Source organism: Dromaius novaehollandiae, chromosome Z, assembly GCF_036370855.1.
Source record: "Dromaius novaehollandiae isolate bDroNov1 chromosome Z, bDroNov1.hap1, whole genome shotgun sequence".
NCBI classification, from domain to species: domain Eukaryota; kingdom Metazoa; phylum Chordata; class Aves; order Casuariiformes; family Dromaiidae; genus Dromaius; species Dromaius novaehollandiae.
Genome location: NC_088132.1, coordinates 40,037,005 through 40,181,183, shown reverse-complemented (window position 1 = coordinate 40,181,183; position 144,179 = coordinate 40,037,005). Strand labels below are relative to the sequence as shown.

General features: G+C 38.0%; 1 protein-coding gene across 3 annotated transcripts; it reads right to left on the bottom strand.

Annotated features, from left to right (window-relative positions):
- Positions 1–27,097: 27,097 nt before the first annotated feature.
- On the bottom strand, positions 27,098–137,219 carry LOC112992390 (tRNA-uridine aminocarboxypropyltransferase 2). Of its 3 annotated transcripts, XM_064501376.1 has the most exons (8): positions 136,981–137,219; positions 107,670–107,760; positions 104,960–105,054; positions 104,640–104,666; positions 87,175–87,364; positions 53,640–53,768; positions 49,720–49,869; positions 27,098–31,688 (listed from the first exon to the last, which is right to left on the bottom strand). In XM_064501376.1, exons 1-8 carry the CDS (start codon positions 137,148–137,150, stop codon positions 31,647–31,649), a joined length of 894 nt encoding a protein of 297 aa, XP_064357446.1. In that variant the 5' UTR covers positions 137,151–137,219; the 3' UTR covers positions 27,098–31,646. The 3 variants fall into 3 exon arrangements, with proteins under 3 accessions (XP_064357446.1, XP_025971194.2, XP_025971195.2); XM_026115409.2 differs by lacking the exon at positions 104,640–104,666; XM_026115410.2 differs by lacking the exons at positions 27,098–31,688; positions 104,640–104,666 and having other exon boundaries at positions 46,367–49,869.
- Positions 137,220–144,179: the final 6,960 nt, after the last annotated feature.

Below are 144,179 nucleotides of genomic sequence, written 5' to 3'. Positions count from 1 at the left end.
AACTGGGACCAAGGATTGAGTAAGCAATTAGTGAAAGCAGCTCAGCATATGCTTATGATTATTCCTATTTAGAGCACCCCTTAGACTTTTTTTTTGTGCAAGTATTTGTTTCAGTACTTTTGAATAAGCTACACATAAACCTAGTCTTACGAAATAATCTGAACTACGATGTTTTTCTGATTTAGAATTTATCTTTTGACTGATGACTATTAAAGTAATATGCAGCTAAAGCTGGCCCTATATTGTTTAAAGCAAAGGCTGCGTTTGGACAGCAGCCCCATGAAACTGCATCTGCACCAAGACCAGCTACTGCTTTTGCTCCAATTTGCCTGCTCCTTTTCCTCTCCCCACTCCCTCCCTGTTCCCACGTGTAGCTAGCCTAACTGGTAAAAAAACCTCACTGCATACATTGTCATCTCCAGGTTTTACAACTATTCCTTATATAAACAATATTCAATTCCCCAATAATTGCAGTGCTCCTAAGAAACAGGCAGTTTGAATTCATCATCACAGAGCACTGAGCAGAATCCTCACCTAATGGCCACTTGTTCATTACATACAAGCTGGCTGAATGTAGCACCCTCTCGGGAGCAAATGCTATTTGCTGCCTGTTAGATAATGCATTAAGACATGATTCTAGTTAATAAAGGGCATTCTCATGCCACACAAGGGACACTGAACACCTGGACCAGTGAAATGGCTTCTCATAAAGCAATACTTACAGATTTTTTTTATTTTAGTGTGAAACTGCTGCAGCAAGAAAACTATTAACAGTGAATTAGTGAGAGTTCATGCAGAAATTCTTTCCAAGTTCTAGACTAGAGCTTCAGAGCCAGGGCATGGGCAATGCTATGATTCCTTGGTGGGTTGCAGCACCACTTTTGCTACACTGAGCTTCATGCCACACAGGCAGAAGTTGCTCCCTTTATCAACCATTTGTCTAGATCAACTTGGATGACAGCTTTCACTGGGAGAGATAGTAACTGGAAGACTCTTCAAGTCTTCCTGGTTCCTGGGCACAGGGAAAGGGAGCTATTTGCCTCCAGAAATATCTTGAAAACACCAGATGTTTGAACAGGAGATCTCATAAGCAAGGACCCTATCTACTTAGAGAAGCAAACTTTAGGCAACTCATCACAGATGTGTTCTGGATGGCAAACAGCATCATCACTCTTAATAAAATCTCTTCCTCCCCCCCCACATCTTTCCCCCCCTTTTTTTTAGCATATGCCTAACAAGTCTTTCATTGGACTCCATAATAAGAGATCATTTTTCATCTTTCATACAAGTAAATATGATTATCATGTAACACACGTGGCTTGCTTGACACTTAAAAATAATAAACTTCAAATGGAAAAGGATGTTGAAAATATTTTAAACGGGGAGCCAGTTGGCAATGACACAACTATCAAACTTACAATTATCTCAAAAGATATTTCACCTACCTACACAGGCTTTCTAGGAGACTGCTCTGGGAAAGACATTACTCATTGCTACACAGCTATTACTTCTTGGGGATGAAAATAGAAGTGAGGTTCAACAATCCCTGTGGAAAGACAGGTGGGGGGAAGAGGGAATCAAAAGCCTTATGAAAATAGACACCAATTCACACGCTGTTCATAACACTATGCATAACTTTACTTCATGTTCAGCCCAAGAACAGTATTTCAAGAAATATATAACATACAAGAACCAAAATGCGTTAGATGCATTTGAAAACATTGCCACATACCTTGTACAAGTTACCCATGTATAAAACTAGCTGGATAGTATTGAGTGATCTCAGAGCGGTTTTGCATACTTTAACTTCCCCAGAATTCACCAATTTAACTCACCAATCTAATGCTGTTCACTGATGCAAAGGCAGACATGGCATAGCTTAAAGGTCAATTTTAATATCAAATAAGACTTGGTAATGTTATTGATCATTTATTTACTTAAAAAAAGATTCTTGGGTGCCTTTTTTTTTAATAAAAGTAGTGCAAGATGATGCACCTAAGTTTGGTTGAACAGCACCTCGAGGAACATAGACAACAGAAATTCAGATTTTAACAGATACCTTTAATTCACATTCTCTAAAAGACAGAGCAAGACTCAGCACAGAGAAGCTTCTAACCACACTAACCATTCTATTTCAGGAAAGTCCGAGAACCGCTGTTAGAACACCACATACCACTTTTGGGACCCTCAAAAGGTCCAGGCTTAGAGCCCAAGCTGTTTTCACCATAGCCACACAGGAGAAGTAGAAGATAGAGACCCACTTGTCCTGAGCATGTGCCTGCAACAGGAGGAAAGGGGACTCTCAAAACTGGCATCCCACCGCTCCTGTTGTACAAACTGGATCATGCAATATAATGATCTCTAATTCAAACCAGCTTAGAAAATCACCCCGGAGTACCACACGCAAGGCTCGACCAAGAACATGTTTGTGCAGGTGGGGGTGAACTAATGCTGTCTTGCTCTGCCTGCACCTCCCGCTTGGCCACTGAAGCTGTACAAACAAGCGAGCTCCACGTGGTGTCCCACCAAACAAGCCTTGCTGAGAGACAAACTGCAGTGAATCAGCAGCAAGACCTCACACCAGAGAGCTTGTTCTGCAAAGGTAGGAAATGGCACTTAAAGAACAGGCCAAACTGCAAGGCTCCAGGTTTAAAAACTTTGTTCCAGGCTCACGATGATCACCGCTATAAAGGCAACAGTCAGGTTTTCCCCCTGCAGTTCCATGCCTGTGCAAAAAGTCCCTAGGTTAGAGTGGGTGGTTAGGGTTATGGTTATAAGCAGTAGGGTTCCTGCAGATGAAGTTATTACTGAGGTCAGCTGAGACTCCAGACACACATTCCCTGAGACTTCAAGAGAATAATATTTCAGATACCATTGTGGTAAGCATTTCCAGATGCTGTTTTAAACTCTGAAATACTTATTTTTTGTTTTTCAATATTAACCTTCCCCACTTCCCCCCCACATTATGATCAAGAACAAATTGAGCATACCATAGTCACTAGAGGAAAACACAGGTTAAGTCTAAATAACAATCTTTGGAATTTTCTTTATGTTTTTAGTAAGAGAAGATGGACAGTATTCCCCTTTAAGGTTACCCAGGACTTTCCATTATGAGGCTCTGTTTCCAGTTGCTTAACACTTTGTCCATCAGTAACTGCTTAGGCTCAAATTTCCCATGTCATTTCTAGGCTTCAGCTTCAATTCCAAAATAATCAGAGCCATTTTTCTCAGTGGAGAATGACATATGATGATCAATTGTTTTGTCCAGGATGAAAAAACAAATTAGTATCCAACAGTATGCTTAAAAAATGAATTATAAATGTATCTCAAAGAGCTGAAGAGAGTTGAATTCAAGTACCCTAGGCAGCCTCCTGTAGCACTTCCTAACCCAGTTTCCCCACTTACTTTTCCCTTAATGTCAGTATGAGACTGTAAAGTACAAAATATATATATATATATATGTATATATATGCAGCATTTAGCACAGGATATTTTTTCTTTATAGATTTCTTCAAGTAGTAGTTTATTTCCAAGTGATTGAAGGTTTAGGGGCTTGTAGGTTAACTCACTACCAGAGGCCTGTATCTGGATTTGAAGTCTTAACAGACTTTTAGTATGCAGGATATCCATATGCAAATGCCAGTTTGAAATTCCTATGTACACTTTGGCCTGGGAAGCAACACACAATTTCTGGGCAGAGTACAACATCAAAAATTTCAGCTGGCATAAGGGCAACTTCGGTGGGCTTTTTCTGATGGGCATCTGTTCCCACAGCAGCGTGGGAGAGGAGCAGAAGAAATTCCCATTGCCATTTCTTGTTCATTACCTCCATGGATATAGAGAATAGCATAGAATATTTCATGCAAGCACAAGACAGGGAAATTATCCTAAATTCTTTTTGGAATATTGAAAAAAGGTCATTGAACTTGAGGGGCGATGCAAGCAACTTCAGTCCTGCACTACTTGCTAGATTTGATTAAAGGCAAGTCAGCATAGCAGACAGATGAGGTCAGAGAAACCTTTAACCTGAAACTAGTTAAGCAAACTTCCAGGGGCTAATCAACACCACAGCACTCACTCCTGGTCACACTACTTGAATCAAATTGCTTTTAATTACCAAGTGGAGTGCTTAATTCCAGAAAGCCTTCAGCATCCTATGATCTGGCTAATTGCTCATAAAAGCAGGGGAAAGGGGATCTTTATCTTCAGATTCAAACCCCATCTCACCCCCAGAGAAAGCAGGGCCTGACCTTGGGAATCTGCTCCCCAAATTGCAGGCAGGGTGGAAAGGGCCAGCTGGGGAGCCCCAGCACCATTTGGCAGTACAGGTGCCGTTTATAGCACAGCAGCTTTGGCAGCTCTTCAGCATGCTCTTCATACTGTGAGTCTGTGCCTGTACATTGGGCTACGTTTACAACTGGAGCAAGATGCTAAATCTGTCCTTGTCTGTCTCTAGCCTGACTCCAACTGCTGTCTACCAGCAAATGCTGATACCCAATGCCTCAATGGGGGCTCTGTAAAGCAGGCACTTGTTACTGCCTGCTACACCCAGCTCGTGTTTCACACTTTGAGGAGACATGGAGCAGCCTTGCAGGAGCTATCAGCATTGGAGGAGATGACTAGGCTCATCAAGTGCAGCTGGGAAATCTCCATTTTAGGATCCATACAAGAATTATCAATCAGCAACTGTTCAGATTATCCCAAAGACATAGTTTTTTCTCTCTCACACACACAAATATACATATTTCCCACTACACCTCCAGGGGTCTCCTAAAAAATAAACGAAGAGGAGAAAAGCTTTCACAACGGGCTCATTGTGACTGATGTGCTACTAAAGTGTAGCAGATTGAAACTGCACAGCATGTTGTGCCATAATGTCTGTAGCTGGATTATTCCGTCTTTCAGCAGCTATCAAATATGGTTTTATCTTTCTTTTTTTTTTTTTAAGTAGTTTTTGCTGAGTGAAAGTAATACAGTCCCTCTGAGGCTTATAAAAAAGGTACTTCATTTTTTCATTTGCGTGCACACACGTGGGGTTCCTACCATTTGTGCTCAATCAGTACTACTGAATGGAAATAAAAGTGAAAAATGAAAGAAGGAAAGCTCACAGATTTATTTTAGTCCTGAGAATCTTCATGAAGTAAGATTTTTCAGCCTCTAATCTTGATGATACTAGTCAGAAGGAGTGATTATCTCTATGAGCTTTAGACATTAATTGAACTGTATTGTATATTCTTAGTTGAACTAGTCCTTGCTACCACCACCTCTCCATGTCTTTCCTTCCAAAAAAATAAAGGTGCTGGTTGCAAAAGAATGTTTGATTTAAACAAGGTAATGAGAAAAGTCGGCAGTCTCTGGGAATAGCTGATTTTATAGTCTAAAAGCTTTTACAGCAACCCCCTGATCTGTTTATAAAAAAAAGTATTACGAAAGAGAGGATTACATTCACTAGAGCCTGTGTGGGCATCTTGAACACTCGAGCACAGCCACAAACTTACTACATAGCAGTTACAAAAATAAAGCAAAACATAAACCAATACATTTGCATTTATCGTCCAGTTTTCTTACGTAGTCAAACGCCTCACAAATAGTAACCAATGCATCTTTGAAACACCCCAGTAGGATGAGGTGACTGATAATGCAACTGATACCGAAACTACTGCTTATGAGAACAATAAGGTCAAAATGTTCTATTTTATTTGGACGCACAATATAAAGCAACTAAAACCTTATTTCACAGAGCACTTAGTGTTCTATAAAACTTCATGCTGAAAGCACAGTTCAGGTGTCCTTCTCCAATTTAGAGGTCTCTGTCAAGCACACAGAACAGGTGCCAATCATCTGTGAAAAATCTAATATAGGTCCCAATGGCAAAGGCTGAAATAGCCGAATTTCTACTGTAGCCCTTCCTGTAAGAGGTTCCTTTTTATTCCTTAAGCTTACCTCATTGCCCATACAGTCCATCCAGCTTCTGCAGCAAAGGACATGCAGCTCTTGTACAAAACAAGTTTTTAGCCACTCACTCTCAATCTGTGTCCTCTTTTTAATTAAGGTCCAATCCACAGGTCTTAATTTTCCAACTTTTCAGCTGCTGCTGTGGTCAGGACAAAGGTGCATCCTAAACATCTATTCTTCATGTCATTTGCCAGTGCTTAATGCATCCTGAAAGGACAGTCTGATTCTACCTCAGATATTTATCCAAGTCTGAAAAGCACACAACTGAGGAAGATCCCATCACTGTGCCACTAGCTCCTCTCCTTACCCCAAAGACATGTCCTGAAGGCATTATTGTGCTTTGTGCAACTCCAAGGAAACAGGGCATCTGAAAGATGAAGCATCCAAAGTGTTAACAAGCAATGGGCCACTCTGGTGAGCCACTGCTCTGCAGTACACAAGATCCTCACTACAGCTGCAACCAACAGATGGCTTGATAGCATTACACAGAAGTACTCAATACTCCTACAAGATTTTCTTCTACAAGTGACATTTGCTGCGCATATTGCTATTTATTTTGCCCTCATTGGTGAGGTATGATGGGAGATTTCAGTGATACTAAAATAGGAACACAATGTTTTTACGGGGACTTGTAATATAGACCTTTTATTTGGACCAATTGTTGCCTCCTTAGCTTATAGTACTGAAGGGAATTCTATTCTATCACTTTCCTCCAGGTGCTTCATTTCATACATGCCTAAATCTGTGTTTACTACTCGGAAATATGCTGCTGACATGAACAATCTTGTAGGGATTGGAACAACGATAAGTCAATCATTCTACAGATTGAAAATGGATGCTGGAAGCAGAGGTGTGTAAAATTATTTCCATGAAATAACAGACAGAACTAGCCTCCAATTTATTTAGTAAGTTTTTGCATCCCGAGTCTGCATCATATTTCAGGGTTACAGCTTTTTAGGGTTATTGAAGCAATATCCTGATTTGTATCAAAAGCAGCACAGAGTGATTGCTTCCGTGTTTTTCCGCTTCCATATCTGCATACCTTTTCCCCTTTGATTTCAAAAAAGTTCCTTATCAGCCCTGGATAACTCGCCATTTAATTAAAGCATTGCCTTGTGACTTCTGTGGCAAGTGGTATATTGCACAGGTAATACAGACAATAGACAACCAGTAGTACCCACACAACTCTTGCAGAGTAGCTGTTTCCAAGATAAAAAACCTACCTTCTTGGATCAGGTCAGTTTGTGATTGTGATGGGAAAGAAATGCCCAGAAAACACTCTAAATTTCCAAGGCTATGATACAAATCAATTACCAAACAGAAAGCATATTTCTTACTAAGTAATACCATGTTTAGAGCCCTTTGAAAACTACTCCTGCTTTTCTTGTTCCCAACAAATCTGTGACTATACAAATAGGACTGAATTTAGAAACACAAGGAGATGCACCTTCTTTCCCTCTTGTACCTCAGTCACAATGAAGTAACTCTTCTACAATTCACCAAGGTAATTCAACTCCTTCCTGAAGACCTACAGAAATTTACTAAAACAATACATGTAGAAGTAGCGAGATATCGGGCCATTGAAGTTCTGCTCACATTACTTATGTCATCTGCTTTCCAGCTGTCCAGATCTCATTGCCACATTTAATATTTTACCATTTTAATTACATAAATACAAATTTTGGAGGCCCGGAAGAGTACCTACCACACGGTAAGTGCTGCTGTACGGAAAACCATTAATAATAAGTATTATAGTAGCACTTGACACCAATGTAACTCTATGCACTTGCTAAATTACTCTGAACTTGCTAAGTAGGTAAACAAAAAAACAAGCCCAAAATGCCTGCAGCTAAACTGAACTGTAACAAGGTGGGGCCCCCCACTATCCCCTGCTAATTTCTCAGCCCACATCTCCTAGAGCTCAGGAAAACAATTACCTTCATCCCTGAAGCAATTTTCAAAAGATATTTGGGAAACAACAAGACTGCAAAAAGAAAGGTGATGTTTATTGTTAACACCAAGAAATTTGCATTAGCTGGTTAGCTAATGTTTATAGCTCTAAAACACATCGGATCCTGTCATCAACCCTCTGAACCCTGAATTTCCGATGACTTAAAGTTAACAAAAGCATTTAATTTTCTTTTCTTCCATTGGTAGTACTGAATAAGCTGTAGCTAGTAGAAGAATAAGATAATTCAAGAAAGTTACAACTGCTTTTTCTTACATTTCAAGATAATAAATACAATAACTGAAAACCTGCACCAAATTCTTGTTTTGCATTTGACCATTTTAGTCAAAGCAGGAAAGCAATTTCCTTTACTCCTTTTTTAATGGAAAACAGGAAGGTAATTTTGAAAGCTGTGCTTTTACTGAATCAATGTGCAGCATCTTCACTATTTAGATGTTGTTGATTAAGTTAACTCCCGCTAAAGGATGAGTCACTCACTGCTTTAGTATTTTTTGTGCTCATAATGTTTTGCTTCAAGCAGAATAGAGAGAAGAAATTGCCCAAAATACCTTTAGCACTTATTATGTGCAAGACATTAAACTACAATCAAGCAGAAGAAATTGACAGCAAGGCTCAGGGACGAATACACATTTTATAGCAGGTCCCTCAGGCTGGCTTGTGACCCATGTACTGCTGACTCCAGAGGAGAAAACTTCAAACACCACTCAAGGCGAGGACTACCTTTTGTGAGAGCAGCATGAGACTGTTACCCTTAGTTCTTCTCATTTGCCAGTGATTGATACAGGGCCCTTAGCACTCACTGCAGGAATAGAGGAGAAGCGTTAATAGCACAAGGCGTTCCTTCTGTTCGTGCATTGACACAGATAAAGGCAAGAAAGAACATTTCAACATGCAGCTGACCTCCTATATACAATGAGCCATTACATTTAACCGTGCTGATATTTTCTAAGCAGTCCTTCAGTCTTGAGTTGAAGACAGGAGGACAGGAAGTACTAGAAAAAACACCACTTCCTTTGACAGTTTCTCCCAATGCCTAATCACCCTCCTTCAAAAATATAAAAATTGACACTCTTATTTCCTATTTGAATTTATCTGAAATCATTTTCTAGCCACTGACTCTTCCTATTGTACCTTCTCAGCTAGGGTAAGTATTCTGCCTCTCTCTTTCAGGAAGTCATCATTTTCTCTAATCAAATTACTTTCTTTGATAATCAAGATGTACTGAGTTAAAGGTGTGACATCAAGTCACCTCATCCAACCTTTGTAACATTTTGGTGGATATCTGTTACATTGCTCCTTGTTCTTTAAATCTGTCTTCAAAACGCAAACTACAGAACCATACATAATACATAGTATTCTATAATCAAACTTACCAGATGTAAAATTTTATTTTCTCCTACCCGCTACTCTTATTTACACATGCCAGAAAAGCATCTACAGCTATTTTAGTCATGGAATCACTCACAGATTCTTTTGAGTTCGTCAGCTGTGACATCAAGATTTTTTCCAAAACAAGCTCAGCCTGGCTTTTTTTTCCCCCCTCCTTTCAGTTCTATAAGCTTTGAATATATTTAATATACACTTGTTACTGATATTATTTGAGTGTTCTTTTTAAAATTTTAATATTATTGGATGAAAGCCACTGTGTTTATTATGTAGTTACCCTGATCGTCCAAAGTCATCATCTCATTGAACAAGGCCCGTTTTCCACAGAAAAATGTGGATTCAAACCAGTTGCATTCCTTTTTTGTTTAATCAAATCCAGTATCAGGCCTTGTTAAACTTATCTACTTTGAATAACTATGCGAAGTTTTATAACCTTCCAAGTTTATTAAAAGTTTGTATCAGCAACAAAGACATCTTGCCCAGTACTATTACCCTATTTGCAAGTTCTCCAGGCCTTGTGATTCTAAAGCATTTCTCTTGAACAGTTGCTGTTAATTATTATTCTCTTTAGTGAATGAGAAGGTACTTCTTCAATCTCAGGTGATAGAGAGAATCCTGCAATTTATTTGAAAATACAGAAGAGATAATAATTATTTCTCCCTTTACCACCTCCACCTATAAAAAGCAAAGTGCATTAATACGTCCTATATACACACAAGTTTTAAATCCTTCGCTTCCCTGAGCCTTCCTAGCATTCTAGGATCTCTTAACAGCACTTTCTATGTCCCTAACTTAAAATTTATAGCAATTCAGATTTCTTCTTTTCAAATATAACTTTTATTGTTTTAATTGATATCTTCATTTTAACACTGAATCAGGAAGGTTTTTCTCAAGTGCACTATTGCAGAGTGTGGTTTTTTGTTTGTTTTTAATTACTTCCTCAAAGTTTAAGTTCCAAACTTTTATTCATATTTTCCTGTCTGAATTTTAGTCTTCCTTATCTTTGGTAAATAAGGCTTTTTTAACTTAAGATAAACATTTGACTGCTTGGAATAGTCTTCCTTTTGCTCATATTAAAACCAAAAAAATTATAGCTACTGATTTATAAGGCCGCCAACTTCCAATGCAGTCAAAACCTTACTTTTATGCATCGAATTAAGGCTCTAAATGTGACAAATTTATATTCATGTAATATCCTTAGAGTAGAAAAACCATGATCTGTAACTGACAGACTTGAGTGACTTGATACCATGGCTGCTTGCATTTGTCTCTTCCAAATCAAAATTTCACATTAACGAAAGTTTGTATTTTCATATACGCAAAACAAAAACAGTGCTTGAAGAGTAACTTCTCTAATTCAACAATTAAATAACTTCAAATAGCTTCTCAATATTGTTAAATATCTCCATCTTTCTGGGATTAAGACTGTAACATGCTCAGCAATAATTGTTATAGCTCCAAACCATATTTTTACTAGTTATCAATTACTTGAAACTAAGAGACAATATTTTATCTTAATGCCACCTTCCTCTAACTGCATCTCTGAACTACTCTAAACATCCTAAGCAGAACTCTTGACAGGATTATAACGTTTCAATATTGCCAAACAGTTCTAATCAGGTATTAGAACTGTCATTTCACCCCCCCATGACCAGCTGGATTTACCACTTCCTCGTTTGCTTTGTATATTCATTATATTTGTTGTTTGTATTTTTGCTATTCATATTTTTCCTTTTACTCATTATTAAAATTAATTGAAAATTAATAAATTTCTCAACTAATTGAAAAATTCTTTTCTTTTTTTACTGTTGGTTCAACTTCTAGCCTGTGTCAAATTTGCCTCCCAAGCACTCTCCCTTTGCACTAGACCATAAAGCCTGCTCCAGGAAGTCTCCAAGAGAAGCCTTCTGTGTTCATGAGATGTAGACCAAAATCCAAAGACTTCAGAGACAGTGAATATTTTAACATTTCCTAGCTTTTCTCACTCTGTTGTCCAGGAGGTGAACATCACTATAACCTTCTCTGCTCCCCTTCATAATTCCAGAAGCTTTCTACAAACTGCATAGTGCAACATGCAGTCATCTAATTTGCTCCAAAGTATATAATTATTTTGATGAACTTTTCTGAAGACTCCATGTTCTGGTCTAATCTTGCATGTATATTTTAATCCTTGCCCTGAAGGGGGGCACACAATTTTATTGCATTAATGTCCTGTACTGAATTTTCAGCATCATCAATGACTAATCAGTCATCACAATATTGGTAGGTTTTTCTTGCCATCTTCAGAAAATGGTTGTTTTTACTCACACCAAAAATTTGCTTATTAGGTATTTATTTTCCTCAGTGGCTGAATAGTGCTTTCACTAGCATTAAAGTTTTCTAGGCAAGTTGAGTAACTCCTGGTGGTCATTCTTCATTAGTCAGAAATCTCCAGCCTATTTGTTAAGTCTTCATTCATTCTTTCCATTACCATATCACAAATACTTTTCTTCAAGCCATCCACAGCAATGATTTCCTAGCCTTTGTTATATTTGCAATATTTAGCAATATTCCATAGGGAGATGAAACACAAAGAAACAGCACCAAGAGTCACTATGTAGTAAGATACTAGAACTGCTATGAATATGTCTCAGAAAGAAAAGCTATCCAGCCTGCTTTTGTTTTCCAGGGGAATACTCCATCTATGGCACTGCACCCCTTTATCCAGACAGGCTGTAGAGTTGCAGCAGCAGTTTCTCTGATGTCAGTCAAGTTTTGCTAGTTAAACCAATACAATAGATCAGAAACTTTGGCTCATTTTCCTCAGTAATGCTCCTATCCATCCCAGCAAACTAATCCCAAACTCATTCTCATCTTTCCAAAACATCTTAGACTACTAATTCTCAACATACTATCTGAAGACAACTGAGATTGCTCCAAGCTACAGTCAGTTGTCTACAAAAAAGTTAAAAATTTTAGAGAAGGATGAATGGTTGTGCTGACATTTTGAGGCCTGACAGTTGCCTATTGGTCTAAAACATCTGGGGACCACACATCCATACCCATCTCTTAACTGGGTACCTGAACCAAGGCATTTTGTAAATAGAAGAACTTTTTGCAAACAAACATTTTTCCCATCTTGCAGGGTGGGGTTTACTTTAGATTTTCAGGTTAGGGGTTGGATTTTTTTCATTGAATTATTCAATCTGTTTTTATGTAAGAAAGTAAAAACTTGTCAATAATTTCTGTGGGAAAACATACTATCAAGAGATGCCACCTCATGAAATAAAATCGTGTGTATTGGGCCTCTTCAGCCACAGCCTGGCATCTTTCACATGTGTGAAGTGGATGTAAACTGCTGTCATTCTCAGCTGAGCAGAATGGCTACACAAGTGAAAGTGGAGAAACAAGCTTGCAGTCTTTAAAAAAGGAGAGCCTATGCACTGCTGGAGCATCACCCTGGAGAACAATACGCCGCTGCTTCAGGAGATCTACATCACTGAAACTATTCCAATTTCACTGCTGATCAACAACACTCCTTTTCTTTTGATGACTTCAGCATGTCACCAGTGGTTATGTTCCCTTTCCATAAAACATTAGAGTGCATAAACTTCACTGCAGCCATAAATCTGTATTTCACTCCTTGTAACTTTATCATTGCTTCCCCTTTCTTCCCCCCCCCACATCCCAGCAATCTTTGAGCAAGTGGAAATTGTTTCTCCATAACAGGCTTCCTCTTCTTCCACAATGCAAAAAAGATTTAACCTGGGAAACTTTTTAAGTCAAGCCTATTTTAGCCTCTGAAGCAACAGGTGTGAAATTGAACCTGCTTAAGAAAGGAGCATTTTTCTAATAGGTTTTGATGGAAGGCAATAGCTGAAATAAAATACATAAACTTTAAAAAGCCTTATTAGGATGGTGTACTGTGTATGCATGTCTCCAATACATTTCTAATAACTGTTCAAACACATACATTTGCCTCAAAGCATGAAGCAGGTAATCTGTGTTTTCTTGCACAGAGTCTGAAATACTTGACAGACCTCACACTCCAGGATGACTCGATGGCTGCTCTGGTTTTTCAGAGGGAACTGATGAGTTATGTATTAGCTAGGGAATACTTGAGGCTGCAGGTTCTTATAGTTTACTTTGCAAGTGTGACCTATGAGTTTTTAGTTTTATGTGTGTACATCCATCTCTCACAAATCAACTTCAATTGTGAAATAGTTTTCCTCTGTGTATCCTTAGATAATGAATTCTTCCTGTTGCAAAGTGACCTCTAGAGTCCAAGAACTAGTTTCATTTCAATTTGTGTCAATGAAATACTTGACAAATTGCTCTTTTTAGAGTCACATATATCTTGAATTTCAGTGCTGAGCATTGTTACCACTCTGACAAAGATAAATCAGACCATAAGGTTTGCCCTGTATCTTCATGTCATGACTGCAATTACAGATATAAGCCCAAAGTGCAGTCTCCGTACCAAGTAGAATGCATCATAGTGACACACTATTTACTTTCAGAACTATTATAGCTATCATGCAACATCTAGATTTTAGAAAGAGCTTTAAACAGTGCATGAGGCCCAGGTAAGGAAAACTAAACACACTAACTAGTTAAACACATACACATTTTTCTTTTCTCTTCTTCTGCTTAAGTGAATACCTCTAAGTTGTACTGCCAGTTCAGCTCAGCAGCGAGGCTACTGATTTAACACACTTCTCACTACGCAACTTACATTTCTGGAGGAAAGCCATGCCTTGGCTTCTTTTGCGAGTCTGCAGGATTCTCCTGGTAGAGCACTAACTCAATCTTATTTATTAACCAAAATGATAATAAAATTTGTGCACTGTTGATCTGAAGGCAAAGCCTTTATCACCAAGATGATAAAATCATATGTTTATGATTTGCCCTTCCAAATGCTGCACTGATACAAGCCAATGTTTCTTGGAGCAGCTGCCACTTATTCTTTTTCTCCTTGCTCCTAAATTATTTGAGCTTCACCTGTTCCTATCCCAAATTAGCCCCAAACTATTTTTCATTTCTAGGGTTATGCCAACAGTAGCAACTGTACCAACTGGTACCTAGGCCCGAGATCAGAGGGCCATTCACTTCTGAAATAATGTGTTCTTAGTGTCTTTGCCTGGAATCAAGAGTTTAGAAAATTAGTCCAAGGATTTCCAAAAAAATTATTCCTCAGTGATACATGTGTAAGACACATTGTAGATACTTTCATATATCTAAGGAATATTGAAGTACATAATGTCGCCACCAAGAAACTGAGCAATCAATCTTACCAAAAAACCACAGCAAGTTGTTTTCATTAAGTAGCCTATGAATACATTCCTTATTAGAAATGGGCTGACTTCAAAATCTGTCAGTCCTTCAAAACTTCTTGCTAACAAGTTGTTAGCAAATTGTTAACATTTTCCTGCCCACATACCAATTAGAGTATTTCACTTTATTTCTCGTATCTTTTTTGAGGGTAAGCTCTTACAGTCTCTAAAACTGGCAAACTTTACTCCAAAAAAATCAACTTAGGGCTTATATAAAAATTAGTTTTTAAATTACAGTAAAAATTCAGTTTATAACAATGGAAACACTGACAAAGATCTTAGAATGCAGGAACATCCATGAGTCAAATGCTTCAAACTAAACGCAAGAAAGCTATTTATATGTTTTCTCTGCTAATATTTGCCAAGATGAACACATGCAGAACTCGTAATGTGGCTATAGCTAGTCTAGCACATTTGTATTTTGCAGGATACTTATTAGGAAAGTTTTTTTTTTCTTTAAATATGCTTGTTGTTTCTTCTCTAGCTCTGGTTTCTCTAAATGGTTGTTGCTCCAGATTTTCAAAAGAATTCCTGCATGATCTGAAGTAATGCATGATGCATTACCTTCCATACCTTCCCCATAAGAAGCATCGAATTCAGCTCTCAAAAGCAGCAGAAAACCCCGAGTTCAGTGAGAGCTGAACAAGCCTTAAGATTGAAGCCAACTTTGATTGGTAGGCTACAAAAAAAAAAAAAAAAAAAAAAAAAAAAAAAAAAAAAAAAAAAAAAAAAAAAAAAGTTTCCATCCATCATTTATGGTCCAACATAACTAAAACAATATCAGCCACAAGTCAGAATCCCTTGCACTTTAAGGCAATTTCTAAAAGAAAAACCATAACTGGTCCCTACAGATAATTATCAGTGGAAAAAATACATAAAATTCTCTTTTATATTCACATGTAAGCTTTATAGATATAAGGTGGCCTATAAGTAGGTGTTTCCATGTGTTTCATTTCAGACACTGGCATACAGTTATTAGTATAAAAAAAATTACAGCCTCTGAAGAACTGAGAAACATCAGTAGTGAAGTATGTCTATTTGAAAGAATTCTTAAAAAATATGCTTAGCTAAACTTCAGTATATTCCAATCCACCTTCCATAAGGACATGCTAAAAAGTATGAACTTCATTACAAGTAATGCTGCTAATATCATTTTGCAGGGGACAGACAGACAGAAGTGCAAGTGTTCAGCCTCCTCACATAACCATAGTAAATCAAAGCAGATTTTTGAGCAGGCTAGGTTACAAAGGAAAAGGGAGGAGAACTGGGTGTTGATATCATGCTCACTTCTATTTTTTTTTAATTGCAGTTTGAATTGAAGATTTTAAAAATGATTCTGAAGTGAAATTAAGAAGAGGCAAGATGTCATAGGCAGGATCACTAATCAAACACAGCCCAGATAATGCGTACCATGTCTTGCTCAATGGGAAGTAATTACTATAACATTAGCTTTACAGTGTTTAAACAACCATTTCATTATATTTTTTCTACACTGATTAAATTTTCTCAGCATTTATAATGCATCATTACATCTGCTTTGTGCACAGATAATGCATGGCATAGCTACTCATTAAAACTTCCCTGCTCTTTCATAATTTTTAAATAAATCTAATTTGACTAGGTTTGCATAAAGTTTGATGAAGAATGATCTTAGGTGTGAAGTGACTAGGATACCACTTGCCAAAAGCTTTTGGTTTTTTCCAAATTCAAGGCATCAGAGAACAATATGGGCTGAAGGTAAATAAGAGTAAGCTTTAGTCACAAACATTGGTATACTAAGGCCACTGCCTGGCCAGCTTCACTGTAGGATGGCATGAGCATATAACCTTAGTGCCATTTCCCTTGTCACTATGATATATTGTCTCATGGGTGCAATAATGGGGAAAAAAAAAAAAAAGAAAAAAAAAAAAGTCTTCTGGTTCCTAATTAGCTTTGAAGATATAAAGGATACTTCAGAGAACACCTAAAAAATCCTGTTTAAATTATCTCAAGAATTTTACATTCAAGTAAAAAAAGCTACACAAAGACTATCAATCTGAATGTTGCACTGGATAATATCTACTCTGGGCTGAGTCTGAGTTTGGGGAAGGCTTTTTTTTCCTTTTTAAATCGACAAATGTAAAGAGTTAGCTTATTTCCTTGAATCACTGTGAAGCAGATTATTCATTTTTAATTAGTGCCCCTAATTAGTTAGATACAGGGTCATAGCAAGAAAAAAATTTTTGCTTTATTTCTATCTCTGATGATTTATTTTAGATCTCTGCCACATCCCACTCCATCACTCTTTCCAAGATAAACAGTCATGCCATGCATCTGATCATTCTTATAGCCTTTTTCTTTCTACACTTTTTCTCCTTGAAACAGAACAAGAGCAACCTGGAGCATCCAGGACACTCTGCGCACCTGTGACTGGTGTCAAGCTGATGTTTCCAGAGAACAGGCCACAGTCACTCCAAGAGCTCTCCCTGACTGCTACTATTTGCAGTACTCCACTAGGGATTTGGTGGAGGAGTTATTTGGTTGGAATTCCTTTTTAGATGCATTATTCTGTAAGCACAAACATCATAGCTGCTATTTAGGCAATGTAATTAGCTGCCAGAGACAACAGCTCTGGGAGCCCTGGCTCCAAATACACAACCACTGGTTAATGGAGATTGGTGGCTTCACTCCTGTTCAAAGAACTGCAAAATTTGGGGGGAAATGTCTATTCATTGGATGTAATGGATGTAAATCCAAAAGAACTTCTCTCACTTTGAGGGGATTAAGCTAGTAATATCCAGATGAGGATCTCCCTTGACATGTTTAATGTTGCTATTACTGTTGTTAGAGTAAGTCTAAAGACAGGGTGCTGAAGAAGCTGCATAACTACCATCTTGACTGCCTTTCTAATACCTGGTTCTTAATTTACTTGCTTTTGTAGTGATACGAAATCATCACATCATTACTGTTGCAGGTTTCTAATACTGTTCAGATCAAGGTACTGCATTAGGCCAGAGAACACAAATACCGGATGACATTGGGACTTCAGCTGTGTAAATAGGCAGTCACTCCCAACTGTTTCATATGTCTTCAGTCCCAGGAATAACCTTATATTACAAACTAGGTGGGAAAGTGATGGCAATATTTTTGTGGCTCATTTAAAAGATGACCAAGTACTACTCTGTCATGCCTAGTGGTGAACTTTTGTGCTGCATGATATCCTATTTCATAGCACCCCCAAAAGCATAAATAATATTGCAGACTTCTTTTTTTCTTTCCTTTCTTTTTTTTCTTTTTTCTTTTAAGCCCCACAGCCTATTTTTCTTCTGTGCGCAAATGACGTGTGCTACAGCTGTTTCTGCTTGCTGTACAGGCACTTAACAGGAAAAGAAAAAGTTTCTCATTTTGCTATAGACCCAAATATTTTCTCTTTGGAGAAATGAAAGCTTTTATCTGCCTAATAAATTATAACTTTTCCTTCTGTTCTGAGAGAACACATCTGGCTAGAAATTTTTGAGAGGAATTAACACAAGCATTTTATTAGACATACCTGGTCTATCCTAACTAGATAGCAATAGGAGTTTTACAGTGGATATGAAAGTCTAGCATCAGTTTCCATTTCATAGGCATGCTGCCAACAACTACTCCCCAGCAATCTTTGTCTTGAGAAAAATCACTTCTCTATCCTCACCCACCTCCGTGGGCAGAAGTTCTTGAAGTTTGCACATTTATACAACACCACCATTTCAAAAGAAAGTGCTGGCCTGTGATCAAAGAGAATAAATACTCCCCTCCCCACTCCGAGTCCATAGTATTTGAAGTTTCTCAAATAAACCAAATATAAAAAAAAAAGGAATCAAAAGATAAGGAAAGAATAGTCTTCAATAGCATGATACAACACATCAGACAAGACCGGGAATGGACAAGAACACACCAGAGAACAGCATCTGAACCACCAGGCAGTCTTGTAACAAAATAAACTTTCAGAATCCTTTCATTAGATACAAGTTTTTTCTCGAAGAGCCTGAAGAACAGAACAGTCTTCTGCAGAACATTTTATTCTCTCTACCTTCAGCTGCCAGAAAATCTGAGTAAAGCAGCAAGTAGGAGTCTTAAGGGCCAAGCAAATCACAAGATACTTATTCTTCAAATCATGAGACCAGGTCCTTTAAAGGTGTATAGCACAGCTCTCTAGTGAATGTCACCCCATCTGTTTATAAATCAAGGGAGAAACAGTGCCCCAGGGCTCATTTAAACTCTCCAACAAAGCCAATATTATGGAGATTGCTTTCTTTTCTGTTAAACCCAAATAACTTCAGCTAGCACTCACACTCAGACTACTCATCCATTATCTCAAACAGAAACAGATGTTTTCCCATGCACAGTGCAGGTCTGCTGACCCATCCTTAGGCAGAGCAGCCAAGTTGGTGCAAGAGGTGCGCATTTGTCTCCTGTAGCAGGGACAGTGCGAAACCTGCTGCTGTTTCCTTGCTGGAACTCATAGCATTTGTAAATGAATGTTCTTGTGCCACTGGTATCGCTAGTAGCTGCTGCTTCCTGTAAGGCCACTTCTCATTCTTTTTCCTCTCCCCTGCCTCCCCCCAACCTTCCCAGAGCAAGGGGCAGGTTGTTTTTCCAGAGAACTTGTGGGCAAATGACCTTGACAAAAGCCGCTCAAATAAGAAGGAAACAGAGCTACAATAAGACAACATCAGCCAAGAAAAGAAGCAACTCTCAAACATGCTTAATCTCTTTCTCTGAGTTAACTTGAAACATTTTATTTGCTGCTAGAATATTTTCTAACATGATTTTGGACAAGGCAGAGTGTCACTGTAAATACAATTGATGTTTTATTGAAACAGTGACTAGAGCATAGAGCAATACTCAGACCAATATCCCAGGCATAACTCTGCAAGAGTTGCTAAGTAATTGGGACAAGGTGCTCCTTCTCCCTGCCTCGCTATCCTTAACTGTAAAACCAAGTCAGCTATTTTCCATGATCACAGCATGGTCTAGCTCAGTGTTTGACATCCTTACTAGTTGGTGCATTCTGTTATTTTTTCCATTCATTTGCAGAAACCCTGCAGCCACTACATCTATATGCAGAATTTTACTGACAAAAACAAAGAGCTGAATGAACATCGACAAATCACTGAACATGAACTCGGAATTTGAAGACAAATAGTAGGAAGGAACTTCAGAGAGACTTCTTAAAGATGCAGAGCTGACAAATACTATAGCCCCCTTGTTAAGAAATATCCAGATCCCATTTCCAGTCAAACACAAGTCTGTGTTTTACAGGAGGCTCTTTTGCTCTCCTTCCTCCCACACGAATACTCATTTTATCACCGTAAGTTTCCTATAAAGTCTTTCCTTAATGAAATTGCATCCATTGATCGTAAAATACCCAAAAGCCACCTGTACCTCCCCACACACATACACACCCCATTTCAAACAAAACTCCTGTTCTGATCTGTTCTGAGTTGTCTGTACACCTAGAGCAATGATTTAATCATCTGGCAGCTGCAGAAATATTGGTCTTCTCTCCTTCTTCTACATTTAGCAGTGTATTTCAGTACTGAGAGATCAGTGCAACTTGTGCCCTCAAAGACAGCTAGCTAGATGACACAGCTCAAAATAGTACAAGAGGACACCTTTATCACAAAGCTTTGTGGAAACTTTGCCTGAATCTGGAAAGAAACTCCTTAGTGCAGCAGTGCATTCGGGATACACAAACCAAGAATGAATGTATTGTATAATGAACAAATGCATTCTTGATTAGAATGCAATTTTAATAAAATAATGTACTTTGGTACTGTGGGAACATTTTCTTCATTCATATATGTCCTTATCTGATCCTGAAATTCTATTATCTTCATAAGAAATTACTCTTAGGTGCAACTTATCCTATCCATCCACTTATAGATAGAAGGTAGAATAGCGTCCACTTCCTCTGCGCCTGTGCAAAAAAAACCTTCACATTTTCCCATCTTTTATTTCTGTATCTTGTGCAATAGCATTCAACATTATAGTTTCTGTAACGTAGGCAGGCTGAGAAGGTTCAACCCTTTGCGTAAGGATACAGATTTTGCTTCTCTTAACTGAGCAGAAATTTCGTGGAATTTGGCCCATCGCTGTTCACAACCTCAACAAAAAGCTCAGAGTGGGAGTAGATGTGGGCGTGCTCACTCCCGTGGGAAGATATCTTTATCACTCCTAACGTTTTCATTCCTGTGAAAAGAATTAACAGAAATATTGCTATTCAGCATATTCAGGATAGAGACGGCTATCTTGCACAAGCGAAGCGGACAGCTGCTGGGGACTTGCTGCCGCAGACACCAGCACAATGAGGAGTCAGTGTGTGCGGATTGGCATCTACTGCTGTTCCCATTTCTCCCAACTTGGCAGCAGCGAGAGGATGCCTGGTGTCCCACAGCACTCCGCCCCAACCTCCACACCTCCCCTCTGGGGCCCCAGCCTGGCCAGGTGCCTCCTCTTCAATGCATTGGGCAGTAAAATTCTACTCTGCTTCAAATTCAATAAAATGCAGCTCTGATTCAAGCTTAGCAAGGAAAACTGAAGACTTCACAAAAAACTTAGCCCAGCCAACAAGTCAAGCATGACTGTGAGCAGCCCGCTCCTCATCTAGCAGGGATAACAGCTCTGCCAAGAGATCTAGCAGGCTCAGGCTGGATAAGGTTGCTTTGCAGAAGAGAGAAAATCCATCTCTGCTCTCACACCGCTCTTTGGAGCTGGGCTAGAAAACAACTCCAATAGATAAAATGAATGTTTTATTATTGTTCTGTTCTGCAAAGGAAACCAGAAATAAAAATAGAATTTGGGGCAGAGATAGTGGCACATTCTGGCAGCAAGGGTACTTTTTTCATTTTTTTAAGATAATATCTGCCAAGATCTTCCCACAAAGGGCTTCATACACTGCTGTTCCTCTTCCTCAAGCTGAAAAGATCAGAAAGTTTTTAGGGGACTTGATCAGAAATCATTCTTCCTATCCCAGTTGCTATAGGAATGAAAGGTTAGCAAGCCTAACAAGGCAACAAAAAAAATGTGGGGTAAAGGGGAAACCTCAGAAGGGACATGGGTGCAAGTATTCACAATGCGAACTCTGTACAGCCTACTGAAGAACTTCAACAGACTGACAGGAAAAATGAGTAATGTAAGTTTAGCACAATGAGCTGCGTTCATAGTAATTCCCCCAGGTAGATGTCAGGAAACGCAACAAACAAAACTTTACTCTAATACATTCCTCTGATACACCATTTTAAGTTATTACCACTTTAGAAGCAAGCCCTGCGACAATTTTCAAACTGATCTCAGACAACTCATACTACTTAAAAAAAAAAAAAAAATCAAAGCTATCCACAGACAGAGCTCTCTGTGAGATCAGTAAATCACTCTGTCCATTAGTTTTTATTCCCAGACTCTCCCCCAGTCTCTGCACCAAAATGCAGTATTCACTGGCTTTTCTTGAGCTTTGCTTTCTATGTTTAACCGTAACTTATGTGTAGAAGTCTGCAGGGATTCTGCAGCACATGCGGACTACAGGCTAAGTAACATTGAAGTGCAAGCTTTCAGAGACCACAAGGTGACATCTTCAGCAGCACCACACTGCAGTTACTGAATGACAACAGGGAAACATGAAACTCAATTTTATGCCAGGGATTTGGTGCCACAGACTCTGGGCAAGTTCCTCTATATCTGTCTGCTTCCATTTCCCCAGTACAAAAACAATGGCTGCTTTCTACCCAAGTACAGCAAATTCATTCCCACAGTATCTGTGACTTGAAAAATGCAGGGCTTGCTCATTTAGTTTGAGAGCTACATTGAGCTAGCCAGGGCTCCTCTACTGTATTTTAAGTAAAAGATATTACTTGCATGCAACCAGAAGTATAAAGGACCTATCAACACTATTACTTTAATGGGAATTCTCAGATATTTGGCAATTGTTTGGATTGGATATCATCATAGCAGGAATAACGATAGGGAATAATTCTGAAAAATCAGTTTTTCAACTAGAAAGTCACTTAAGTGTTCAGTTAAATTGAGCTCTAGTGCCCTATTCCTGAAGGTGAATTGGAGCTCCACTGGAGCAGACTGCAAAGTCAACACTGAAAGATGCTAATTTTCATATGTTCCTTAAAACATCAGCATGAAGTCACTGAAGTCTTTACACTGTGATTTCTCCATGTTTTTAACGAAAAAAGTGGGTATTACCTGCAATACAATATTATGGGTAATTAATAGTATGTAATACCTACAGTACAATACAGCAATATCACCAACTGTCTCAAAATCAAGTGACATTCCCTGTCTTTTCTACCCTTCATACAGTCTTTAAAAGGACAGACCAAATATTTTTGTTAACATTAAATGGATTAAAACAGGAAAAGACTACAAAATTAAAAAACTACTACTTCTAACTGGCCACGTAAATACTAGGCATATTAAGTTATGCGTGACTAATTTGATTACATTAATGTTTTCAGCTTCATCCACATCTACAGAGGATCAAGGTGTACATTTTTCTTTGAAGCTTGAGGTTTTGGAGGAAGCATGTGGTCTTTTGATTGGAACTTTTTCCATAATTATGCCATTTGTTTTCAACTGAAAACCTGACAACGGTTTAATATATGTTTTTTTTCCCCTTTCTCTGTTTGATTGTAGGGCAGAAAAAAACCTCGTTGAAAATCTACATCTGACCATCCTGACAGCTGCTCTCCATAAGATTTTCCCATTTAAAATGGACTATAAATTTTCTGGATAGTGGACACGTATAATGTTACTCTACACATTTCTTAAAGCAATATTATTGTTAATTTTAAAGCAACTGAAATTTTACAGTATACAAGAAAAAACTAACCTCCATGCACAAACCACCATGCATTGCTTGAAAATACTTGCACCCCATATAAATTTAAGTTTATCTAGTTGGTTCATAAAACTTTTTTCTTCTTCCTATTTAATATGTACTATGGAATAGACCATTTTATCCTATTATAGTCTTTTTCTTCCGGAGATTTTTTCCCTTACATCCCAATCTTACATACCCTTGTGGATTTCCTTAAATTTAAGCCATTAGGCCCAACACATGTGCTTAAAGCTTTGCCTATACATAAAAACTGGCAAGATTAGTGTCTTAAAATAATAAGTCTTTTCAGGATACATGCACATAGCTCTTCTAAACAGAACAGGAAAGCATAACAAACAAAGCATGCCACTAAGTAGAATACATTAAAAAAGATTTTTCCTCCTAATAAACCTGTTTGAACCTGGTCTTGCCACCACTTAAGAAGTTCAAACATCAATTTGCTTTACAGGATTCTCTCTCTTTGACCTCAATATGCAGCCTTCTTCCCTAACTTCATCTCTATACTGGAGCCTCCTCCTACTTGTCCTCCAACAAGCTTCCCTACTTCTCTCGGCTGGGCTCTGGTGGCGTCTCTATCTCCATCCAGATCAGCATCTGCCAGAACCACTAGATCTCATTATAGGATTATGAAAGGTGGAGAGAAGAGACAGGAAACAGTCATGCCCTAAGGTAAATTAAAACATAGGTTTCAAAGAGTAATTTGGGGACTCCAACTGGACGCAGCCTCCTAACCTCCTGGTATGTGTCTATCACTGTCTTTCCCTATGACGCTGAAAGGGGAAAACGACTGCTGTAAGATAACTTGCTTCAGACAAGTGCCTTAAAGAGGAGGCAATCACAAGTCAGCAAGTACCTCAGCATTACCATGACGCAAATAATGTCACAAGCCATGGTGGTGCTCTATGGACATGATTTGCCTCTTACGGAGGTAGCTCTGTTTATGAGCTGCAAAGTGTTTTGAATCAGATGTCTGCTGTTCAAATTTGTTACTTCTGGCAAGCCTTTTCAGCAGTACCTCAGGGAGCAGTTTTGGACAAGTAGAGGAATTGTCTATAAAAGTTTAGAAGTGGTCATTCTTTAAACATATATTATGCTGTACTTGATCATTTTGCACATTTTCACTAATGCAGGATTCCCTCTCCATAGGCCTCACCTCACAAAGCCAGAAATTTGTCAAGTCTTCGTGCTTCTTTTTTTTCCCCTCCTGCTTGATCTTCTCTTGTAAACCCGGACTGGGGAGTCTCAGGTATTTTGGCCAGCAGAACACAAACCCTTCGGAGGTCTGTTCCTTTTCAGGTTACTGGCAGAGTACATGAGTCAAAGGAGAAAAAAAGCACATTTGCCCATTTTTTTAACTCATTTAAATAGACAGCATGATATAGGAGAAACTAGCAATAACTGGGAATGCTTTTCTGTAAACAAGGAGTCACTCACAAATCACAGAGTCAACAAAGAGCAACATGAGCAGTGTTAGAGCTAGCACAGAATTAAAATAGTCACCGAATTCCTTAATTCATGGCATCTCTAATGAGCCCCATTTCATTTCCTAGAGCCTCAAGTTTATTTTCCAAAACAGCAAGTCCTAGTAGGAAGCAGGGACAGCCCTTAGCATCATCTTGTCCTTAGTATTATCTTGACTTTCAGCAGCAGCCTTAACAGAACTGTCACACAAGTGACAATATGATGCCAGTAGGCAAAGAGGAATACTATTTATCTATATAGGAAAGAAAATTAAAGCTTTCGGAAGGCACAGAGTGTGAATTTCCTCACTGCTCACATCCCAGATTTTACAACCTTAGGATGCATCACCCACTACAAAATAAATTCCTGCCCTGGAAACGCTCCTGTCTCTAAAACAGGTATTAATGTCAGTAATCAAGTCACAGTGGAAAAAACAAGTGCTGTAGGGTAGCTATGAAACAGAAGTTCAGGAGAAAATAAATAATCAGACTAATAAACTACCTTCATAACACATCAGAAATGACTGTGTAACAAAGAGGCTTTAAAAAGAAGCACCTAAGCCATTGACATTTTACACAAACCTTGCTGTATTAGAAGCTACGAGTTATTACATGAGGTGATCGTTTAAATTTCATATTCCTGTTCCTTCCCATATCACTATCAGTGAATTCTCTTATCATTCTCATCTACCTTTAGGGTACAGTTTTATTTTCTTTGCTTACTCATATCCACCTAAAGAAGATCTGAAAGTTTTGAGAGGGAGTGCAAAGTCTGCAGAACAGTGCCAGGAATATAATATAAGAACTCATACACATACATCATTAATTTTGCTGTAAATGGATTAATGCAGCAAGTATATTTTTTGTAGAAATACTTTAAATGGAAATGGGATACAGTGCATGATCTTTTAAGAGTAAAAGAACAGACCTTCTGAATCAGTACAGCAGTTCATCCAAGTCTTGACCCTGGCACCTTTGAAATTAATAGAAATTTTGTCATTCATTTCAATGAAATGAAGATCAACCCTTTAATACAAATATTCTGACTACAGCCAATATCTGAAGCCTCTAAGAAACATGCGAGAAATGCCATAGTGCAGTATCAGGAAATAATATGAATAAGTCAGCACATCCCTCAAGTATCAAATCCTCTCTCTTTGAACGCTACAAAGATGAGACACTCTGCAAGAGGAACCACAGAAGGATCATGCCTCTGGAGAAAAAAGGCAAAAAGCACTTTTCACAAAATCAAAAGCAGCTTCATTGGAGGACAATGTGTTTTGTGTTACAAATACCTATTCCAGTCTCCAAACCAGTAAATCCATTATATTATTCAGAAACTAAGACATTTTCTTCACTAATTTTGCAATACTTCTGCCCTGGAAACAAGGCATGTAAAGTCCTTTCCCCCCTCCTCTCTTTTCATAAAACACAGAGCAAGATTTCATCATTCTGCATCTTTCATTGAACCTAACACATGCTTCATCCGATGCATTTCATTTGCTATTTAGTCTAATTTTAAGTTCTTTTTAATAACTCTCATTGTGGAATTAGAGTTCTGCATTACACTTTATTCTTTGAAAGCAGAGCTTCAAAAGGAAGTCATATACATGCACCAGGATAAGAGCATTTCAAAGCATCCCAGTCAAAAACTGATTCTGGACCAGTCTTCTAGAATTGGTCATTCCTCCCAGCAGCTACATTTCTGATGCCACATCATCTTCCCCATAAGGCTGAGACTGATAAATATGCTGAAAAGGTCATGTCATCCCCCTGCTGAAGGGATATTACAAAAGGCCACAAGTAATAAGTCATGCAGGAAAAACCTACTCACTACACCTTAACACTCTTACAGGCGTCATTTGCAGAAAGGCAAAATTGCTTGCTAGAACAGCGAATGCCCCTGCCTACCTAATATTTTCAGTACCTTCCTTTGCAAAGTCTGTTACTAAGATGTAACGTTTGGGGGGTGGCACTTTTATTCTTTCATTGTTAAGATTTTTTTTTTATTTTTTATTTATTTATTTTTTTTTTTTTTACAATTACAGAAGAAAAGAGGAAGAGAATCTGCAGAATGTGTTATATGGGTATGGACCATTTCAGTATGAGAATTACCTGACTTTTCCAAACACAAAACACACACATGGCCTTAGTGACAAGCTTTTGTATTTTTAATTTCCAGCAATTCTGACAACCTTTTCAGCATATGGGAATATCACAAACAGCATGGCTTTCATTTTGTCAACAGCTTTAAATTGTCCATTTAATATCTCATTGCAACTTTATCACAGAACAGGAAATGATACAAACAACTGAAACTGCCCGTTTTTCTTCTTTCCATTTCTGGTCAGCTACTACAAAATAAAACCAGGCAGATGTAGCTGTTTGGTGTAAGGGTTAATTCCAGAAAAGCGTCCAATAAATGGACTCAAAACATTTGTTGTCTCTTGCAGCAAGACAGGGATATTGGAAACTCATCTTGGATACAGACTGTCTTTTTATGGTAGAAAAAAGTATATGGAACATCAGCTTATGTCACAAGATAAAGCCATGGGAATATTTGCTTTGGCAGAACTCATAGGGAAACTGGTACTGTTTTGTAGGAAATTTTTATAGATAAAATAACGTTTGTCTCATCAATGAAGTAAACTAAACTTCAACAACAAGCAACCCAGGAAGCTACGTTTCCTATATTAACCTTTTTCGCTATTGTTTTTCCACTCAGCAGCACAGATCACTTAAAACGATAACCAGCAGTTGAACCACAAGAAAGCTCACGTTAAACAGCAGCTTTAGGAGGGCAGGAAACTTTTGCAGAAACATTCTGCTGCTGTAAATTTTCAAATGCAAATGAGATGAAGTCTGAGTAAGTGGCTACAATAGTGCCCCCACATGACATGCCTATTTGTATTAGTTATTCCTGGGTGCTAACATTATAACAGCACTAAAACTGAGTCATACCGTACTTCTGGTGGATTGGACCTATAGTTCATCCCCTGGAAAGTCCATGACATACAAATTTCACATAAATGCTAGAAAAGAGCAGATTACAGAGAAATGAAGATCAGCTGAGATTTATTACCCTGTCCAAAGGTCTTGACTGGAAAGAAATCTGCTTATAAACAGAGCATAGCTGACAGACACTGCACAGAAACCTAACTCTGCCAGTAATGTCAGGACAGCTTGAGCAGTTTGGCTATATTCTGAGGGAAGGAGGTGGTGGTAGAAGGCGTTTTCTGAAGGAAGCTTTTTCATTTGTTTTACCATTAGCCAGGAAAGTGTATGAACGGGAGGGGTGAGTTCAGCAGAAAGGAGGACACTTCATGGGAAGATTTACTTTCATGAATTTGTAACATTACAGATCTGCTCTTTTGTGTGCATCTTCAACAGGCATTTCAAGTAAAAGCATTTATTCTGCTAACAATATTTGCCAATAAAAAAAAATCTGAAACAGAAACAAAACAAAAAACCCCACAACCCCCCAAACAACACACACACGCACTCCACAGTGGGAAGCAAATGGAAATTTGTAAGTGTGCTTGTGCCAGACATACCTGGCCATGAGGCTGAATATCCATTTAGTAATGGAATAGGCACTTCACAACCTTTCTTTTGAGCTCTTACATTTCTTGGAGAGGAGCCAGGCTTTCTTTTGGTCCAAAGAAAGGTTTAAGCCAGAGCTGGAGATAGCCAGGTTGTTTTTGGCACCATCACACAACGTGGAGCTTGCTTTGCTCTTGGGCAGTGCTAACAAGGATGGGGGCAAAAGCTATAATCTCCTGACATCCTGGTATATCCACCCTTGAGATGTAGGCTTTGGTTCACACAGCTGCCAGGAATACACTCCACACACTTCTGGTCTCTACCTGCACAGTAGTCTTCCATATCTGGCCTAATTACATACATCAGAGCTGGGGTGGCCAGCACACTCTCCTCACACCTGTGCACTCCTGAATGGGTCTCAGGAGTCTCATTTAAAACCTACTTATGTTGCTAAAGTATTGCCTAAAGGCCCAGGCATAACTGAGATCCAAGGTCAGGACCTATCTTTCACTGTAAGACAAAAGGAAACCAAGGGGGATTTAGCTACTATCATTCACCCAATGGTAAATACTGTTCTTCAGAAACTAGTTTTAAAAAAAGTCTTTGTTTTGTTTTTTTTCCAGTTTGAATGTAAACGGAAATACAAGTGCATTTTCACTTGCTGCCTAAGGGAGAAAAATCAACACCTGCCATTTTGGAAGTTGTACAGTTGAAGGGTTGGCTGCTCCAAGCATTTAATCAAAGCTAAGAATCCCCAGCTAGTTGTTCCAGCTTATTAAGGGTGAAAATGTTTTAAACACCTATGATTCAGGCCATGTAATTTCTTTTTATAGAAGTCATACCAGCTGTGGCTTGTGGTTTTCTAACTATTTAAGGCAAGTGGCTGAAACAACCATCTTCTCCATAGCACTAATAAGCCAGCTGACAAGGCCCCTCTATAAAGCTTCTGCTCAGTAAGGGAAAATATCCTAGTCATGGACTACTAGTCCAGGTGTGCTTTGATTTCTTACTCACATTGCCTTCCAGACTTAAAATACACTTCAGGTCTATTTATTTATATATAGACTAGAGTGTTAGTCAGGTGGAAGCTGTTTTCACACCATTTAAACCAAGCTGGTAAGATTAAAATCATTGCTGAGATGAGAAAATATTCTGGTTGTCTGTCAGCATCAATAATACTCTAAGCACAACAAGTTGGAACATTAGCCTCTGGATAAATACAAAACAAAAAACATGAAAGAAAACAAAAGCAGGCTCCCCAAAAGCCTAGAATTTACCTAGCAATTTTCAAGTCAGTCAAAAAAGAAAAGGCACAGGCATCAAATGGCAAACACACATTTTTCCAACCTTTGAATTAATTCTGGGTACCACTCCATAATCATACCCAGCATTAATTCAAAGGTCGGAAGGGATGCCTGAGGTGTTTGGATAAAAGCACACATCCACTCCATTATGACTTTTCCTTTTAGCACAGAGCTAACAAATACAGCCTTTCCTCTTCATTTACAGGCTGGTTTCTGCTCTCGGTGCAATGGAATACTTCAAGTGCCACCTCCTGGACACCCAACCCTACTGCACAGCACCAGCCCTATTTCCTGTCTTCCCAAGTCTGGCACATAGAGGCAAAATTGGTTTTCCTTTAAGTCTTATCTTGATCCTAATGCAAACAGGTGGCTTAGTAACTTTTTTCTTTTAAATCAGTAGTTAAGAGTGATAGAACATTATATTCTTAGGCCTTGATCCTACTCCACAGGCAAGAGACCAGAAAAGACTAGGAAACTAGATGCAACATGGAAGCAGTGTGACTGGTCCAGAGGAGGAGGGGGGTGGTATCCCAGACCCATCTTCCTGATTAAATGGTAGTATGGGTTTAAGAGGATCTCCCTTCTGTCCATACCTGCCAAGTCCTGTCAGGTATACCCTTCATGAGGAAGAACAAGAAGTAGAAGTACTTGAGGATTGACAGCAGTTCATCAGGGATACAACGCAGTAAAACCGGTCATTAAATAACAAAGATCAAATACAGGTTTGTGGAGAGGAAGGGAAGGACATTCACCAATTTTAATACACATTTCTGCATTTCATTACAATCCTCACATCAGCTAGAACACAAGTCAAGAGTTAACTTGGTCCTGAATGATCATCTGTAAGAATGAAGTGACTAGGTGACCAATGCATTAGAGCACAGCAGTTGCAGCCTTTGAAATTCTGCATCTTGTTCAAAGGAGGCTAATATCTTGAGATAGACAGAACAGAAAAGGCTTTGGGGCATCTTTGGGTAAGAACTTCTTACAGTAAGGCTGCTGCACCTATCTGGCCAAATGGAACGAAAGAGAAAAATGCCTTTGATAAATACAGGAGTTTCACACTGGTGACACAGGCCAAAACTGAGAATTACAGAATTCTACTCAGATAACTAAAATAAGGAAAAACACATCTCAAGCTTATTGGATATTAAGATACTGTTTTTGTCTCAGCATATGCCTGTGCTAAAAGGAACAGAAACTATCAAAAACAGAGCATGCCAATGCACCTCTACATTCAACAGGCTACCCCATTTGACCCTGTCAGACAAGGCAGGTGGACATTTGACCTCACCAAGGAGTCATGCTTAGCTAAAAACATGCCCCATATAGAGTGGAAAATCACAAATGCAACTATCCCTGTAACCACAGCCAGCAGTAATATCCAGTTGTTTTCATCACTGACTTGCTTCCAGTTAGTTCAGGAACAGAACCACCGCCTCTCCCTGTTGGCTTTAGCTCACAGGGAGTGTCTCCAGCAGTTTGGGGTGTTTTGACACTGAAACAAGTATCACATTCCCAGGAAGTCTGAATTCTTCAGACAAGGCCACAGCTGGATGCTCTAATTCAGAACTCTGTTCATGAATGAGAAGGCCAGATAAGCAGAGCAGTAGACTTAAACCCTGGGTTTACACGCAAGCAGCAACATTTCATTGTACCATAACATATCAACATTGACTTTCAGCCAAGTGCCTTCTGTACATTAAAAAAAGCACTAATTCAGCACAGCAGATGACAAAAATTGCTTATATAGTTGAAGTTTGCCTTTTACTCCCATAGTCTCCCTGTACATTCTCAGTAATTTTTTTCTTCTCCAAAGTACAGCATTGACTCCTCCAGATGCTCTGGACATCAGTGATTGTCTCCTTGTAGATGCGGCTGTAGGTCTCTGGCCTAGAAGCATAAAGATTACCAAACTATTAACATTCTCTATAGAAATTTTTAAAATAATAAGATTAACTAGAAAAACACCAGAAAAATATGGGGAAGCCAATACATAGAATGAAAAAAAAAAAACCAGAAAAGCAAGATGGAGGTTTATCTGATTTATGATTCCTCCCTAAAGGAATCTAGCTGCCTTACCATCAGGTTCTTGGAATAGGCCAGCTTTTTTTCTCCTTTTGCCTCCAAAACTCAGACTGGTTATCTTGAACCTAAGACAATTTCCCAGTTCTTTGCTTTATCATACTGCAGAACAGCAAATTCTCTCCCTGCATTGAACATGTCTTTTCAAAACACAAGAGTACAGTCAGTTATGCATGCTAACATCACATGCTCTGACATTTCTAACATTAAGTACTAAGCATTCCTCATAACTCAAAAGAAAGTTTGCTTTTTTTTTTTTCCCCTCTGCATGGTCTGATATTTCTTCCCCATTGGACTGCATTCACAGACTTTCCTCCCAGCCTCCACACCAATCTGCCCATTTCAGCATCCAGCTGAGTTCTTCCTCCAGGCACTGCCACCTTCTTCCATCATCTAATAAGGGCAATTTTGCTCCTCAGCCCTCCCCTCCTGTTTCAACACTCCCTTCTCTTACCAGAAGGCTCATTTCGTACAGGCAACTCAAAATGCATATGCTCATTAGATCAAAGTGTCAACTGTTTTATTAAGATGACAGGTATAATCCCGATAAGAAAAATTCTCTATACAAATTACTTGAGGCAAAGCACTCTATATAAATATACACACAGACTCTATGACACATTCTTAATACAGCAATTGCAAACACCTCTACATCTCACTTCGGCGACTAAGACTGCCTAATTTTCAGCAGTACTAAGGAGCTAACTCCTGAAAAAAATTTTTCAAAGTGATTTCATAAGATGGTCTTTAGACTCTCTTGGCCTCTGGCATACACTATATATGTTTGTACATAAGCCACAGCCACTTGCAAGCAGTTTGAAATTATTCTTGATGAAATGCATTAAAAAAATAATGTATTACTTACAATCCATATCAGTGTTAAACCTAGATCTCACACAATATTTAGTAAGTTTGGGAGGCTGTAATAATTTTTTTTATTTTTATTTTTACAAGCTGTAATTAATTATCTTTAAAAAACTCCCTCAAATTTAGTCAGTCTTTGATCACATCTTGGAAACGGAGACAAAATCAAATCAGCCCTATTTCCCCTCCCTTGCCTCACTCTGCATTTCAGTCATTTACTTGTCACTAAGATGAAGTGTTGTTAACAGGAGAAAAAACACTTTCCATTCTGCATGGGCATAAAGAGCTTTGTGGAACCCAGAAAGCTTCTTTATTTTGGGCCTGACCTTGCCTTCATTTCTTTCCACTCTTCATCTGCGCTTCACTCCAGCAATTTTACTGAGATAGTGAGATAGATGTTAGCTGGCGGCTGGGGGAAAATAAAACCCAAGAACATACATGGAATTTATGAAACTCCTTTAAGATGCAAAACTTGTTTACTATTTTCCTTCTTCCCACTAGCTATACAAGAAATTTAAAACACTCTTCATGAATGATCTTGTCCTTTTCTCCTCACCTCCCAGACAACTGTGGAACACTTGCTTTCTTTCAAAACTTTGTAATGTGCAAAATCAAAGGAGAACAGCATTTTATTGCAGCTTCCCAAGCACAGTCAGCTTATTTTCATTCATCTGTACTTCACTTGTGGGCAATAATGGTGCTTTGTCACACTGGAGAAGAGATCTGGCCACTAAGGCTCTCGAGTACACAAATAGTAGTGTTCCTCCCAAAAAAACAGTGCAAGACAGACAGGAGCACAAGTTAAAGGAAACTCAGTACAACACAGCTGCAGGCTTAAATATTCACACAAGTTATTTTTCTGCTTCATCATCCAGATCGGTGAGTAATACTGTTTAGGATTCATGTGGCATCACCTTGAAGGATTCAGAGCTACACAACATCAGTCAAAGCAAGAGCAAAGTTCTCAGGCTACAGGTAGTAACTTTTTAGTCTCAGCTTGCCTTGTTCCAGAAATGTAGTTTCTTTGCAAAATCTGGAGTGCTGGACTCAAAAATTCATCAGGCTTTTGTCTTTCAAATATTCATCAAGATGCACAGAATGAATTTTAGTGCTTTTCCACATTCCATATGGGTTAAAATTGGTTTCTGAACAGTAATTTAAAGTAGCAAGGCCAGAGGGAGGATAAGGAGGGTAAAATGCCATTAAAAAGACTTTCATTGACTTCTGCCAAAGTGAAACTGCTGACTGTTCATTAATTCACCCACCATCTTTCCAGACATTCAAGACTGAGTAAGCAAAGGAAGAGTAAACAAAAAATTGCTTCAGAATCAGAACTTAAAGAATCTTTTCCCTTTACTTTGTATTGCTTGGCTCAAGCTAGAACATAGGAACAAGTCATTTAGTATTCTTATTCACAATCTAGAGTAGAAAGAAAATATATCAAATTCTATTCCTGATTGATACCACGTCAGCAGTGGTTATGAATACATAAGTGTATGGTTTGGAAAACATGGAAGGTTTGGAATACAAAACACATTGCAAATCAACCTGAAAAATGTCAAACTAGAACCTCTGCATGGGAAACAATTCAAATACTCAAATGAAGCTGATTAATAATCGGGATAGCACACAGGTATATAGAGCAGGAAAGTGAAAAAGCATGTTTCGGTCCTCCATCGCATTATGGACGGAGAAAAAGCAATCACCTGCTTGCTGAGCCCTAGCACCAAGGCTTCTGAGTAGGTATCTAGACAACTTACTGAAAAGCTTCAAACAGCAACATCAGCACATCTAGAGGAAGAAATGTGGAGGAACTACCACATGTAACAACTTAGCCCATGTAAAGTAAGGGGAAAACAAGGTACATGTGTACAAATATCCAAAGGGAAGAAACAAAGGAACTGAAGAATCACCTGCTGAAATATGAAGCTTGCTATATGTTGAACAGTGAGATGAAATTAAAATAAAGGCATTTAAAATGTGTATTAAAAAAGAGACAGTTGATGGTATTGTCACAATAAAATACATTATGGCTATAGGAAATAATGCAAACAGAACTGATACTTCATCAGAAGGTAAAGGAGGAAAAAAGTCAATTTGTTATGTGTACAATCATCCTGCAGCAAAAATGAGATACAGAAATTGCCCAAAACCAGTGATCCTACAGCACTTTTGCCACAATGTTTTTACCCAACACAAGTGCCAAATGTCCATTTAAACATTACATTGGTAATAACAGTAAAAAAAAAAAAAGATTTCTTTGAAAGTTGGAATCTTGGCATGCCCCAGTGAACACTGACATGTTTTTCCACTTCATATAGACATATCCAAAACATTGGGAAATACAGCATTAGGGTATTTATTGCAACTTTTTCAAGTCAATGTTTGAGGCAGTTTTCTCTCAGCTGTAGCCTCCCTGCTGATAGGTCAAAGTAGGGGCTTTCAGCAATCAGGAGAACAGGGTAAGTCCTTTGTTATGGGCCACCACATGGCACAGGGCAAGCCAGCATGCCCCTAAACTGTCAAGAGACAGTGTGCAAAACAAAGCCGGCCTCTTTGCCCCCCCTGCAGAAGGCAGGATTCTGGGGCAGGCACAGGACCACAGCAGAAGAAACTCACAGTGGCTTTAAATGACCCATAGCTATTTTTATTACTCATTTTGTTACAATTACAACAGCAGCAGCATGACAAAGGCTGCAGATTTTCAGGTGGATGTGCAGAACCAACCAGCCGCAAGCTTGCAGCCTGGCTGTACGCACGATCAAAATGAACAGACTACAGAGACGGATGAAGCCCCCTCTGACCTGAGTGATGTTGGTGCTTACATAGGAACCTTCCCACTGCGCTGCAGATAAGCAATGACAGACAATACTACAAATTAGTGAAGGTCAATAGAGCAGGAGGCAGCAGTTAATCAATTACAAAAGCAAACCCTCTGTTAAAGCACCAAGCCCTGTGTTTTCTCAGGATAATCAACTGCCTGAGTCATGGAGTCTAATAAAATTGACCTGTTTTTCCTTCGTCTAATTGACTGATGCCTGGAATCGCATGAACTTTAGGTGTGCTAGAATTTAAGTCTTAATATCATGTACCAAAAGGCAGACATCTAATTAGTCTGCCTTCCAGTCTAATGGATGCTTCCGTGACATGGAGTTTCACCCAACCATGACCAAAATCTTTGCTTTCAAGAAGGTGTTTACAAAGAAAAAAAATGCTTACAGGCTATGTATGAACTCTATTGGGTGCTAGTAAAGTTGCTATAGCAAAATAGTTCTTGTGTGAAGAACAGGAATTGAATTATAAACACAATTAAAAAAATCCCACTTTCCTCAGATGTGTTCTTTCTGGCAGAGAAGAAAAGAAATTAGGAAGTTAATTTTCTTCACATAGCAAGGGGTGGTATTTTTCCTGATTCATTCTCCAGAATAGGTCTTCTGAAATCCTAAGTAGCCTTACAGATTTGCTTTTTCCCCATAGCTCAGTGGGTCATCTACATAACTATTTGAGCCCTTTCAAAAGCCACATACAGCTTCAAGATTTTCTAGCTTTTTGACAATTATTTCCTAAGTATTTTAAGCTTAAAACTCTAAATGGCCTTCCACCAAAGCACCTCAAAGATTGCTCCTAATCATAACTAGCCACAATTGCTGTTGTAGCTGAAGGGAGCTGCTGATTTGCAGCACTTCCTTTAGCCAAGACACTTGTCTGTGCACTTGAGCTTAGCCACTATTGCTGTGTTCATAAACATTTGACAATGCTCAAGTACTATTTGACACATGGGTTTTCAAAGGAACTCAAAGCCACCCAAATCTCACTGCAAGAGTTGGCACCTAACAAAATCTCAACCCAAACCAGTAGATACCTTTTTTGCTGTTGTCCACATCTGTGAGTAAAAAAGTAACTGGATATTGACAGTCTAAGTTGAGATACATGAATTATCAATCTTTTTAACTTCAGGCTCTTCCACTTAACTCCTCTTGCCCCACTTAGATTATATTCATCGAAGTCAGAAAGGGGACAGTAGCTGTAAAAATCCACTTCTATATATGTTTTTGGTATGAGAGAACAGATATCCAAGAAAAGAGTAAAAATTGAGACAGTCTCCAAAAGTGTACCTTCTGTGTACAACTCCATATGCACTCGTAACAGTATTACACAATTTCTTCTTTGGACAAAGCAATTGCCAGGGTTTACCACTAATTAATTCTGCTCGAAAACGTATTATGTATAATAATTATACCTGGTTCCTCCAGCAGCACACCAAGTACAGCCCCAGCAAAGGGATGCTAATGGCATCAGGAACTATAAAACAAGAGCTTGAAAAGCACATTCTCAAAAACTCAGAGTGCTATTACAGCTTCCATTTATGCATACGTTGATGACAAAGTATACATACATGCATATGTGTGTATGAGATACACAACTTGATAAATCACCTTCCAAATCCATCTAGTTTCCCATTGTTGTACCAGCACTTTCTCTGCTCCAGTAAACCTCTAACCACATTTTTCAGTGTCTCTGTAATAGTGTGATATTTCCTAGCTACTGTCCTTCTTTCCCAGCTGCACTCTTACAGAAGCCTTACTAACACTGTTTCCGCTGAACTGTCATCATTTTCTCATAATCTCATGACTTTGACTCCTGACCATCTGCATTGTCTTCCTCCTAGCATCAATATCTGGACTACAGAATCCATTCTATCACCATAGCAGATTAATCCTTTATGAGGCAAATCAATTTATTTGCTATTACTCACTTATACCATGAGTCCACTTACTCAAAAATTCAAAATTATTTTTCAATCTTAAGAACACCACACCTCAAATGTACACCATGAAACTCATGTTTTATACCAAAAGTTTCTGTGCCTACAGATGTTCAGAAGTGAGCATCCAGTACAATCCAAAAAGCACTGGAACACTTCTTGGTAGCACCAAGGGCTGTCTAGACTATCTAGATCTATAGTAAAAGTCCAGGGGAAATGGAATCAGTTGAGTGACTGACATGATTCTGTTACATTCTTAAATTGTCACGGATATAAACATTTCAGTGGCAGATAAAGAACAATGGAGAATAAACAGACTTTATGTGACCTGCTGATCAGACCTAGTACACTATGTAGCTCCATTAAGCTCCTGCTTAGCACCAGCACTTCTCAGAAATCTTTAATGAACTTTAGTTTCTCTTGAATTCTCATATAGTTTTAGGGGAGTTCCCAACAGGCACTGCTCTGACACCACTATCAGTGTTGTCATGTACAGTCAACTTTTGCATAAATATTCCCATGCCAAAGCACAACTGCTTATACAGTAACAGCAAAAGCTAAGCACACATCAGAAGTCTATGTCCCTATTGCATACAGCCACTAATTAAAACAAATCACTAGCATAAGTAAAAGTGACTTTTAGCAGGATTAGCATTCAAAACTATGGGATTCTGTTGGAGTCTTAGAGAAATCAGAATGCAAAGTTTCATTTTAGTCAAAGATGGTATTTTCTCACTAGACAGAATGGTAACAAACACTAAGGCAAAAGTCTGAAAAGGTTAAAAAACCTCCAGCTTTGTTCATCATTAAACATTAAATGTGTTTAAGCTCCTTCCCAAGAAGGACATAACATCAGTTCTGCAGTCACTTTCAGTGCAAGGCAATTTTATGCCAAATAAAGTTATATTCAAGAGAATGTCTGAACATACCCTTGCCTTTGACCATCAAGGTCTTGGCTTCTTGTCCAAGGCGGCATGAGAAAAACTACAGAGGGAAAGGATGGAGATGAGGAAAACAAGCCTTCTCACAGATCTGAGCCTTGAAGCACCCTGTCCCTCTTATGTGCATCAGCAGGTTCAAGTGTTTCCAGCCGGTTCTCCTGCATTGGAAGCGCACTGCACTCAGAGCAGGCAGAGCCCAGAGGGGACCAGTGGTGAGACCAGGAGGACTGAAACACGTTCAGCAACCTTGCTGCATAGCCACAAAAGCTAGACTTTGGTAAACACCCCCACCCATGCAGCTCCACTAGCTGAGCAGTGCGCGCATTCAGCACGTCTGCACCACAGGGCCCCGTCCCCACCAGAGCACACCAATTGCGTCCAGGCTGGAAAAAGGGAAGGCCCACTCCTCTACCAGTTCTTCCTCAAAGAGAAGGAGACATACACCAAAGCAGAGGCCTCGAACATACCAACACGCAAATGACTGAGGGACAGGATTTAAATAAGACAAGAGAGCACCAACACGATCTCATAAACACGCCCCTATACATCCCTCAATTTGAGCAACATGGGGATCCTCCTTACAAGAGGCAAATCTTAAGCTGGCTATCGGTCTTTGATAGCACAATAAATGCTCAATAGAAAGTTGTGATCTGATAAAATATCATTCAACATATATGAAAGCCAAAGAGGACCCTTAAGATAAAATTAGTAAGATTTTCCTGAGGAGCAATATTAAAACATAAAAACATACAGAAAACATATGCCACAACTATACATAACTGTATGTTGCAGTTTAAATGGTTTATAAGACTATCTTAATGTTGCAATCTCACACTGATATATGAGGCCTTTGGAACAAAGAAAATGGAAAATGTTGCTAGTGATCTTTGAAAGCACGTTAATGGAAAGTGGTTAGCACAGTAAGGCAAATGAAAGAACTAATTTATATGCAGTTAGACTCCAGAGATTGAGAAGTAATTCTCAAGCCTGTCCAAAAGAGACACAAAAGCAAGAGAAAAGTTCTAATAAATTATTAGCTGGGAAAACTAAGGAATCTGGTTTTTAGCAACTTGTCAGACAAAAGCCAAAGGAAAGATATTTAAACACAGCCTTTCGTAGAAGTGGGTCAGCCTATGTCCTAACTTGGGAAGAGAACATGTTAAGAGAAAAACCAAGGAGAGTAGAATATAATTCTTAGTCTGCAGGAGATGTTGAAAATCAAGGAAAGGACAGAGGAGGGTGAAAGGCTGAAGAAACCCAAGCAGTCCTAAACAGGACTACAATATCTCAATCTTCTGTAAGTGTAAGCTATGTTTGCAATTTATGAGAGTTAGCATTTAACTATGAATAAATTGCAGCTTGAATGAGAAACCTCTAGCATGAATACCAGCTTGGTTTCTCCATTTCATAGAGAAACAAGTCTGTTAAGAGAACAGAAAAAGGCATTAATACAAATTATGTTCTTTATGTCAAGCTAGGGATTTTTTTTTTTGGGGGGGGGGGGGGTCCCTCCCCCAAGTACTTTTGCAGGGACAAGCTCAAAGACTAGTATGACCTACACTGCTCCACAGAACATTTGAAGCTAACCGGACAGCTCACCAACTTGAAAAACATGATCACAAAATGCCAACACCATGATGATGTTTTAAGTTAACTACTTGACCTTGCAGCTTGCATGACAGACACATGTGGCCAGTTACCACATCACCCAATAAGAAACACTTGTTAGTTTGCAGCAACATTACTTGACATCTTGTTCATATCATTAACTAAAAACCACACTCACCATAGACAGGATAAGATTTCTTTTAAAGACTAAAATACTTTGAAATTTTTTGTTTTATTCCACATTTCCCAGTTTTTGTTTGCTGAAATTGAATCTGACCTGTTATCTTGAACTAGTATTTTAAGAAATTCTTTAAAAGAAACCAGAAGCTATCAGAAGGCTGAAATTTAGATACTCTTGCTAAAACGGTAATTAAATCTCTGTGGAATCACACCTACTTCTCTGTAACCATGCCATACTGTTCCCTGCAGCCTTTAGAATTGATGACCTATGTCATCAAGAGAGCACTATAAATACTGTGCCTTTTTCTATTAGCACAGACTTTTGATCCAAGGAGCACTGAAATATAAACATGTCATAGCAGTTCCCTGTGTCAATGTGCTCTAAGCACCATTAAATTAAAGTTAATGACATTCCAGAGCATCATTAAAATATTTTTTGTCAAACTGAGTTGGTTTAATTAAAACCTATTATATCCCGTAAGGCACACTGCAAAAGACAAAGGCAGTATGCAAGAGCTATATACAATATTGTTATTCCTAACAGGTAAAAAACTGCCAAGAAGAAATTTGTTTCAGTTTAAAAATAGCAAGTTATTAAAGCTCAAAATTATGTAGGTATAGTATATAGTACTATTTCAAAACAGTTATCTTAGATGTGAAGTAAAACCTTTAACAAAAATGTTTCAGGAAATATGTTACTAAGTATATCATCTCCTCAACCTTACTAATTAGACACCTGACAAGTGAGGAGTGTGCTTCTCTACTTTGGACTATCATCACATCCTTGGGTTTGTGCTGCACTTAATTTACATTACACCATAGCTAGCACAAAGCTATTTAGAGCCACTGTATAGGAGATTCAAGGTCTTGTCCTAAGCCATTTGCATATCCCGTTGAGCTTTTGATGTCACTGCACATTGGAGCGTGTTTTCAGTTCTGGGATGCTCAAACAAGTTTTACATGCTGCACTGAAGTCCTTAGGCCACAAAGCCATGATGAGAGTAGGGAAGAAGCAAAAGGAGCAGACCGGCCCCATCTAAAAGGGGCATTCAGTAGCCACAATCACCGTAGAGGACAAACTCTGGCCTTAAACAGCACTGCTGAAAAAGATAAATAAAAATGACAATTCACCCATTAACTTTTCAGTTAACTCCTTCCAAGCATAAAGCAAGTATGTTAGCAGTTTTTGAAACCTGAATCAGGATGTAGAAATTAAGTAACCTTTGTAAACTCCTCACAGATTCTCAGATAAAACACATTATCTTCTCTAGTACAGAAGCAGGCCTATTTGCACAGCAAATATTTAACTTGTTTAATAAATATGGAAATTAAAACAACTTTTGGTATTGACCATGCATTTCTTGCATTAGCTACCATAGTTCAATTTTTAAGATATTTCATTTCTATTCAATCTTTTTTCTGTTCTTGCATACAAGTATTTACACCAACAAACTAAGCCTTCAGGAAGCACAGCAATGTGAAAGGCAGTTTATCTGCTTCTTCACTATAGTCGTTCCAGACCTATCTGTAAAATTTTGACACCATATTCTTTTATAAGCCAATTTAAGTTGCCTAAGAATTGCCGCCTGGTACTACTTCAGGCAACACAGACCAGCCATTTAGTTCTGTTTTAAAGCAGACTATTTCTGACAGCTTCAGAAGCGATATACACATGCACTCTTTGGGATTCCAATCTGACTGCACCTCTGACTATCCTATAGGACCAAGCTTATTAATACTTAAACATGAACATTAAGACTACCATGCAATTTACATAGGATGCTTTGGTTCCAACACGATTTCTTCCCTGAGTCACTGGCCAGTGAGGCACTTGCTTCTGTCTTACCTGAATTATTTATGAGGTGTTCCCCTGTAGAAATCATCAACTTAACTGGAAAAGCCACTCTGCAGAAAACTCCTGTCATATTTTATTTTTACCCCTGAATTAAGTTCTAATGTAATCAAGAGCACTGGATTTTTTTCCCTTGAAAAAGAAATTACATCCGAAGCATTTATTCATCAATGTCTATTACCTGCCACACATCTGAAATAGTATTTGGATTGAAAGGAGGGAAATCTCTTGTGCTGATCACAAGGTTCCTAAAAATTAGTGAAAAATGCAAATAGGTAGAAATGAATAACATTTTGATATAAATAGACAAGTAACTATCTCTGGAATGCCTGCTCCTATGGAATAATATTTTTTTCAAAGTAATCAGTATGATAGTAACTTTAGATCAACTTGCAAGCGGTGGGGGAAAATCAGCTGGAGAGAATTCATACCATTATTTTAGGAGGCTAATGTTTCATTGCCAGAGTCTGAGACATATAAAAAGAGTTATGTTAGAAATAAGCTTCTGTCTTCTATAGTTGCTTCAGCAATTTTGGAGGCAGAATGTACACTGCAGATTACAGGCATAAAACTGAAGCTAGCTATAAAACTTGCAGAGGATTCAGTCCAAATAACCAAAATCTCATCCAAAGCTTCACAAAGGCAAAGTTCATATATCTGCAAAAGGCAGTACAGGACTGCGTTTTAATACTCCAACAGAATATAAAGGTGAAGATTGGGAGCTAGTTCTCTGGAGGTGTAACATTCACCTCACAGCCTTTGTAATGTGAAAATGCTAACAACTCAGAGTAGATACGAAATTACAGGGTCTAAACTCTGAGGTTCTGTAACCAACTTGTAGCTCTCCTCAGATCCAATCCAATTTCTTCAATAATTTCTCCCCTATTCCGAAATTTATTTATAGTTACCATAAAAAAAAAAAACTCCAAAAACCCCAACTCCCACACAAGCAATTGCTTATGAAATTGAGAGCCCTAAGTATTGTTACTGAAAACAAAGACAGCTGCGTCCATAAGCAAATCCTAGAGTGATGTCTTGGGTTTTTTTCTTCTATTGTTGACATGTATCACTATAAACTAGGTATCATTTTTTAATATACATCCTGTGAAGACAACAACAGTAATGCAGATGAGTTACTGGTTAACGATGCTGCCAGGTAAGTGAACGACTTCTCCTGTTCTATTTTTAAATACATTTCCTCTTGCTGTAAAGCCCTTAAACTTAAAAGGGGACCTCTCCTGAAGAAACAGCTGCATCTATCCCCAGATTCATTTTGACATTGATAGTGTACAGTGTTACAAGAAGTTTGAGTTGCACGGTGTTCATGCCCCTTTCCCTCCGCCTTTGAAGCGACACATGCCTCCAGAAATGCAGAGAAGGAACTGTCCCTGTTTTCCTTCAATAGAAGGGCTACGACTCTCCTTGCACCTTGTGAAGGGCACGTAAATGAGGATCTCCCTTTACATGCTCCTAGGGAAAGTACAGAGTCTGTTCCTTAAAAGTTCACTTTCATATTTGGTCCTTTACTATTTGACAAACACCAACTTCATTTTTCTCATTTCAAATAAACTTCTGTTGAACAGGAACTGCAAGAGAAACTTGCACTCAAGCTGTCCTCTCTTTTCCTGTATCAAATACATACAAGGCCCCAACAACGCCAGGACAGGTCTGCAGAACATCACTGTTGACTCCACCATGACTACGGGGTCAAAAAGAAAACATGCTGAACGGAGAAGTAGGGGTGATTTTATTTCTCAAGAAGATACAGAAGTTCAGTCTGCCCTATTAAAGAACACAAAACTCTTATTAATCACATGACGACCAGCAAAGTGAATGACAGAGGAAAGAACTGGTCTCTATTTTGGGGGAGGCAGATGAGTAAAGCAAAACAGAACAAGAAACTAAAGTTTAAAGATCAAAATTCATTTTCTCTGCTAGCAAATGTCTGTTCAAAAATAAAGAAAATTCTTTTGAGTAAGGGTCACAAATCGAAAGTATTCAATGTTTTACCTAATACCTGACCCATTAACACATGCCATTACTAATACAATCCAGAATTAAACAGTGACCAGCAATACTGCAGTTCTGCATAATTTCATTATATTCAAATAAGACAACAAATAAAAACCCTGCTCCACACACACTCTTAGGCAAACAGAAAACCCACGCAGCCTTCCTAGGGAAAATTACATAAATGATTTTCATCTGAATTTAGTTTTCCCTCACAAAACCAATTCCACATTCGGCATATACTAGCACATCTAGCACAGACTTCAGGCATCCTATCTAATCCTAGCACTGAAAAGAACATGACAACTGGATTTTATGCAAAAATTAAAAATCCCTTAGAGGTGATTTTCTAGTATAATAACCTACCATAACTTGATAAATATATTATAGTGTCACCTTTCCTCATCGCCTACTACTAACTACTATGGAAGAGGTTCAAATACAGACCTTAGTTCAGTAAATGCTTAATTGCAAACAGTATGTGGCCCATTCTTCAACACACCCCTCAAAAAGAAAAAAAGTTTACATGATGCCTTTCATCTAAGCATCTGTTGTATTTTCAAATGTTCATATAACTCCTGCAGAGAAAGACAGACATGAAACTAGAATCAACCATTCCTTAATACAAAGGTAAATTAACTCTAAAATGCTTTTTAAAATCTGGTGTTAATTAACAATAATTCATGTATGGTAAATATGAACTCTGTTGTATACATATGCATGCATACATATGCAAAAAAACATTAGTAATTCACCAAATCCTGTAGGTTGCCCTGCTACTCTAACACATAAAGGAGTAAAATTGTCTTAATAGGGTTTAATTATTTATATACACTAGGATGTAAGTCTTTATTAAGGCTTAATCCCAACATTCAAGCCCAACTAACTTTGTTTGGTTGAAGAAACCTTTACATGCCAGAGAAAGTTCCAGATTCAGTTCAGCTATTAACAGGTAAAATTTGTTACCTGTCCTTACGCTAGGGCTCAGCAGAGCATATGGACTGCTAAAAGTGGTAAGCTTTTTTTAGTTATAGCTTATAGAGGCAGAGAGAACAGTTCAAAGCTACTTCCAACTGAGCATCTGCTGCCTGTTATGTCCATGACAAGATGTGCAAGACATAGGCAAGCACAGTCCACTCAGACCAAGTGCTGTTTATATATATCAACATAAGCAATAACTCTGCTATAAGAATCACTGTCCCATAGGTACAGCAATTTTTCTGTGGCTTAGTGGCAAACGCGTCTTCTTGCACAGAAAACTGATAAGCACCTTTCAGGAAATAACGGGTCCAAAGAATACTTCAGTATGTTTTAAACAAGTAAAACAAAGCAGTCGCTCTGGCTTACAGCCTGCAAACAAGCCAAGCTGTAAGGAGAGCCCTGGTATTAACACTAAGCCATAGTGATGTGCATCAAGCTTTCTACCAGCCATACCGCAGCAAGAGAAGCAACTTCCATCTGAATCCATAAATCAGCTTTTCTCTTTACCGCATTCTCTCCCCTCCCTTTCTCCCACCCTCCCCCCCCCCCCAAAAAAAAAAAAAAAAAAAAAAAAAAAAAAAAAAAGCAAGCAAGCAAGCTCTCAGAAGATGAAATACGAGGGTTTTGGAGAGATTGTGACGAGATACAAGGAAGTGACCAGATACCTAAGGGAACATGGGAGCCCCTCGAGTGCAGGTTTTGTGGCAGGGAAAGCACAAGGAAAGGCTGCACAAGGACAGAACCAGCTTTGCTGGAACTTGAGGGCAAGAATTTGGGGGAGGAAACGGTAAGGAGGAGAAACACAAGGTACAGATAGTTACTCCTAGTAGGAGTATGGAGATGCTGCATTGGAGATGCAGCACTTAGGCGATGCTACAGTATGGGAACACAAAGAGGTTTGTGGGGTGGGAAATACAAGCCATCAACTAGTGCAGAAAGCAAGAAAGGAGTTCTGAAGTTGAAATGCTTGAGTGCAACGGTCAGAAATTTGGTCTTCACGCAGGTCTTGATGGATAACAACAGAACCTTTTTCTTCAGAACGGCACAAGAGGAGCCATGTCTCTTCCTTACTCAAGTGAGTGGCGCAAAAAAGGCACAGCATCAGATTGGGCTTACATCTTTGTGATACCAGCATATGTGAACAAACTCAATTCAGTGCAGAAGCAGTGGCATATGATCATAGTAAATTAAAACTTCTACGGCTTCAAAGCAAAAACATACGTAATTTATGTGCATTCATGTATGTAGGTACAATAAACAAGCCTCAAAGGAAAAACATGAGCCATTACACCTTTAAAAGTTCAGTTTTTAATTAAGCTTTTAAAAACAGGAAAACTCAAAAAAACCCAAACATGAACAATTTTAACCTAGGCTAAGAAAACCCTCAGTCTAAAAATAACTTTTGCCCTTTCTGAAGTCAGTTAAACACTTACTTTTTTTGATTTAACAGAAAACTAATAACAAGAAATTGCTTGGTAGTATTTCAACACCATCTTCTAGCTGGAATTCTAACAGGGTTATGAAGCAATGAGAGTAAAATCCTGAAGATAAAAAGAAATTTATGCTTGTCCTGGGCCAGAGTTAACTTTTAATTTGAGGCTTTCTAAACAAAAGCTTTTTATGTTCTAATCTGAAAGATTTTTTCTTTTTCTTTTTTTTTTTTTTTTTTTAAAAACTTCGTCTTACAGATTATAAAAATACACAGATTTTAGAATTCCCTCCTTTGCAAAATTGTTACATGTGCTCAGAAGCCAATCCATGTCACCATTCCCCAAAGCATGACACAGTAGCACATGGAAGGCAGATTTCAGTATTTGGAAGTACAAAGTGGACAAGGACAAAGGACCAAATATTAAAAGCAAACATATTATTCTTTTTAATCAGTATCTTGTCAGACTGCTGCTTTTGATCCATTAATCTCTCAGTAAGTGAAAAGTGAAACAGACTGACCATTAAAGCACAAAATAAAGCTGCTCATTAAATTCATTCTAAAGAAAACGCTTGCAAAGAGTGCTACTTCTTCAAACACGACCTCTCTCAAAGAGATCAGAATTTGGAGCACCCATTCCTTTCAGATAATTTAGAGGTAAATCCCAAATCCAAAAGACCTGAAAACACTTTGTAAACTCTTAAATACATTTTTCTACTGCATATATATTTTTAAAGCCACACAAGTTCCACTAAAAAGTAAGGAAAGAAATTTGTGTTTTTAATAGCATCAAACAAATCCTTAATGTGAGATTGAATTTCATATGACTACTGTGCTGCACCTATGTGGTCATTCTATTATTGCTAAGATGGGACAGCAAAAATCATAAAAAAATAAAATGCCTGGAGATTAACAGTGAATTATTTTTCATTCCTTCAGCAACTACTGCATACTGATTGATCTTCTGGTACTGTACAACATAATGAATTAGCAACTAAAGGCTTCCTTGTGTCCAACACTGCAATACTACAAATCCTGTTAACTACAGGAGAAAATAATGAACGGCCTCAATGAAGACTATTCACATTAGTAAAGGCTGCTTAGATGAGTACTGTGAAATTTGCCCTTTGCTCAATGACATGAAACCTCTGAACTCACAGATTGTGCACACAAAAGTACTTAATGCAAGACTGTAACTCAATTAAGACAACTTTTTTTTGATCCTGTAATTCTAAGGCATTTTGCAGATGTCTGATGCCCAGGCAGTAATATAAATTTCTTTTCATTCTTCATAATACAAGTTCAAATTGTAAAGACATATTTTGCCTTCTGTTTAGGAAAATATCCTTCACAACATAGGCTGAAGGATGCTCTGTTGTTCTAGATGGGTTTAAAACAAGGCAAACCAAATTAACAGATACAACATTAAACATGGACTTCTTCTAAAAAGGTAAACGTAGCATTAACGATAAAGCCCAATACCCTGGTTTCCTTTATCAGCGATGCTTGGACATGTCTATACCATGTCTTGGAGCGCGGAGGAAAGATTCACAGCCCAGCACCAGCCATGTCAGCCCTGGAGCAGGAGGCAGCATCACACACACAACCCTGCGCACACACAAGTTGCACGAGACTGCAACTTTAGCATGTCGATTCCTGCGCTGCGCTCCACTACAAGAATAACTGTGCCCTTCCTATGTTCCAATGAAGAGTGCATCTACGCTATAGTTAATCACATTAGACTGTTTGCTTCAGATTTGTCAAAACTAATTCGGGTTTACTGATATGAGCGAAAGATACAGGATTTATCTAGCCCAGAAGAACAAGGTTATATAAACTTTGCTAACATAGCCAGACAAATGCCTAAACGAAAGGTTACTGTCAGCTCAGGGTTAGCTAAAACTTATTAGCTAATCTCTGACCTAATTTTGACCTCTCCTGTTAACTGCAGAAATACTTTCAAGTTAATATATTAGTGAGCCTTGTTTACACCCCCACTTGTACAGTTTCTTTCCTTGCTGGTCATCAATTAAAATCTTTGTGGTCTAAGACTAATTAGAACCTGATTAGTTCTACACTGTTACATAGAGTGGAATTGATAGTAAAGACAAATATTAAGCATTTAATTTGTTTCATGAAGGAGGCATTTATGAACATGAAAGAAGGAATGTCAAAGCCTTTATTTCACCTTTCTTCTTCTTCAGATCATAAAATGTCACTCCACAGAGCTCACAGACATACCCAATTCTATTGCTTGCTAGTGCTTGCCATTAGGAAGAAGTACAGTTATATTTTGGATGAAAGAGAAAAACTAATTAAATAACACATGTTAATCTAATGGACCTGCAAACATGTTAGCAGCTTGTATCCAGAAATAATCATTTGCCACTAAGTGATAATTCTGAATGGGCTGTTCACATTGGGCTTGTTTAATCCCTTTAATAGCATAATTGTCATAAGATAGGTATTGGTATATCATCCATACCTTGCCTTCCCTATGCAGATAAAAACAGTTTTTGCACAAGTAAAAAGTGAGGAACCTGAGCTGTAATTACAATAATCATCTCTCTACATTCAGTTTCCCCTGCACCCTCCCCCCCCCCCAATCTGAATCAGAAGTGTTCAGATTCCGGCAAAAATATATATGGGCTTATCTTAAAGTCAGAGAGACAAACTAAATCTGACAGCATTGTAAGATGCATATAAATTTACAAAAAAATTTTAATAGTGTAAGAAATGAAAGTCTCAAAGTTTAAAAAACTATACAAATACTGCCTTATATTCAGGTGAACTAAATAATATAAGGAATTACAGTTTGAAAATCTACTGTAATTAGATATTAAAATTTTCAGTAGAAATTCAATACTCTTTAATGCTGGAGCCTTACCATTGCATTACATTCAAATTCCTTGTCTTTCAGTACTGATAAAAGCTTCTCCAAAGTATATTTATCCAGTCATATTGAGCATCACATTTTTTACCCAAGAGATAGCATAATTCTAAGTTATTCTCAGAATTTTTTCTTCTATAGGAAATAAGAAGAATGATCTTTTAACATTTGAACAAAGGCACCCGGCCTTTTGCAAAATGAAAAGGCTTGTCCAGTAAAAACTGCTGTTTGGATTAAATCCAGGCTCATTCATTTGCTAGCTTCAAATAAATCCCCTTGTATTATCAGCATAGTTTTCCTAGATTTTAACATTATTTACCAAAAGTTCCATTCTTCTGAGTTTGCGTTTATTCTTTGGCATGGGCTTGTCATACATGCCATTTTTGAGAAGATGCTCCTTGCTGTGGTGGATCTGGGCGCCATGCTGAAGCTGGAAAGAACATAAAGCTTGAAGTGGACGGAGTATAGTCTGCAGAAAAACAGGGGAGACAAAAAGACTCAACTTCTTAGTAAACCATGACAGAGGAATCGCTTATTTCAGTTTTTGTATTTGAGGACCACTATTAAAAAACTGATTAAATATAATTTGTCCAAAATCAGTGGGGCCACAGAGGGCACAAATGAATAAGAGACATGCTAAAAGCCACACAGCAGAGACACGTACAAGTGCTGTCATTCCTTACTCCTTTCTCAGTCCTCCTTACTCCCATCTTATAGCCCCAGCTGCATTAACATAAGTTAGGGTTTTACTTCACCTTAGCAATGGACTATGATCAATTATCATGACTCAGTCAACAAGCAGTAATAAGACAAATAACTAAGTTCTTTGTGATTGCATAAAAACACCTTAAGGCAAGGTTTTAGAAAGAGAAGGGTTTCACATTCAAAGTAGCTGGGCTGCTATCCTGGAGACTGGATTTCATCCCTGTCTGCCCCCAGTGATATCACATAAGACTAATTAAACAAACTTATCTCAAGTGGTTCCTAATTGAAGGTTCTTCATTTTCTAGTTGCATGGCTTATTATTTGGCCTCATGTGCAGATGTGTAGAGCAATCACACATGAAACTAAATCAGCAGGAGCTGAGTTTAATCAAAAACCATGACTCCATGCACACTCAAAAGCTTAGTGAGCTATACTTGGCGCCAATTTAATCGGTCATTCTTAACTTTCATTTTTCTGGAACTCAATGCACCATTTTATACACTGGAGAACAGCAATCCTAACTTAATTCAGAGAGGTTATTAAGAGTTCACTGAGGTTTATGAAACTGCGGTATTGCAACATTTGTAGAAGCACTTCTGAAAGCTGACAATTTTGTCTTTGAGAAGCGGATTGGACCAAATACCAAGTGGTCGGGACAAAACAGAGTACAAGACAGGGAGCTGTACACACTAAGGAAGCATTCAATCCTGGGCATGAATAAGATAGCAGCCCTGATGAAGGAAAAGTATGCCAACATCGTCCTAGCACACCAAGGAGAAAAATTAAATACTGAATTTAAAGTGGGATTTATGTATTTCTTCATTTAACTTTTTTTTGACTTTTAAAATAACTACATTCTTTCAGCATAAAAGCATATAATGTCAGCACTGTTATAGAAGTATACAAGTTGCTGGGAAAGTTTCTTTACCCATATTTCAAGTTTGAGCCACATTTTCCTGTATGGCCACACACTGCATCACAATTTTGTTCTAAAGACAATCGATTTAGTGTTGAGGTGACTCTTGTGTCACAAGGCAGACTGTCACTTATGGCATTCTCCCATCATCCTTGAAAATCCAAAGTGAAGTAGCATTGCTAGAGGAAAAAAAGAGGAAGGGATGGTATACTCTACATTAAGCCAATTGCACAAGCAATTTTTTGCCCTGGGAACTATTTTAATGGATAGATGTCAAGTACCAAAACATTCATTATTTGATGGAGAAGAATATAAACACCTGCAGTGGATACTAGAATGTGGTGAATACACAGATGAGCTTTCAACCTCTTTCTATAGACCCCTCTGGACTACTACTCTTATAAGCCTTTTAAAAATGCTCTAACATTGACATTCTTAAATTTGGAATAAACTTAAGTACTGCTACATTCCAAATTCCTCCAATCACACTAGACAGCTGTAAACTGGTTAGTAAGAATGTAGATGTAAGCCAGGGGTTGCACTCCTTGCCTGGGGTTCTGGCAATCAGTGGGACAGGCTTACAAAAGCAGTTTATCTTCAGTCTGCTTGCAGACTATATTCAGATAGACTCTGCAGTGTAGCTTTTGCAAAGAAAAACGTAGTACTTTCCATGTAGTAGTACTTAATTGCCCATCTTGAATTGCATCGGCTTTTGTTTTCTGAGAGTTAAAGATCATCTTGCTGTGCTTTGATTTTTACAAAATCATTTTAAAATATTTATTAAAAAGATAAGAGTTATTTGACTCCAGTATCATGAAACCAACAAAAGATACTACGGAAATGAATCATAGAATCTAAAAAAGTTAACATAGTGGTCTGCTAACAGCAGCCATTCTCAACTTCATTTGTCAGACAGTAATTTTAAATCCAGATCTCAGCTAAGCAAATCACCTGTAAACTTAAAAGACAGTTTAGGATTTGAAAATCCTAATTAAGAACAGAAACTTTAGTGATGCTAACTTCAAAATTTTAAGTTTCCATAAACCTTGGAAATATTCATCCTTTCAAACAAATTCTATCCAAACCTGTATTAGTTAGAGGCTCTTGGGAATTTCTGATAGTAACTAAAGTAATTCTACTCCCCATTATTAGACTGCATAGCCACTTGTTTACAAGATAACTTGTGAAAGAAAACTTAAATGTTTCTATTTTGTACTCAAATGAAATACATCGTTTTAAGGGGCGCAGGGGTGTATATACACACACCCCCTACATATACACACACACATACATATATAAAAATAAAATGTAGAGTTTGTAGGATGAAAAGACTGACTTAAACTTGCTTTAGATTTCATCTACCATTAGGAAGAAGTACAAAAGAGTCAAGAGGCACAAAGCTTTCAAGATTCAGCACAAAAATTTCACTCCAAACACAGACTGCCACACCATTCAGTACCAGTGATTCACTAACCAACTAAAAAAACATGATGCTTTTTTGGCTTCATGAAAATTATATAACAGAACGATTATAGGTTATAATCTCTGCTAACTTTACTAGTATTTTCTGCTGATACGAAATACCAACCATACTCTTAGAGTGAAAACAGCTTTGGTAACATGAGAGTACAATAGGTAAATTCTACACATGACAACAACTAAGCATGCAATTTGTCGAACTAGTACATAAAACAGTAGCTTTTGATAAGCTACAGTTAAGAAATAAGCAAAGAGAAATGTTAAAAGTATATCGAAAACAGGTTATATTAGTGCAATTCAGCATATTACAAATGCCATGTACACAGTTTATGGTAAGTTGTTTCAAAATATTGCAGTAAAAGCATCAAGTGAACTTAGGAAAACCATCACAGGAAGAGATACCTGTAAGCCACATGCATTACTTGTCCTGCTACACACACAACAGTGCTTCTTCTACTTATTTTGGGCTAGGTGTAAGAAAAAAAGAGTAACTGAGATGACAAGTTGGGAACATAGTGGTTTTCAATAACTAATCTGTTGTTCCATATACAAAATGTGCTGCCAGAGGTAAAACTGGTCCATTAGATAAATGTTCAACATTGCATTCAACCTTGATGGTCATGCCAACACCAAATACATTCTGTTACAGGAGATATCTGACACTAAATGGTAATTTAAACATAACCAAAGCAAGATTTTTATCCTTGAATCTTGCCCAGGTTTATCTTCATACCACTCCTCATAACAAAAAGCCATTCTAATTCCATTATTGATATAGGACTACAAATACTGCACCAGAATCTAAAGCACTGAAAAGAATATCAAAATAAAGTCAAGAGCATTGTATGTTACAAGTTCTCTCAACGGTTTGACAGCAATGTTGAATAAGCCTAGAAAGAGCGTACAGACTCTGAAACATCACAGGGGAGAGTTGTAATAATTTGACTATATTACAGAGTTCATAAATATCTGACATAAAATAGCTTTTGTTAGTACACTCTTGTTTTAGTTTGCTATGGAACAGAACCATTGTATGGCTCTTAAGACTTGGACTGTCAAATGCAGTATTAATATCTAATTTTGCTGTCCCTGTGCTATTCATAACAGAAAAACTCAAATATTTAGAATTAGTTACATACCTCTTGTATACTCTTATTTTTTTCCATGATGGTAAGAGCAACAGCTGCACATTCAAGTGTAGACAGGCAGGTGTTTGTTGGCTGTGTACGAATTACATACTGACTTGAAATGTTGGTTTTTAATTGCACCTGAAAAAATAGCAAATTCTGAAGTAAACAGATCAGTCCAGCAAACAAAATACCCCTTCCCTGCACTAAGAAAACTGAAACCCTGATCCCCTTCCACCCAGTAATCAATTGTGTTCTTACCTTTTCTCTGTTTTGTCTCCCAACAGCCAATGACCTTATGCTACTATTAATATTATATACCCTGTGAGCCACCATCACAGATGAGAACTGAGTATTTCCCACTGTACAAACATGCATAATTAATACAACTGATTGTCAGGAGAAAAACTGAACGAAACAGACGTTGTACAATAAGACTAAGTTTTTCGTTGCTCTTTTGTGCTTTTTTTCCATTAGCAAAAAAATCCCACAAAAATGAATAAAATACTAGGAACCAGTTTCAGTCATCATACATGCCCTCAAACAAAAATAAAATACCTGTCATGAAAGTCCTAGTCTTATTTATATATAATCACACATGCTTGTTTTATCATACACACTGAATACATACATGATCCTATACAGTGTACAATGGCTCTGTATACACTACTGACCCTGTTTAAACACTGTCATGTTTTGAAGCAAATATCTTTTAAAACTACATTTATTCATATAATTTATTGTTCAATTTGATTAGAACTGATCTGCTTACTTACAACATTTCTCAAACTGATTTATTGGCTCTGCCTCAAGTGATAAGTTTATACCATCTCAGAAGTTAAACATTAAAGAAAGAGAAACTTCATTCGACCACCACATTGCTCCAAAACATCAGCTCCAAAAAGTATTGCCTTTATGAACAGCTGAGAAATGATAGATTTCACAGTATTAAACTAAATGAGCATTCAGTTATTACTCCTTTATTCTTAAAATTCTCATCTCCAGATATGTTTAAAGTATACTTTGCCATATAAATTAAGGTTTTGTAACATCATCACTGTCCACCAAAAATTATCAGTTCCTTTTCCAAACAATTACAGTACAACACAATAAATCCTAAAGAATTGTTAGAATAGCGCAAGCCAATTCATTTGCCTTGTTTCATTTTCATCCCAGCAGTTTTGTCTTATTTCTGTTTTCTCCAGAAAATGAGTGATTGTTTCCCCTGCCCATTTCAATATTGCTGCCATCTTGGTTGCCTGAGGCTTCTTAATTTTTCCTCACTTTAGACTTTTCCTTCTTCCTCACCTTCCCGATTTTTGCTTTTCATTTGTAGTGCATCATTTCCCTTCACCTCTTACATCCAGTTGCCCGTTCGTTAAAGTTAAAATTCCTTACTTACAAAAGGGAAACTCTAACCTGCTCAAAGAGTCTGGATGACTGAGATCCAATTCCAGTACCTTAACTGACACTATGGGAATTGAAAGAGGGGGGGGGGGAAAAAAAAAAAAACCAAAACAACCCACAAACAAGTGCAAAACCATTCTGTAAATACAAATTCAGGATGGAAGAAGAAATGCAGGAAAAGATAAAGTCTTTAGTTGTTAGTGGGTAGGTTTAAAGGACAAGAGACATGCATGATTCAGAGTGTTTTAGAAGTTTCTAGCAAGGACTAGATAATGTTTAGATAATGTTTAGATAATTTAGAGAGATCCATTTCAACACCCCAAAAATACACACTTCAACCACGTTACTTACATAAAGCAATACAACATATTAACATTATGATTTCTGCATTATATAAAGATACATCTATCTTCTTTTCACAACTGTAATATTGCAGATATCTAAGTAAACCATTTAAAAACATACCTTGCAAAAGCCATTTTGTGCCCTCTTTCCTTTTTCTCACATATCTAATTGTCATTTTTTTATTGTTGTCATCTTTTTCTCTACCCCTTTCTCTTCTCACTGCTCTAGCAGTGTTCTTCCTTCAGTCTCCTACAACTCTGATTTTTCAAAATCTCTCTCCTTTGTTATTCCAATTCATTACTATCCCAGGGCATGACTAAGCTCTTATCACTTCTCTATATATCTCAATCTCCAGGTAGCCAACCCCAGAAATAATAACATACAACCCTACCTTCTAAATCACCTGACACAAATGCAAAACTAAATTCATATCTTAGTATGTCCACTCCCAAAAACAATCTCACTCTTCCCCATGAGAAAACTCTGCTACAAATAACATAAGTGAGCAGTAGTAGGTCTCTCCATCAGAATCTGGAGATAAGTACACAGGCCAAGACATAGTTCCTTACACTAAAGGATCCTAAGGAGCCAAACACCATCTTTCAGCTCCTATAGCTTAAATTTACTCACATCAATATTTTAAGATGTATCAGTCCTTGGACAAAACCATGACTGAAAATCAATGCATTTAAAGTTGCTTGCCACAACAGTTACCTGGGACACATTTTTAATCAGGCTATACAATTAGCAGCTGTTAATTTTAAAATGCACCAGTGGTCTCAAAGAATATATAAATGCATCTTTCCTAAACATTACTTAGTATTCCTATATGTTCGAAAGGAAGTGGTAGAGAACATGCTTTATAGAGTTATTTCCTGCAAATTTAATGTCATCTTCACTTAAAACTCATTTTTAGTTTCTGCAGCTACTCAGCATATTTCTGCAAACAGTCTGGCACAACATATGACAAATTACTCAATTAATGAATGTGTACTACTTACTATAATGTCAAAAATAATACTTCATATTTAATGCCAAGTTATCTGAAGTTATTTCACGTCTGCAAAATCAAGGTCTACAGTCTCTAGCTCTGTACTCCATCTGACCCAGGGGTGGGGGAAGATTTTCTACTTAACACCTCATTAGCAGATTATGCTTGCTATTACACTATGCCAGGAGCCCATCATACAATCCTTAAATTATGGTCATACTAGAGAATTTTCATTATTTTATATTATAGAAAGGATGTTAACACTTATTTGGCTATTAAACTGCAAATCTGATCCCCATACCGAGGAGTAGATGCAGAGCAGATTCAAAAATGAAGCTCATGAACATATACTGGCCTTTGCCAACTACTTTCTTCAATTTGTTACAGTACTGTCAAAAGAAAGAGGAAAAATTGATTTAGGAGAGAGAATGCAGAATTAGGACCTCCAAATTTTGTGTACAGAATGAAATGCAAAAGTAAATGAAAAAGATATTTTTGTTGTTAAGGTTTGCTTTATTTTTACATTCCCTTCCTCGAACCATGCATGGATCTCCACCATGACACAGTAGGAAAGCTGGTTTATTCCAATTATGCAGAGGGCATTTTTAGCTCCTGCTAGGAACCCTGCTAGTTCCCAGCTAGGTATTAAGAAGGGTAAACTCAGACCATTGGTTCTCCAGGATGCAGCTTGAGCAACAGACCAGGCACCAGAAAGAAATCTTTTTCTCAACAGTGGACAACCACAATCTTCACAGTCTCCCCAGAAACTCAGAGAAACCACCTCAGATAACACTGGACTACCTGCAGATGCACGGACATCCCCTTCCTTGGGCCCAGACAACAGTGCCCTAAAGCCTTTTTTCTGTAAGAGCTGCCTGTGAGAAGGTCTGTCAGCTGGGTTCTGCTCCTCATTGCTTTGGGCTCAGCCAAAGCTGAGAGTTTCCAGATCATCAGTATGCCAGAGGGAGGAAACTTGATTCTAACTCGAACTCGTGATTCTAAAACAAGCTCTACCCAAGAAAAGCTGGCTGCACTCTGCCTTATGCCATAGAGTCCAAAATCTGTTAAGCACAGCTTTCGAACAGCTGACTTGGTACAAAAGGGCAAATTTCTATTTCAACCACCAGCAGCAACCAAGTTTCTTCTTTTCTGGGGAGAGTGAGAGAGGATGGAGATAAGTGGTCCCAATCCATTTTTCTGAAAAATGAGATGATCACTGGGAAGAGATGAAAATAAGGAACAGCTGATTCACACACACAACCCCACAGACAGCACAGCACTGGGGATCAGAGAAAGAATACTTGACCAGGACAGCTCCCTGCTACAGTCTGTCCCTATCCTCCTCCCCCCGCCCTCCAAGATGCAGTTTACTCTTAAGGCATAGCACCTAAGAGATCCTCAGTCACAGGAATGTCACCTCAAACACAATCAGGGTGGCCTGATCGCCCACCACAGTTGGAATACACTGACTGAATGATTGATTCGGTATCACAAGCTACATACATCAAGGAGGAGTTCTGCCAACTTTGAGCACAAACTGAAGGGTAAGACAAAAGCAAAACAATACAGAAATCAAAATGAAATACAGTCAATACAGTCAATACATATTTCAGACACAGCAAAAACACCCTCTTGAAAATTTGCCTAAAACCTATAAAAATACATGAAATATTTACTGCTCTCAAATGTGACTGGGGAAGTAGACCACTTCTAACCATTTTAACTAACAGGGCTAAGACACAAATGCATGACTTGCCTAGCCTTTTGTGGAGCTAAGGTAATTGTCTGCGAGGCCGTTTCGGGTAGGGTAATGCAACCATCTCATCAAAACTGCTCCACTAGATAGACAGACAAAGCAATAACATCCTGTACATCTCAAATCCAGCTTAACTGAGTTAAGGAAATGCACCTCCACATCTTATGTAGATAAAAATCTGATTTGATCTATCTTCTGCTTTACATCTGAAAAATCTCAGAATGAGTATTCATAAATACCCTATTCAAGTACATTTCAAAACAAGAATCAAGATATTTTATAACCATTTCCTCATAACACAATAAAAATATAATGATACAATAGTTGACTATTTTTAAGCTTGTCAAAGCAATTTGTAAACCATAAGCATACTCTGGAATATTTCAGTTACTACCAAAATACAGCAATTTCAGGTTCAAAGAAGAGCAGCACATTTAACACCACTCAGCAAAACTAAACAATAGCATAAAAAAGAAAACTGAGAATATCTCAACCAACTCAAACTAGAGAGAAGAATTTAGATAAGCTGAATGCAATTACTCAGTGGAATTTAGCCAAGACACGGCAATTAGCCTATCTATTCTTTTTGTAAGTGCCAGGGAATTTGGGGGCTTAGTTTTCAAGCCATCAGAAGCCTGAAGCAACACATACAACCAAGTTTCATTTCTCTGCGTAACTCAAGACCCAGGGTTTCCAGAGACTCTAAAGTCAGCACTTCTCAAACTATTACACTAATTTAACAAACACCGGCTCCTCTGCCAAGACATCACCCTGTGAGCAAAAGCTAGAACCTTTGACTGCTTGCTAAGGCTCTGAACCCCAGTAGAAACAGTAGCCCTTTAGCGTTTTGCAGGGCTGAGCTCTTCTTTCAGGACCATCTTTGGGACTTTCCTAGTCAAATAATGACCCAGCTGATCCTGTTCAGAACCAATAAAAGCATAAGCATTGCTTTGATATGGTCAAAGACATAATTTTCAGAAATTAGGTCAAGCAACTGATTTCTGCTCCTATTTTAAATATTGGGACTGGAGCTCTTGCAGAAAACTAAGCACTATGCTTTGTCTTCTCCTCAGTGCCAATATCCTTCTCTTTTGCCACCACCTCTTCTGTGCCAATTTCTTCACTGCCCTTTTACTGGCTTTACTCTCCAAACAAAACCCAGCATTACTCCAAAATACCTTTGGGAATATAATGCACCTCCAAGAACAGAATGACTATAAGGGTTAGTAATACCCATTTCACAGGACACAATTTCTGCAACTCTTGCTTCCATTCATCCCATTTTCTACATTTAGATTACAGGCGCCTCAAAACAGGAAGAGGAACAGTACAGCCTTCTGCAGCTTCTATGAGAACCCTGGCATTTATTTTAATACTTCTCATGAGGATAGCGACCTTTTAAAATTGGGATTTCTGCATTGTAAATACTTTGCTCAATGGTAAGAGAATGAAATAAGTACATACCATCAGCCACCCTGTTTAACAATCAGTGGTTATTACTTTTAAGTCCTGTTTCTTTAAAACATATCTTCCAGAAAAATACATGAGTTTTTTGTTTTTTGGTTTTTTTTTTTAAGTGAACTCTAAGAGCACAAAACCCAGCACGAAAAAAGCCCTCATCCTTCCACCTTGCCCATCATTCCAGAAACTGAGAGGTGCTGAAGAGAAGGAGCACCTTCTTCCACATGCTATTGTACAACTGATCTCTAACAAAAAGGGGAGCCAGGCATGGAAAAGGTCCGTCCCTCAATACCTTTTGCTTGTAAGCATATTTTCTATATAGGATAGCATAAAAATCTCTCACACAGTTAAATAAAGTTACCTTCGTGACAGAGAAGATAGCCTGAGCAAAGTAAGCCTCAGCATGCAATTGCAATTTACATCAAGAATATAAATAACTTATTTGTTCAAAATCTTGGCTTTAAATTAAAGTGACATCTAAAGAGCTCTTATCAAATTCTGCAGAATGTAACTGTCATGCAACTGTCACAAATGGACAGTCAGAAAAAGTAAATGGATGTCATAGAAATCTCCTCCCACTCCGCATGCCTTTTGATTGAATATTTAGATGCAACTATGGCATTCCTTGGTATCTGTTGCAGGTAAATTGCTGAAACAAGTCACAGATTATATTGCTACTCAAGTAAACTTCAGGGAAAGCAATTTGTTCAAATTCTTTGAAATGACAAGCTACTCTCCCCATTTTCCTGGGCAATTTCCAGTGACCTCAAAAACACAAATAAAGCTTCCTTTTCCTTTTGGTACCTCACAAGCTTTTCCTCCCAGTTTATCACTTCCGGTTAGACTCCACGGTTCCATCACTACAAGCAGCCCTGGAAGATCTCACTGTCACACTGACAGGAACTATGGTAACCACATAATATGCTTTCTTCAAAAAAGCAGCAGAATTGCTTCTGCTGAACAGCGCAATGTGGCTGCAAACCCTTCTGCCTCCTCATTGTCCTTTCAGCCCTGTGCAGGAGAACATGAATCTGGGATTGCAATTCTGATTAACTCTTTAACAAGTCAAAGATAGTTTTCTTGCCTCCTTATATAGGAGGATCTGAGAGGTGCTCAGAATTTCCTTCAAGGGTCAAACATATGGCTAATGTAGGAAAACACAGTAAATGGCTATGCACTTTCAAAAATGTCCTTTGTTTGCTTCTTAAAGCAAAATGATTTAAGAACCAAATTCTTATTGTTGGGGAGTATTATTCACTACACATAAATGGTCCAAATTAAATCAGTAGAGCTACTCACCAAATGACTTAATGCTCAGCAGCTGAATATAACCCTACAAGATCTTTGTTCCATAGCTATGTCAAATGATATCTCTTAAAAGCATTATCTCTGCATTTAGTTCCATCTCTTTCCAGTTACTGTAAAAGCAAGAGTTTGAAAGAAAATAAAATGAGTATCTTGTAATCTGATGTACTCATCAGGGTCCCAAATACTCCTATGTTCTGAAAAAAACATTATTCAGTATTTCATATTCTGATTTTTCTTTTTTTTAAAAAAAATCTTTAAAAAGGATAACTCAGAACATACAGAGGATTTCTCTCTGCACCTTGCTTTCATTTTCAGATATAGTTGCGGGCCAAAGAAGCAAAATTGCAGAATTAAAGAACATACTCAGATTTACACCACCTTACTACAAAAAAGTTGAATAAAAAAAATTTTGTAACCAACAAACCAGAAGTGTATGCACTCCCCCCACCCCCCGCCCCCGATTTCAGGTTTCTATAGTGTCTGAGCCAAATTTGTTCAACACAAACTCTTTTCTAAGAGCTGGGAAAGTGAACAGTGAACCTTACAAAGAAAGCACTGCCTTTAAAAAGGCAATCAGAATATAGGCAAAGCTCTTGCAGTATTAAGAGATAACATTACATTCTCCACACATACAAAATTGTGGTACATTAGGCAAAAAGAAATACTGTAAACAAAAACCTTACAGGTGGCATCATTGCTTGGAGAATACAAGTTTCTTACAAAGCAAGATTGCTGTTTCATACTTTAGTTGGAATACAAATTAGAGGAATATTTGATGCAAGAACAAGCAGCTTTCATTTATTAAGTAGTCAGGAAAATTAACATGTCAAATGCCTACTAAAGTTAAAAAACAGCAATCAAACAAGTTTCTCTATTCTAAAAATATCTATAATTTACTGTATATCTATATTGATCATCTTTAGAAGTGATAATGTTTGGAAGTCAGGTAAAATTCAGGTTCCAAAATACAGATATTTTCAGAGGAAAACCTGACACTTCATTCAAAATACCCACTACAAATAGGCATGCTGTTTTGAGATAGTCCAAGAGCTTCCTTGTAAGTCTTTATGCTAAATATTTCTTTTCTCTCTAATACAATATGAAATCAAAGACATTTATGCAAAAATAGAGAACATGCAGTAGCATTCTTCACACTTCATGTACTTTATATTTGCAACTACTTCTGCCTATCTACTCATTTTTAAAGTGCCTTCCACCAGGAAACTGTCATCACAGCTTTCACAATAACTCAAGTTTTGAGTATCTTACCAGAGAAGCTAAGACAATGCAACAGTTTAGCACTTGTCGCACACTCAAAATGAAAAAATCTCCTTTCCCTTTAGGTTCTCAAACATTTAGCTTCAAGGTAGTAGACATACTTGCAAACTCTAGTAGTTTAGAAATGCCACCAAAATAAAGAGGCTTTTCCTCCTCAGAAAAGTAATGGAAATGGAATTTGTGTAACTGACATGAACTGAGAAAGAAAGACGCTAACACAAGAGTAAATCAAAAAATGAAAAAATACTAACAAAGTTCAAACAAAAGCAAACAAAAAAGCAGCATAACACTCATACCTGCTAGAAAGTTTTATTACTTCCAGAAGCAGAGCTATGACATTCAAAATGAACTTAGAAAATAATCTGAAAATGAAAAATTAAGTCCCTCAAAGAAGGGCTTTCTCAGCTCAGCACAAAGGTAAACACTGTCTTTTAAAGTTATTTACCATTATGAATGTTACTTTCATTGCATTCATATCCTAATGTTCAAAGGCTAAAAGGCTTTAGGGGTTGGGTCCCTTTTTTTTTAAGCTAACTTTTTAAAATATTTTTACATGCTTGTTTTTGAAAATATTTCAAAGGTTGCTTATGCCCATCTGCCTATTTGCAATCTTTGATGTCATGTACAACACGAGAGGGGCAAAGTTACAAAATCATAATGCTTCAAGCCGTTTCCCATGTCTTTTATTACTTACAGCATACATGAAAACAGCACAAGTTAAGTCCCCAACTCAAAAAATAATTACGAAAATAAAACTATGCTTACCTGAAAAAGTCCTTTTCAAAGGAGTAAGCAAGATATGCTGGCTTACTTTTAATAAAAAAATGTATGCAAACAGTAACTATATATAGTTATACCACTGGTCTGCAGGAAGTAAAATATTTAACTGATCAGTGCAGCAACATTAATTTTTAAATTAACGAAAACCTTTATCTAAAGTAGCACTTTCTAAGATGGCATAACCACAGGCTGCTGACAGTGACAGACATGTCTCAGCCCGCAGTGCTGGAAGGAGGCTGAAGTATGTTTGTATCCACATATCCTGCTCCTCTGAGAACAGGACACTGCACTAGATGCCAGGAAATAACCTGACCTCACTGAATCACTGCGCTACTTTAGGCAAGTCGCCTTCTTTTTCTGAGCTCCAAGTTCTCTATCTGTAAGATGATATTTACCCAATATGGTAAAGTACTTGGAAGGCTGGGGAAAGGGGTGATGGACAAGTAGGAGACAGGAACATCAGAAACAGTGAGAAGTTATCTATAGATGAGTATCTTCTTTCCTCTCATTTTTTTGAGCAATATATACTTTTAAAAAGCTGTGGGAGTGACAAAGACAAAGTAAACAAGAATTATGAGAATCCTTCTTACATGCAGGGATATCAGAAAAATCAAGATTCTCTTTACTACTGCACCTGTGTTTCTCGCATGAGCATTTATAAGCATAAGGAACATTATCAAAACCTGAAGACCTTAAGAAAGCCAACGTGTGGTCTTCAGTTAAAATAGTTGACTGAAACAACACCCTAGTATAGAGAAAAGCTAGTTTTAAGGTAATAGGTCCAATTCCTCTAACAGAAGGCAGCTTGAGGTTCACCTGAACAGCTAACACAAAATTAAGAGCTAACAGATAGGAAAGTTGAAGGGAAGGGAAGACCTCACAGATAAGATCAAAGAACAGATGGGACTAGCCTGATAGTATTTGGTCTATACACTTCCTATCAATAATTGAAATACCATCTAGTTATGATCTCAGCTTCTGAAATTGCAGGGTTTTTACCTATAACAAATACATTATATAATAGTGGCATTATGCTAAGTAAAAATAAACATACTTAAATAGGAGTTTTACAGTGCATGCCCAGCACATCATAAAATAGGCATTTTTAGTTAAATTTCTTTCCATGCTTTTTTTTTTTTTTTTTAAATTTAGGGAAAAGAAAAATCGAGAAACAGTTCTTAGTATTACCTCTCTTGCTCTGCTTACATTTCTAAAATGAATGTCAAGCAACAGATCAATATTTTATGCAGCACTATTCTTTTAATTATTAATAAAAGAGGAAAGTGCTGCAAGTAAATTCAGTCAGTGTGCAGAATACAGATCTACAGAACAGGGTCATGAAATGAAGAAAGAAAATTTAATTACATGTATTGTCACAGCTATTTAACTTTAATTATCTGCAAATATCAGAAAATTGAAAAGGAAAATTAAATACCTCAGTGTCAAAAAGTAATACCAGAGTACTGACATTGTTCTTTGGAACCTACTAATTACTGTTGCTTTCTTTGGTTTCTTTTTTTATTATGTTACAAGGCAGTAAGTGCTTCCTTGGAAAAGGAGCAGAATCAGTTCCTGAGAACAACCTCAGGGGGATGAAGGTACATGTGCAGAAAGGTTAAAGAGGGGGAAAAACCCTTCAATTACAAGGTTGAGAACAAGGTCATTCACAGTTAAAAATATTTAATTCTAGTTTCCTTATTACAAAATCTTCATATCCCTTAAGAGCTTCAGCATGGGTTCAACACTACAAAACCTGCTCTTGAAATGTTCTAGCAGCAGGATATTCACATATATACATATACACACACAAAATGCAAGTAAAGAGTTCAAAAATATTTATGAAAGAAACACCAAATAAATAAATTTAAAGCAAAGAATGCTTCTGCCTAACATTCAAGAGTGAAAACAGCCTATGTTTGAGATCTACCAAACTACCCAGGACCAAGTCACAAAGAAAATGTCACTGTAGAGAGGAAATAAATGCATACTTCTAAGCAGAAGTCAAATAAAGTGCACCTGTGTCACTCAAATTAATCCAAATGTCTGAAGGACAGTATCCTGTTGATTGCTCAGTGTCACATCTCTAATGCATATAAAGGCTTGACCCAAGATAAATCTCCATTGTTATCCCAGTCTGCTCAAACCAATTCTAGCACAGAACACTTCGTTCTTTAGGGTCCAAGATATTTTCTTCAATGTTTCAGTCATAATAATATAGCAGGTACAACCTGAACACATTCCTAAACATTTCAGAAGAAGAAAATCAGATTTCTTAACTTTGACTCAAAGCCACATTTTTATTTTTCTTGATCTTTGAAATCATTACACAGCACAAGGTGTGACCTACTTATTCAACAAAAACAAATTTCCTTGCAACAACAAAGACTCTACAATTTAAAAACACCAACATAAACAAGGAAAGCAGCTTACTGCCAAAGATTTTAAAGACTTCTATGGTCTACAGATCACTGGGCTCTCCTAGGAGATTTTTAGTAAAATCACAGATGTCACATAGATCTAAATCAAAAGTGTTTATAGAACAAATCAGTGGAAACAAGGTACTTTTCTTCCACTGGAATCAGGATGCATGGCTGAATACATGCTCCTTTCTGGGACCTATATTCCTACGATTTCCCCCACCGCAACTGTGCAAATGGATACACAGAAACACTAACTAGCAGCATTACAAATCCACAGAATCCAGTCAAATAACCCACAACAAAAAAGCACATTTGCTGGGGGGGGGGGGGGGGGAACCTCCCCCCAAAACACTCAGCATTCAGCAACTGAACCACTGCTTCAGGTTCTCACTAGCCTTCCGCTGACCTGCCCCACAGATATTCCAGGGTGGTCAGTGAACATAAGGGGAAGAAACAGAAAAGCACAGGTGTTTCATATATATTTCACTGCATTGTCTTCTAATTTTAATATGCCAATTTGGCCAGGTTTATCAGAAGCTGAGGATAAGACAGTTTCCCCCACTCCAGTACATTGTCATGCTTTATGAAAATTCTTTCATTCACTGAAATTCAAGACAGCATCATACCATGATGTTGCAAACTTTTACTTAAAAAAAAAAAAAAAAAAAAAGACAACAAACTGGTCAGGATACCTCTAATTAACCAGTCTGAGGTCAAAGGTCATAACTTCCTGTCTTCAATAACACTTTTTCCAAACCTCCCCCTTTTATTGGGGACAATTGTATTGAAGTACCTCGATGGGTTTTTGGAGCACTACAGTATTTTAAGTCATCAGTAAGCACTTTTGAAAATGTGCTTATATTGATTACAAACTGCAGCATGTTTAGTGGACTGTGCTCATCTTATGAATGGAGTGAGTCAAGGGCCTTGATCTTTTCAAAAACTACACAAAAGCCAGAGAAGGAATGAAATAAATTTTGCAAAAGTAATCCTTTTCTAAACTTAGTGCTGAGCAAAGAGCATGTGCACAATAGCTGGGAACTTTGCAGCTCATCACCACAAACAAGATCATAAGCAAAAGCCTTTGGGGCAGTTTGCTCAAAACCCATTATGTTTACCTGTAAAACTGCAACTTCTTGAAAGCTAATAGTTTTACGACTAAGCATTTACAAAAGCACCTTTTATCACAGGATTCCTCAAATTGCATAAGAGTGTGTGTGGGGGGGGAGACTGTATGGTAAGATCTACCTCACCTACTGGCAGGTAACACTTTTTTCTAGTTCATTTAACAACTCATTTCAAGACGATGAAAGTTGTGTAACACAGAATACTTAAAGGAATGCTTAATTGAAACTACAGGGGAATTTAGCTTAAGAAAAGACTGTTACTTTCCCTTACAGGGAAGAATTTGGCTAGGATACTTAACAGCCCATCACTCATGGAGACAGTGCATAAGAAAAAAAAAAACATGTGCCACCCACTTTTTTTTTTTTTTTCTCCTCTTTTTCTTCCCTTTTTTCCCTCCTAAAATCTAGTTGTAAGCACTTCAGCGAAGCACCAGCATCCCCAGCAGGAGGAGCTGCCCAAACTCCGGGTCTTTCCCAGGCACACCGGTGAGAGTAGGCACTCAGTCAGAACTCAGATTTTTGCTGCCATTTGAGAGAAACCCACCAGCATTTTGTACACTCAGCACTGATGATTTGGAGCAACCCATCTCAAAGGGAAGGTTGCTCCACAACTTGTCACCTATTCTACCTGTCTTCTCACAGGTATTCCCACTCTGGTTGGTGTCAGTAGTGGGATGAACCCTCCGCCACAGGCACGGAGTGCTGTCAGGGAGCTACACTCCCACTTGGCTCCCAGGACAGAGGCAAACCCTTGTGTGTTGCTGAGAAAGCGTTCTGGAGCTCATCGCAGTCTCCTCACATCATAAGGTCCCAGCACAGGGGAAGGAAGCAGGAGGTGGGTCTGAAGGAAAGAAAGACCTAGACCTGGCAATAAAGTCATACCTGAAGCAAATTAAGTTGAAGAGCATCTAAGGAAAAGGAGATAATATAAACAAGTGGAAGAGCTGAGGCTACAGGGAAGGAGGGAAACAGAGGTGAAGGGGAAGAGTATTTAAACCTGAAAAATTAAAAGTAATCCTACAGTTAGCATAAGCCCACCCATATGTTCCCAGCAATAATGAAACAAGGAAGTAGGCTTCTGCTTCCTGCAATTGGCAGCTTTCTCTCAGCTTGTTTAATGACATTAGCTAATACTGCGGCTCCAGCTCACTCTTAATGACAGTTTTAAAGGAAATTGAGGTCTCCCTTCCTTAATTTAGTCAGACAATTGAGCACCAAAACAAGAACAATAGTTCTGTAAGGTCTGTAGAAGATCATCAAGCATTGCACAAAAGGCCAACTAGATCCCTTTGCATTAGAAAACTTTGCATTTCCCACAGCATTTGTAAGACCCATTGTTTCCACCTAAGCAGGAACGCAAAGGTTAACAATCTCACAAAAGCTGAAGCACACATGGCACTACACAACCTGTGACAGGGAGCATTTTATTCTTCAGCTTTATTTAGGCTGCACAATTAAATCATTTAATATGAAACACACACTTGTATGGATGTACATTATTTATTCAAAAAACCAAAGCAATTCCGCTGTACTGTACTTGATATTAAGCTGATTGTCTGGAAGTTGGAAACTATTTTGTAAGGCACTATTTTTCTCTCTCTCTCAAAAAAAAGAAGGAATTTCTGAAAGTCTTAATAGAAAGGCTTTGTATTTTACAGAAGAAATGTGTAACAAGAAAGTCTTGAGGTAATATATTAATACCCCGACTGATCTGAGAGATCAAGAACTTAAATCTCTCCAAATAACTATTCTAAATGGAATTACTATGCTCTTCTGATCCAAGCAGTGACATTCAGTCTAAGTAGAAAACTCACCTACTTGTGGAAGTTTGTTTCTCATTTTAACAGTATCATATATTCTCATTGACCACAATAAGCATTATTTAGGAAAAATGGATAGTAAGCTGACTCAAAAGAAAACCCAAAAGTGTTCAAAAGAGCCCTTGTGAAGAGACGGTGGTGAAGACAATGATGAAGCAGGGATAAAACAGGCTGTGTACAACAGTCCACAAACATGAGTATCAGCAGAGGTTAGATCTGTATGAAAAATTAAGAGAATTCATACAACTGGATAGAACTGAATTCCTGAGTTCTAAAACCCTTGAACAGTACTATCCCCCCCACCACACACACTTTTTTTTTTTTAAATGTATTTTAATTATCTTGAATTCTATTACTTCTAGTTTTAGGTGCTAACTATACCATTATCTGCATAAAGCTGAAATACAGTTAATCTTTATTTGTATAGCTCTGATCCAGAGAAATATGTGTGTGTGTGAATGTGTATTTATATATAGGTATTTAAATGTCTGACTGTTTTACCAAACGTATTATGGAGTTCAGTATAAAAAGTGTGAAAGCATATGTATGCACACACATATATACACACACACAGAGCACGCAATCTTTCTCAAACAGACTACAACCCATTAAATTTATGAGAATAATTGTAAAATGAGAAAATAACACAGTTATCTTCAACAAAAAAGTGTGATAGCATTTGCATAAAAACTAAACACAAATGAGTATGAGTACACTGACCTTAGGTATATGAGAGTCAGTAGCTTCATTTATGTAAGCACTCCCACTGAAGCCACCTGGACTACTGAGGCATACAAAGGTAATTTCATACTTAACCATTCACAGTGCTGGGATCTAACACTAGCACCCTGCAATCTCTCTTCATCCCAGGTTTTCACAACAGCTCACACAGATCAAAAACTAAGTGGTCTGATCCTGTCTGACATCATTTGTTTATAGATGAGCCACAATATACTAACAAAACTTGAAATTACTTTTCCAAAGCAACAAGGGCAGCAAAGCTTTCCAAACTGACAGCTCAGGGACTAAACATGTTTTGCTTTTGTCCTTATGTGCATCATTATATTAGGGCTTGTGAAAGCCTGTTGTAATAAAAAATTCTCCATACATAATTTTGCAGTGGCCGCATGAATATTTACTAAAGAAAGGGAAGACAGTAGTGACAGCCATCTTTTTCAGAGATATGAGCCCTTCTGGTCCAAGGGACTTCAGCATTTGAAACAAGTTTATTCCTGTCTCATTCACAGACAGGTATTTGTACACATTTTTATATTAAAGCTACATAAAAAAATAACATGGCCTTTTTATTTCCATTCTGCTGAAGAGTTGAATTCTAGTAATTGCTAAAACAAATATATAAGTCCTAATTAACTGCAAGTAGTGAAATGAATTTATGAATAGATGGACAAACTATGAGATTTACAGATGAAATCCTTCCACCCCCTACTCAGCTCTGCTGCTTACTTGTGACCTTGTGAAGTCCCTGAATTCTGTATAATTTTTTCTCACTCTAAAACAACACCTTCTTTGCTCTGCTATAAAAAAAAAGAGCTAGTTGTGTGGAAAGTAATCTCTCGAAGCTCACAAAAAAAAGACGCTCTATACAAAACACAGGAAGCTTCAGTCAAGTAGCCTCTTTTTAGGACTGCCCCATCTCCCATGCAGCTAATAAATCAGTACACAAGAAACTTTGTAACTAATGCTCCTGAGCTAAAGACAAAGTTTTCCTACCAATTTTAAGAACTGATCCTGTTTCCAGGCGATAAGACTTTTGCCTCAGGGTTAATCATACCTGCTTCCATCTGCCTTTGGGGAAACAAATTAGGATTTGTTCAATCCATTGCCAGCCTCATCACTCATGCCTCATAACAGAAAATTTTGTATTTCAGGATTTGTAAGAGAAATTTTAACACATGCCATGGAACATCAGGAACCAGCTGTCAAGGCTGAAAAATACAAACAGTAAGAATTACAGACAGGCAGGAATAAAAAGACCACTGAGCAGGAATGGATGCAAGTGCAAATAATAGCTGAATGGGGTATTACATTACATGTTACAGAAAGTAAGGCTATATAGACTTCTTGTTAGGAGTCTTGCATGGCATTAATCTCTATACTTCCTAGGTTCATCTCTCATTATATTTGATTACTGCTATCTAACAAATTAAGATAAATCCCACTTTAACTTAAAGGGGAAAATCTAGGATTTCTGCACTAGTACTTACATAGAAGGTGAACACATTTTTCTCTTCTTTGTAACTGCAGCAATAGTGTTTAACACATAAATGTTTCCAGTGAATACAAGCCTCAATAACCTACTCCAGTTAACATTCCTGTTCTCTAACTGAAGAGATTAAGCAGAAAACATCATTGACAAAAGTATTGCCAAGGAACAACCTGATTGAACAATTCCAAATCTGGTGCTGAATTTGGAATCCAGTCGTGTTGCACATGAAGTCCAAAGCATACAGATAATGCAGTTAGGTATTTAATACACTTGGGTTCTGCCCTTAAATGAGAATACCTTTTCATTGCAAGAATTATTACTGAAGGCCTAAGTTGATGGGCCCAAGTGCTGTAAGAAAGCCACTACCTACACTGTTGGGCAATTTAAGTTAATATTTAGAAATTACTAAAGAGTATGAGAAAGACTATAGAACAAAATTACAAAACTAAAGACCAAATTCTGCCATCCTTCACTTGCACAGTAAGATGCTAAATAGAGACTTTCAAGTAAGTGTCACTGATTTATCAAATGACTAAGAGAAGCCAACTCCTGTCCTGTTTTTTCTTTATAAATGCTGAAAGCTACCTTCGAATTTTTACTCTTAAGTCACATATAGTCATCCCCTTGATTCATGACTAAACCCTGCAAATTCGCAGCTCTTCCAGAATGACAGTAGAATACCTTTACCAATAGTAGAAACATTCAAACTTTTTGAAACAAAATAGTTTTCTACAAAAGATTTTGACATTGCCAACTTTCAGGTGGTGAGACCAAGAAAATTGGCATAGCTTTCTCATGTGCTGAAAGACTGTATTTTTTAACCATACTTTTATTTCTTTTAAAGTGATGTGAGAAGTGCTGGTAAAACACAGCTTATATTAGAAGGCAAAACTAAAATAAGAAAAGGAATATGATCAACTAAACAATTTGGAACAAATCACAGCAATGACTTAAGTCACAGACAGTTTACTAGTCAAAACAGATCAAGTAACAAAAAAGCACTGAAAAGACAAAAAAAGAAGGCCTGATTAAGAAAAATCAGAAGTAATTGTAAATAGGAAATACAAGAGCAAATTATTGCCTAGTTTATCTTTTCTTTGAAATAATTTATACTAAACATATACAAAGACAACAACAAAATAGAAGCTCCAGATAAATTAATGAATTAGCAGCAGAAATGAGCATTGCTGTTCAGAAAGCACCTTAATTAAAATAAGTAACAGACTGCCCATACACTAAGGAAACAAAATATGTTCACAGTGATATTAGCAGTAAAGGACTACTCCTGCAATATTAGTACTTTGACACAGTGAAAAGATGAAACCAGAAGCTCCTGGAAAAGTGGCTTCTTTTCTTCTTTCCAGAATCTATTCTTCAATTTTGGGCTACACTATTTTCATTACCAGCTGCTACCTTGTATTTATATTGTCCCTGTCCACCTAGGGCCCCATCAAGTTTCAGAGCCTCTGTGTCAACCTCCTGCTGGCTTACTGCCCCCAACATTATTTGATCTTTTCACCAATTTATTTTTTCTATCTGCCAAAACATTGTGTGCCAAGTATTGATAAGTGTACAGATCAATAAAATAACTAAGATCTTAAATGACACTGCTTCAATGGAAAAATACTTATATAGCCTGCTTTGTGCATGGTAACCTCATGCATGAAATGTTTCTGATGCATGGTAACTCTGAAGTCTAAGTATTCACTATAATTACTGTCAACAGTTTGACAAAACCTCTGAACAGCAATCCATCTAAGTATTTATTTTTTTAATATAAGCTCAATTAAGCAAGGACATAGTTCCGTTAAGTCTTTTCAAGCCATGTCCTGGACTCTGAGGGAGCTGGGTGATAGAAAAAGTAAGGCTCAGAGATAGAAGGGCGGGGAAGGACAGAAGAGCAGCAAGAGATGAGCATAAGCTCATCTCAGGTATAAAGATGTCAACTCATTTGAGAGCTAGCGTTTGGAACGATAACATATGCTCAACTGTGTCCATTACCAGTCTGGCAGATTACTGCCTACAGCGCAAGATGAAATGAAAGCTGAACCTGAAATGTTAGAAATCTGCTGTAAGAAGCCAGATTTTAGCTGATGATATCAAATTTAACATAACAAAGGAAATACAAGCCAAACAAAAATAGATACATCAGAACTTGCTAAAAAGGCTGATAAGAAAATGAGGTGCTTAAAACATGTATAATGGCAATGCTATAATGAACACAAATACAAAGAATGATTTACCAGTATTACACTGCTAACATTATACCCATTAAGAGGAGCACATCAATGAAGAACTAGAGTGGAAGTGAATATGAAGGCCACCCCACACACTATAGCCTCAAACTGGGCCCACTCACACACAAGCAAGGACAGCATTCAGATTTAGAGTAAATATAGCTAGAAGCAAAAAAAAAAGTCATGCAACCTATGCAAATGGCAGCATTACAACAGCTGGAATAGTCTTAACTTCATGAAAACATATGGTGCTCTTCTGATACATTAAATTATTTGGTGAGTGCAAAATATCAAGGCAGAACTGCAGATTATCAGGTATAAATACTATGCATAACAGGAGGAAAAAGCAAAATAATTAACAGAGCTACACTTCGTGCCCTTTCCCTAACCATCTGAAATCGCATTTCTCTTGACAGTTGGCTAGAGAGATGTCAGTTTAAAATTAGAAGGTAAAACTCAGTTTTCATACACCAGTGTACATCCAGCTGATTTTTTTTTTTGATACTCAAACAGCAGCATATGAATTCTGTCTCTCCAATTCTCATCAACTGTGCAGCACTTTCAAAGCTCACCATTTTTTAGGAATGGATGATTCTTTCTTTTTAGAAATATACAGTATAAACAGCAACCTAACTATTACAGGGAGCTGTTTGATGGCTGTTTCATGTAGGAAAATGAGTTCAGCCTACAGAAATAATCCTTTCAGGTATTTGCTAACAGATGCCTAGATGTAAAACAATGGATCAGAAACACAAACAAATAGAACTCATTCATTCACTATCTACTTCTGGTAAGTGTCATAAACAGTAAAACAATTTTATTCATATATTTGTGATACTGTGTCCATGTTTTATATCTGTGCTTGTCCCTAGTTTGTTTTTTTCCCCCTCCAACTTTTTTTGGTGAAGTAGTAGTAGAAGGTCAAGTGTTTTTTTGCCATCTGTTCCCACTATGCCATGCATATCTCCTCATAAATGGAAGCAGTTTCACCCAGCAGTTTCGCTCTGTGATTGCTTCAAACAATATCCCAACAGCCTAACTGTGCCAAGCATGCCTGCTGTGCAAACCAGCTCGTTCTTCTCGCTCAGTAACTGCATCCACTGGGCCAAGTTAATGCAATATTTTTCCATATCACCTTTGCCAACCACGACAGCTGTTGCAAGAAAGCCTGCAGTGCAAACTCTGATGCTTGTGGCCTCTGTCTCAGTTGTGGCTATGCAAAACATCCTGGAATAATGTGCTTCTCTAAAGGGTGCCAGTTCATAGAGTACAAACCAATCAAAGTAATCATATTATCAAACTATAAAAGTCACCTTAAACCATACATCTCATACATACAAGTTGCTGTTTTCCCAAGCTTCCCCTTTTCTATTTAGAAAAACAGACGATCAGAAAGACTCAAGATATAAATTAAACTAGCCCTCTTAAATATTTCTGATAAAGTTAAATACACAACCATAAATATCTTTCCCCTGGCTCTTTCCACAAGAGGCGAATAGGAATTTCTTTAAAGATTCTTTTCAAGGGAATAGGCTTTGCTGACTGAGCTATTGATTTCTACAGCTTTTTACTGGAGACATGCAGACTTTAATTCTAATTTAAAACAATAAAGAAGTTCATTTAAAAATTTGACACTACCTTTAAAAATCACTCTGTTTTACCCCAAATCAGTGAAGCAATGAAGGAACAATTAAATGCGATCTTCCAATGCCTCCAAGTTTGGCTCTTCATAGTATATCTTGCAATTAAGAATTGATAATCTCTTCATTACTAAGACATTTTTTCTATGTATAAAACATTGTGTTCAAAAGCTCAAATAAGTATTTTTTATGAGATTTTTAATTACAGCCAAGTTTTTTCCTTTATAAGTAACTCCTATAGGAATCACCTTCTCTTTTCATCTAATACCTCTTCTTTGGATATTGCCATATCTACCTCATTATCTTTCTGAAACATAAAACTGCCTTCCTACATTCCAAACAATGATATTCTACTTATTTTGATCTAGCGTAATTGTGTTATCAACCCAAACTTTGAAAATGCGAAATAAAAACCTCATTCCAATAGAGAACCATTCACAGAATATTTAAGCACAAGTATAAACGTTCTCCTTGCCCATGAGTGACAGCCTTTCCTTTCACTCGCTTCCAATTTTTGGCTCGATCTTTGACTAAATTCAGCAACTGGAGACTATTAAAAGCCAATGTAGATAATTATCTCAATTGATTTCAAGACAAAAAGTTAGGAAGCAGAAGGAACCATGTGCTCACAACTGAAGGAGTTGGCAGCTACAAAGTCACTGTCCCATGCTTCTCGTTAAGCAAAGACCAAAAATTCAGAAGTAGGAAATGGCCAAAAAATCCTGCGTTGTTGGCCACTGTCTTGCTTAATGAGAAAGAAGAAACAGAGACAAGAGTCATAGGGTGAACAAAATTCAAGCTGCAAGAGTTTTGGTGTGTGCTTCCAGATAGTTTCAGAACCCTTGTTTACCACCTGACTGGTGATTTCAACAACTGAGTAGCTTGTTAACCTTATCAGCTATAGGGGATTGCACAAGTAGCTCTAGTTCATTTCTCAGCAAAGTAACCTAACTTAGCTTACTACACAGTTGTTCACGCAGTGCTTAAACCTAGCCTACTTGTCTTTGTACTGCTCCATACTCCATTGGTGTCTTAACTGTGTACTACTTGTCTGAGATGACGACTACTTGGAGTTACAGCACTAGCTCTAGCTCGCTACTGTACTACCAGGATTGCACAAGCAAAGCTGAACTCATACTCAAACCATTATATATAATCTTTAAACTTGACTGAAGAGACAGAAGCCACTTTGCTCCCACTTGAATATCGGAAAAAAAATTGTTTTTGTTTGGCAGGAAGTTATATCTACATTGGAGAACTCTACCAGTGTCATTACAACTCTGGACAGCTCTACCTCTTCTGAGTATCTTCTGAATATCTGCAGGTATCAACTAGTATATACAGTTAAAAACATTCATATCAGGTCTAGTAAATTTAGTAACACCAAAATACCTGCCAGTTTCAAAAATATTTTAATATACTTATTGATTCTTAATATGCCATGAGTCAGTGTTTTTCATTTTCAGTAAAAAATTAAAGCTTTTTAAAAACAGGACACGCACTGCAGTTTCAAGAAAAAAGGAAGGGAGGGAAGGGACAGCAAAATATTCTTTTCATTTAAAGAAAGATCAGATAGAAAATACAGAGTATTATTTCGACAGCACTAATTGTAACCACTAGTTAACCACTATTATAAGGCTGTGATCTGTGCAATGCAGGTTCAAGTTGGCACAAAGCACCAGATTTACACTATGCAGAAATCTGCTAGGAATCTTGTTGTCTGCTCACATTTTTCCTCAAGAGCTCAGAGTGTGATCATTTTCAGCATTGCTCCATAAAATTCAAAAAAGCTTCCGTCTTATCAGCCCCCACGATAAACAAAAACTAACAGTTCAGTTTTGTGAAGTCTTGAATTGTTTATAAAGCCACATACTACAACTAAGTGAAAGTACATGGTACCCTGTAACAATCGGCATTTGAAAGGCCGATTCTTGAATTTCAGGGCCACCCTGCAGTTATAAGTTTTTATCCATACTCACATAGGGAGGGTTCCAGATTAACATTGCCATTTGTTCTTACACATATAAATGTCTGTGCAAAACAAAGAACTCAACAAAAAATTCATACCAGTTATAGGCAAATTAAGCTTCTTTGAAATCACATGACTAACTTTATACCTAGCCTTTCTAGCATAAAAACTTCCTACAGTACTAGCAGTTTGTCTCTGTAGACAGCAATTGATTTTTAGTTTCTCCTAGTATGCAAATATTTCATAACTTTTTAGATTCAGTAAGAAGTTAAACTTTTCAGTCTGTCTGTTAATACTATGTATTAATACTTTTAACACTTAGCAGCATTGTCTCAGAAATGGAAAAATGTTTCCTACTGCATGGTCAATACTACTGTCCACTTGCCCAAGATTTCCTTGGCATAATATCTTATTATCCATTACATCATTTTTTTGTCATAGCACTTCAAAGTTTTTCAGCCTCATCTTGCATTAGACTTCATTTCAGAATTTTGTAAGAATCCTTATCTATTTTAACAAACAATAATTTTATTATCTCACCACAAGATGTAGCAGAAGAAAGTACTAGATATAAGAAAGGCCAGTGTCAGGTTGCAAATAAATCCCAGAGATTTAAAAGTGCAAACAAAGAAAAACATGTCAATTATTTGCTTCTTTGACATTACTTGATTTGAAAAGCAAACCATTTTCATTCTCACAGGACATCTGCCATCTATGTGAGAAACAGTTTTAGTAGTCAAGCCATTACTGTTACTGTATCAATCCAAAAATTGTATTTCTGATTCACACTGAATGAAACTGTCACAGAATATGTTTTCTCCCCTTGGCAATATCCTACTTTAACTTGAATTTATAAAACTGTATCTAAGAACTTTTCACATGTTTTATCTGACTATGAATGTCACCATCCCAGTCTGCAATCAAATATTCTAATGCTCTTAAAGTTCAGGATGCTAAAGTCATAAAAAGTTACAACATAAACTCACACTTCAATAATTGACTGGTGAGTAGGCACATATCATACAGCACCCAGAGTGGATGGGCAATGGGGCTATGCTGAACACTGCAGAGGGGGCCACAGGACTGCCACCACCAATATCAAGACTTAACACTATTACTACACTCCAACAATTTGTCTCTTTCAGTGTTATACACCTTTATATCAAGATATTACCAGGAAATCATACATGTCCTGCCATGACCAGAAAGTCAAGGTTACATCTGTGCTACTTCATGGGGTGATACAATGCCAGCAAATGGATTAAGGCTGACATGCTCCCCAGCAGCTCATACATGCATGTTGCTGAACACAACACATACCCAGTTCAGCAGCAGCATGTACAAATAGTGTACATACAACACACTGAGCTCAGAATCCTAAAAACTGCAGCTGTACTCAAGACATGATCTAAGGCCATTGTTAAAATTCCCAGGGGATTAAAATCCCAGGGATTCCCAGGGTCCCACAAACCAGCTTGTTTGCTCCAAGTCAACCACACAGCAGTGCATTACATGAAGATGATGCACATCATGCCAGGTGCAGTCACACACAGTGTAGCTCATCTATACTGACCCCAGGAAAGTAGCAGTGAAAGCCTGAGGATAGCACATACTGCTAAGTTTACTATCCTAGCAAATCTGTTTTTAGTGTCAAATTACATAAGTATATGCATAAATGACATTCAGATATGTATGTCTGTATTTATAAGCAGTCCTTAAATGAGTATCTGATAAAATCAACATCTGATAAAACACTTTGTTTTGTTCAAGTTATTTAGAAATTATGCATTTAATCAGATGTTAACCGTTTCTCCAAAGCTGGAGATGGTCAGGGGGTGGGGAGGAGGGGGAATGTTATGTATTTTGTGGTTAAATTTACTACTTTTCTCTATGTCCCAGAGCCAGAGGTCCACCTAAATTATTTAACTTGAACTCAGTCAAAAATGATCCAGTTATGAACACAATCATTAGTCCCAGTTAGTACACCTAATAAAGCTATTTCTCCTCCCTAAGAGTTAAGAGCTCAATGAGCAAAATGCAGTATTTAGAAACAACCAGAATATTACTTCATATTCATGAATTCCCTAACCAAGCAATTATTAGAATCTGTGTGCACATACAGATTGCACACAAACTAGAATGAGTGCAAACACAGATTATAGTAGAAGTGGGGAGGGAAGGACTCTATTTTAATTCTCATATAAATAATCTGAAAAAGGGCACACTTTTGTCCCATGCACAAAAAGCATCTATTCCAATTATCCTTTGCACGCATCTGACTGGAAAAGGATGAATCCTCTCTAATGAATTATTTTCTATAGGTTGGGCTTTTTTTTTTTTTAACCACTAACCAGGGCTGCCTTATTAAAAGCATATTTGGAAGTGTTCTGGGGTGCAGAGTTAACATAGGGGTCCTAAAAATCTGAAATGCTGAGAATGACAACAAAACAAGTGCTGTAGGCTTGTAGTTTACAAAAACACAATGAATATAGAGTTACACCAAATCAATAGCTTTTTGTGTCAGCCTCTAGTCCTGTTGTTGCATATTATAGCCTCAAGCTGACTTGTCTGAGTTTTGTTATTGTCAAACAACATGCTAAAGCTAAATTATCCGAATGCACTGACCTCAGCCATGAACTTCTTAAACTCAACTGTAATAGTGTGTGCGTGTCAGGGGAAGCAATTCACTTCACCTTCCCCAACTACTTTTAGATCAGGACAGCTAGAAGTTCCTGCTACAACACCGACTGTGATGGTCTCTATTAAGGATGTTAAACCACTCAATATGGCTTTGCTGTGCAAAACAGGACACGCTTAGCTCCTCACTAGCAGTAGCAGTGCAAGAGATGGGCATATTTTCTGACTACTGTTGTCACACCTGCTCAAGTGATAACCTTCCAAATTGTCACAGTACGAACAGGGACTCTTTCATTGCAGCTCTTAAACAAAAGAGATTTTGAAACATTGGTGACCACTCCACCCATTGAGGTAGCAGCTTGACCAACTCACCAAGCCCCTCAGAGCACTCCTACTAATTTCAGTGAGTTATGTCTTACTTAAATCCCCAGCATTCAACCTCAAAGTGAGGAACTTAAATCTGTTTCCCAGCTAGAAGAATCTACATGTTTCCCATCTCTGAACTAAATGCCCTTTCCCCCCCCGCCCCATGCTATGAATTTTACCTGTTCAATCCTACTGTTATTCAAGATGACCTACAATTTTTCAGAAAGTCCTCCTTATCTGGAGACCAAAACATTCAATCAATGACTAACACAGAATTAAGGAACAGTACCCATCTGAAAGCATAAGCATTAGAAGCAAGAAGGCAGAAATTTTACCACAAGGGAACTGACAATGTGTGTGAACGACAAAGGAGCTTTAAAATGGAAAAAACTAGGTTCATTTTTTACTCTTCCCAAGAAGCTTTGTCTTTTTTAATCCATGAGAAAAAGTAACCTGACTTTTTAGACCCGTGCTTAAAGTATCCCAGAAAGCATTGGTAGTATAAAAGAAAAAAGCATTCTTCCTTAAATTTAGACATCTTAAAACCCATACTGGATAGTTAATAGATAAGTATCTGTCACATATGAGAAGGCTGCCTCCATACAGCTCTCATGTAGGAGCATTAGCATATCATTAAGGCTAACATGGCACACTCTCTCTTTCAAAAATATATTCTCAGGAAATGTTTTATAAGAGCTCTCTGCATTAATTTCTTTTTAGGATTTTAAAGATTTTTTTTTTCCCAATTAATTTGAAGTGCTCTTTGACTTGCATTCTGCCTATGGCATTGCCAAATGTATTGCAAGAGGAAAAGAGGAACATAAACTAAAATCCAAGACACCTACATATCTGAGGCTACATTTCAGAGTTCTTAAATGAAGCTTGCTACTGAAGGGGTCTGCTGACCTTGAGGTTCTACAAGCATATTCCATGATATTATCAGAAACTGGAGTTACCGGTATATTTGACTTTTTCCAAAAGCATTTTAATTGTAAAAATAATGCTTTAAAAATTTTAATATGTACCATTAACTCTGTAACTGGAGAGCATACAGAACTGGAGAAAGACAACAGAAAGCCATTGCTACATGGTTAAAATGGTAGTCCTGACTGCCAAAACTGTACTTATAGTACATCAGCAAAGCAGATTCCTGTAAAGGGTACAGACTTTATCCTATCAACTAAAACAGGTGTAAGAACCCATTTTGCCAGCAAGATTTCTGTCAAAATACAAAGCAGCAAATTTCTGAAGCAAAACATGATATTAACACAAAATATGAAGAGGAACAAACTTCAGAAATAAACTGAAGATCCCAATTTGCTTATCCTAGAGAGATGCTTAAATCGAGAAACATGTAAAGGCAAACACAATCTGTCCTGCTTCTCCCCTCTCAGGGGCTGAGTACACTCACAGATAAAACAGGTAGTCCCCTGAGAGAGGGAGCAACTCAAGCAACACACTCTTCAGTTCACTTTCAAAACACAGTGCAATGCACAACTGGATGTAAAGTTTACAGCTAGAAAGAACTCACTGCACATTTTCTGCCTAAAAGTTTAAAACTAAACAAATTCAAAATAAAGATTCACATATTCATGGATGACAAAAATGAAGGGTTCAACAAAAAAGGAAAAAATCCTTTCAACATTACAGAATTATAACAATTCCAAAGGTCTACATACATTGTGTTTCTGTCACAAGCCTCCTATAAATTTAGGTCCTACGATGTCAGAGACACCTGTCAGATTAGTTTAACTGAGGAAGTGTGGCTTATTGTATATTCAGTATCAGTATATAAAAATCAGAAGTGAAAAGAACAAGCTTTGCCCCCTGAAGAAAGACTACCAACCTAAAATGGAGTGGAAAGAATGAGTTGGCTTTATAATCTCTGCTTCGGTTGGAGAAGCTTTCAAAGTTGTGCAACCATGGGGAGCACTCCAGTCAGAATAATTTTCATCTTAAAAGGGAAGAACATTTTCACTAAGCAATTACAGGTATTCTAAGGCAGCAATCCTGCAGAGGGCTAACTCTGCCTCATGCCATCTGCTTAAGTTTCCCCACTGTATATTGGCTGCTATCATAACTGCAACATCTGTGTTGACCCATGCCATGAATTAGATAAAATGTCAGAAATCTAAATAAAGTCATGCAAATATTCAGAAATACAAAATATTTGTCCTTATAGTTTACCTTCAGAGATGGTAACATTCTATGAAGCAGCAATAAGGTAGATAGTTGATAAATTCTTGCATTTAGATAATACATAAAGAAAAGTGCACTTTATTAAACTTTCTCTTAACATTCAATGTCATTAAATGTTAAAACTGGAACAAAACTCAGTACAGTAAAATCATCACAAAGTATCTTCTGTTACTTGTCAGAGCTTCAATAGAAATTTAAAGTCTTCGGTGTACAATTTTGAGCATACATCTATAAATAATAAGGAAGTTAAATACAAAGCCAGGACTGACTTGAGAGAAGTCAAGGCAGTAAGAGTTATCTGAAAAGAGGCACCAACATTTAATCAGACTAATGAATCCCATAGCAAGGAATGCATTAGTTATGAGCAAATATGAAGATGAAATGAAAGTAAATAGTTGATTCTGCCAGTAGGGAAGGCCGACAATGTGTGCCAGCATGTTAAGTCAATAATTAGCGTAATAAAAACACAAATCGCAGGATTTCAGCGCTTTCCTTCAGGGTGTCTTTTATTCCTTCATAAATTCTGCAGGATCTCAAACAGATCCATCCTTTCTTGAGAGTCTTCTGAAAGAACTTAATTGCTTTCTGAAACTCTCACATTTCCACAAGTCGTTTACATAAGAATCTAAGCAAACTTGCAAAATTTTCTCTAGATGGGCTCTCCTGAAGCCCAGACCAAGCTCTCACCCACTCCTTTGCTTCCAGGCTATCTTCACTAGCTAGACTGCCTTTATATGCTCCAGCAGACTTTTTTAAGAAGCCTGGTATGAAAGAAAAAAGTGCACAGAGAAGCAGTCCCACATGGAAAATGAAAGAAGTTGATCATAAAATATACGAAAGTCTGGAAGGAACAAAGTAAATTTTATGACTTATTGCAAGGCCTGCATTATAAACTTCGTAGTTTTCAGAGTCTCTGTGGACTTCTGCGGACTAATTATTAAATACTTTCTATGACCCCCAAAGTTTCACCTATAGATTCTTTCATAAGATCAAATCACTTAGATCTCCCAAAAGGCCCAAGAGAACATTTCTGGGCTTTGTCAGAAATGCACAGTTAAAACCCCTTGGATTTTCAAAAGAAAAAGAGTTTTAAGGATTTTATTTTCAACAATAAGCTTTTCCATAATGTTGATGTACAAGTCAGATTCATAACCTACTTTCTGTGCCTTCAGCTCCTTGCTACAATCAGAACTATGCAAGTAAGAATTAGGATCACTAGTAGGTCAGAAGGATATTACACACACACACACACACACATATACACACATACATACAAATCTCTGCATAATGTTTTTGGACTGATGTTTTTCTTCACAAGTTGCCTTGCCTTTTCTTCTAATAAAGAAAATGATCTTCTGCCCACAGCTCCAAACCACAAATTTGTATACATTTTTCCACTTGGATTACTGAAATTCTTTATGCAGATCCTGTTTCCTCAAGAGATGTCATACAATTAATAATGTGAACATCAGAAATGTACATGCACAGTATCTAAACTGGACATCTCAAAACAGGTCCCTGACCCACATAGCTTACACACTATGAAAAGGTAGGTAGGATTTCTGTTCAATAACCAATGAAAGCTGTCATTGAGTAGTACAGCTTGAGAGAAGAATCACTTCATGTTTTAGTTGCATCAGTATGATCAAATTTATCTGCTACAGAAGGTTAAGTGAGAGGTTAATTTGTTCTGAAGTTTGTTTTCTGTTCCTTATTGACTCAATGTTAAAGTTCAGCAGGTTAAAACAAATATTTTAGCTTTATGTATAAAGAAATAAATATTCTGTCCCCATGCATTTACATTAGGAACATTTCATATTCTGCTATTTTGAACAGTTCAGTTCTGTGCTTAAAGAATTTTTCAACTATTGGACAAAACTGGCTGGCTATGTCCCTTTTAATTTTTTACTAATCACTGAAATCTGCTGGTTTATGCATGACTATTCTTTACACTCATTTCAGTAATGCTATGTTCACAGGCAGCATGGAGGCATAACACTGGTAACAAAATCCCAGCATATAGCTGTTAAGGTGTCTTCCAAGTATATTACTAATTTACAATATTTTTCCATCAGAAAACACATCTGCACCTCATTTTACTTAATTCTCTTAATTATCCTGAAGAGTTCTGTTGTGATCAAACATTGTTTTACTAGCTCATTCATTGTTTTTTCTCAACAATAATGTGTGATAATGGACTACACAGAAACGAGTGCAAAGAAGGAATAAAATAAGAGTTGAGCTTTATTTAAAAAAAATTGTTTACCTTAATAACCTGTTATTAGCTTTTTTCCCTAAACAAAGAAATACACACCATTTCTTCCAGTTCAGATATTTTTATTTCAAGGAGTCATTTAGAAATTAAATTTAGCTTACATGTTAACTACTGACTGGACAAAAACAAAATTCGATAGTTTATGATACAGAACAAGAAATAGGTTCTGCCACAGCAATAAGCTTGAACAGTATAGCTTTAAACACTTTAGAACAAGATCTGAAAAACAAGATTGTCAGCCAGCTCTTCCAGTCATGCTCCTCTGAGCAAGGAGCTTAAAAAGATTAGGAAATAAGAGTAAACTAAGCTGAATAAGTGAAAACCTAGGGGCTACTCACTCTTACCAACATTTTCCAAGGGAAATGGAAGAAGATGCTATCTTGAAGAGACAGATGACAAAAAAGCATTATCTACTCAGTCATCTCATCATAATGCCCCTACTGATCTGATCTGTCAAAAGCATTAACAATAGGCAGACATAGCTAATAGTCAAATGCCATAAAGTTGTCATCACTTGCAACATAGCTCGAATAACTGCTCTTCAAAAAAAAAAAAAAAACCCAAAAAACACACAAAAACACCCAAAATCCATTGCAGAAGACAATCCAACTGTCAGCAGAGAAGAACCTCACAGGATGATCAAGTTTCAACTTTACAGATGAAGGCAGCATGAACTTCAGCCCTCCAAACACATAAGGTTGACTGATGCAGAAGTAAAGGACATCAGTCACTTAAAATGACTGGACAAAACAAAACAAAAAACACTTTAGAAAGCATACGATACCCTTCTTCTTGTTCCAGTTTTTGAGGAGATTGCCTCATATGTAATCACAGGGAGAAAGTTCAGTCTGCAGCAAGGATATAAGAGAACACAAGCAAAAGGCAAGGCAACAAAAGCCACCTAAGCTATTCTCCAAGTTAATCTTCAAATAAGGGATACCAGTCAGAGAACAAATTCAAAAGCTGTGTTGTAGAATAGTGGGCAGGAGTTTAGCTGTAAGCATTGGATCTTATCTTTAAAGAGATTAATCTATTTAGTTCATCTAAAAAAAGAGAAAGCAGCTGTCTAAGTACAGGAATAGTTAGTTTCTGGCTTGGCTAATAAAACTAGAAGTAATTCAAAGTTATGAAAAGAGAATTAAAAAATGACAGAGTTTCTCCTTTATCTCCCCTCTAAGTGAATGTATTAAGAGAAATGACTTGTTTTTTCTAATTTGGGAATAAGCTAGTTATTCTCCATCCAGAGTGTAGAGTTAGAGATATGTGACTTTTACTGGCAAATTTGGTAGGACCCAACTAAGCAGACTCTATGGAAACACTTTCTCACTTTAAGGTCAGTCATGTATCAGTCAGGTGCATCGGTTTAAGACAAATGTTCTGTAGAATTTGAAATGAATTGCAGTGAAATAAATTCCATAAAATCTATTCATAAAGTTGCAGTCAAACTAAAATGCAGTGAAATGAATTCCATAAGTTACTGGTTTTAAGTTTTAAGTTTTATCTGTTTTACTATCTTTATTTGAAAGTCAAAATAACCGGACTAAAACCTAGCATTTATTTTCCATTTCACCTGCACCAGTATAACCTAATCATTATGCTACAGTTAAAAGCCCCAAAGCAATTCTCAGATCTGACATAAAATGGAGATTTTGCCCTCTAAAGGAAGTTGTTTGCAACTTAGACATATAGCAGCTTAGTTTGGCATTAACAGCATGTTAACTAACAGTATTCAATTTAAACTATTCTAACATCACAGTCAATAATGGTTTGCAAAGTCTGCAAGTTTGCAAATTGCCAAATTTTTTTTCATCCCCAGAAAGGATACAGCCAGCTCTTCACCGATTAAAGAGAAATTCAGTAACAAATAATTTGTTCCATTATTAAAAATGGGAATATCGATACTTTTTCCACAAAATACCTTCAACAATAAGTTAGAGAATAAGACAGCTTTGTCAAAAAATTATACCTGGACAAGTGATCCTCATCTCTTGGAACTACTGCAGAAAGAAAAACAGAAGTCTTGTTTATACCAGTGTTCAATATTTTTATACATGCTGAAAAACTGCCCTCTAAGCCCCAACCACTATGCCAATATATGGGGAGAAATATCTTAGATGTCATTCCATCTACAAGAAGCCAAGAGATGAGGACAAAGTACTGCCTCTTATTTTGATCCCAAGCAAAACTGCTCCCTTTTCCATGCTTCTGCAGCAGATACTGACTTGAGTGTGAATTAGTTTGGCCATGAGATTTCAGCACTCAGATTTTTTACAACTTTATCAAGGAAGAAGCAACCAGAGAATCTGTGCCATAACCAGGCCTCAAAACACTACAGCCTTCACCATGCAGATCCCCTGTGCATACAGTCTCCTTAACAGATTTTGCAGGACTTGAGAAGTAGCCACTTGCACACCATCCTCCACTACAGAAAATGACAACACACACACAAGTGCCAATGCAGTTTAAGTACACCATCACAAGGGTTTGTTGTCTGTATTTCCTAGACCACGAACAGGATTTCCATTATGAACTCGGTTCCTAGAAAGCACTCCATAAAACCTACCACACCTTCCACTAGCTGCCGACATAACTGTTAGTCAAGAAAAGGACAATCTGGACACAGAACTGCAGTGTGCCAAATGAGCACCTTCCCTAGAAAATCTGTAACGCAGGCATTTAACCCAGGTACAGCATTGTAGTGTAAAGGAACACAGCCTGATGTGTTTACATAATATATATAAAGCAAGTTCAATCTAATAATAGGAAAAAAGTTTCTTGAAAAACAGTGATAGAATCACATGTAACTAAGCTTTACTGTCAAAGCTTACCGAAAGGTTTTCATATGGTGGAGGCCAAACATAGGAGACAGTCTGACATTTTCATAAGGGACTATTCTACTTTCATCTCCCTGTTAGGGCAATACAAAACACTTATCCAGGAAAGAAAACGCATATTTTGTTGCACATGTTCTAATGTCTCAGGTAACAGAGAGGCAAAGTTTTCCATGCAAGTCAGAGTAGCTCTCAATCTGCAAAGGAATTGATTATGAACTTAGATGCATTAATTCAACAAACCAAAACAAATGCCAAGTGATAAAAGTAAAAATCCCACTAAGTCATCTTTTTCATAATCGCAGGTTTTTTTTATTGTGCAAGTTTTCCTTAACAGTTGGTTCTAATTAGGGGAAGGGGGGAAGGAGGGGGAAATTCCATGAGATCCCCCTTTAACAAAAAGGCTCCTTTTCTGGCTTGTCAGAAACCAAACATATGTTCTACACATGTAAAAAACAATACATACGACTTACCTGCTTGGGAAGCCGGAAGAGAGAATTTTTGTAAAATATATCTTTAGCCTGACTCCATGTTCCATCGATGATTATCATCACAGATGGACTGGAAGGCATCAAGGCAATTTCTTCCAAATTAGTTGCTTCAGCTCCAGGATACAAAATTAGAGTATTGGGATTTCTGCACACTGTGGCTAATTCAGGATACCTTCAACGCACACACACAAAAAGATAATAATAATTAAACATTTCCATGACAAACACACACTTCCAGGTATTCTAACCTACTAAATTCAATTCATCTTAATTTTACTTAAGTTTCTAGATAAATGTCCATCACTCAGCCACCAATCTCTTCTGAAAACTTCAGGTAAAGTTCCTGGTTGCCCCTTACCTCCTAATCGGGGGGTGTAGTGGGGGGACACCCCCCACAGATGTAATCAGTGAAAAGCTTAATGAAGCAATTGGGAATATTTTCCAATGCTTGAATCACTACAGATTAAGAACATCCTCTAATGTCTGTTTGAAGTGAAGATGTTTTGAATTGTTTGCTAAAAGTTTAACATAAATATTCTAATAAAATTTATTCAGATGCTAAATACAAAAATACTAGCCTCCCCTTTTTGAACCTTGAATACATAAAGACTATCAGTAGTCCTTCTGGTCAGTGTCCATAGGACATTTCTGAAAATTTTTATCATCTCAACTTGGTTTAAATTACTACTTCTATAGGCATACCCCCAAACCCCATACATTCTTCTCTTCCTCCCTGTTGGTCTGTAGATTTGGCACAAAATAGATGAATTACTTATTCTCTCAAGTGTTCACATTTTGAACAAGTTACCATAAGAATCAGTGAGAGGCACTGTTACTCAGGTCATACTACAAGCTTCAAAAACCCACCTGGGCAAGTTAGTCAGCAAAGGAGAAACTGAGGAAAAGCTAGCCTTCTAATCACAGCTCATTACTTGTCATGAATCAAATCCAGTAATATCGGCTCACAGTCCTCAGAACTGCATCAGTTCAGGACGGAGACAACAAAAGGGTTGACTGAAGCATGTGCAGCAGACTAAGAAATCAGTTCTGCATAGTACTTCAGAGGTTATAGAGTGACTGACTGTTGGGGAAGAGGGAGCAGAGTAATACACAGTTGACATTTTCACGCTCTGAAGTCGAATGGGAAGCCAGTACAGCTTAACACTGTTCTGGCCTCCTTACCTCCTATATGATATGATTTCTAAGAGGACCAAAAGCATACCCAATCATTAAGCTCAGTGAGTAGCAATGCCCCTCATTTGGTGTACTATCTTCAGAGTATCTTCAAAACAGTCAAGTGAGATACATCAGATATATCACCATCCATTTAAAAACAATTAGGAAACCAAAGCACCTACTGCATACGATCTACAAAAGGGACCAATGCATGGGGAAGATCAGGTACAATGGGATTTACAATAGTCAGTGCACCAAGTGGGCTCTCCATGCTATCTAACAAGAACCACAAAGGACAAGTATAAGTGCCAAGACATCAACAGAAGCAGGATTTAAAGATACCAGCTCACAAAGGCAAATTCCTAATGCTATTGTACTCTCAGTTTTGAGGCCCCAGGACCTGGGTACCTGTACCATTTCTCTAAAATTCAACCATCTCCTTTCTTTCCTTCCTTAGAAGAAAGAAAGAGGAGGAAAAAAGGCTAAGAAAGCAATGCTTAATAACAGTTCTTGAGCTGATATGTATTAGGTGTACCTCAAACCTGCATGCTACTTCACTCTGGACAGATGTGGAAACACAATTTGATCAATGTTAAGTTTAGGCAGAATTTCAGTCCTAAGACAGACTGTGAGCTCAAGACTTGTCTAGGACCACATAGGAGTCATCCAAAATGGCAGAATTGAATTCAGTGTGCCAATATTAGCCCAGAGCTAGTCTTCCAATATTTGACCACCATCACTCTCCAAGTAAACAATCCAGATGGCAGTGTTGAATCAGACCATTGCTCAACACTGTCAATGTTATTTACCAAAAAAAAAAAAAAAATCCAGTAATAAACTTTTCCTCCAAAATAAACAAAGAAGTGTAAACAGAAGACAGTTGTAAAATAAGTCTGTGATAACTTTCTACCAAGGACTACATGGAAACTTACCTGAACAAGTTTTAACCTTAACTTACATTGGTAATTTGTAATCACTTCAGCTTAACCACAAGTCATGCTATATATGATCATATACAATAGGTATTTCACTACAGGCTACCAAAACACTCAAGGTTTAAATCTACAAAATTGGTCATTAGCTTCAGATGCTTGAGTGCCCAACTCCTCAGAAGAGCTAGGTATCCTAATTCTGGGATGTTAGAGCTTTAAAATAATCAAGATCTTAGATGACAGCTAAAAAAACCCAAACAAAAAACCCACCCACCATCTTGAGTGATGCTGGGCATATGTAGAGAGATTTACCATACTTTTCTTTCATAGTAAAAGGTTCCTAAAAACGCATGCTGCTCAACCCCTTGCAGGCCACGGTACCTCACATTAATTGCACTGTAGGCTTTGGGTTTACTTGTTTTCTAAGGCTTTGCTACCTGTTAGTTTGTTACCAATACACAGTGCAATAGCCCTTTTCCTGCTCATGACTTACCACTATCAAGAATTTGCCTCCCTTCCCCAAACAGGTTTTATGCAAATCCTTTAGTGGCATTTAATTATAACTGCATAAAAACTGAGAAAGTCTCAGAGAGACCAAGTCTGCAACACTGAAAAATATAAGTGGACCTTGGTTAACTGAACAAACTGATGCAGCATTTGAAAGGCAAGTACCTATCAACAATACCACTTTTCACAGCCACTTGGCAAGAGGATGCTTCTGATCTGCTTGCTTTGGGTAAACACCAATACGGTATATTTAATCACACACTACTATTAAAATACTGCTATAGGGAAGGATATTCTCTGCTCGAGCCAGATGTTTTAGAAGGAAGCCATTATAAGAAACAATTGTGAAAAATTAGCCATTTCACTGAAATGCTGAAAGAGCTGTTGCCTGCTCAGCTCTTTTGAAAACCTGATCCACACACTAATAATATAATTTTTTTTGGCATACAAGCTTTGACTTGTATGCTTAAGCTTACTATAGCACAAAGTAAAAGATTATGAATTAGATTTCATCTCCATGTAACTACTTCTAAAAGCAAGGGCATATAGTCCTACAATAAAAATACATTAAAACAATGTCAATATTGATTTTTTCCCCAAATACCACTAATTTACTCCATTGTTTAAGTACACAAGTAATTTGAGACAAATAGCATGGCTCATTAAAAATAAAGAAGACTTTTATTAAGGTTGATGTTTGTATTCATGACAACTCATGAAATATTAACCAACATGCCAGCTTTGAAACTCTCCTCAGAGCCACAGCAGATGCTCCTTGCTCAGTGCTATGCCTATACATTGAAATGTATTTTTGCTTTTCATCTCCACCACACAAAGATGGAGTTGAAAAACTCAGCACCAGACCACTCACATATATGCACTACCCAGCCCACCCCTACGTTGTCTAGAAGCATCCCATTGACTAGAGACAAAACGCAGGTCACACATCAGATCAGTAAATTAGGAAGGAGACATGCAACTTTACAAAGACACCATCTAAGCCCAGCAAATTGCTAAATTGCTGAGAGGGGAATCAGAAAAGTCTCATTAGAGGCTTAACCTGCTATAAACCACTCTACTGTGAGCTTATCTTTTGAGGTGGGATGGGTTTGGGGTTTTATTTATTTATTTTTTCAAACCGCTGTTTAAATTCAGAGACATAATTCTGTAGTCCACCTAAACCGGTGAACACAGGGAAATGAAATACAACAGAAAGAAGTAGAGTAGGAATGCAAGGATTCAGTTGGGGTAAGCACAAGGATAAGTTAGGAGCACAAGTGCAGGCAGTCACATCAGGAAAACTAGTCTAAGCTAAAGAAGGATTAGTTGATTGTTATGAAGTAAAGTTTCACACAGCAGCTGCCTGCAGTCAGAAAGGTGATTTTCTTACTCATCTTGCCATACCTTGATGCACAGCACCTGACAGCTTTCATAGCATCAGCCATCTAGCCATGCAGTTTTGGCAGTGCAGATGGAGAACAGGGACCTGTCTGTTCAGGAGTCTGCATTTGCTGCAGACAGGATACTGGGACCACATGCTTCAAAAATGAAACTTTCTTCAGGATGAAGTTTTCTTCAGGAAACCTCTCAAACAGGCTTGCCACTAATTTCATTATAACTTGAATCCATGAACAGTTCAGTGAAAGAACTCTCTTGTGATCAAATCCCTTCTCACTGGTGTTCAGGAGATGGTAATCTTCTGTCGTCCTTCCTTGAAGCCTCATGCGCAAATGCTTGAACACAATTGTGGCCTAATGCTGGCAAACATGTCAAAGATGATAGCAAGGCTCGGCACAGTCAGGAGCACAGCAGTTGGCACAGGAGGTCAGAAGAGGACAGGAAGAAGAGAGCAAAGCGTTGTGTCTGCTGGCCATTGCTAGAGACAGACTTTGGTTACATGTTATTCATATGTAGCTTGTCTTAGGACATTCCATCATGCTTTCATAGAAGCTTTGCTTAGTCTGAAATACGTAAAAGGGACTTGAGTTTTACCTGACATTTTAATCAGTACAGCCTGCATGCTCATGGCAGACTCTTTGAAGCTACCAAATCTCAAGAGAGGACTGAAGCTGAATTCCTAAACAACCAGTACTTTTTTCCTACATATCAGAAGCTGACCTTAAAAAGATTTTACAACTCTGTCAGTCAGGGGAAAAAAGAGAAAGTTCCTGCATATGCAAAAAAAAAAAAAAAAAAAAAAAAAAGTTTTCTTAAACAGTCCAGCTCCTCCTGAGCTTTAGCTTTTTCGAAGAGCCTGCAAGTACGCTATAAACTCAAAACTGAAATGAGAACTCATTTCTGACTTTAGGTACCATACTTTAGTGTACTGTCAAACTTGGTGGGATTCAGAGTTAAGTCATTTTGGATGCTATTACTCAAATAAGTTCATTTAAAAAGCAGACCTGCTAGAGTACTTCAAATGCAGAGTTGTTCTATGTTAGTAACAATCAATTATGCAAATCCTTCATTTATTTTTGTCACATGTATTCATGCACTTTTAACAGCTGTTATCAAAAGCTTCATGCAGGTTTGTTATGATTATGACTTCAAAGTCATGAACCCAGATCCTTTTTTCCCTAAATTGAAAAAAATTACAGTGAATCACTGATGAAGTTAAATGTATGCAATTCACTCACACGTATGTAACAAGGAAGAAAAACATGCAGATCTAACCTTCCACCTCAGCCAATATGACTAAGTTCTTAATTCTTAATATTGTGCAAAGAGTTGAGAAGACAGCTTAGTTCTTTCGGAAATTTGACAATCATGACCATTACATAACAGATTTCAGGTGGTGTAACCTGAAAGAGCCTGATAATGAACATGGCTTCATTGTCTGTAAGGCATGATCTAGGTTTGTAAGTTAATGCAGAACAAAGAGCAGGCAATATAATAAATTATGATTTGAGTGGTATGAGTGACACTTGAGGGAAACTAAAGAGGCCTTAAATTCACATGCACTGGACGTTAATAGAAAAAGAGGGAGGTTGCTCAAGGTTACAGTCACAGAAGGAGGTGTTGCTTTTGTTCTCTGAAACCTACAAGGCAGAGCAGGATCCAGTCTGTCCTCTGCGGGTCTCTAAGCCAATGCCTAAGGACAAAAAGATTTCAAGACAAGACTAAGAGGTTAATCAAGAAGTGGGAAGGTAGGATACTGGAAAAGAAATTCAAGTCTTACTATTTCCACAAAAGAAAGAAGCAGCACAAATTAAGATGATAAAATACATGGGATTAAAGAGAAACCCAAAACCTAAGTCATAATTATTACATTATGTCAGAAAATTAGTAGAAAGTAGTATAATAAATATACAGACAATAGAAACTCACTCAGATACTACAGATGGTTAATACCATAAATCTAAGTGCACATCAGAAAAGCTAGGTACAAAATGAGAATACAAAACCATTCCACAAGTACATTAAGAGCAGGAAGAAAAAACCCACAAACACTGGCCTGCAACTCAACGGGGGGGAGGGAACAGCAATACATAAAACCTCAAGTTGAATCCCACAGTTGAATTTTGCAATGGAATCATACAAGTAATGCAAAGAGCTTCAACAAACAAGTCAGCTCTTAAGTTACAATATAGGCCCCTCAAGAAGTACTCTACCTCAGTCATAACAATTTGTGCAAAATCTGGAACTGTTTGTGAGAAGAAATCCCTCAAAAAAACATGAACTGAAGAAAGTTTAAGGACAAGAACAGCAAGAGTAATCAAAGCCTTTACAGAGAAACTGAATAGACTAGGTTTGAATATTTTATAAAAGAGAAGGCCACAGGGAAATCAAGGCAGTATCAAAAAAACCCAAGTACAAAAAACACAAGAAGTTGCCTGTTCTCCCTGTCCCCAGTAGACAGGAAGAGAAATATTGAGCATAACTGCAGCAAAGATGCATAGTGACCAAGGAAAAATCCTCCCAAGATTTTTAATGGTAAAAAATTAAGTCCATATATTAAAATAGATTCACTGATACTACTGTAGAGACTCCACTACTGGACTGTATTAACACCAGGCATATATACAGTTGATTTTGCCTTCTGTACAAGAATAACATAGTCACATCCTGAGGATCTTCCAAGCTCTACTTCTGTAAGTGTGCTACTATATAGTATAGCAAATATCAAATGCTAATGGCCTTCTTTACTCTTACTCTTGCATATGACTTCCACTAATGGCACTATGCTGAAAGAATGTCTTATCTATAGACATCAATGTTTCTAGTGTTCCCACACATGCACTCAATATAACAATCTTCCTCTGAAGACTCACTTCAGGTGCTCTACTTACAGTCTCTGCATATATTACTAGCTTCTGAGGTTTCAAACTACAAGCATTCCCATGCAGAAAAACACAAACAAAAACCCCAAAAACAATTATTATTTATGGTTGCAGTATTCCATTTCATTCCATTTAACATTTTCCTCCAATAATTAAAAATTTGACCAACCTGAAGATCATCAACTTCTTTCTATATATACACACATTAAAATTCCTTATTACCCTCCTTTCTACAACAGTTAATGTACAGCTCATGAAAAGATGTGCTTTAAAGGTGTTTTAAGGTATGTCTATGGCCTTGAACCCCAAGGGAAATGCTTACAATACATCTCATGCAAATCATTGTCCAGCCTCAGTTTTAGTATGCAGCAGGCACTCTGGGCCTATGTAATCCGTTTAGTCTTACAACAACGCTCTAACCAGAAATACTGGGATTTTTTTCATTTCTGCCTAAACTGTATCCAACCACTTTGTCATAGAAGATTGATATGTTCTCATGACCATACTTAAAACAAGTAGCATCTCATTGTTCCTGGGATGCATGCTTTAGAACTGTGCAAGTTAAACACTGTCTTATCTTATTATAATACAGTCTTTGCAGCATAAACATTTTTATTACACATCCAGAACCAGTTTCTTTCAAACTCTTTAAGGGCTTTCAATTCAACTGGAAACTATTAAACTTCAGTGTCAAATACAAGTGTTCAAATTTAAAAAGCCACATTGCCAGTTAGCATCAAATAGTATTAGTATTATAGAAGAGATGCTCATTTAGCATCTTTTAAAAAAGAAGTAGGTTAACAGGAACTTCTCATTTTTTCCCCTCATTACTGCTACTGGTTCACCTTCGCAGGTCACTTGACTTTTTACAAACTCCTGCACCTGAGAAGCTGTGGGAATACTGATCCCCACAGTTCTTGTAAGATCATTAAATGAATCAAGTCAACAACTCCCTTTACTCTGCACACTTAGAAATAGTTCCTCGGGATCAGTGCTGTAGCATAAGAGACAACCAGGAAGAGAAAACTGCTGTTTCCATACTAGTCTCTAACAGGGTCTATAATCCCCCCTGTCACCACTTTTAAACAGCATGATTTTGTGACCAAAGATAAATCTAAGTCACTAATAATTAAGGTTTCTTGGACACCTGTAATTTTATAACTACTCCCCCATCTACAGGGGGCAGGGGGGAGGGAAGTCCACAAAAAACACTTAAGTAATTCTTTTTAATCTAGGAAAACCTGTATATCACATACTTTATAACTAATTACTAAGTTCCACAATGAAAACCCACCATTGCCCATGTCTCTGAACAACATTAGCTATTACAACACAAGCATATAAATAAAATGGACAGGAGCTTGCTTGTTTAAGGACTCCAGTACATCACTATCATTAGGCTAGTAGTGTGATCTTAAATTCATTTTTCCTGTCAGAGGTGGAACTGGTCTGCCACAGTGTAAAAGCTAGAAAAAGAAGGGATAATGGGTTCTCTTTATTCCGATATTATTCCTATTTCCATTTACTTCTCCTTTGAGCTGTTGTTCTTCTATAATACTTAGTTTAGTACTTTCATAAAATGAGAACTGCTTCTTGCATTTACTGTTAGTGTACTTGCAGATTTTTCTGGAAAAACCGATTGCAGCCAACCTTGGCATTTAGTTCAAGTACTAATTTTAATTAATATTATTTCTCTCTGCCACCTTAAAAACAAATCATTTTGGTTCATAATTATATTCAATCTGTAACTATTTTCAGTTCTCATTCCATTATCCAAAAGCAGCATGGAAAAATTTTGAAGACTGACAAAAATCATGAATCATGTGTCTGACTAACCTAAACCTAAAACACACTAATGTGCACACAGTCATTTCTGATGTCCTTTCTCCACAGACCCCCTCACACCCCCCAGTAAGAATTATCCACCACCACAGCTGGGGACTATCGGTCAAAATAGAACTGCAAAAGTGCTGCTGTGAATTTGAAACTACACCTATGAAAAGGAAAATCAAAGTCACTGTTTATAAGTGACATGAATCATTCTCAGGCTAAACAAAAGTCTGAAAGCCGATGTTAATCCACGAGACTGCAGTAGACTAGATAAAAACACCTGTGGTACAGCAGCTTGTAGGCAACTGTTTTAGAAAAAGAGTTATCTTCTCAGTTTGTCATTACTGCAGGAACAAGAGAGAGAAATACTTCTTCTTAAGGACCAGTTGAGGTGCATTTTGTTTCTGTTTTTTAAATAACCAAAATAGATATCTACCTATCCTATCACAATGTAAACTAAGCACTACTGAAAAGAATATGTAAAGGTAGCAGGGTACGTTTACAGTTTGGACTTATGGGATCAGGAACTGCTTTTCATTTCTAATTAAGACATACTTATCTTGGTATTTGTACCATCTGTAGCATCACAGTATTTAATGATAATTCTCAAAGAACACAGACATTAGAACAGAAAACAAACATTCAGATAAAGCATTTTAATAAATAAGCTATATTTATTCAGTTACTTGACATATTTAAGTTGTGCATAAAGACTATGGAAAGAAGAAAAACAATATACAAAACAGGAATGCAGTCAGAAGAACACTTTATTCCTCTAAATTCTCAACTCACTGGACTAAAAACATGGCTGAAGCTTTGTATTAAGAATATTATTAATATAGGTTGAGATATAGTATCATCCAAGAGCTGAATATTGTAGCCTCAATCCCACAAAACCCATCAGCATCTATGGATTAAATTGCATGGGCAGAATATCTCACCCCGTCTTCGTGCCAACAGTCATAGTTGTTAATATAGACAGATTAGTTTTGAAGATGAATGCAATGGCAGCTGAAGGAACAGTTCAAGAAAGAGCTACAGGAACCATTATCTTCGCAGTTTTTGCTTTGCCAGTGGCCGTCAATACCAATTTGGAAAGCTAAAGTAGGTGAGCAAGAATAGTCATTTTCATTTTCCCTTCAGACTGTATCTTCACTTCTACAACCTTCCTTTGACAGTTTTTTCTGTTCTGAAAACTGGAACCATTTTATCCATCTGCTTTTATAGCACACTATTGGATAGGTGCTGTAACTTTTTGGTAAATCAACCTGGGGCAAAGAAGCAGCAACAATTTAAAGCCAGTAAGTCTCGCACTGTGCAAAAGCATAAAGGTATAAATGCTATAGAACAGCTCCAGTCATTCCACTGCTGAGTTTGTTTTGCTTTGCTTTAAGTGAACTATTACGCTTATTTGCAAGTTTCATGCTTTGAACAAAAACCTCGAATATTTAATGACTTTCTAGATAAGTTTATTGTGAGGGGAAATCACATATGAAAACATACATTTCCATATTCTACTGAAAGTTATTTTTTCCCCCCATACATTATATTCAGTACTTCCTATCTACTGCTTATATAATCTAAAACTTAGCAAAAACACTTCATGGCTTATGTAGCACCATGGAAAAAGGTAAGAAAACCAGTATACAGGTTTTTTGTGAAAATTCCTTCTATAAAAAAAGCAGCAAGAAAGATCATTTGGTTAAGTTATATCCAGCTTCTTTAAGCAATTAACTGTGGAGAAGCCTAGCTCATACTGCATACAGTGATACTTAGCAATATCTAGCAGCTATAATCATAGACTAAAACTCCTCTCTCCTACATAACACATACATGCAGACTAAGTCAACCCTCACTCAAATAGCATGTGGGAATTATACAGGGAGAATCAGAAGTTCTAGCAATGCTAACAGACTTTCATAGATCTTTTACTGAGCCTTAAGATGCCTGTTATGGAGCACAAGCTAGCGATCCATTAATACTTCTAAAACCTTAAAACTTAATTTCAACAAGATTCCTTTTTTCCTGCTAAGCCTGTAAAAGTTCTATTAAACATTTGTTTTCTGTAATGTCTCTATTGCATTACCTAACTTTTTTGTGCACTATGAGTATATTAACCACGTGTACTCTGAAAAGCAGCATTTCTTCAAACTCATTTTGGAGAGAAAAGGGAAATTTGAGACAGAATCTGGCAACTTAATGAACACTTGAAGTAGCTTCACAAGGGACAAAAGTCTTCCACTCCTTCCAGTAGAGGAATTCTCCAAACATGCCCCAAGCCCAGGAGAAAGACAAGGCAATTCTAGTACCAAGTATAATAAGAAAGCAAATCAGAGAACTACCTGGAGAACAGAATTTAGAAGAAAGCTTCAAACTAAAGCAAAAATATCCAAGAAAATTAGCAACTGAAGCCCAAGAAATTAGTATTAGAAGTAAAGCATATATTTCAACAGCAGTGGTAATTAATATATGTAGAAGTGTCAAATCCCTTTAATTAAAGTACATCCACAATTACTTCTCCAAAAAAGCAGCAAGTTTTGCTTCCAGTAATGCATGTTTCTCCTCTGTAACCTGGACTAATACAGCTTGTTTCACCATTAACATGAAGTATTCATAATGATATGAAGTATTTGTAATGAAGTGAATTTTCTTCTACAGTGATAAACACCAGTCTTTTAATCACCAGTGATAAACACCTGGCCACATATTGAGACTTTTTTCCTGATAGTTGATGTCCCTCTATTCCATGCTGACAATGTGATTCTTGGACCTTCTCTAGTATGCCCTGCAACACAACTATGTAAGTCAGTGTCTGGTACAATCAGTAGATACGGTCCTGGTACCAGTTTAGATTTAAATATCATGTGTTCATTCCTAGCTAAACGGCTACCTCGAGGCAGACCATACTGTCATAACTACTAGCTCAACCCCCACTCCCAGCAGCAAAAAATAATAATAAGAAAATAAGAGTACCAGCTTCCTAATGTTGCTTTTATAAAAAGGGTTGAATTCAGTTCAGTTTATATTGTGTCGCTCCCTTCAAGCCAGCCTTAGACAATAACATCCCTTATTCCATCAGTTACTTTAAGAGATGACCAGAAGTCTACCTTGGAGCTGAAAGGTGCGATATTCAAAACCAGTACAGCCAGAGAAAACATACCTAGAGTTACGCTGAGGAATCTCAAACCCGATATGGTAAAGTACAGTTCTAGAGGTAAATGTGCTATGTTAGCATTCACTACTTTTAAGCACAACAGCAAAGCTGACTGGCTATGCTCAGGCTCTTAGTGCTGACTGAGATAAGGAGAAAGATGCAGATTTAGTTTAATACAAATAATGGCACGGAAAAACATGAAAAAATAAAGTCTACCTGAATAAATAATGAACCATATATTGTAAACAGTTTTAAATTATTTGGTAAATGGTAAAACTTCATTAGGTGATAGTTGATACAGTGAAAATATTTTTATTTGTAAGTAAGCAAAAGAAAAGTGCCATAGTTAAAGCATGCAAAAGTACCACAAAGACCTTTATGAAATTAAAGTTGCATTTTATTACTTCAATATTGGTTGAAGTTAAAAGTTTCACCAGGTGTTCCAACTCATTTCTGATCTAAACTACTGATCTGTAGCAGAACTGGCAATTTTACTGTACAGAATTTACTGCAGAGATTTCTGCAGCCTGATTTTGGAGAGCCACGCAAATAAACTTGTAATTACCTCCTCACTGTTCCAAGCAACAGGGTTATGGACAAAGATATCTGCGTCAGTATTCCCAGTAGAGATCAATCATTGCAGCATATGATTTTAATCACAGTGCATAGAATTAACAAACTACATAAGCACGAATATTTGCTGCAGGAAAAGGTTTGAGGGCAAGACTACCATTTGGTTTTAAAAAATGAATGAAGATCAAAATCATCTTTTCCCCTCAAACTGTGATGACAAAGCATAAAATGAAACTCAAAAGCAGCAGTTGCAAGACTGTTCATATGACTAACAAAAAAAGATTCTTGGTTAGAGTTCAGATACAGTTGCTCTTTTCTGTACAGCATATGCCAGAACACCCTGTTGAGCTGAACAATATTATTATTCAAGAAAAACTGCCTTCAAAAAGTTTATTAGTAGCCTAAGAATGAACAGAAATTCCAGAAATGATACTTCATTCATGAATGAGAATCTGGTTGGGTTTTTCCCTTTGTATTTTCATAGTTGATAGCAAACCCACTGCTCAGAGTTTACAGCAATTGTTAGATATGGTCCTATGAATGATCCCAAGAGAAATCAGGACACATCCTTCCCCCCCACCCCCTTCTTTAAAGCATTATCTCTATTAAAAATATCTTAACAGACATGGAAGAAAATTTAACCAATAATCAAAAAGAACCTGACATCTTTGAGCAACTGGAGGTGACAGCACATATTTGAAGAGCAAATGGAATGACAGTACACTGTACAATGAACAACTTTGAAAGTAAGCAATCAGTTCATTATTGGTATGACGAGAGGAGATAAAATTTTGACTTGTCAAACAGCCAGAACAAAGCAGTTCAATACACTGAAAAAACAGCTGTTAATAGTCTTTTGGATAAGTCTTCACAGGAAGACTGTTTTGTTTGTCAGGGCCAAGGAAAAGCATGCTATAGGCTTTGAAATAGGTGCAAGTCAGGACAAGAATTGTCAGCTCAAGCTTAATATTCACCAGAACTCATCAGAAAATTAAAATTGCTCATTCTACTCCAAAAGAGTAGATCTTAAAGTTTTTGGTACATGGGTGATGTGACCATGTGTTTGTAGATAATCTGTGCAGAATCAGATGCACAGGAAAGTGGCAAGAGACACAACTCAAACCAATGCACAAAACAAAAGGGAGAATCCACATACAGATGCAACAAGGGAGCAGCTGGCAAGCCAAAGAACAGCAGTTTTTGTAGCTAAAATAGTACAGGGACAGAAATTAAAAGGTGCAAGAACATCAAGTATTAGAAGATACCCCCAAGATGAAAATAAACTTTTGAAAGAAGGGTAAGAAGTGATGGTATTAGGCCAAGAGAAATCAAAAGATCCAGTCACTAGGTCAAATACTTAAACTAGAAGACAAAAGGAAGGATAAGACAAATATCTTTTGCCAGTGCAGAACAGAATGAAGGAAAGGCAACAAAAAGAACATACACACTATTGCATTCTGTCAATATTATCCTAGAAGAAATCTTCCATATTGAGGAAAGACACTAAAAGGAGTTGCAGCAGAACTGTATGGTTCAAGGAAAGAATCAAAGACAGTAGAAGTGTTGGTAGCAAAAGACACTAGGTTGAATTAAACAAAAACTTAGAATTATTTAGCTGGAAATATAGCAGAACTGAAAGAGCGAGGTGAGCAAAGAAAGCTCTATCATAGCATGAGAGATCAGTCCTACCAACAGAGAACAGGAAGCAAGTTTGGGCTGATGATCATTGCAGCTAACATTGATGAACACCTGAAGACTGAATAGGAGCATGAAGGAGGAAGTTGCTGGACAATATTCAGAGAAAGGCAGGGGTATTCAAAGATGGAGAGAAGGTTAAGTTTCCATATCCTCTTGATAATCAGAAGCACTGAACCAGAAATACAGATTTAATACGTTTTGATTAAGAACTGTGAACCAGAAACTATCCTAATGCTATAGAATTTGAGACCATGAATTAAGGAAGACTTAAGAACCATAAGTCAAACAAAAAGAGTTTGGATAGACGGTAGCCAAGGCAAACTGTAAGGAGGATTTGTGAAGTAATCAGATGCAATGACACTGAAGGTAGGGGAGGGAAAAAAAAAAAAAAAAAAAAAAAAAAAAAAGACGTGCTCTCTGGCTTTCTGCTGCTAGATGACTTCAAAGAATGGGAAAAGAGATGATACAACTTGTAGCATGTGTACACACCTAGGAAGGCAGGGAAAAAGGAAAGGAAAACTATGCATAAGTAACAGCCATCTAAATGCTAACATGCAAAAAAAGAGCAACATGAATGGCATTTGAGTGTCAAAGTCACTAAGGGAAAAAAAACTTAAGACATGATACAGCTTCTAGTCAAGAGGAAAGCAGTGTTTCTAAGCTAAGGAAAAGCAAAACAAAGTAAGAGATGATTTAAAAAAGTAGAAGTTTTCCTAACATTCTCAGTAAAGGAGATTAAGGTGCAGACACTAAAAATCATTACAAACCATTAAAATCCATTCTGCGAATACTAAAAAAAGATCTGATACATCAATAGTAACGTTCACATATTCCTTCGCAGAAAGCTCAAAAAAGTCTAAGGCATAAAAGTTTCCAGTCATATTTACTTGTAAAGCACATTTTGTCAGGGTAAGCATTCTATATACTGAAATACACATATACATTATTATATATATAATATACACCAAAGTGTATAACTCAGAAGTTAAAGCTTCAGTACTTCAAAAAACCCAACAGCAAAAACCATAAGCTACAGATACTCAACCAAACTGGTCTTTCAGGTCAGTAATGTCATCTGATCAGTGAAGTCAGCAAACTTCACTACTAATATGACAGTATATTTGATTACATGCTTTCAGGAGAATTAAAATGCCAGATTGCAGGAAGAATAGACAAGACTGGGGAAAGAACAAAAGTTAATGTTAACAAGTCATTTCCCCATCTTTTTCCATTCCTGTTTCAATATTATATTGAAGATATCAACTTGAAAAAGCTTTCATTAGCTGAGTGTTCTTCTAGAAGAACTTTAAAAGTTGGTTCTTTCACTGTTCTGCAATATGTCAATAATAAGGTAAGTGAAATTCAGTTAGTTTGTGTATCAACTATCAACCACAAGAAAAGCTGGGCAAAGAAAGTAGAATTAGGTAGAAGAAACATTAAAAAGCTGAGCTTGATATTTATTCTTTCACCTGAACACAAGAACTCAAAAAAACCAAAAAACACTAAGAATAAGAACTCCTGTCTGATTTTCAATTTTATTGTCATAAACATCAGAAAGCTTAGAATTTAAGCTTTAATGCTCCCCATTTATCTACAGCACTCAATTCAATGAGGAGGTTTTTTAAATGAAATCCCTCACTAGTTTCAGATGCTGATTACAAACACAATTTTGTTGAGCTAGGACAACCTGAGGAATATAAACTACATATACTTGAGTGACACACCCACTTTCCCCTTGAAGAGAGGGGGGCACTAAGCCTGGAAGAGCCGGCTCCCTCAGGCAGTATGTTTGTTCTCTCCTGAAAGGTGATCAGTTTGCTGGTGTACCACTGCTAGAGCTGTGGTGATGGAGACTGCAGAGCATCAGCTAGCTGATGGCTTCATCCTCACCTAAAACCATAACAGAATTTATTTGTGTCTCCAAAGCCTAGCCAGAAGCATGCTGAGTTTTCAAAGCTGTTGTAAAGGACTGCTGGATCCTGTTTACATACATAACAAGTATGCCCACTGTTATTCTATACTCACAATTTACAAGTGTACAAGCAACCACCAAGGGTATTGTTCTTTTACAGGCCAGTCTCGGACTGTGCAGTAGGGTTTCTAAATAAACACCGGGGACAGTGAAATACATGCACCAAATTATCCCACTTGCAGGCACTGTCCACATTCAAGTGCAGGCATAGATTTGTTAATTACTTCTAGCCCTGCATCAGGGTAAGTCAGATCACCAAAATTCACATTAACCTGAGAAAAACTCATCTCTTTCGAGTGCATTTGTAGTATGTTGATAATTCACCATTTCCAGTGTGTTTTATAGCAGAAAATACTTATCGCATAGGAACTAGGTAATTCTGAAACTACTGAAGTTATTTTGGGGTTGAGATATTCCACAACACGTTTTGACCTAGACAGGATCCTTTATGTTAGAGCAATGTCCTTGTGGTGAAACTTGAAGGAGCTTTAAAGACTGTATTCATCACTTCCAAGAAAAACTTCTAAAGCGATTTTCCAAAAGCAGACTGTGTTGATAGTGTTCCACCCAGTGCATGTCAGTATGAAGAGTTACTTCATTTTCAGCTTTAATGGGAAGAGTGTACAGTTTCTCTGTAGCCTGAAACTGGATAATTATTACCATTATTACCATAGAAGACTAATAGAAAAGCAATGTATTTCTAATGTGCTCTAGTTACTATATACAGTGGGGTGGGAGCAGCATTCTGAATCATCTTTCAACATTTCTGTAAGGTGAACACTGAAAAAAGTTTTCTTCGAAGATTAAACTCAATTTTAAAATTTGCTTCATCAATATTCATGATTTTTGTTTGCTTTCATTGAAAGTGTATGTAATAAAGTTTAACAGTGCTTTTGTACCAGGAACTGGTTTCTAAAACTTGCTTCAAATGAAAATAAAAATTTCTGAGACCAATATTAAGTCTCAGAGAAATAAAAAGCAAATTTGAAAGTGCCATGATCCCCTATAATCAGTTTTCCAGAAAGAAAATTTGGACAAAAATATTCTTGAAGGATTTTTCATCTCTGACACTCAAGTACAAAATACTGCTTATATTTCAGTAGCACCAAGTGTCCTGCCAAACAAAGCAAACACAGCAAGAACCATGCAAAACAGCAAGACAAGGCTAGCACCAGGTAAGAATACAGTTACAGAAAGGTTTATGAAGAGCTGCAGAGTAACCACCTGAACTTTCAAGAACACCACAGCTGAAGAGAGTGACCCAGCAAACTGGCTGCCTTATCATTCACTAGTATAGCAAAGAAGGAACTGGCCATTCTTCCTACCTGAAATAGAGATGACACTGTAGTATGCTGTGGAAGAGTAAAGATAAGGGAGGAAATCAGCCCATTATGAAAGAGATTTTATAACCGCATCTTGCTAAAAATCAAGACAGCGGGAGCTGCGAATTAGAAGAAAACCTACCAAGTGTTTCATACTATTATACCAAATCTACATTTACTGAAAGTCAGAAGCTTATACCAAAAGTTAACATACACCATCAAAATAAAAACCAAGAACACCAATTGCTGTTAATAGAGAAATTGGAAGAAACATCTCAGTAATACACAGAGAATCAGAAAAAGATATCAGCAGTCCTGCTCACCTGTCTTCACTAAAACGTCGACCAATCAAAACTTTACATTTGTCTGGAGGGAGACAAGCCACTAGCAGAGGTACTGTCCTTAACACTCGACTTTCCTGAAAAAAAGAAGTTACTTCTGAATAAAAATCAAGGAGGTGTCTATGAATTCTTAGTTTCCATCTACTTTTAAGTTTTTTTTGACTAAACCCACAAAAGTTGTATCAGCTAACAGGAAGAAAAAAATCTGCAAGAAAGAGCACCCAATTGTGATGTACTCAAATCATACTTTTGTGACCAACAATATCAAACTTAGTCTTGTCCTAACCTATGACCATCAGTGTAAGTTAATTCAGCTAGGCTGCCCATATCAGAAAAACAACAAGTTTAACAGAACATTAAGATTAGGCAAGAAAATAACATTCACATTAACATAATAGGTTGAGGAGCTAGCTTCACTTACTTTCCAATATGAAACTCCTCCCTTGCCAATATAAATGAGAGCTTGACTTTTATAGACAGGTGCTAAAAATAAAAACATTGGTATTGATGGTATGAGATTATTTATTTCATCATGATCAAGTAAGACTAATTCACTACTCAGAAGACTTCCTTCTTCATAATAATGTAAAGAGCAGCAATAAATGAGCTGGAAGACTGTCAATTATTTGTCTCTGACAAGCAAAAAAACAAAAGATCAGTCAAGTGAGTCATTCGACTGTTCCTTTCAATGTCATATCATTACGTCAGGATTACATTTCTACCAAATAAATACATTCTCCTACCAAGAGGAAAGAAGTTGGAATTGTCCAAATTAATCTAACAAATATGTTTATCAGATAAAACACAGAACCCAAAGCTGAAGGAATCAAGAACAAAAGCTGAAGCAACCAAGAAACTACACGTTCAAATACATTTCATGTTTAGACTTTTCTTAATTTTTAATTTATTACATTTTTTAGTTATTTAGCCTATTTGTTATTATACCAGCTATTTTGCATTTACCAGTGTAAAATTGTACAGTTGCTCTCTTGTTTTTCTCAGTGTTCTAATAGTGATTTGCAATGCTTTTTTTATTCACTATTCGAAGTACTAAACACAGAATTAGGGTTGGAGGACTGGCTTTGGGTCCCCTCCCTTCCTTTTCTGGAAATTAACAGTGCTTTTGGCTAGCACAGCATAATCCATGTACAATGACCAGGACAGTTTTAACTACTAAAAATATTTATTAAGAAAAAGTAGACATTTCTCCCATCCTTTCTACACCAAAATCATTTTTTCCATGATTTAAACACAATTAGCAGAAGTATTTGCCTTATATTTGATCCTTACTGTTCAATAAAAAAAAAGGAGTATATAGAGTATTATACTAAGCAAGTCAAATTTAACAGCTAGCATGAGATCAATACATAACTTCATTAAATACATATAAATAAGTTTTCCTCAGATGTTTAACACCAAAAATTCTTTCAGTTATGGAAAGAGAAGGCAGAGAAACTGAATCATCCTGAACAGATACTGTCCACTGTACTTTAAGGGTTCTGTCTTGAGCCACAGCTATCAATTCAGTTTTGAAAAGTACAGAACAGCCAACATTTTCCCAGAGATCCTGCCAAGGATGACAAAAGGCAGAAGGTAAAACAAATGTGTATGGGGCTAGCACACCTAACTATGCCACAGTCCTGGCAGAGGCCATGACAGTAAGCATAAGAAAAAAAGAGGAAACATACCACAAACACCTGCAGAGAGGAAAAAAGTTAGGCCAAGCAACAGCAAATAACACCTTCACCTTCCCACTATTCCTGTAACATCTACCAGGTTTGTATCTAATTAGTTTTTAAATTGCTTCACAAGTTAAAAACTATAATCAATGTAAGGACTATCACGCAAGAATAGAAGGTGAATGGCAAGATATCTGCTGCTGTACAATAAATGATTCCTCTCTTTCACAATACCTAACACCTGCACAAGTCTACCTGGCAGCATGTCCTCTAGTCGAGACACTGCAAGAGACATGTAAAGCTCTATCAAGCAAGGACAGCGCCACTGCAAGCGCCACTGCAAGCACTAACACTGTCTGCTAACTGAGGTACTGTATAATGCTGAATAAGTAAAGAGCTGGACTAGGAGAACACAGGTTTCCAAACTCCACATCCTTATTGTGGGCCCAGCATCTCTCCAATTCTGTGCAACTGCAGTCCAGCTCGTAAAATCCTTATAATCTACCATCATACTTGATCATTAGAAGGCAAGAAGAGCATTAACATAAACTCTGCTATTGGTTAAATTAAAAAAATGAGTCCAGAAAATCTCCAAGAGCATGAAACAGGAAAGAAAAGGATACTGTAGGTACATTAAGTCCAATATAGGACACACTTTATCACCTAGAATCTTTGAAAAGCAAAAGTGCCTTTAGCAGGAGACAATGCAAAGAAAGCTGCTGCTTTTGTGGTTCACAAATGTGCTCCTCTAATAAAGTACTTACAAAACATACCATTCTGAACTGCAGCTATAGTCTTTGTTGTCTAAATATTTAGGGTCACCACTAAGAAGAATTCCTTAGTTCAAGTATTTAACACAACACTAGCAAGGAGAACTGCTGTAATTAAAATACGCTCCTCCCTGGACCAACTTGAAGCCTCTGTGCCACACCATACCAAGACTCAAGATTAAAACAGGACTATTCAGATAAGAAAACATGTCTTGTGTGTACAGAAGTTGCAGAATTACTCACCTCTGCTGGATGCTGAATTATATATAAGCAGGTGGAGACTTTTAGTGGATGTACTGGCAGGAATGGACACAAGCACACCTTCTGAGGACGGCTATGTGACACAGAGGAGGGAAGGAAAATAAAAGTAATGACAGATAGAATAAATATATTACAAATACATAGCCCATCCCAAGAGCCACACTAATAACTCCCCCCTTACAACACAGCATACTAAACCAGCTGAAGTAATTTTCTATTCACAAAAACAATCGTTCCTAAAAATGGAAAAAGAAAAGATTTAATTTTAAAAACAAACAAAACCAAAAAAGTTCAAAATCCTTTCTTTATTCAGATAAGAGTTTTAAGAACAGCATTCGAATACCTTCTACAGTGTGGTTAGGATTAAAGCACTCTAAAAACCCTTTTATTTTCTTTAAGAGAAACAACCTATTAGTAGCCATACCCAGGGAAATCTGTTATTGCATTTCACACCAAGTTAGTGTTTCAATCATATAAAACAATAGAAACAATACTTTAAAGAAGTATACACACAGGAAGACCCAGACATGCTATACTTATGAGCAAGCTTTTTTTATTTTAACTCCAGCTACGCTGATACATAATGTGGGACTGTAAACAAGAAGCATTAAAACAAAAGCCATTTCAGGAATTTCTATTTCAAGTCTAATGAAAAAGAACACAGAATAGATCCAGCTATTTAAGTCTTTGGTGCACCATACACTTGTTAAAATAACTAGTGGAAGAATGTTACAGAAACCCATACCAGAATGGCTATTCTCTAGAGCATCCTGAAACAAAGCATTACTTCTTACCAGTAAATGGCAGCACTGCAGAAAGACAGTAGATAAGAACTCTTAACAGCTGACAGGCTGTGTTAATCTAAATCCACTACTTCTAGCCCTATCTACTAAGACAGATGTTTGTTTTGAGATTACTCCCCTTCTCTATGGGGTCCAGTTAAAGTTACCTAACAGCCTAAGTCCAAACTGGAGAAGCCGGGGAGTAGGTGGAAGGAATTGGTACTGGTCAAAATAAGCACTGGAGGAAAAACATTAAAATTCAAAGATTTAGAGTAAAAGGTTCAAGGCCAAGTAACTGAACTAATTTAAGATGGAAATTATTCAGGTACACATTTCTGATAAAACACTCAAGTCGCTCCCCTTTTTTTAATTTGCACTTCTAGTGTTGTCAGTTTCTTGTTGATACTCTGCATAACTTTGGAATATCCTGCTGTATTAATGCACAGGCTTTGAGCCTAAGCTTAAGCACTCAATTACAGGAGTCAGTGGGGACTTTTACTGCAAGCTCACTGAAACCAACCTCACTTCTGGGTCCAATCAGCCTATACTTCTGCAGTTCTCCAACACTGTACCACCGTCTTTCTTCCAAAAACTTCTCTTTATATGTAACTGACTTCAACAGAAGTTTCTGAAATCAGTTTGTTAACAAGCTGGAAGCAGCAAATACTCCCAGAGGCTGTTACCTCTGCCTTGAGAGTTAAATAAAAGCTCACCTTCTTTTTGATCATCATATTTACTGACAACTCAATTTTATATTAAGTGCAATTCCTTGGTTTCTCCTCATTATTACATATTTACTCTCATTAATAAGAGAAGTTGTTGACATTCTCACCATAATGGCACTTTCTCCTAGGGAGAGATTAAGGCATGAAAATCTACTACATAAAACTATTTCAAAACAGTTAGCCCGTGACTGCAACTCACAGAGCTGCATTGTTCACTAGCTTTTATAACCAGACAGAAACAGTTTCCAGTGATTTCTGACCTCAGGGTGTTTACTATAATAAAGTTGGCTAGATATAATTTACTTATTTTCAATCTCCCTTTTGTATATGCTTTTTGTATTTTCCACACTGGTTTATGTTTTTCACAGGTAGCTTTTCTGAGCTTTGTTAACCTTATAAAAAATAAAGGAAATTACCCAGAAAGCAAGCATTTTTAAGTAGTTACAGAATCAACCCTACCTATAATTTGATTTGTAGAGAACAGAGCACAACCCATTACAAATAGAGCACTTTTCAATATAATTACTTACATATGTATATACATCACTTAACTTTAAGCACCCAATTAGGTACCTAATTATGTTGAATATGTATTTTTACAACCCCATCCTGGGGGCACAAGGACTTACTTCTGTACTTTCATTTTGGTACCTAATGGTTATTGTGCTCTTGCAGAGAGGAAGAAAAAAAGAAAAAAGGAAAACAAAACCACATACTTTAAACTTTATCCCTACATGAAACCTATATTATCAGCCTGCAAGAGCTGGGTAGAAAGCACTTCAGAACAAGAGAAGCTCTGTTCCACCACCACAAAAAGCCGCCTATACTCTGAGAAAGGCCACCTAGGCAGAAAAGGCCTTTTGTATTTTTCTTTTGTTTTAAGTTTCTCATGCACTCTTGCCCTCCACATGCAGCTGATGGTACAGAGGAGTAGAGGCAGCAACAGGGAACTTAATGATAAACATCAGCCTTCATCCATTTCTGGAAATGGTAGTCATCTGCAGACTCCAGGAGGGAGCAAGCTTTCGCTAGTCAAACCTTTTCCAAAGTAAGGATATCACAGGCAAGAACTGTAGTATTTGGAATATTAATGGAAAACTTGAGGGCGGGGGAAGGATTTGAAGGGAATGATTTCTGCAGTATTATCCACTTACATGCAATTTCACTATAGCTCAAAGCTATCCAACAGGTTCTTACCTGTTTTTCAGTACAGCATTTCTAGTTCAAACTTATTACAAAGCAACCTGTCACACTGATGGAAGTAAAAATCACTATGTCTAGCAAAAGTGCTTCACATGCAAGAGAAGACAGCCATGCACAGAGTTATGTCACAGTTGTCTCTCTTTTTCACATTTAAATTATAATGTTCACAAAAACATTTTCCCAGCAGAACTGAATCCAGACAATGGATTGTGCCATACTGTGGTGTATACTAGTAGTTTAGTTAGTTTACTACTAGTAGTTTCTGGGCAGAGATGCTCTAAAAGTGAAGCTGCAGCAGCTTGGAGAACAGCTGTCTAACTACGAAATTCTTTCCAAGTGGCTCTGTACAAGTTCTCACAATACAGACATCTTCACTTGTAACGAGGAAAAGGTTAAACCTGAAGCAATGTGCCTAAAGGGCTTCTGAAACTGAGCACCATCCTGGGAATGCAAGCAAGTATACTCATGTCTATATTCAAAACCTAAAGGGAATTCAAGCATTTTATCCCAGAATAAGTGAAGAAAAATGTTAAATGTTCATGTTCAGCATTTGCAAATTTTTCTAAGGAAAGCTACCAAGAGGTTAAATGTGCCACAGATGTTCTAGAAACAATGCTTGCAATACTAAAATAAAAAGGAAACTGAGGTTTTTGAACAACTATACATTGGGACATCGTCATGTTCCGACACATATTGCCAATGTCAGGCACCAGAGTTAGTATTTTCAAAGAAACATGCCTGGCCAAACAGAAATGGCTGCTTCAAGTTAGATTTCTTTGGTATTTAGGTCAAAGGACCAAGGGTTTCAAGGTCAAAACCCACCTGAGAAGCCTGAAGAGAAACTGAGTTACCATATTTGTTTTATACTAGTGTTTTAATATATGCTTCACATTTACATATATATATATACACATATATATATACATATATATATATATACATACACACACACACATATATATATATAAAATGAACTTGAGCAAATATATCTCAATGAAAACAATGTTCAGGAGTTTTAAAGATGCATTGGAACTCTGTGCAAAGGGTTTAAAGATTTAAGCTCATACATTTTATAAAATCTGAGAACAAGCCTTAGTTTTGCTAATTTTATATTAGAGAACTAACATTAAAAATAATTTTTCAACTATATTTTGCAGCCTCCAACATTAACTGTTGGAATTATATAAGCTGTCATTAACTGTTACAGTTATAGAAAGGCCTTAAAATTATGAGTGGCAAAACAATAGAACAGCAGATTAAACATAGATAAAACAATGCAAACGGGGGTGGGAAAAAAAACAATCCTAACCCAACATACAAAACCCACGGAGTCTGAGGTGAATGTTACCACTCAGGAGTGCGCCCTTATGATAAGCAGTCCTGTGAGAACAGCAATTGAATGCTTGGTAGTGCTCAAAAAGGCAAATCAGATGTTAAGCAATATTAGCAAAGGAAGAAAGAATTAGAGATAGAAGATGCTGATGCCACAGCATCAATCTCTGGCTTATCCACACCTTGTACTGAGTGCAAGGAAAGGCTGCAGAAGCCAGTCCAAAACAAACAGAATGGAACTGCTCAGGCCAGGGGCCACAGGCCTCCTCACCAGCTGACACTGTGGATACAAGAAGTTTACATGGGTTCAAGGGAAACTAATAAAAAAATCATGGAATAAAAATCCATTGAATACACAAACACCACCACTGAATAAACAAAGCCACATCTGGCTCAAAGTCCCCCGAGCTACAGGCAGTTAGAGAAAGGAGAGAAGTAGCAGCATATGCTTGCCCTGTTCTTAACTTGTCCTCAGATATATACTCACAGCTAAAATCTGTTTATGCTTGGACACAGCATGCTGAACAAGATGGACCTTTGATACACTCTAGTATGGCCATTCTTCCATTCTCAGTCATCTCAGCACAACTTAAAAATGAATGTACACAATGCCAGTAGCACTGGGTAGAGATAATCTACCTATAATTTTTTAGTCCTTGTATTGCAGCTGTAAAAATTTTATTTTTATACACTTCTGAATTTCTCTAAGCAAAAGTCTTACTGCTCTTTAGGGCAGCCTTCTGTAACAGACAGGACATAACTGCTATCTTAAAGATGTTGCCAGATGCATCATATTTCTGCTTTCCCTCTTCACAGGGCTATAGTATGTGACCTGATATAATTGTTGCAACTTTTATGGATAATAAGAAGCCATCCCTATTAAATGAAAGCCTCTCTCTTTCCTTAAGCAGAGGGGAAATAATTTGACTACTTTTTCCTCTACATGGCTGAGGCCCATCTGGCAAATTCAGGGCAAGCACAGCCAGGAGGAACATTTGGTATTCCCTGGAGCTCTGCTTACAATAAACATGGATCCTGCAATTCTAGCCAAAATGTCCTGGCCACCAGCTGCACTGAGTTGAAGACAGGCCTAAAGTTCACACCAGCTACACCTGCACAGTCGACTTCAGGTTTCTGAAGACTTGCCCATCCTCTAACCTTCATAGGTTTGAGTCAGATTTAAACTAGGAACTTCACAGCTGATGGCCCAAATATACAAGCTCTACTGCAATGCTCTGATAATTGAAACTCACCCATGCTTTTAATCCCCTGTGTAAGGGGCAAGCTACAGGCTGTAACACTGAAAGATGAATGAGTTATTTGGGGTTCTCTTTTGTTTTATAATAAAACAGGATGACCCAATTCAACTGTTACCACTGCTTCAATTATGAGCTGCCCTTACTTTCCCAGGAGCAGGCACTACGTAGGTAATATGACTGGGTGATTTTTAAGGCACAAGATGCCTGTGTAGCATCACCAGGTAAACATTTCTCAAGTGATTGCAATACAAGCCCCTAAGTCTCATGTTCAGTTTCCCTGAGGTACACAATAACAAAACATCACCTGCGCTGTATTTCAGATTTAATTGCAAAATTCATGGTTTAGTTGTTTTAACTGCCCTGCTTGCATTACTGTAGCTAAGATGTCTATGACTATCCTCATGACTATTCAAATCAGTTAGCCTACAGAAGACTAATTCCCACAGACAAGATCAAGAGTTAAAAAACTGCTAGCAGAAACATGATAGAAATCCATGCTTTTAGTCTCAGTTTTCCAGGTACATGTATACCAACCTCTCCACTTCCCTTCATAACGGGTTTCAAAAACCATCTTTGATAAGTACTACAGCTCTCATAACTACATGAAATTCTCTGCATTTCAGCAGCACTTTTTAGGTCTCCACTCAGTTTATTTTGAACAGTCTTTACTCAAGCAAAATTGCCAACCCTTAGTCTAATATTGTTTCCCCCCCCAAAAAACAGATCAGGCTTATGAGTTACATTACATTCTGCCTCCCCCATGTTCCAGTGTCCACCCCTTCCTCTAACCTCTTTCAAAAGACTCCAAAACCCTCTGGGTCAAGAGGTGCAGAATTTTAAAATTAATTTTTATGAATTTCATGAACAGCAACAGGAAAAAAAAGACAGCATCAGAAACACAGCTTGAAGAATATGGAGAAGGAACAACAAAACATTTCCTGTTCACTCAGTAACCAGCAGAGCACCAGCCTGGTACAGGAAAGGGGGACCCCCCCCACCCAAAGGCAAATTGCTGAGTTTTTGCTTCCCACAAGAAGTTAAAAACAAAACAGGTGTATTTTTTTTAAATAGTGCAGCCAATGAATTTAATGGTACATACTAGTTTCCTAAATATACCGATTCATTTAAAGGGAGAAACATCCAATATGAATCACATTGAAAGTTATGTTTTTTGAATTTTAAACATGTAACTTAAAGGGCTCCTAATTACATACTTATATTAGGAAAATACAGCTTTATAAACTGATTACACCTACAGATTACTCAACCTGCATTCCTGGACCAAAAAAATTCACACAAATATTCATTCCCTTTCCCAAGCTCTTCAACCTGTTCTTCAGCTCCAGAAGTATTAAATGAGCACAAGACTAACTATTCTGGTAACAGCTTCTCCATAAAAACATGCACATAAGCAGCATTCCATCCAACCAGAAAAAGATCACAGAACAAGAAAAATTCACATTACCAGTCAACATGCAAACAACCACTTTGCAAATAAAATGCCTCTAGGTGTGAAGAGGTAAAGACATTTTAAAGTTATCATATACAAAAGCTCTTACTGCTTTTTAAATAAAAAAGGGCCCAGCAACTTCAAGCAGTCTAACATAGTAACAAGTTAACTCAGGCAATCAGAAGTCTGGAGCACTATTTCCAACTCATACAAAAGCCCCATCACTATTCCATGAGACAGTTGTGAATTAATTTGATACATCTTTACACTTTGCAAAAGACCATTTTCAGACACATAGCAAACACATGTGAATGGCATTAAGTAGCTAGACGCACTCTGAGGTAGAATGTCAGGACTCAATATGAAGGTATATAAAATGTCAACCCCCTTCCTTTTTTTTTTTGTGCTCTGGAGTACCAGGCAGAAATAAGGAGGCATCTTAGAAGCATGCATTTAGTGTAATATCAGACAGGATCTGTTTGAACTTGGAACTAGAAGCAATACAGCCTATTACATGTTCCAATACTGTGCTATCTAGTTCCGATAAAAGCTATTATAACACTACATTTTAAATTCATTAAAACATACTGGACTAAGTTTAGCACTTTATCATAGAAAATATTCAAGGCAGAAGCATGGATTTTTAAGGGGTTAATCCCAAACTGACACAAACAGAAGTGACCAACTACAGACAGATTACCATTTTATGTGAAGAAGCAGTTTTTCAGAGAAATCTTCCAACAGTTCTACAGTTGAGACAACATTGTACCTGCTCTTCTCGCTGAAACGTGCCACCAACATACCTAGCTTGGTCAAGGTGTAAAGAGCCATGATACACAGCCATAACAGCTGTGACAGCAAAGGCACACAAAAGCAATGCAGTATTTAATACAAAAAGGCCTCCCCCGACCCAAACCAGAGACACCAGTGAAGAAATACAGAAAGTTTAAGCAGCCAAGAGCAGCACATGGAGACAGAGCCATCTTCCCACCTCTCAACAAGGCAGCTCCTACTGACAAGCAGCTAAGAAATCACACCACAGATCCTGACATTCGGATCCCCTCTGTACCAGCTCTCAGCAATTCTGCTGCAGCTAAGTGCTACAGTGAGAAGACAACCCTTTGCCCTTCCCTACATTTTCCACTCTTCTCAGCAACACTGGCATCAATTCTCCCCACAGAACCCACAATATGTTTTCCATCATCTTCCAGCAAGGAGAATTCATCAATTTGAGAAGTACTGTTCCCTTGTAAGTTTAACCCCTGGGCCTTTGCCTTGGGCAAAAGAGTTCAGTAAACTCATACAAACCATAAGGCAGGTTGCTACCAGAAGCACTTCCTATATGAAGAAGGACTAAGCAGACCTGTAATTTTTAGCCTGGAGCAGAGACAACTGGTGAAAAAGAAAGTCACAAGTCACATGGAGAAGCTCAATAGAAAATATTTTCCTCACCTATAAATACACATTATTTCCTATAAATAGGAAAGAGACACAAACAATACAAGCGAGCATTAAGTTCAAAAGGAAACAGCTATTAACAAACTGCATAGTTAAGACCAGACCTTATGATTATGGAAACATAATTCATGGCAAGAAACAAGTACCCACCATCAGGAGCTATTGTAACAGGAAGATGAGTTTTCGGTTCAGAGAATCCCGGAACCACTACTGCCATGGGCCAGAAAATACCACTGCACAGCTGACCTGTACTATGCTCTTCCCCAGGCAGCTGCTATACTCTACTGTTCAGCCCTCCACCACATGAACCCTAGTCTGAGCCACTCATTCTCAGTATGGTTTACTGTGGCACAGATCAGCATGTGAAAGAATAGAGCTGTAAAGCCACATGGAAGTAGTTCTCAGGTCTTTCAGGCTTCATCAGAAGGCCAAGCATGAGCATGTATTTTACTGTTGTCAAATAACAAAGCAAATTGTAGGATGACAGATCTCAAAAAATGAAGCAACAGACAACATCCAGCTCCAACACCCAACTAAAGAAAATTAAGTTCACCAAAATAAGTATTCAGAACAAGCACACACACTACAGGAACTCTTATTTCAACATTTATTTTCCGAGAAGCCTGATGTGTTTGGGAAATTATCCCAAAAGTGCCAAAATCTGAAAGGCAAACAGCAAAACTATCCTCAGGACAGGTCTTAAATAAGTTTGTTAGTGCCGATTTTGATCTTGGGGGTTTCTGTTGTTGACACCCAACCATTAAAAAAAAAAAAAAAAAAAAAAAAAAAAAAAAAAAAGAGATTGACATCACCAATTCATTTCCTTTTCAGCCAACAGCCATCAGTTTGTAAAGATTTTCAGTCAAAGCAGAACTGGTCTGGATTTCAACTGTAGCAAAACATTTGAAAAGCATTACTTAGAGATTACAAGATGTCATTCTTCCTAGATTTAAGACCAAAACTGGACAAGAAAAAGCACCTCTCTGGAGATGAGGGATGGAAGCAGTAACTTATTTCATGACAGGCTCAGAGTTCTGCTTAAGGACAACATTCCTGTCTTTTGGGAAATTAAAATCAGCTTGCATGTTTCTTGAAAAACTAAGCAAATAAGTAAACACTCATTTCCTGCAAACAGACAAGGCAATATCTGTATCTAAATATCTGTATTTAGTAAACAAAAAATCTTTCCTTTCAAAGCATTTTGTAGTTCATATAATAAAAAAAGGGAAGTTTGGAGTGATATATGTGGTTTTGAACACTACATAAACAGTATAATAGAAAATTTTCAGGTTTTTTGTATTGAAGATATAGTATATCTACAGAATTACCATTTCAGGGTGAAGTTCAGTTTTATGGAGAAATTTATAACACTACAGTGGTAGGCAATTAGAAGTGTTTTAAATTTGGACACTTATTTTCATCTTTGACATTACAATAGAAAGTAACAGTTACCAACAAAATTCCTGAATTGGTTAGTATAGCATTTGTATGAAAACTAAACAGGATAAGTTGCCTTTAAGGAGTATTTTTTTTTTTTTTTTTTTTTTTTTTTTTTTTTTTTTTTTTTTTTACATATTTTCATGCTGAAGATATAAAGACAAAAGTCAACAGACATCATGTAACATAGATGTGGACAAGGTCTATGCTGCCTTTGTTAAATGCTCCAAATTGTGTAAAGTTCTAACACAACCATTTTCCAAGACAAAAATTTTTTACCAGATAAATTACATCATAAGAAAAGGACAAACAAATAAGTTTGGTGGAGAAAGGGGGATCTGACTTTTAAAATCCTCCGATGTTCACAAGACTAATCTGAACATATTAAACAACAAATATCTTTCCATGCCACATAAGACAAAAGATGCAAGAACACAGTATCCACCCTGCATATTTTATTACCACATTATATAGAGGCAGATCTTGGCAGATAGCTTTCGTTAACAATAATTGAAATGAACAAATCAATAGGAGGACACTTTCAGCTATTTCAACAGCTGGCTATAGCTTCCATTATACCTAATAGGAGTTAATAAAACAATAAGATTTAGCTTATGCAGCACTGGACTCATTACAGAGAGGCCAGGAAAGCCAAAAACTAATGAGCCTGAGATTGTTGACATTTCATGCATCTTGGGTCTACAGTCTGGCAAGATAGCTGGCACTCTGACAAGCTTGATGCCAGACAATTAACAGAGCCTTAAATTTGCTGAACAAGGGGAGGCAGTAACGCCATTTGAACTCAACCATTAAAACTGAGACACTAAGGCTAAGGTGTTAAACTTAAGTTTTCCACTGCCAGCTTTATAACTCCTCATCTGTTCCTCAGAAGCTCAGAGGCTGCCATGAGCCAAGATAATTCAGCAAATTCTGTAACCAGAAAGGTGTCATGGAAGAGCTCAAAATTCCCCTGGAAATAGAGGAACCAACAGATCCAGGAAGGAAAAAGTCCACCAATACAGATTCAGTATCTTGGATACTTGATCTATCTGTATATGTGCAGAGAACACTCTGGTTAATAGCATAATGTAAAAATAGAGATATTTTCAAAGAGCACATCAAGTTTCTAAATTAATATTTCTTCAGTTAAATGAAGACTGATACCACTGGCTGAAGATATTTTTTGCAACATCACAGAAATGCATTCATTTGAATGCTTGCTTCAAACTGAAGACTTGTTTCCCCAAATGCTTCTATCCTTTTAGTGTCTGAAATAATAATTAGGAAATGAGAAACTGGCATTGCCAGGAGATAAAGCTAGGTCCAGCTATGCTTTAACTTGAAACACAACTTTACATCTGAAAATGCTGCAAACTAGTTCCAACATAAGAACACAAATTGCTCTTGAAGACTCTTAAAGAGGATCCATTGTAGTTTTCATCTCTAACCCTTCCTTAATTTATGTCACTCCACTGATTTTAATTGACAAGACACTGAATCTGAATTTCATATATACAGGATTTTATTAAGTCCAGTTACAGATTCTGATATATTCCCCTTCCTAAGGGATCATCCACAAAAAGGTGAAAAGTTGTGAGTAGTTATTTGACAAGAATTAGAGTTATTGCCTTTTGCACTTAACTGCAACAAGGGTATCTATGATGGTCTGCCCTACCCTGGTTGGAAATATTTCCACTACCTTACTCTCCTCACTAGAACAGAACATAGAAAGCTGAAAATGATCCTAAAGGTGTGAGCTGGAGCAGTTCAGAGGCCACTAAGTTATAAAACTGAAGAGAAAAACATTTTTCATCCACACTCATAACACAGGAAACCTGTGCAACAGCTACTTTTTAAACATAGGCCTTTCCACTAAATAGGAACACAATCTGTTTTTTCCTTATATGCAATCTGTGCCTTTGCTACTTAGTGCTAGAGCCCCAGGAGTGCACATCAGTCCTGTGCAATGCCAGTGCCACCTACTGTTCTACAGCCTCACTTTGCTCTGTTGCTTCTTTTCCAACAAGCTTGTCATTTTATAGATCAAAAATGGTGTTCGATAATAAAATGTATTTGCTATTGTGCGTAACACACCCACAAACAACTAATATTCCTAACAGTATCTCCACTTCTGTATTAGGTTAGCAATGAATAATTATGCAAGTCTTAATTGCATATGTACAAAGTTATTTCCAAATTTCACTGTATTTTTATATAAAAATATGCAATACAAATCAGTCTAGTGCATTGCTAGCATCTGTATCTCCACACACAAGAGCACACACAGCTAATAAATTAGAGAAACATTAACACAGCCTAAGGAAAGCTTGCTTCAACCTCCAGTTCAATTGCCTTTTTAAGCAAAAAAGTACAGTTTTTCCAAAGTGATAAGCCATCAGACACAGAACTCACTAAATGAATTGTTTGGGCATATATGCAGACAACAGAAAGCACACAACAGGGAGCAAACAGCCACAAGCTGTTTTAGGAAGCTACATTTTAGGAAGACGTGAAGCAGAAGGCAGAAGTCTCTGTAAGTCGTAGAGAGAATGCAGGAAACCAATAAAAAAAACAGAAGGAAACCCAAATAGGTGGTAGAGCAGAATGTTTTCTGCTCAATTTGACCACACACTTCCTTGTTTTGTTTTTAAATGAAAAAAATGACCAATACTTAACACATGAATTTCTTTTTAAAAAAATTAAGGCTTTCACGAACACGTAGATAAGGGGTACTTTTCAGGAATGAAAAGGAGCCAACACAAATCAAACTGCAAACAAATTTGCCACAAGGTTTTTCACTTCTCTTGCCATACTGTTTTCTCACATACGGTTTTAGCAGAACCTACCCAAAGCTGCTGTTTAAACAGCAGTTCAGGAATAGGCAGCTCTTTGTCATGAAGACTGCTGCTCTCTACCAAAGGAAAAGTTTATACTGTGTCAGATATGAGCTTTTAATCTAAATGCTTTCAGAAACTACGAGGTACTTGGAGATGGAGAGACAGTTTAGTTAAAGAGTAAGACACCATAACAGGTGTCATGAATACTACAGATGAGGTGTTCAACTCTTCTAGAGAGCAATTCGGAAGAGGTAGCAAAGTGTCAGCTTGCTGCTCTGCAGAAACAGACACCCATCTCCCATGTCTACATGTGGGAGATGTTTGGGGAGCCCACACCCAACTCCAAACAAGCAGACCTGTCTTCCTCCAAGTCACTAGCCTAGTCACTAAGTGTGCTTTGCAACGCATACCACTATTTCCACTGAAAATCAGTGTTGTCCATCTTCCTTCCAGCTATAAAGAAGAAAAACCTTCAAAAGTGAAGTATACCCAAAGCAGCATACCATCTTGATCCAAAGCAGCACTGGGATGGGACTTACTACTCACATCACTAGTGTTACTTATGTTACAATTTCATAAATGTTTGAAAAAATATGTGGAATATCCATGCCCTGATGTGATCTTAACAAAACCCAGGAAGTTTATCCCTGCTTTGCTGAAGTAGCAGTGTCTTTGTTGCTCAACTGGCTTATAAAACATTTAGGAAACTACACTACAAGCCTGAGAGTTCTCCTGTATCAAGACTAAGTTGATTCCCTGCTGGCACCTAACTTCCATGATAATTCATAAGAGGACAAAATACACCACATGACTGTAGACTTCTGATTGACAGATAACTTTTCCAACCTGCCAGGACTAGCTGACAGCATACTCTTCAGCCTGGGGTCCCCAGTAGCCTTACTAGTGGTAGCCCTCAAGTACCAGCCCCAAAAGCCTCACTGCTGAGAACTCTTAAATATTATGGCTAGTCAGTCCTCCTCCCCCTCTCCTCCCCAATAGGGCATCTGTGCAAGTCAGGAAACACAGGCTCTTTTTACTCTGTATAGAAGAAAATAATAGTGGACATGGAAGTAAGCAAGAGCAAAGGCAGCTAGAGAAACAGAAGGATTAGAAGAAGGTTAGCTGGAGCCAGCATCAGTAGCTTTCAGATACATTCAGTGGTCCAAACAGCAACTGAAGTGGTGTAAAACTAGTCTACCATCTGAAGTGAAATTACCCCAAAAAGCTTCACACACTGCTTTATTGTTTTTTTTATTAAAAAAGGATCATTTCACCTTGTCATTAAGGCAAACCTTGCAATAATCTATGCAAGAGTAAAAGCTTCCAACATTCTCAGCTTCCATGTCACAGTTTATGAAAGGCTTTTGGTTTGTTTTGAGGCTTGTTTGTTTTTACATCCACAGCTTCCTCTTGTTCCAAAAACATACAGAGCAAATATCAACAAAACTGATTTTAAGTGACTTTTTATCTCCACATAAGCAATAAACCTGAATTTCAAATACTAAAGGAGTTAACTATGCAACATTACCTTATTTAATACAGGATTTTAAAGACCATCTATGGCACATATATTGTATGTTACTAGCAAAACACATTTCCATACAAAACACCTTTACAAAGAATATTCCAGTATAAAACGAGGAGATGAGAAAGGAGTTGAATTAAAAGCCCAGTCCTGCACCAAATGAAATCAAGTGAACTCTGCCACTGATTTTTAATAAAAGCAGGCTCAGAACCCATACACCTTTCAGAAGTATTCCAACCTATGCTTTCACATAAAAACATGGATGCTTTCTACCAGACAAGCTTACTTCTTTAAATAGGTACATATTCATGTTAAAAGGAGACTCTACCATTCTCTGTAGTTTGTCTTCAACAAAACATAAGCAAACAATTACAGTTAACAGAGTTTCATATGACAAATAACCTGTATTAGGAAAGTGGTTAAATACTAAAAAAACCTTCAGCTAAAGTTGTCTAGTGAACTCATCACTTCTGGTAAAGCTTTACACAACCTTGTTAAGCTAAAATTGTTATATTTTGTGACCATCACGACTTTTAGAGATTTCAGCATTCACTTAGGCCATCCACAGGTTACTTTTTAGAAATCTTTTGTTAATATAGCAAACACCCCAAAAAATAATAGAAGAAAAGAAGTTTGTCATAAGTGGTAAAAGAATGGAGTTCCATTCATTCAGAGAATTTCTATATACCTCAGTTTTAACACTGCATAAAAAGGCAGCATGCAAGCAGATGAATGCTGTGTTCAAGAGATTTTCTGGTAGCTCTAAGCTGTCAGTGTACTGTAAATGCCACACTGCACTCTAGTGTCCTTTTTTCAAATAGGAGACACTTTGCTGAATATGTTTTCACTTCTTCAAAATTTAACATTCTACTTTTCACATAAATGTTATTAGCTGTTTGTCAGCTATTTGTTGACTGCCTTTTGCCACAATGAACTGGAGTATCTTGAAATACATCCAACAATTTTTTTGCTGTTTAACTGTTTAATAACTTTATATTATTTTATGAGGCCAGGCATTTTTAAAATGAGTTTTCATTACTAAAAAGCAAGTAATCTATAACAAAATGCATTAAAATATAGGACACTTCACATTAGTTAACTAGAGATCAACTTCATTAAGTCATTCTATAGCTTTTTGGAGGATACTGTAAGATGCTGTTTAAGGTACACATGCAAATAAGCACAAGTACTTTTAAATGCTGGACATAGCACTTGCCACATCAAATCCCAGAACCCCATACTGACTTCTAACTAATGACTACTCAGGGCACTTTGAAAGCAGCACTCCTGAGGAGAAACACCTTACAATAATACTTTCTTTTGCTTAAGAAAGTTAGAAGTCTAACACATACATGAACCTTTCTTGTATAATTCAGAAAGGCTTTTTTTAAAAAAAATAATTAATGCAGCATATCTGGCAAGCATGCTCAAAATTCAACGAAAACAGGGATAAAGTCCACCCAAGTACATCAGTAGAAGACTGATGGGAACAAGATGTGCCACAACAGTGTGATTTTAAATGGAAAAACAACTAGCATTTCCTGTGCTGAGGCTATAAGTACTAGTCCAGGCACAGCACAATACCAGTACAAAACTATTAAAAAAAACAGGTTCATGAAATAATTTATACTGGAAGGAACCTCTGCAGGTCATCTACATCAGCTTCCTATTTCAAGCAGAGTGAATTTCAAAGTTAGATCAGGTTCCTCAGGACCTTGGCTAATTCTGAGCACTTCCAAGGACAGAAACTTCACAGTCTTACCAGGCAACCCGTTCCAACATGTAACCACTCTCATGGTGAATATTTTTCCTTACATTCAAACAGAATTTACCTCTTTCCAGCTTGTGACTTACTCCTTGTCCTATCCCTGAAACTGTAAGAATCTGGATCTGTAATTCCTCCTCCATTGCAGTGAAAGGCTCAAATTAGATCCATCTTTCTTTTCTCCAAGCTAAGTAAGCCCAGTTCCCTTACCCTTTCGTCACACACCATATACTCTAGCACCTCAGCAGCTTGCTGCTGGACTCACTCCCATCTTTCTCCTCACCTGTGCTGGGAGGTCCAGAACAGGACACTATTCCAGATACAGCCTCACTAGTGCTGGGGGAGTGGCCAGCTCCCTCAGGCTGCTGGCTACACTCTTGCTGAAGCAACCCAGGGTGCAGTGGGCTGCTTCTGCTGCCAAGGCACCCAGCTGGCTTACACCTGACCTGCTCTGCTGCCCACCCAGGCTCTTTGCTGCAGAACTGCTCCCTCACCAGCCAGTCCCCAGCCCTGCAATGCTACCAGAGGCTGTTCAGTCCCAGGTGCAGGGCTTTCAGTTTGTCTTTGTTGACTTTCATGAAGTTCCTCTTGACAAGACAGTTCAGCAACCTCTCTGAAGTCTCTCCTGCAAGTCTGGGCATGTGTTAACCAGCTTTGGGCACTATATGAAACCCTGAGGAAAGGCCTCTCCTAAGCAGCTGCCAGATAAACCTTCAACTGCTGACTTGAGTTACCGTTTGAGCTCAATGGTCCAGCCAGTTCTTTGTTCACTTCATAGCCCATTTATCTAATCCATGTCTCCTTAGCTTGGCTTCCAAGGTGCTGCAGAAAGCTGTCAAAAACCCTAATGTTCTTACCAACTCAAATGAATGTAACCATCACTATCTGAAAGCCTGTAAACCTGGTCAGACACCATTATAGCCATTAACCGGTCTGGCAAATGCACATGGGCATGCTGTTTTTCCTTCTTTCCCCTTCCCCCACTTGCTTTTGTGGGTACACTATTTCATCAGTGATGTAGTACTGCTCTGGTTAAATTTTATTTCCCCTCTCCCCTCAAAACTGATACTTAATCTATGCTTGCAAACAGTAACAGATGCCTCTAAACACCAAACCAAAGCAGTGGCTCATAACAGAATGATATTAAAGAAAAACTAGCTTCAACAGGGTTTGAACAATTACACCCACTGTACAGTTGTAGATGTCAAAATCATTACCAAAGCGGTTTTAGAGACTAAAGCACTAAGATAGATGCCTAGATCCCTTTGAAACCACTTGAGTTTAAAATGCATACGTACCCTTCAGAATCTCTGCTTAAATTTTATAAGGCATGAGGGCGCCATAGATAGAAAGAAAAGCTTGTGCTAAAAAACCACCAACCACCATCTCCTTGAAGATGACATATTCCAGAAGGCACTTAATCAGCACTAGCTGCCTGTTTTTTCATACATTAGGCTTTTCAAAAGAGCTTAGATGTTCATAGAGAATTAGATGTAGGTCTCCAATAGAAACAGCACACCTGGATTTAATTGCCCACCTCTTTGCTATTTTAATGAAGAAATTCCCCATTAGAGGATACAATTAACAAGCTCTTCTATTAAAAATAACAAGACACATTTAAACCCTAATCATGTTACAGACTCAAAACTCCATTTCTTTATTAAAGAGCAGTTAATTTTCTATACCAAATCCTACTAGAAATACAGAGAAAAAGTTAGGATTGTTCCCAAATAGTGCATATGTAACATTGAATACAGAACTATCAAGAAAAACAATTTCCAGATGTTATAAAACTAGAGGGGACCAGTTCTGCTGTCCCATACAAGAAACAAATCGTAAGAACCCTCTAAATCACCCTTCTTGATCTTTTATAAAATAACACTCTTGATTTACCACGTTCCAGCCATCAAAAATATAATCCAGTATTCACAAAATGAGCCATTGCTAATTACCGCCATCTCACACCAGTCTCACCTCATGACTGAGCTGATTTTGTCATACTTTGAATTCAAACTCAAGTCTGTTAACTACAGACCAGTGACTAAGATACCCATAATCCAGCGATCATCCACTCGCCTCTCAGTGGCACTTCCACCATACACTCTCTCCTGCTAGGTGGAAGATTCCTGTATCAATTCATTGCTCTGTAACACCCCTAGATTACTCAAGGACAGTTCTTATTATTCCATCTTTTAACATCTGAAAATTGTCACTAAGTTTGGGCTACAGGGAGGAAAAAACAAAAGAGTTACTCAGAGACTAAAAACCAAGCCTCTGGTTATCAGCCCAAGAAACAATTGTTCCAGAGTTCCTTAACTGCAGTTATATTGAGACCTACTAATTTTCCATTTAATGTTTATCATATCAGTTTTTCAACACTGCTATTTCTCTTTTCTACAGGAATTTAGTTATATCAATATCTTCATTGACTCAATATATAATACCAAAGAGAGTGAGTTTTAGAAGTTTTTTTTAAAACCTTCTGTTTAATCAACCCCTTCATAAATATAGTTCTATGTCAAGTTCTATGCCAGTTTTAGCGCTGATCTCTGGAAAAACATCAAGCTGGTAACCAGCATTAAGTTGAAGTTTATCATATTCAAACATACATAATCACAATATTGGCTTTCTGCCACTCCTCCGAGATTGCCTTTATTCAAGACTTTACAAAAAGGAAACAAACACACTATTAGCTACCTTGAAACAATTCTGACATCTCTTTTGAAACATCTTAGATGAAAAGGTTATTGAGACCAGTAAAACCATCTAGCTTTAGTCATTGCTATTTAACATGCATTCCAAGTACTACTGGAAAGTGTCACGTGATACAAATACACCCTTTTTCCCATTAAATTATATACTTTAAAAACATTTTAAGAATGTAATAGAAACATTAGCACACAATGAGTACCATAAAGAAGCGTCCTTTCATTCTTTATAGCTTCAGGAAAAACAAACAATACCAAAAAAGACTAAGTTTTCTGGCAGTGGATTTCTCCAGATTGTCTGGCTTCTTTACTAAACGTAGAACTCCAGGCGTTTTCTTTTACTTAAGCTAGAGATCACTTTCTTCCCACTTTCTGAAGGAAGCATTTAAGTAAATCATTCTTGAACATTTCACAGTCATTCCAATTTGCTCCACTTACTGTCTCCCCAGTGCATGATTCACCTATTTTCAGCATCATTAAACTACACTTTTGAACTAAATATAAATATAGGGAACAATGCCCATTTCCATGACACCATAAGACAAAGATTTATTAATACAAGATACAGATATGATACTCAAAGACTGTATTAGCAAACACTGAAAATTCACACAGAAAGTGTCTTTTAAGGTACTCTTGAAAGTTTAACAGCATGCACACTCACTCATTTAAAGTCTCTAGAGTTCTGGGTGACAGTTGATTATCTATTTAAAAAAGACCTCAAAGAATTATATTGTCAATCATTAGCACAGACACAGAATGCATCACAATAGGAAAGACATGTAGAAAGAAATCAAGATCAACCATCTTGTCCATTGAAGCTTTCAATGAGAGCTTAATGAAACTGCACACACACAGAAAAGTAGCAACAGTAAGTAGGTGGCTACGCATTAGGTAAGAAAAGATTGCATTCAACTTCTTAGCATAAATTTTCTACCTACTACTATTGTGCCAGAAAAGCCAAAGTGAGAGGCTCCAAAAACTCTTTTTTTACATAGGGCCCAGCAAGACAAAAAAATGAAGCACAGCACAGAAACAGTCTCCTTTGCTCATCTCATATCTGGAAATACACAAAAACATATTAAACAGGCAAATCTGAGATGAAACCAAAGCCATCTGTTACAGACAGTTCTGCAGGTCTTCCATATTGTACAGAAGTTAAATAGCTTTAGAAACTGAGGAGAATAAAAAAACAAAACGTACACGCCCTCACTAGTAGTGGCAAACATAACTAGTATAAGCCAAAAACAGCATGGAAAAAGACAGTGAGGGAAAGGGGGAAATAGATGAGTAAAATGTCTGAGAAGCCAAAGGAAAGCTATGTTTCCAGCAAAAACAGTCTACTACTAATTGGCTGACACAGCAAGGAACTTAAAGGTGGATTATTTCTGAGCAAAAAGCATTACAGATTTTGACAGCAGCCATTTCAGCAGAGCTTGAGGAGCAGAAGCATGACCAAGGCACAACTACAAAAGAGCCAAAAGAAACAGAATCCAGAGCTTATAGACAATATTTGACTTCAGAAATGAGAAAGCAAAGTACAGCTGCATTGTGAAAGATGAATCTGAAAGAGAGATAAGATGATGGAATGAAATAGTCAACCAAAAGAAGCAGAGAAGACAGCAAAACCCACCTTCCATATCTGAAACAGAAGGCAGGAAAAATGCATTAAGTGAAAAGCAGGCAAAAACCAACAGGTAGAGGAATTCAGATCATTCTGATAACATCCTCAAGGGAAGGCAGGAAGAGCCTTAAGAAGTCCTAGACATACAGAGGCAAGTGAAGAAGGTTTGAGCTGTGAATATGAAGTGACAGGAAAGCTTGGGACTGTAAAAATGAAATTTGACTAGGCTTGAGAACATCTCAATCACACGCTTTTACAAGAAAGCTCTGCAGCACCAGACTGTCATAAGAAGCACTGGGATATGCCAGGACCAGCTTTCCTCAAAAGAAAATACTGCTCTTGTTTATTGGCACCACATTTGAAGTGAATCCACCTATGCCATACTCTTTACCAGAAATTACAAGAAAATATTACCAGAATGAGCTGTGATTAAACCAGCTTCTTATGGGTTTATGAACAAAAAGTCTTCAGATCTAATCTATTTTCATAACCATTAAGGCATAAAAAGGAAAATGGATGTTGTTTTATGTTTTGCCTTATGCTATGTTTATAAAAATCAATAGTGATTCTTGTAAAGGAACTATTTGTCTTTACAGTATTCCTTATGATTAGACCTCACCAATTTAATCACTGTTGAAACATCTTTGCTTTCTCTTACAATAACTACCCTCCCCAGGGCAAAGTTGCAGTTGATATAATTACGGAAAAGCAGCAGATCAAAAGGTACTAGAGTTGCTTTAATTAACAAGATTATTCTCTGCTGCAGCTCTTGTCTCTAGATGTGCTGCTACGAGCCAACAGCTACCCGCAGTCAAAGGACATGGCCATCCTGACATAGCTGCCATCCTCCCCCCTCCTTTTTTCATGCCAGCAGATCAAAATGAATGCTAACCAAAACAGCTGAGCACAAAATAAAGTGTCCTAGAAAGGTCACTACTCATTAATCTAATCACAATATAATAGGAAATGAGTAAATGCCTTAGAAGTTTAGCCAAGTAGAAAGTAGTAACATTCTAGTCACCAAAATTTAATTAATCAAGACCACTAGCACCACTCATAATGGTTAATACAGGCCAGAGAAACACAAGCATGAGAAATTCTAGACACATCCACCAAGCACAGAATGAAAGTCAGCTGAAACCCATTGACCAATTTTCATCTTGATTTTTATAATTCTAACCAATATAAGCCACTGAAAGTTTAGTACACAAACTATAATAATTTTAAAGCAGCAAGAATAAAAGCATGTTAAGATTATGAGAGGTCCAAGGCACTCATCACTGGAACTGTTCTAATGCTTGGTAATTTTTTCAGTTACCTTTAGCTTTTCCTCCTAAAGTGTGGTACAAATTGTTTATACCTTGGTAACAAGCAGTATTCACAGAAGCAGTCAGAAATATTAAAAAACTAAATTTGGAACAACAACATGGCAGCAGCTAGAAGCTCTGCAGCAAGACACAAGATATACTGCCAACAAGTCAGCCATAAACTTGTGTTTGGGAGTAAAGACCTCACATTTCATCAGGCAGTATTATTTATTTCTGCAATCTTCCATATATCCACCAATTTCAGTGAAGTTGCAGCTTCACCTACTGTGGGTAAATTCTACATGGATTTTAAGTGCAGAAATTCAAGAGTCCCTCCTTACATTCTTTAAAATTCCTATTTGAGAATCATCTATTAAAAATAAATTAAAAATATCTAAGACATACAGGAACATATAATTCTAAGAAGGAAAAAAAACTGAGTGACAACCTTCCAGGCTTTCAGGTACTTTTGCTTTCCACATCCCCAACACCATTAGAATTTCTTAGGCTCTTCAGATAAGCTGACATATTACTCCATAAATATTTGTGTTGCTCCAGCAACAGGAAAAATCTATATAACCACTTCACATAGAAATAAACTTCAACAGTTTGTAAGCAAACTTTTTGCATTTGTAGAAATATACTTTTATTGTTAGGCAAGTCTGCATTAGGCTGTGAAAACTTTAAGGAAATGTTTTCCTTGATGCACATACATTTAAAGATAAGCTTCAAAAAATAGTAATTCACTGTGGTCTTCCAGATGGATTCTCTGCTGGCTAATAAGGCACAACCAAATCAAAGTCTGGGGGCGGGCACACTGATAACAATTTAATTGTCTAAGTCACCTTCTAGCTTTCCAATCACTAAGAGCACTAATGCAGACCTCTGTTAAAGTATACAGATACCCAAGCTGGCTCTACACACAGAAATCAGGTATCAAAAAGAATAAAGTCATGATAATAAAGCTCTTCCTCCTGCAACTCATGTCTGCTGCAGGGTTGACAAAGCCCCAAATCAGGGTTATGCACCTGATTTGCACCGAGATCTCTTACCTTATCAGCTGCCTCTGTACACAAGCTTGTGGAAACAGAAAGATTTTACATCTTTACCCCTCTGTATTAAATCACATACAATCTTGAAATGTTTCTATTTAAAAAACACTGAATGACAGCTTGAGAAATCTCTGATAATACTTGTAAACTTTGTTTATTTTAAAAAACCAGACTTGTAGGTGCCTAGACTGTATTTTCTATAAATATTTAATCAGGCACATCTGTGTTTAAATTAGTTTACAAAGGTTTCTATCAATTTACTAGTTCAGGGAATTCTGCCCCCACATCTGGAATACCCTGACTAACCTATGCATGCAATTACTAGGCCAACTCAAGGGTACCACAGAATTGCAAATGCATCATATCTTTTTAAAAAGTAGTAAATAAAAAAGTCAAGTTAATTTCCAAAGGTCAAAAGTCCATAAAGTGTTCTTCCTTCCTTCAGTTACACTGAAACACAAAAATATTTACCCAGTTGGCAGCAGCAGCAGCTGAAAACTACTATTTTAAAAACTTAATCTTTCTCTCCAGTATTTCCCTGCTAGGAACTCCCCAGCATAAAACCAGAGTTATGCTGTTGAGGAAGTCCTTCCTCACAAATTCAAAGCAAGACAAAAATATTAATTCTTCACAGTGATCACCTCACACACACACTTTTAGACCCATCTGCAAAATACTGAATCCTGTTTACCAAAACACCTTCTTCAAATGCTGATGCTGTGGACACTCAGGAGCTACTTTAATATAAGCTACAATTTGTAGTCATGTAAAACTACAGTATGTAGCATTACCATAATCTAACCTCCTTTGACGGTGACTACAAGAACTAGAAAGCAAGTTTCTTGGTTACAAAAAGATAACCGAGTATTTCTACAGGTTTTTGCCTCATCTCAGAACTAAATTTTATTACGAACTGCTACAGCACATGAAGTCTGCCAGGGTCCCATTATTCTATAACTTTGCCAAGACCAACTCCTCTGTCATAGGTATGACTTCCTTCTGCCAGCTTTTGATCAAAGGGCCAGGAATGGCAGCATTAACATGTGCCCCCTATCAGTGGTTACACTACCATCTCCTGTATTTCAGAAAAGTCTATATGTACTTATATATAAAACTCATTTTCATTTATTTTGAATGGGGATACTCTTGACTTAGCAGTATTAAGTAATCTCACCATTCTCTTTCATGGCAATTTAAGCTCATCCAAGTGAAGCTTCCCCAGTTCCACTTTCCACCGCCAATCCAATACCCCTGCTCACAGCAGGCAGGCAGTTAATGCCTGACCAGCAGAAAAGTAACTCAGCAGAACAGCTAATTCACCTGCATCAAATCAGATAGTTTCTCTCAGTCCCATGCATTGTTACCCACCTTCTGACATACTTCAAGTACCTATTAAGAAGCTTCTGTATGCCCCTCCTACACAAAGATATATTGCTGTTGCTTGTGTGTGACAATTACATCCTTCTCTGCTAGAAAGGAGTATCATAGTGCACACAAATGTTTTCCTCTGCATATGCAGTATACAGAAGAGCACAGCACACCATCTGCCAAATACAAACAGCATGATGCAGCTATTGGACCTCCAAAACCAAGTTTGCTATCATGCTGTTGAGTATTAGAAAGCATCAGTGGCAATAAATACAATTCAGGAAGAAATACTGAAATGACTTCTCTTCATAACATGCATCTTTTTGATTGGTAAAGGAGGCCTCCAAAAGAAAAACAGAATCCCAAAGCAGACATTTGAGACTCTCTGGAAAAAAATTGAAAGATCAAGTAAAGCATCTTACAGAACCATTAGAAACACTGACTCCCTCCTAACCCTAGCAGTATCTTATGCCATTTGCTCCCAAGCAATTTCTACAAGAAGAGGAAGAGACTAAGGATGATATTTTAGAACTCCCTTGCCCTGCCCCTGTAATACCAGAGGTGCCATAAACACCCCCAGGTTATCAGGACATGCCCAATTTTTCTCCAACCGCTGAGAGAACCCAGAAGGGACCTGTAATACGGGCACTTTCAATGGCAAGTACCAGGACCAGAAGACATGCTCATTGTTCACACCCCAGAGACCCTTGGACACTTAAGAAGCCTCGTCAAAGAATTTCCAAACATAAGGGAAGAACCTCAAAAATTTAGAGAGGAATTGGAGACTGTAATTGTTATAATTACTCCTATAGTTGTTACAATCCAAACTGAGCCAATATGAACGAACTCTTGTGGGCTGTTATGCCACGTGAAGTCAGATAGCAACTAATAACCAAAGCTGCCTGGCCTCCCAACATCCCAGGTAATGATAGAGAACTTGTGTCAGCTCAGGATTGTCTTCTTGAGGCAATCCAGCCAGTCTGCCTAAGAAAAACAGACTGGGCCAAAATAATTGTAAACAGAAGGAGGGGTAATGCCCTGCAGATTACATGGACTGCCTCCAGGAAGTCTTTAGCAGGCACTCTGACATAGACTAGGCTGCTAAAAATGCTCCAGAAGCTGTGACAGCTGCCTTTGTTCAAGGCTTGCAATCAAATATTCAAGAGCAATTACTATCTATTACCATCGGGTGGCAGACTAAGCCTCTTATTGGGACAGTCACCATTGCTAATCACAGCACTGCATATCAACAGTGCAGAGATCAACAGTGAGACTAAACTCCTGGCACCGCAAATCCAACATTTTACTCCTAGAAATACTAACAGATATAGAGGAGCTACAAGAGGCTGGGGCAGGAGAAGGGGAGCAGTGGGAAGAAGCTTTGATCAACAATTTGGGGGACATTTTAGTCCTCCTGACAATTCATGTCACTATTGCAAACAAGGACACTGCAAGTCAGAATACCCTTACAGACCAAATTGACAATCCTTCGGTCCAGCAGCATTCAGTAACCCTACCTCTCCGCCCTCCATGCCACAATCTCAGAAATGCAGTTAGGATAGCTAGAAGGTCAGAAACATCATCACTCCTTTACCTTCAGGCCAGACTAGCCTTTATTTATGTTACCCTGTTAACAGCAAGATTGTTTCTTGCCTAGGCATTACTGGCATTACTTGATCTACTTTATACACTCCCAATTTTCCTGCGGTTCCCTTACCTTCAAGGGCAGTAAATGCTGATGGTGTTTCAGGACAACCAAATTAAAGACACCATAGCAGTTTCACATAAAGCAGCTGAAGAAAAATCTTTTGATTAGTGGGGTTGGCTCCCAGACCTAGAAGGATGGCTAGCAAAACTGCTTAAGACTGTGTATTTCCTTAGGACTGACTTGATGACTTGTGTATGTATTGGTTCAGTTAATCCCATGTTGGGGCAAATTAATGCGTAAAAGGATAGAACGAGGCATAACTGTAGCAGAGGCCAGAACGACAATGCTGATTATATTAAAGGATAAGGAAGAAGAGAAAGAAGTGTTTAGACTAATGACTATAATTTTAAGGACTAGAGGCAAGAACAGGCGATGGGGCAGTACAGCATATGCAATGATCAACCCTGGGTTCCCAGGAGTCATAATTAGGGCATTCGCAGCCCTTCCACCATCCTCTAGACCTTTGAGAGAAAGATGATATGAGACTAAGTCTCCAAGCGGGGGAATAGAAGTGAAATATTAATGCTTCATAGGCCTATGCAGACCTGTCTGGCAAAGACATACCTGCAGCATGACCTAATGGCATTGACAAGTGAGTATGACTCAATTACAGAAGAAATGTACTGTTTGTAAAAGGAAGTACTAGCTGTACTGTTAGAGATCCTTATCCATGTCTCCTACTCCCTGTTATAACTTATCACATCCTTTTTTTCCATCTGACACATAGCTGTAGTTCTATGAAAAACAAGTCACATAACCCAAATGTATATCAACTCCATAACCACCTCACTTGGGCAAAGTTCAAATTGGCAGAGCCTGCCACTCTGCTGCTCTGGGTTCTCTCCTATAGCTACAGTAATAAAGCTTCTGCTCTGACCTGAACCTAAATTGTATTTTGGTTCTTCCATGATGCTAGCTTATCCTTGCTCTCCTTCACAGCAGCAATGTACGTACACTCACATCGACTGACAGGATGCTGCAACTCCCTCCTGGAGCCCTACAAGACTGTGCCTAGTCACAGGGCACACCTATCCCTCTTGATAGAGGAAAGTAATTACTGGCACAACCTGGCCTTTAATTGCTGCAGAGCTTGTTAACACTCACAGGAACAGATCTCACTTTTCTGTTTCACCTGCTCAGCCTTTTCCTTTCTCTCTCCTCATGCTGTGCAAATTCAGCTCCCTCTAAACTCCAATCAACTTAGCTACCCAGACAGATGATAAAATTTTGACATGTACTTGTAAACCCACTTTATACATTTAACTATAGTCAACAAGAATAAATTCAGCAAAAATATTGCTCTGATTTAGAAGTCTTTAGAAGTGCTAACAGTTGTTTTTAAAAAAAATTACCTTTGGTACAACACTTAAGAAGCAGGAATAATTAAATGCATTCAAGTGATGCCTGTCACCTAGCCATGTGTATTTTTTTCCCTTTTTCAATATAAATATAATGCATAGGAAATGCATGGATTTCTTTTAATCTCTTATGCTGCAGGACAGTAAGTCACTTTTTACAGGTCATGAACAACAAGAAAATATACAGCTTTAGCTTCATAAAAAGCTTACTAAGCACCAAAAAGGAATCAATACATTCAGGAAGTAAAAAACTGCAATAAAACTTAAAGCTGTGAAAATAAGTGCCTAGAGCTCATAATTTCAGAGCAAAGAAATCAAAACCCATGAAGCAATTTTGATGCAGAAGGTATTGCTAAAAAGTTATTGCATGCTTATTTCCACTTTCTCTGATAATTAATTGAACATTAAAATTCATGTTTACTCCATTTAAACACCTTAGCAACATGCTATAAAGGAAGCTGCATATATTTACTTGTGCTGAAGAAAAAGCACATTGCTTCTTCAGTCTTCCTATGAGCTTACATAAGTACCCTGCATTTATTAATAATTCTGCCAAAAACATTATACATTTTTTGAGAAAAAATGAAGTGTGACCGTTCCTTCATAGGTCATTATCAACCATTACCAAAGAACATTCATACAGTACACAGATTAAGTATGGTATCCATAATATTTTAGATCTAGGCACACAAACCAACATAGTACTATGCTCAGCAAACACATGGCTATTCTATTTAGTGATTTACAGGGAAACAGAAGAAAAACATATACTAAATATTAGCATATCTCATACACTACACATAAGTAGCAGCATTTTCTATTACCCATGAGTAATTCCCTCAAAATGAGTACTACACAAACATACTGCAGGACACTGAGCTATGCTTGAATAGTCTGGCAAAACTGAGGCAAAGAGGTGATCAAGTAGCTGCCTGCAACTAACTGAAAGGGTGTTAAAAACAGAGCCAAGTGCTCTATTATAAACTATAAATTCAAACTTAGAAATAGTATCAGAATGCTCACATAACAGGTCTAATAAACCTCATTGACTTTTTTAAAGACTATTTATGAAAGTTATTTGCAGAACTTCACTAAAGAATACACTCTTGAATTCTGAGGCTGACATACAGCCAACTCACTTCATTAAAAGGAACTGTGTGCATGTGTGTATGCATGTGATACAAGATCAAAAGTAAGTGAATACTTTACAAATCTGAGTTCACATCACCTTGTATTAACACATCCATTTGCCAGCACTTGAATAGATTTCAAAGGCATCTATAAAATTGTTAAGTAGAAGGAGTTTCTTGCTTTTAAACTTCTTTTGATAAGGTAGCAGCACTTGGCAGCTTTACTGAGGTTTTATGTACTTCACTATATGATACTCAGTCATGCCAGACTCTCCCCTCCCCACCTTAAACCCCTGAAGTCTTTCAGAGGCATTTTCCAAGTTGTCTGAGCTTCAGTGAGGCAGACTGTGTACAAGAGATCCTAAGCAAGACAGATACTGGATCTAATCTAGTACAACCAAATTTAAGCTCTCCATGAAAACAGGCAGGGAACCCTTCCAAAGGGAAATACACATATATAAATAGATAGATAGATATACTATATAAAGCTTTTTTTATAGTACATATAATTTTAAAACCAGTGCCTGACCAACAGTAATAAACCCACACAAACTTTTCCCACCTGTACTGTATCTCAAGCTTCCATTACATTTCTGTGCGAAAAGCAACTGAAATTGTTTCCCAACCCTTAGGAAGGAACACAAGGAAGACAACTTTGGAAGAGTTAAACCGTTAATGGATAACCTGAAACTCAACTCCACAGCTAGCTTCAACACCAGTATATACACACACATAGCAATGAACAGCCGCAGAGACGTCCCAGGGTTCAATGAGATTTCAACTTCAATTAAGTAGCTGAGAGCACTACACGTGTGACAGTCAGTGGCTTAATAAGCAAGCCACCACCATAATTAAGCTCTTCTCAAACACTCAGTTTACCAAAACTTAAACAAGTAAACCCATTTTCCTTAGGCGCTACAAGGTTCCTGCTTACAGCGATGTAAGCATCACCCTGCGACCGATTTTGAAAAGAAAACAACCCTTTCTACTGTAGACTTACTTAAAAAATGTTTTAACAAAAAACCCGCTGAAGTGCCTGAGCAACGGCCGGCAGCGGCTGCAACGGCGGCCCCGCCGAGCACAGCGCCCCGCCCGCGGGCGCGAGCCGCCAACGGTCGCCGCGCGGCCTCACGAGGACCCGCCACCATCCCCTGCCGGCCCGGCCGCACCGCGCAGCCGCCGGCACCGCCTCCCGCCGCCCCGCCGGGCCTCCCGGCTCCGCCTACCCCCTCTGCGGCGCCTCAGCGGCCGCGGCCCCGCCTCACCCGCAGCGGCTGCACTCGGGCCGCCTCTCGCAGCGCTCCACGGGCAGCTCCCACAGGCCCGCACAGCCTTCGCGCTCCTCCTCCTCCTCCACCACCACCACCGGGGCGACGGCTGCAGGAGCCGCGCCCGCAGCCCCCGCGCTCCCGCCTGCCGGGGCGCCCTGCTCCATGCCGGCCCGTGGCGGCAGGGCCACCGCCGCCAGGGGCCGCCCGAGGGCAAAGAAAATGGCCTACGCTGCCGCTCCCTGGAGCTGAAAAGCCCCCGCCCCTCCGTGTGGGGCCGCCCCTCGTGGGCCCTCAGCCAATCAGAGCGCGGGGGCTCCTTCGTCCCGCCTATGGGGGCGCCGGGTGCTTGTGCCGCCGTTGGAGGGAGCGTGCCGGGGCTAGCGGGTAGGGGGAACCGTTGGAGCGCGGCGCTCACAGGCGGCCCGGCCCGGCCCGGGGTTTCCAGCGTCAGTAGTGCCTGCGCTTAAGGAGTCAAAAAAAAACTGTAGATATAGGTCAGGCTTTAGATACAGGCTCTATTCAGCTTAATAACCAGATATAATAGTAAACAATACAGAGAGAGTCTCTGGCATAGTAAAACTGAATTCAACTCCTAGGTCTTTGCAGTTCGCCTACTAGAAATCAGCTGAAATAATTAACTGGTGAATTACTACACAAGGGATCATCTCCTGAAATTAGTAACTGCAGATAGGTTGGGCAATTGTGATGTTATCAGTTCTGCATCCAAAATAAAGTATATTGTGTGTATGTACATCTTCAGGGCCTTCTGATGTAGTTCAGACCTGCTGGTAGTAGATACACGTACAACATGAAGATGGTTTTGCTGCTGGGTTTCATATTTCTCCACTGCGGTTTTGTAGTTGTAGCTAAATGTTCTTTCTATGTATGCATCTGAAGAGCAAAGGGAGCAGTTTAAGCCAAAGGAAAATGTTGCCACAAGTTCAAATGAGCATACATTGCCCGTGAATAAATGTAGGCTGGAAGTTAGAGGGTTCCTGTGTTGCAAAGCATTGCTGTCCCGGCCTACCAGCACAAGTGGCAGTGATCAAAAACCAGCCCAACCTTAGCTGCTTCTGGAACAGAGCCAGCATCTGCTCTAGGCATGTGGTTCCAGGACTCCACAGAAACCAGCAACTCCTCTCACTACAGGCCAGAAAATCTGAAACCAGATTTTCATTTTAAAACACTGGAAGCATGATTTCTAAGCTAGAGAGTCTTAAACAACAGAGCAAGTTTAAGAGAAATCCCTCAATGCTAAATACAAGGCAAAATATAAACTAGTTTTATGACAGATCTTGATAATCTGTTCTTCAGGCTAATAGGTACGTATGTCCACACTACCAATTTAATGCAGAATTAGCCTGAGTATTCAATATTCATATTTAAATCCAAATTAACACTCCCCTCCACCCCATGTCAGAGACCTGAGGAACTCCGCAGTGACTGCTTTGTAACGCTTTTCTGCGTTCTGCAATTTGGGAGCTTCTTGTTTGCACTTAATACTCTCTTATGCACTGCACTGTTCCCTTTTTGGGGGATCATGGATGATCACATGTTTAGTGACTAGCTGTAGACTCACTGTAGTATGGAAAGTCCATTAAATTTTACGGAAAGTACCATTCTTTTACATGTCCAGTCTCTTCTGCTTTCTTACATAGATCCTTTTTATTCTAGGCTTTGCCTTTAGTAAGAATGAACAACTTAAATTTCTTGCTGTAACTGGTGGTGTACCCAGAAAAATCCCCTCTCTGAAGTTCAAATTTAATACATGTTTTAGAGATGTGAAGGAACTCTCAAGACAGCAGTTCTCAAGCAACGGTATTTGAATGACATGTGTAGTTCTCCAGTGTCTTTTGCCAGCTTAAGTCAAAGTGCCACCTTTCTACTTGCATGCTTGGCTCATGGTTTCAAATACCAACATATTCATTTGAAATCCTGTTGCGTTTATTATTTTTGTTGCAAAAGCTATAGCCTCATACAGGGTGTGCTGCCATGGAGCTAAGTCAGGTTCAGGGCTACTGTAGTTCTTTCCTGTCCACTCCCATGGTTGGCCATACATTCAAGGAATTGATGCAAAAACCTACCTTATAAAAAAACAATTTAAGTTGGATGAACTGCCTGAACAGGGTCACTGCAGGGCCACCAGTGTCAGCACGAGGCATAGGCTGCAAAAGTGGGCTCAAAGCTGGGAGTCGGGAAGGCGTGATTCATTGGCTAAGCTGCTCTCTCAGCACACCACCACACCACGATCGAGCCTGGGGAACTCCCAGGGACCGCAGCGCAGGGTGATTTCAGTAGCTTGTACTAGCAGGAGGATTGTGAACCAAATCCAGGTGCTGTGGAATGGGAAGTGCAGTTGCAAGTGGAAACAAATTTGGAAACAGGTGAGCTAGGAGGCAGTCATACAAAGACTGTCACGCTGCAGGGAAGAAGAACAGATGATTATGGACTGTCATGAGCAACACTGGTAAATACCACCATGGGCAACACTAGGTACATGCAGGAGAGGTCCATGAACTCAAAACCAGGAACTGGGGAGTTCTGGAGAAGAGCTTTGCTTCTGTTTGACTCAAGCGTGCACTGACCTGGTTTGCCACCCACCTTGTTTCCTGAAGAAGGCCTTTCTGAAACGAAAAGAATGGTTTAGAGGGACAAGGTAGCCGGTCAGAATAATACAGCGCCAACCACCCACAAAGGACTGCCTTGCCTTCATGACTATTGCTCCAGACAGTGCCATACTTTTCCACGTGCACAGAGATTCTGTGAGGCTTAAGGGCAAAAGCTGAGCCTGGGACTGCCTCTGTACTAAAATGTGCCATGCTATAAACGAGTTACAACTTAAAGCTGGGAGCAAGCTGTCGTATTTGTTTGCCTGGGCACTTAAGGATTGCACATACAAAAGACAAACAGCAAAAAGGATTTAGCCATGCAGTAGGGAAAAATTGACTGCGTGGTAAGCAACAGTGTAACAACTATGTATAATGTTGTTTCCTAATCTGTTCATACATTATATTTCTTTGAAGTCATGACTCAGTACCTAAGCGGGCTTCAGATATTGCCAATTCTGTTTAAAGTCTTTGGATTTGTCTATCATTCTAGCTAACTTACTGCTTATCAACAACTGATAGCAAGTGACTTGAAAAACACAGTTCATTACAGATATTTTAGTCACTATTATGTGGTTTGAAATGTCCTTTACATAAACTACAGCAGAAAGCAGCAAGAAAAACATCCTGTTTGTTGCTTAATCTTCATCTGCATTTCTTTCTGTTGACATAAGAACTTAAATTCGTGCAATCATGTCCAAAGTGCTGTGCAGCAGTGATTATTCCTTTATTCTGGCTGATGAAAATCCATTTGCAGAGTGGACCGTTGCTTTTTAGCTCCTCTTTTCTACAGCATGTGCCAAAAGAGAAACACTTTCCATAGCATAGTTTTCCTCTCAAAATCACAGCATTTGGGGAATAGTAATATTCGTCAATTTGAGCTTTTTTCCCCATCAGCCTGGAGATACCCCATAAGGAAAAGCTGCTAAGAGCTATTTTTAAGTGAGGAAATAGCTTGAAATAACTATTCTATCCCAGCTGTCTCATACTAGCTCTTGTACAGACACTTTTATTTTCTATTTAAACTATACAAATAAGTTACTATGCAATAAATGAGGGTGTGGTTTTACTGGGTGACTGCTACATCCCAAAACTGTCAATGTGCATGTTTTCACATGCAATAAATATGAGGAAGTGTTTTTCCTCTTTCTCCCTTTCACTTACAGAAAATCATCTCCCACTCTGAAAAGGTAATAGTGTACACAATAATAGTGTTACAAGCAGAGCCGTAATTCTTCACTCAGTCTTTTATCACTAAAACTTTTTTGTGAAGCTGCATTGGAACTAATTTCAACTAGGTTATATAATATTGTGGTATTTTTCTTCTAAGAAACCTGAAGGCTTTGGAGCAGGATGAATATCAATACAGACAACAGCTTTGCTTTTTAAATATCTCTAAGCTTAATATTAGTGACTTAGAGAGTTTAGTCCCCTTTTTAACACAGAAACTTTTAGGAGCCTAAAGACTGGTCTGCAACCAATCTGCAGAGTTCTGCAAGCATCATTTATCACCTGTGAATACATTTTACCTAACACAGATACGCCTGCAAAGCCCAAAGCCAGAACTGCATAGATGCAGTTATGCCAGCAGATATATCCTATTTCATTTGATAATGATGCCCAGTACATTGCTACAAACACACAATTTATTGGGAAAAAAAAAGTCATGAAGTGGTTAAATATATCTTTGAAAGCATAATTTTATTATTGAAGAGACAGCTTTTGAGCATTTTGGTTATCTTCATTACTTTAAACTATGCCAATTAGGCAGAGAGATAGCTTCTTTGAAGCAATTTTATAAATTCTGCAGTGGTCACATGGCTATTTATAATTCACCTGTGCTTGGCATTCAGCACTCTGAATTCAGTGGGGTGATGCCAGTGGTTTTGCAGGCATCTGTGCCCAATAAGATAGTCACTTTTAATGGCGGATTATCTGTTCTCCCAGCCAGGGCTTTCAGCAAACATCCATGCCTTGAGTTCTCAAGAAAATAATGAGTTGAATGAAAAATGGTTTTCCTCCCTTTGTTTCAACTCAGAAACTCTTGAATATTGGCAGCATAATGAGTGTTATGCAATACCACTGCAGGCTGTCTCCAGTCAAGCTCCATGAAGCTCAAACCAATATGTTGTTCAAGCCTAAATGTACCTAGCAAACTTAAGAAGTCACAGTACATTTCTAAATGCAACAGATAATTTGAAAATGAGCACTTACCACTGGTCTGACTTAGCCTCTTGCCACATAAGGATAATAACAGCAATAATAGTAAAATTTATTCTGAAGGCACTGTAGGAAGAGGACAAGCTGGGAGCCGAGGGCGACAGTGGGGCAGGCAGGGCCTCCCCGACAAGGGCACAGGCCCGTAGCCCCTGAATGAGGAGAGCGGAGCGGGCACCGGGACGGTGGCTGGAGGTGGCCGAGGGGCCTGTGGCCACCACCCCAGCCCCGGCACCAAGGCAGGTCTGAGGTTGGGCCGGGACGACAGCAGGTCGGGGCAGCTCCGCGTCGGCGAGGCTTGTGGGCAGGCAGAGGCGCAGCTCGGGCAATGGCGGGACCCAGAGTGTAAGTGGGGTTTCTCACGGCTCTGTCCCCAGCTCTTTCCCACCAGCTGCTCCACGGCTGGCTGTGGGGCTGCCCCACAGCACAGCTGGCCCTGGGCACAGGCAGGGGAAAGGGGCACCCCAGGGCCCTGCCACACAGAGCATGCGTCAACTATTCAGGCGAGGCAGTGGGCGCTGAGAAGAAGTTCAGTACCGTCACCTATTTCATTGGCACAGCTGGACGGAGAGGCCGACTTTGAGACACAGCCTGAGCTAATCCATTTTTTAAAACTGGCTCTAGAGCAGAGCGATCTCTGTGTCATCTCTTTTGCCGTCTTGGCTGAGAAGAGCAGTCTTTAGCTGCCGGGCAGGAAAAAACTCAGCCTCTTCAAATGGCACATCTGGATCTAGCAGAGAACATCTGTCCACAGATTACTGTCATAGTTCCCTGTCAGCTTAATCTGGCGTAAATTGTCCCTGCTGCTGGAGGTGATGATCCTGCCTTTCTTCGACCCATCCCCATCTCACCTCGCGCTAACACCAGTGATCAGGTGGCCGCACAAACAACCTGCAAGTTTCTTTTTCATGCTTGTTTTCAGCCTAATCACTTGAGTTTACCTTGTGGCCAGCCAGGTGTTAGTGCTGGCATAAGTGTGGTGGAGGAGGACTGAGGAACGGAGAAAAAGTCCATTAATTCGGGAGCTGCCCATACTGGGCCTGGATTCAATGACGCTAGCACCCACGGTAAGACTCACGGCTTGCCTGCAATAGCAAGACCTGCAACCCCCTTGTTGCAGAATAAAACTAGGCCAATGCAGAATGCTGTTTCCAGTCCTGTTTGCGTCATTCAGAGCTCTACTGCCAGTAAAACAGTAAAACGCCAGTAAGAATGTAAATGCCAGTAAGCAGGTTATTTTTCTTGGAGTGCGCTGCGTGCCCACTAGGTGTCCCGGCTCTGCCGCACCGGCGAGCGTGTGTGCGAGTAAACCCTGCTCCGAGTACTATAAAAATGCGTTATAAGGAAATGTGGTGGTATAGCCCAATATTTCCAGCTAAAAAGTCATGACAGCTTTACTAATATTTTTCTGCCATTCTTCCTTTTACAAACCACCACTTACATTTCCTGTGTTTCTGTTTCTGCTATGATGTTAACCTTTTCCACACAACGGTGGGTGCTTTCTAAAGTGATATACCAGTCTGCTGCTAGTGCTAATGCTTCGTCAGTGGGTAAGGCAGCACACTTTTGCTGTCAGCATATTATATTAAGTAAAGTTACATTTTTATGATTTAGCAAAACTCTATATTCTTTGGGTTTTAGTTTCACTATTAATGGGTGCATAATATGTGTAAGAGATCACAATTGGGAAAAATAAAATACTAGTTTAGTGGCAGAAGTCTGGTCATGAATCTGATCATTTTTATGTTTATAGAAAGTAACTACCTTCTCAATTACTTTCGTTTTTATATATTGCAACTAGATCTCACACGCTGCGTATTAAACACTCATGGAATTCCACAATGGTATTTTTATGAGGTCACATGCGAAAGTCATTTCCCTTTCGAAAGAAAAAGCCAGTTGCCTTAGACTAACCAGCTCAAGTAAAAAAAAATACATAATGTACGGGCTGTTCATTTTTATTCCCTTTTTTTTTTCATATTAAAAAAGAAAAAAGGCAATGGATGTCTGTAAAATGTAAACACATTATATTTGAATGCAATCTTTTCAATGATAGTCTGCAATTTAGTAAGAATGCTTCTGGTGATTGCATCATGGTCTCACTCATGATACTGGGCTAAAAACAGAGGTAATACTCATAGCTAAACCTGTAATTGCAGTTTGTGATTACAACTCTGATGACCTGGAGCTCAGTACAGTGATAGTTAACTGATGACCACCTGCTAATTTGAAAATCCCTGCCTAAAATCAAGATGAAACTTCAAAATCCATGCAGCATAGAGATACAGCTGTAGCTGGTCTCATAGTCTTGGTATGTTATATATATCACCTGGGATCTGTAAAATGCAATTGAAAATACAAAAAGCAAAT

What these genes read in the sequence shown, in the direction of transcription:
- LOC112992390 (XM_064501376.1), bottom strand. Translation starts at nt 137,150, where the DNA reads ATGGAGCAGGGCGCCCCGGCAGGCGGGAGCGCGGGGGCTGCGGGCGCG. An exon ending in TAATTCAGCATCCAGCAGAG is followed by an intron (nt 105,055 to 107,669) that starts GTGAGTAATTCT and finishes TCTTTTTTTCAG; the next exon opens with GAAAGTCGAGTGTTAAGGAC. An exon ending in CAGTGTCATCTCTATTTCAG is followed by an intron (nt 87,365 to 104,639) that starts GTAGGAAGAATG and finishes TGTGCGTTGAAG; the next exon opens with GTATCCTGAATTAGCCACAG.